Consider the following 144,179-nt stretch of genomic DNA (forward strand, 5'->3'; position numbering starts at 1 on the left):
AAGATGTTTTACAGGTGGCACTTACCCCGACGAGAATTGTGAGGATGTTCAAGAATAAATCGGATAAATGTTGGAAATGTCGTCAGATACCTGGTTCATATTACCACATGTGGTGGACATGCTTGTATGCAAAAAGATATTGGACTATAATCCACACATGGTTGGAAAAAATGACAAAACAACACATAGACTTTAAACGTGAGATATTTTTATTGGGAATTATACCAGAAATATATTGTAAAGAATTGAAATATTTGATTGTAAATGTTTTAACAGCAGCTAGAATTGTATTTGGTAAGAATTGGAAAAATGAAAAAATACCTATGCAGGAGGAAATTATTAAGAAAATCACAGACTGTGCTGAAATGAGTAAATTGACATTTGAAATTAGAGAACAAGAGGATAAACAATTTTATATGATATGGGATTTGTTTTATCAATGGTTAAATAAAAAGATATGGTAAAGAAATAGATTAGTAAGCCTTACAATAAAAGTTAATAGATTGATATAGAATACAATATAAAATATATAACCATTGGATGAATGTATAAGATTAAATCATAATGAAAATTAGAATATCTCATATAAAATGATGGAAAAGTCAAATGAATGTTTAATAATTGATATTATATAAGCACAAGCTAGACCGATAAGTTGAGAATTTATATAACTTGTGAGTAATGGTAAAAAAAAGGGTAGCACAAAAGATTGTAACCAACTGACACACTGTATGTATATAATTGAAATAGGTTTTTATGTTTTTATGTTTTTGTTCCTATGTTTGTTGTAAAAATAAAAACTTTGTTTAAAAAAATGATAATATCTGTAATGCGTGTGCAGAAAATTTCACCTCTGATCTAGAGGCAACTCTAGCCACTCTGAGACTCAACCTACAAAATAAGAAACTCTAACCTAAACAAGAAGAATATATCCAAACTGACCATAATAAGAAACAATCAATTACGAGAAGAAATGATCTGTATATGAATATTTAGAAAAAGACTGATGGAAACATGTCACTCATAGAAGAAGAAGAAAATAATCAAGAACTCGCTGTCTAGTTCAACCCAATCCAGTGCAGTCCCACTGAAGCTGAGCAATCAATTTCTGGAAGAAAGCATGCAGACAGCTGGAAAAGGGACATCATCAATTGTTATAGGAAGAAAAGACTTCCACAGGGAAAAAAAAAAAAGACAAGTGTTGGTGATAGGAGACTCAGTTCTAAATGGAACTGATTCAGCTATCTATAGACCATACAATCAATCTAGGGAGGTATGTTGTCTCCCTGGAGCAAAAATCAGATGTGTGGTTTAGAACCTTACTAAAATAATCAAGCTCACAAATTACTCTCCCTTTCTTTTCCTTAACGTGGGAATGACCAACGTGACAATGAACCTAAAAACAATATCAAGAGACTAGAGGCAGCTTGGCAAGAATGTTAAGGAGTTAAGGAATTTGAGTTGGTAATAAATATTTAATTCCTCTAGAGCAGATTGGCTGCATATTATTGTATTTGCAAAAAAGAAAAAAATATATAAAAAAAGAAAAAAATAACCTGGAAGACAGAAAACTTACAAGAACATCTTGCACAATTTCATTATATAATGCTGAGTTAATTTATCTATGGAACTAGCCAGATTAAGGTGTTCAGCAACGTTAAACAACTAAATTAGATTCAATTTGTCATGTCCCAGTATATTTTATCAAAACAAGACAGTGGACATTTTGGAGGGAGGAGGGGTGGCATGATGTTAACCTTTATTTATTTGTTCCCACAAATTCAATCATCAGGTGCATTTTTCTTCTGTAGTTTGAAAGTAGTCCTTTCCTTTCATGTCATTTCAAGTGCTCTTGTCTGTTTACCCTAGAGCATTTTACTTTCTTACAAGTTAACTCCAACAATTGACTGGCTTTTTCAAGGAGGGGGAAAGTCCTTCTGAAACAATACTTGCCTGATCTAGAGCTTCTAAGCTCTTTATCTTTACTGTTTATATATTGTAATAGTTAAATGTTTAAGTAGCATTTCTGGTGGTTCACATTCAGTGGCATCATCTTTTATCATTTTTCCTTTCTTCATTTTAACCAGCTGAGAACTAAGCACTAAAAAAAATAAAGGATTAAAGCATTTCATTGTCTGGTCACCTAAGAAAAAAGGTCACCTCAACTGATTGAAGAAATAATGAAACATTACAATATTACACTTATATTTTTTTATTTTTAAAAAGCCCTCAGTTACATGAGGAAAGTTACCTAGGTAGTTGAAAAAGAAATGTTTTTTTTTAAATATGCATGCTGGGTTTTGAACTGGCAATCTTTTACCTAGCAGGTAAAATTCTTAGCCATTGTTCTACTTCAATATTAACAAATCAACACCTAGATTTCATTACAGTGCAAAGCAGCTGGAAACAAAATAAATTTTATTTTAAAGGTGGTATTCTGCGTGTGTGTGTGTGTGTGTGTGTGTGTGTGTGTGTGTGTATATACTTTATAAGATTGTATATTTAATTTTATTTTATGTACTTATATTATCACACTTCTTTGTAGGTGTGCACCTGCATGTGTATAAACACACACACACGCACAAACACACACTTTAATTCATACATATAAAGATATATAGTATATGTCCTGGAAAACCCACTCACAGAAAGGAATACATTTATTGTGCAATAAGCACCATTTTATAGAAACAAAAATGTTTGCATTGTGCAAAGAGGTACTTCCCATATAAAGCACCTCTTTTTCATCAAAACAGCAACTACAATGTGTTTGCAAGTCTTGTATGACTGCTTTGGAAGTTGTTCCTCACTGCTTTTTCATTATTTGTGCATTCATATTCACATTCCAACAGAGCCAGCTGGAAGGAGCTTCTGAAGAAGTTACACAAGCTTTCCAAACAAAATAGCTTCTTTAAATATTATAAAAGAGAGGCTTTGTCAATGCTTCCATCATTGTGAAGCACCTCTTTCAAAAAGTTTGAACAGTCTTAAATGATATTACACTTTTAAAATAAAACAATATAATGAGCCTTTCTAAGTACGAATATATTTTAAAATGTTATATTTCATTAAAGAAAATTAAATGAAGTTATGACTCAATGTACATCAGTTTGTCCCAATTACATCTTGCTCTCTGTGGATACGGATTTATCCATTCAACCCACCTATGGAGCACATGGATTCATCTCCAGCTATCACATTTTTTAACCTGTTGGATGTTATAAACCAAGCAAAAAAATTCTGAGGCATAAAGATGGATTGCTTGACTCTTCCAACCCCCAGTGGTCCCCAACCTTTGTGTTTGGCGGCCCAGCTGGGGAGGAAGAACTGGACTGCAGAACTGTAGGGTGGAGGCACATGTGCAAGCAGCTCAACTTGTGTGAGTGATACTGTGGCATTCACATGCAGCTTGACTTTCACAAGTTGAGCTGTGTGCTCATGTGCACAAGTGCTGGCCCATTGCTCACACAAATTGAGCGGTGATCACACGTATAGACAGCGATCCACTCTTTGGATAGCCCAGTTCTATGTAGGCTGCAGCTCAGAGGTGGGCCACTGCAGAGGTGGTATTCAGCAGGTTCTGACCAGTTCTGGAGAACTGGTAGTGGAAATTTTGAGTAGTTCAGAGAACCAGAAAATGCCACCTCTGACTGGCCCTGCCCTCATCTATTCTCTGCCTCCCATTGAGTCCCAGCTGATTGGCTGGGTCTTCTTTGGTTGCCCTGCATAGGAGAACGGAGCTGGAAAGCAGGTTAGTGGGGTGAGGAGGGAATGGAGATTTTACAATATCCTTCCCCTGCCATGCACACCAAGCCATACCATGCCATGCCCACCAAGCCATACCCACAAAACCAGTAGTAAAAAAAAATTGAATCCCACCTCTGGGCGGTGGCCCAGGGTTTGGGGATCCCTGGTTTAATCATATTCCCTAGCACAGTGGTCACTAACAAGTGGTCCGCGGCCCACAGGTGGTCCACGAGAAAGTTTTGGTGGCTCACAGAGAAATGTCACCCCCAAAACAGTCCCCAAAAGCAATTAATCCAGGCTGTGAGGGAAAAACAAGGCGCCAACCACCTTGCCCGTGGGAAGCCTCCCCACCCACTCACTCCTTACCTGGCAAGCTTGCCTACTAATTTGGTATTTTTCCTTTGTTTTTCCCGACCATCAGCTGTTCTGCTATGCCAGGAGATTTAGATTAGAAATTAGAAAACCTTTGGATTTCTTGCTTTCTAGCTAATCTAAAAGCAGATCCAAACCTTCCTTAGGACTGAAGCTTCTATTATTTAGTGCAGACTCAGGTAGCCGATGGCAGAAAGATAGATGTCTGAATGAATCTGTGATTCTGTGAGCAACTCAATCTGCCTGCCTGCTTTGCCTGATTTTGGGTAAAAGTTGCTCTTTTTTTATAAAAAATTCAATATTTACATACATGGTGTGTTGTGAGTTAATTTTGTGAGTTTGCTTGCTAGCAAATTTTATGAATTTGCTTTCAAGGAAATTTTATGTGACAGATTCAGGTAGCCGATAGTAGAAAGATAGATCTCTGAGTGAATCTGTGATTCTGTGAGCAACTCAATCTGCCTGCCTGCTTTGCCTGATTTTGAGCTCTTTTTTAATAAAAAATTCAATATTTACATAAATACTTATAATATTTACATACAAGCCATGACCAGCCAGTCACATGACCACCAAACCACACCCACAAATTAGGCCATGGCCACAGATCTGGCTGTTAAGAAATTTGAATACTACCCCTGCCTCTACAAACTGTGTTTGTATGTGTACTGTGTGTGTGTATGTGGGGGGGGGGTAGAGAGGTTAGATAAGATTTCTCTCTCTCTCTCTCTCTCTCCCACCAACATCAGCAAGCCACCATCAGTCAAAATTCATATTAGTGGTCCCCGGAATTTAAAATTATGAATTTGGTGGTCCCTGAGGTCCAAAAGGTTGTCAACCCCTGCCCTAGCAAACTTCAGAAACTGAAAATCATGCAATATATAAGAAACTAATAAAAGGGGGAACAGCCAGATTAGTATCTTTTCTTTGGTATATTAATGTTCTGTCTCACCTGTATCCACAGGTGAGAATCCAAAGTTCCACAGTTATAATACTCAAACAAATGAACATAGACAATGCAGAGTTAAAGGTTTCTGTTTACTCAGTCCTCGGCAGTCTTCCCAGAATCTGTCCGAGCTGACTATAATTCACGACGCTGCATCCAAGAAGTCCGAACGTACTCTTCCAATCCCATAATGCACTTTGCTCCAAGCAAAGATTGAGAGCCAGCACGCCTCCTTAAATCCCCTGAAGGGGCGTGTCAGTCTCTCTAATTAATCCCTGGCTTGACGTCTCCTTTCAGATTGTGATTGACGTTTCAATCTTCTTCTAGTCCTAGCATCAAGCCAACATCCGTCAGTCTCGTCCTCACTCGAAGTCTCTGACTCATTCTGTGGATCAGCTGCTGACATCCGACGCATGAATGAAGTAGAAGGTTCTGGAGACGACCGTCTCTCCGACACTCTCTCATCCTCCTGGCTCACATCTGTGTCCTCTGATACCTCAGACTCCACATTCACAGCAGGCTCAAACCTCCTGTCTTCAGATTCATCAGATTCAAAAGTCCTAGCAGGGTCAATCCTTCCAGTCACAACATATTAATATGAAATATGAAGAGGAACTATATTTTATATAAAAGGGCTTTTAAAACTATGGTTACCATATCAAGATATTTTTAAAATTTTGACTACCTATGTAAAATGAACAAAGCCTTTTACAATGTAGAAACATCCAGAACTGTTGATTTGAAAAACTTTCTTTTTATATTACAGTTATGAATAATTTAACTTCTACTGTAAATGTTAAGGAAATAGATTAAATATTTATTCATTCTAGACCTATATTCAGTAGTATAGCTGATTTGACTCACAAGAATTTTGCAAGGCCTTGGGAACAGAATTAAGTGCTATGTCTTATTCCCAATCAACAGATCCAGACAAAGCAGTACAGCAATTAAACATTTTCCATGACTTATATATTCTATGCCTAACAACATATATGCAGCCTTATACTTGGACAAATATCTGCAGCTCCGGTGACATAGTTTTTTTTCAAAGTACTAAAATATACTTGTGAATGCATAAAATAAGAACAAATTAAATTTGTATTTCTAAATATTCATCCATTGCTAAATGTTCCAAGAAGGCATACAAGGAATTCAAACTCGGTTTCTTTTTTGGTAGATTTTCAGACTCATTCCTAAACTGGACAACCAGCTAAATATGAGCCAGTGGTATGCAGCAGCAGCCAAAAAAGCTAATGCAACCCTAAGTTGCATTAACAGAGGGATACAATCAAGTTCAAATGATACAATTATACCACTCTATAAAGCCTTAGTAATACCACACCTAGAGTACTGCATCCAATTTTGGTCTGTAACTCCTTGCTCACTGCATATGCCAAATGCTTTTTATTTTGCTTTATTATGGATTAGTTCACTTTATTACTATGGTAAATAAATTATTTCATATTAAGGACAACAGAACACCAAATTTCATTTTATAAACTTGTTAAGATTCTTTTAAATAAGTTAAGCAGCCACTTGTTAGAAAGCAGATAGATTTTTCTCTTGTTTCAGAGTGTTATGGCTGCTAACTTAATAGAACATATCTGCAAATCTGCAAAAAAATTAACTGAGGTTAGAAGGTAAAATTCAGTAAATTAATTGTTAATAAAACTACCTGCCTGATGTTAGCAAGCCTTCTGTATGATTGGAAATATAAACTCATACTACTTTTACCGATTAAAGTTATAAGATAATCAAAACTTTTATTATTTTTCATATCGAAGTAGGAAAGGTAGGAAAAATGTATACCATAGCAGCAAAATGTCTATGCTACATTGCATCATAATTTACACAGCTTTTGGTCATGACTTAGTACTCAAGTTTACATTTTTTCTAAAGGATAAAGTGAACTTAAAACAGAGGCTTTGTATTAGAAAAAAATTGAATGTGAACTAAATCAAAGATTTACTGTAAGAAAATCAACACAGAACATTTTTTCATGAGCATTTTATAGTATATAAAAGCCTGGAGATATACAGTAGATTATTATCATAATCATACATGGCTTAAAATAATAATTTAAGGTCAATGCATATCAAACTGAAATTTCTCTTCCCTCTGGCCATATAAAACTAAATACCGATATAAAATCGAACGCAAGTAGAGAACAAAAAAAATGGAAGTAGAACACGTCAATTCATCTTCCCCTGAATTGGTTCATATAACTGGTTTGTTATAAATGAATATTAACATTCTACCTTCCCTTACACCTTCTTGTTTCACCTCACCTATTACAATAAGCATATTCAAAATTATTTGGGGTCTTACCTTGGAATTAATTGAGCAAAAAGCAGATTTTTTTTAGAAATCGTTCTTTGAGGAAAATTATTTTGTACATAACACTGGTTTAGCAAAAATAACAGAAGCACTTCAGTATTTTGTAGTACCCTTACTGTTCAAATCTAGCTAATATAAAACTGCAAAGATCATTTTTTTCAGCATAAGAATAATATAAATACTTTTCTACATCACTATATTGAGCATTTAAGTGCATTATCATTGAGCTCCTATTGTGGACTAGATTTGTTATTACCAAGGTTTTCCAAAATGGATATTAGTTCCTCACTGGCCAGGATAAACATTAAGAACCTCAAAATCTAGATTCTCTGTTTGCTGAGTATAGAAGTCTACTATCTTTGTGATGTATGAATAATTGACTGACTAAACAAAGAGACATAAAAACAAATAGATCAATAGTCCACTTGTTAACTTGGTTAAAGAATTGAATATTTCCCTTATTTCATTAAGGAATCAATTGAAACTTTGGAACCCGAAGATCTAATTCCAAGATATAATCACTAATATATTTCACTATATATTTTACTATATATATTATCACTCATATATTTGATTAAGATTTTAAATTGCTTTCCATGCTATTAAATTGAAAAATTATATATTTTAAAAATGGAACCTATTGAAGTGCATTATATATATTCATAAATAAATATGCAGATTTAATACAAAAAAATGAGAAAATTGCTATCTGAAATGATAGAGATAAAAAATCTACACCATAATCTCAAGTATTATTAGTTAGTGTTTTTAGCAGTATCACAATAATGTCATTTGCATTTGTGCCAAATTAAAAAAATAAAATAAAAAGTAAGAATATTTTCAAACAATCTAACTAAAACTTGGCCATACTTTCCTTTTAGTTAGTTATAAATATTATTTAACTTTTAACTGAACACAATTGCAGATATTCCTGTCCAAGATGAGCAATCAGCTTGCTAGTTAAGTAGATTTTTGAAAGAACACTCATACACTTATTCTTACTTCAGCCAATATCTTGCCAAGGCAAAAAGCTAAGTGTTGGCCAAGCATAAATCCCCTCTACCAACTGTCAGGATATAGTATGGTATCTAAATGAAAGTGATCTTTTTCCATCTTCTATTTCATTTAATTCCAAAAGTATGTGAAGTCCTGCAAGAGTTTAATTGATTGTCTTTTGTCAACCCTTTCAGAACCCTGTGTATTAATATGCAGTAGGTTTTATCAGTAAATTAAGTTGAAAAATAAGTAGAAATGCTACCTCTTTTCCAAGTGATTAGTAATTTTTAGTTACTAAAAATTTAAAGATATATACATTTGTTGAGCAAAATCAAGATTATTACCACAGCCTTGAAAAAATGTGGTGGGGGCAAGGATAGGATGCAAAGACTGCAAAAGTTAATATCACAAAAAAAACAAAACCCTTTTAACTACAGATAAGAATACTCACAAAGTGTTGTGGTGATTCAGTTGCTCTTTGCTCCTTTGCTTCAATAGCAATTTCAAAATGCAATGTGTGATGACCCAGGGTGGGATACAAAATAAATACAGAAACAAAAAACAGGTGAAGCCCCTTATATTCCTTTACTTTGCTTCCAAGCTCCAAATACCCTTGACTGGAGACAAAAAAACTCCCACACAAGCAGTTAAAGAAGGAGGAAATGCCATTTAAGTTATAAAGAGTAAAAAAATAACACAAACCAGGCAAGATAAGGGCTTGAAAACATTCACAGATGTCAGAACACATACTGGGAAGGACACCAAACTCAGAGAGAAACAATAAACTAGAAACATTTCCACGCTTTGTTTCCAGCACTGGCCGGTACACCTCTGCCCTTCCCCAGCCTCCTCCACAACCTCCGGAGCCACACGTCCACTCCCTGTTGGCTGTTCCTGCTTTCCCTCAGAGTCAGTCTCTACCAGGGGCATGACACAATGTTAAGGGAATAAGCCAAGCAATAGAAGCTATATATCATAACCAAACGGCAAAGGTAATGATAGAGGGAGAACTGACAGACTCTATTGATATAAGAAAAGGAACAAGACAAGGGTGCCCACTATCACCTTTGCTGTTTGTGTTAACCTTGGAAGTGTTAAACAGAAATATTAGAGAAAAAAAGGATATAAAAGGGATGAAAATTAAAAAGGAAGAATTCAAGTTGCAAGCATTTGCAGATGATCTGGTTTTCATTTTAGAAGACCCATTAGAAACAGCATCAAAAATGATAGAAAGAGGTATATGGAAAAGTGGCTGGTTTGAAAATAAATAAAGATAAAACAAAGATCTTGACAAAGAATATGCTATCAAGACAAAAGAAAGTACTGGTGGATGTATTGAAAATTCAGGTCATGAATAAGATCAAGTACTTGGGGATACATTTGACAGTAAGATGTAGTACACTATATAAAATAGAATAATTATATCAAACGTAAGCAGCAGATGGCACTAGATTTGGAAAAATGGGAAAATTTACAACTGTCATTAATAGGGAGAATATGAACAATCAAGATAAATATACTACCCAGAATTTTATATTTGTTCCAAACAATTCCAGTTAGGCTTGGAAAAGATTATTTTGAAGATTTAAATAAAATTGTGTTGAAATATATATGGCAAGGTAAGAAAGCGAGAATAAAGTTAAAACTTTTGTAAGATGCCAGAATAAGAGGAGGATTTGGTTTACCTAATTGGGAGTTGTATTACCAAGCTACAAATTTGATGTGGGTTAAGGAATGGATAACATTAAGAAATACTAGATTGTTGACATTAGAAGGACATGATCTGTTGTTGGGGTGGCATGCTTTTCTATGGTATAAAGGAACTAAAACACAGGGGTATTTTAGAAGACATTATATACGGGAGTCTCTGTGGTTAAACAGGGAGAAGACTAAAAGGCAATATTATTTGAAAATTCCAGTCTGGCTATCAACTATTGAAGCATTTTCTTATCCTATAGTATAAAAAAAGGAACAAACAGTTAGATATGGGGAAATATTGAATGAAAAGGGTGAACTTAAATTGATGCAAAAATTAGAGGAACAAGGTATAAAGATGAATTGGTTTTCATATGTGCAAATACATTTAAGGTATGATAAAGATATAAAATGGAAGGTTTCTATGATAAACTGACTGATTTAGATAAGATTTTGACAGGTACTGATGAAAAGGTGAATAAAAAATTATATGGATATTTATTAGAAATTAAACTAGAAGAAGAGCAAATTAAAGAAACAATGATTGCTTGGGGGAAGAATTTTGGATATGGGATTGATCTAGAGAAGTGGCAAAAACTATGGTCTCAAAATTATAAAATGACAATGTTAACAGCATATAAAGAAAATTTGTATAAGATGTTTTACAGGTGGCATTTTCCCCCGACAAGAATAACAAGAATGTTCAAGAACAAATCTGAAAAATGTTGGAAATGTCATCAGACACCTGGCTCATATTACCATATGTGGTGGACATGTGCGGATGCCAAAAAATATTGAACTAAAATCCACACGTGGTTGGAAAAAATGACAAAAAAGGCATATAGACTTGAAACCAGAGATATTTTTATTGGGAATTTTACCTGAAATATATAGTAAAGAATTGAAATACCTGATTGTAAATGTATTAACAGCGGCTAGGATTGTATTTGCCAAAAACTGGAAAAATGAGAAAATATCATTACAGGAGGAAATCATTAAGAAAATATTGGAATGTGCTGAAATGAGTAGATTGACATTTGAAATCAGAGAACAAGATGATAAACAATTTTATGAAATTTGGGATCTATTCTATCAATGGTTAGACAATAAAACATGGTAATGAAATATGTAGATTCTTAGAAAATAATAAACATATAAAGATGTATTCTTTTCTTATTATATCTACAAAATGATTGTAGGATAGATTTGAGATGATAATATGAACTCTCATAAAACAAATTAAGTAAAATATGGATTATTTTGTTAAACATGAATGAATAAAAGTATAGTCAAATGATTGATTAACAGTGATATTAATGTATTTAATATTTGATTGAAAATATGAGAATATATACAATGTAATTGTAATTGAAGACTACGAAATGGAAGCACAAAACAATTTGTAAACCAACCGACACACTGTATGTATATATATGGAAGATGGCTTGATGTTTTTATGTTTTGTTTCTCTGTGTTCGTCTTAAAAACCAATAAAAATTTTTTAAAAAGTGTAGGTATCTAAAGTCAGAAAAGCATAAAGAGAATATTGAATAAAATACATTAAGGATAAGCAACACTACCACTCCCTCCCTACTGGGAATAGGAAAAAAGTATGAAGAAGGCTTAAAATATGTTTCACAGTATTAGAACATTTTTAATATCCTTAAATATGCTAATAATTTTTGGAGTAATTACAAAATTCATTTGGCAAGCATAAATAAAGAACTGGTACAGGTTTTGATTTCCGGTTTGAGCTTCTTCAGTAACAGACCGAAACCTCATCTCTTCGAGGCTTTGATCCGTGCTTGCCGCTGGAGTGCCCCGAGCCGGCTGGTTTCAGGGCTAAGCCACTCCGTAGAGGTGGTGAAGAGCGGGGAGACTGCCTGCAGGGTTGAGGATAGCCGCATCTCTCCTCCCAGCTGGCCATTACTCCCTTTCCTGAAGGCTGTTGTAGCGGTGGTCAGAAATGGCCACCACAAAGAAGAACTTGACTAGAAAAGAATGTGCAGGAGGAAGAAAAGAAGAGAAAGTTTTGGTTGACTGGGTCAAACAGCAAAAGCAACAAATAAGGTACCCTGGAATTTAAACTTAACAACATTGTTCCCAAAGAAGATTTTGAAGCTGCGAAGGAGACAGAAAAGGGAAAGGATTGGGTTTTTTTTTCTTCCCTTCCTTATACTGACAGCTAAGAGACTTAAGCAAGAAACTGAAAAAAAAAATCCACTTTGACATTAATAGGCATCTAAGCTGAAAATAAAAGTCAAAGGGATAAATAAAGTTTTCTGGACATTTAAAAGTTTTTAAAAGCTGGAAAGGAGAAAAAAAAGAATAGAAGGGCAGGATCTGGAAAAATGGAGGAGTCTGCCTGGAATTAAGGAATGGAACTGTAATTAAAAGAAACTTACAGTGAAATTTTAACAAGATTCCTCAAAGATACATTTTAATGGAAATTTGGTAACAAAATAACAGAACCCCAGGAAGAGAAAGTGGAAAAAAGAAGCAAGTAGAAACAGCCTTGGATTATTTGGATTACTTGGTGATTTTTGGTTTTTTGCATCTAGATGACTAAAATTAACTGGTTGTTTAAAAGTTTTTAAAATGGTATCACTCTTAGAAGAACTGAAAACGGAATTTAAAAATGGAAAGAAGACGCACAAGAAGGGAGAAGTTCTTTTGACTTCGTGTTTCAATTCTTAGAAATGGAGATCTGGAATTATGAGAAGCAACAAGAAACGCTTGCAGAACAAGAAGATTGGGACAAAGAAGAAGCCATCTTTAATGATCAAATAATTTTAAGTGGGGGGAAAAAAGAAAAGGAGGGAAAGAGAGTGAAAGGTTTAAGATTAGAAAAAACAACCAAAAAGAAGAAGAACAATTTGAAAGATAAGTAGAATATTAGAAAGCAACAGAAGAGGGGATTACAGATGAGAGAGTTAGAAGTAGAGAGATGAGGGGGTAAAGGGGAGGGGAGAAGAAGAGGGAGAAGAAGGCAAGGAAAAGAAGTTGTAAAAGACAGAAACAAGAAATGGAGAAACAGGGAAAAGATATAAGGATTGTAACCATAAGTTTGTTTAGAGATAATGGGTGAAAATTTAATTGTAAAAGGGATTCTGCAAAGGTACATAAGATAGCTTTGTTATATTACAAATAGAAATAACTTTAGAAAATATGATGATGGATAAAATATTTATTGTAATGCAGTGGGATGTTTGTTAATAAATAAATGAATTAAAATGATTGAGAGAATTAAAAGGGAACATTTTTAATTATTAGTAATGATTTATAAAAATATAAGTGAGAAATATGGGGGAAAAAGAATTAACTATGGAAAGCTTATAAGTGTTTCCCAAGGAAGTATGATATTCAATTGAAAAGAAATGTTAAAGATGTTAAGATGGATATTAGTGACAGAATTGAATTGGAATGGAATGTGTTTTATTTACACACACATATATATATATATATATATATATATATATATATATATATATATATATATATATATATATATATATATATATATTTTTTTAAGTATAGAGTGTCTATTTTAAGAATGTACCAAGCAGAATTTGATTGGAAGTTATGTATTATATTGAATGCTATAATCTTAAAGCTATACATTGAAGCTTAAATAAGAGCTTGAATGGATAAAATTAAAGGATATAAAGGTGTCATACTCTAATTGGTAACTACAGGGAAAAATTTGTTTAATAAGAAAAGATAATGTGAAATTGTAACAGGACAGACAAAAGTATAAATATAATGATTTGAATTGAGATAATCAAAACAAAGTTGAGAAAATTAGAAGAGGGGGAAAACTATGTAGAAAATATAAAATGGCAATAAGATATGGAATAGAATATAAAAATGAGCATGAAATTGAGTTTTGTGTCTGTATGAAGAAGTGATAACCCGGGACCATCCTATTTTCAAAAAAAATGTGTTATTGTATTTTGTTTTTGTGAAAACCCAAATAAAATTTTCAAAAAACAAAAAAGAACTGGTACAGGTTTTAACCAAAGCATGCCAGTAAATCAGAATGACAGAATAGCCAATATCAATAGCACTTAGACATATACACCACTTCAAAGTGATATACAATCCTCTGTAAGCCCTTTACAGAATCAGCATATTGGTCCCAACAATCTGAGTTCTCATTTTACCCACCTTAGAAGGATGGAACCCTGAGTCAACCTTGAGCCTGGTGAGTCAACCGTGAGCCTCTCTAACAAACAATTAGGTTTCAGGAAAAAAAAATCCTGTAATCTGCAACTCCTACACTGCAAAAACATACGAACTACACAACTCAATCAGGGCAAAGCAATAGATGCTATTTACACAGACTTCTGTAAAGGCTTTGATTCAGTGATATATGACAAAGTACTTTTAAAACTAAAATCTTATGGTATCTCTGGACACCTGCATAACTTGGATAGCTGCATTTCTTTCAAATAGGCAACAAATGGTCAAAATAGAAAGCACCCTATCAAATCCCCTACCTATCAACAGTGATATCCCCAAGGCAATGCTAAAGTGATGTCCCCAAGGCAGCGTTATAAACAGTGATGTCCCCAAGGCAGCCTTATAAACTCTCTTTATACTTTACATAAATGACCTTTATGATCATATTTAAAGTAACTGCATTCTTTTTGCTGATGATGTAAAATTATTCAACACCACTGACAATATTGCTACCTTCAAAAAGATTTCGATTATATGTCAGAATGGTTAAACAAGTGGCAACTTCAAATCTCAACAAACAAATGCTCTGTCTTACATATTGGCAAAAAAACCAGAAAATAAAATACAAGCTGAATGATCACGACCTTGTAGATAACCCTCACTATGTCAAGGACCTTGGAATACTCATCTCTAATGATCTAAGTGCTAGAGCCAACTGGGACTACATAGCCAAAAAGGCATTAAGAATTGTTAACCTAATCCTGCATAGCTTTTTCTCCAGTAATATTGTACTACTAACTAGAGCATATAAAACATTTGCTAACCAATTCTCAAATACAGCTCATCTATCTGGAACCCATATTCCTTATCAGATATTAATACAGTCAAGAAAGTCTAGAGATATTTCACGAGAAGAATCCTCCACTTCTCTACTCGCAACAGAATACCTTATGCCACTAGACTTGAAATTTTAGTCTTACCTAAAACTATACCACCTTCGGTCCAACCTAAGCGTAGTACATAAAATTATCTATTGCAATGTCCTACCCATCAATGACTACTTCAGCCTCAGTCACAATACTACAAGAGCACACAATTGATGCAAACTCAAACTAAACTGCACCAAACTCAATTGCAGGAAATACGACTTCAGCAACAGAGTGATCAATGTCTGGAACACACTACCTAACTCTGTGGTTTCATCCTCAAACCCCCAAAAATTTAATCTTAGACTGTCTGCTGTTGACCTCACCCCATTTCTAAGAGGTTTGTAAGGGGTGTGCATAAGCGTACCAATGTGCCCACCGTCCCTGTCCTAAATATCCATTTCATATAATCATGTTTATACTTATACATGATATCTAATACATGCTTGACAAATAAATAAATAAAAATAAGGATTCAAATTTCCAAATTGCAGATAGCTGACAGTCAACAGAAGTAGACTTACTGCATTCTAACCATTGCGCCATCACGGCTCTTCCAATAGATTGGAAGAGATCAATCTATCATAGCAAGGACATAACATAGCATATGTACCATCATGCAAGAATGATATATGCCCGTGATGCTGAACTTATGGCATGTATGTCAGATGTGGCATGCAGAGCCATGTCTCTGGGCTTTCAAGCTGTCACCCATTGCTCTTCCAGGTTCCAGCTGTCACTCGCTGCTCTTCTGGGTTCCAGCTGGTCTCCACGTGCACAGGAGCACTGGAAACCAGAAGAGCAGCTGCCAGGTGTGCATACGTGCACTGGGAAGATGTCTTTCAGTTTCTGGCACACGCATGCACATCGGGTGGCTGCTCTTTTGGTTTTTGGCACATGCGCTTGTGCGTTTCCATTTTGGCACTCAATGACAAAAAGGTTCACCAACACTGGTATAGACTAATACAATAACCCAATAGGGTGGTAAAGAAGGATTTTAAAAAGATACTCAGATGTCTATACCCATGATGGAGAACCTATAGCACACGTGTCACAGGTGGCACACAGAGCCCTTGCTGCTAGCATGTGAGCTGTCACCCCAGCTCAGCTCTACCTCACATGTGCACACACTTCCTTGCAGCCTCCTGGGAGCAAAAATGGGCCATGGGGGAGCACACCCACCCCTCGCAGGCTGTTTTTGCTCTCTGGAGGCTGCAGGGAGGCCTACTAGGCCCAAAACAGGTTGTGGGGGGTCATGTGCATGTGCAGGGGGGGAGGAATTGCAGGGGGTCACACACATATGCCTAGGGTGAGCAGGGGGTTGCAGGTACATGTGCAGGGGGCAGGGCGAGTGGGAGGGGATCACATGTATTGCATTATGGGTGCAGGCATTCACACTTTCACATGCATTATGGGTGCAGGCATTCACACTTTCAGCACACAACGACAAAAAGGTTAGCCATCACTGGTCTCTACTTACAGAATCATATAAGTTTTCCCTATGGTACTCTATAGAAGCAAACACCAGATTTTCAGAAAGCAGGAATTTTGCTTTTAAACTTTGGTGATGGAGAAGACTGTTGAGAATACTAGGATATCTAGAAAAGCTAACATACAGATCCTACAACAATAACAACAATACCATCTAGTGTTTTCAGCCAAGGGAAACATAGATGGATTCAAATTACAATATTTTGGACATATTGTATAAAGACCCAGCTCAAGATGCAAAGCTATCTTGAGAAATCTATAATGTTGGGAAATGTGGAAGAAAAAGGATGAATAGCAGCAAGGTGAATGGACTCAATTATACAAAAAATTCCACCTAATGCCTGAATTCAGATAGGAATATACATGATTTAAGTATCAAACATTTTAGTTTGACTCATATTTTGTGAACCCAGTCATTATAGATTATAAATCATAGTTTATTGCTTAGAGTATTTTTTTTTACCTCAGCTCATTATGAATAGTCAATAAACTGCACATAAACTGTTTTATCTTTCTATGTTAACTTAATCAATTATAGTTAATAACAATGAGGTAAAATTACTTTGATCCTTTATGACCCTCCTGGGAGAAAATAAAAGAGGGAACCAATCAGTCCAAGAAGAAATAAGACAGGAATCTTGAAAGGAAAATAAAATGTTTTCTTCTTGTCAAAAGAAAATGAATTGTGCTTAAAAAGTAAAGCAAAGTATATGCAGTATATGCATGGCCCACATGGAGAGATAAATGACACAAAATGTGTCACAACATAAATCTGGCAACTTACTTGCATTCCAAAGTTAAATGCTGAACTTTGCATCTCAGTATCATGCTGTCACATGCATTTTTACTAACAGAAATGTGTATCAAATACATATACTGTACAAATAGCATAGACAAGTATATAAAACTCATTTGTTTTCCCATTAAGTATGTTCCACACTTGAAATGTTTTGCAAATGTTTAGTGGAATATTTTTATAAAAATGCAAAATAAAATTCACTATTAGATATTATTATCAACTTTTAATATTTTACCAGAGCCATTTTTTCCAACCTTGGACAATATTTCCCTGTATTGGTTAGATAATTATATAATAAGCAGCTAAAACTCATTGTAATATGTGGATATAATGTGAGATATGAGCAATAAGATGTAAGATATAAGAAATAGAACAAACTGGTCAATATCTTGTAGTTCAATTAATCAAAATTTATCAGGAATATACATGCATGTATGTATGCATGTATGTGTTGTGTATGAACAATAACATAGATTCCAATATTTTATTTTAGAACCAGAAATTATTCCAGAAAAAGAATAAGATAATATAGCAGGGACTCCAGAAGTAAATAGAGATATTCACCATGGACAGCGCTTTTGAACATGTAAATAGTTTGAAATGAACTGGGCTTGAAATTAAGCTTATTATATGGGCATTGTATTGGATATACACATGAACAAATAATTTTCAGTTGAGAAAGAAAAAGAAAATTAGAGCAGAAAAACAGATATCAAGGTATTTGTACCATCTGCACAATATGGCTCTGCTGTACCCTTAGTAGAAAGCAAAAGCATTTTGAGAATCATTAGTAGAAAATAACATTATTATCATTGCAAAGGTCATGTTCTTCAGGCATAGAGAACTGCAGCAGCCATCATGAACTAATTATACTTAAGGAATTTCCATTTTAATGAATATTAGAGTACTGTGCAGATGAAGTTGCACAGAAGTATGCTTATAATCCTAGCAACCCATTTTTCTACTTATAAAAGCTAAATATAAAAGATAACGTAAAATAAATATGTGCTACAGTTTTCTAAAATTAATATGGTTAATTTAATTAAATTTCAAAGCTGCAAAGTTATAGACCAGTGATGACTAACCTTTTCGACACCAAATGCCCAAAGCATACATGCACATCCCACAAATGCACCCTTTTGCCACGCATGCATGCATTCCCCCATGCCTCCTGTGCATGTGTACATGATCAACATGCATGTGCCCAGCCCTTGCATGCCTGTGCAACCCCTGGGTGTGCGCCCCATCCTTGTGTGCATATGCGCTTGGCTCCCACATGTGTGCTCTAGCCCCATACCTGTGTGCTTGACCCTTATGTGTGCACCCATCCCATGCGCACACAACTCCCACGCATGTCCTACCACCTGCACATGCGCGACAGAGATCCAAAGACTAGCAGGCCAGCAGGAAGCGTGTGTGTGCTCATGCATGGCAGAGCTGAGCTGAGGCTATGGCTTGTGTGGCCAGAGAGATGGCTCTGCATGATTATAGGCAATAGATAAGAAAATCCCTCCTCCCCGTGTATGTGTGTTGTGTGTGCTGTGTGGTTGATTGTTTTGTTCAATACCCACTATCCAAACAAGCTATGTAATATTTTGCTTTCTCATTTGCTAAATTATAATGTATGCAAAAAGCAGATAATTTTTATTCTTGGTTTTAAATGCATTGCATATGTCTCCAAAAGATACATACCTGCCATTGTAAAATTTCTAATTATCAAATAATTAGAACAACCAGACTTAATATCTGAGCAAGAACTATCCCAAATATTCAGCTGTTTCAACTTTAAACTAAAGATCAGGCTCGCTTATGCAATGACCTTGAATATGACAGTGCTCATATTTAAAAAAAAGAAAGTTGCATTCAGCATTTATTGTTTTTCATAATGCTACTTTGTAAGCACAGTTAATATTGCAAGTTTGCAGGGTAAGTGTATTTATCATTTTTCAAACAGAATAATATTACACATTTTAAAAATTCAGTGAATATTTTTCAGGGTGACTTAAAAACTGCTGGCCCTGTTTTTGCTTCAGTTCCAGGAAAAAACTCAGAAGGAATATTTCATTAAATTTGTTTCCCTGAGGTCATTTGGGAAATGGATAGGTGCTTTTATGTTAGAAACCAGGCATAAACTAAACTGTAGATTTCCAAAAATTGGGAAAAGTATACCATAAGCAAATGTTTTAAAAATTGAAATTTAAGAATAGTAGCACTTTTGGGTGATGTAAAAAATAAATCTGTAAGGCAGATATGGCTCTTAAGGAAAAATTTTAAGAGTGCATATTTTAATGTCAAACTTCTAGATAACATTTGGAAGTGGCTTAGACGTGCACCTTCCTAAAACATTGAACTATAGCAAAGAAGAAGACAAGCACAATCATATTTATAAGATTATCTTGGACCCTTTAAACATGGCATGAGAGAAAGTTGAACACCTTTCATACACGCTGTCTCCAATGTACTCTTGGCATCACCTGGCATGACAAAGTTCCAAATAGTGCAGTCTTGGAATGTGCTGGAATTTCTAGCATATATATACTATTGAAACAGTGATGTCTATGCTGGTTTGGGCATGTCATGAGGATGGCTGATGGTTGGATTCTGAAAGATCTCCTGTATGGAAAATTAGTGCAGGGAAAACACCAGGGGTGGGATTCTACCAGTTCGCACCTATTCGCTAGAACCGGTTGTTAACATTCTAAGCAGTTTGGAGAATCAGTTGTTAGAAGAAATTATTAGCCTAATCCTGTAAAGAAGGCAGGAAGAAAACATTCTGGTTTTGTTTACAGAAATTGCCTCTCTGTTAACCCTTATTACATTCCTGGCAGGACTAGACTTCCTGTCTCAGGAACTTTTCTGGAGTTTTTTTTCCCCTCCTTTGCTGGCACTTTGCTTGTGTGGAGTGACCATTCAAAGTTACAATGGCATTAAAAAAAGTGACTTATGAGCATTTTTCACACTTACAACTGTTGCAGCATCCCCACAGTCTTGAGAGGCCAGGCAAGGAGATGCATGCCTCGATGTGAGTGATATTGAATTGACCACACCCAGCCAATAACATGACCACCAAGCCACGCCCACCAACTAAGCCACGCCCACAGAACCGGTTGTTAAAAAATTTGAATCCCACCCCTGGAAAGCGCCCTAGAGGGAGACCGCCATTGTGATATAAGGATATCTGCAAGAGGGATCTAAAGGCCTTGGGAAGGGACATCAACAGGTGAGAAATCTTGATCTCTGATTGTTCAGCTAGGAGGCTAAAGATGCAGCATGGCCTTCTTCAATTCGAAGAGACACTTGTTCGGCAGACTGAGGCAAAGAGGCAATCCCAGAACCAGCAAAATCCAGGGGCCTAAAACAGCATCCAGTGTAGCTAAAAAGGACAATTCCCTTCCACAATGAGGACAGATACTGTATTATTAAAGGTATCAGCTTGAGCAGAGCTGGAAATGGACATTTCAATATATTGTATACACACACACACACACACACACACACACACACACACACACATCCTGTAATTTCACCTTCCACTCTGAAAATATCACTGTTGATGTATGATGAGAAAAAGGGTTTGCATGCTTCTACCTGGGTTTTATGACTTAAAATCTTGCTACCCAAGTCTTTGGGTCTGCATTGAATACTGTATACTGTTTATATCTTAGAATAATAAAATATTTGATTTCTTTTACTAGTAGAAGCTATGAAGTTTTACATTAACTTCTAGACAAGTTTGAAATAGTATCTCACTTCAACTATATGGTTGCAGTGTAGTTCATATTTAAAAACGTAAGTTGTCAAATCCCTTTCCAAACTTTGTAGCTCCAAGTTAATTCAGTGAAAAAAAATACTACATAAGCTCCTTCTATTGTAATAAAAAATGTTAATTTCTATTGTCTAAAAAATGTAATATTAATCATTTACCTATAATAGAACTAATTTTTCTAATTTGGTAGATTACATTGTATTACATTGATAAGTTATCAAAAATATCAATCAAGACATCAGGCTACTTCTCTCCTCAAAAGTAGACTATAGGAAAGTTATACCTTATAGATGTAAACACAATAGAATATACTTAAAAGCTCACCGAAACTGTTTTTTAGGTTTCCATTGTTCAGCTGTTTTAATCTTTTCTGGTGTGATTTCCCATGATAATGAATTTGTGCCTGCGCAGCAGAATTCAGTTGAATGTTGCATACATTGCATAAAGTAAAACTGGTGTGTTTCTTCTCTCTTTCTTCCTCTTCCTCACTGTCTTTGGTTGTTAATTCTGCACCACTTTCATGAAAATACATGAAATCTGAAGTATAGGATATATTGTCTTGGAATGAAATCGGACTCCCAGGCTTCTTCATTGTTTCTAAAATAAATATAAGAAAGAACTATGAGTGATATGCATCCTGAATGTCAACTTGTAAAAAGCAGAAGGGCTGCATTTAAATCCACTCCATACCATCTCATGCAGTAACGAGAATTATCATATAATTGGGTTCATTGAATATTTGGAGTATGCAAGTGTGTAAAAAAGAACAGATTGTAAGGAAAAAACTAAATGGAATGCCTTTAGCTACAGAGTAATCTGAAATGTCTTCTATACATTTTCCATCTGGAAAATGTCTGACTTGCTTTCTTTGCTCATCTCTAAGTTTTGGTTTCCCCCAAAGTCACATAGTGAGTTCTCATGCCCATGGCAGGATTAAAATTTATACTCTCCTAGTTTCTAGCCTGCTCAAACATATTATCTTGATTTTGCTTGCAAGTCCCCTTTTTAAAATTAATGTTCAAAACTGAAACTGATAACATTTGAAACTTTTCACAAAATAATGTACTAAGAGTTAGCTTCTTCGTTACAGTTGATTCTGATATTTGGAATTTTCATGAGTGCCATCATTTTTAATCATAAACATGCCTCAAATTTAAAGTAATAGTCTCAATTAAATGCCTCATATTTAAAATAATTACATTTTAAAATTCTGAATCCAAGAAACAAATATAAAACATACTTAATGCCTTGTAACAAATAGAAATTCTTAAAGCAACATGTCAGCCTCTTAAAACATAATCATATGCTGCTGTAATTTCACATCTTCCAATATTGTCAAGAAATAAAAATGTCAGAATGTGGTAATTTTAAAAAATTAAACTCAAATTTAAAAAATGGACTGTCTCAGTCTTGAACTGCTAATGAATTCCTGTAAATTTAGAAGCTATTTCATATCAGCATAAAATATTGAACTGAACTTCTATTAGTTCTGAACATTTAAAATACTATGAGAAGCAATACTATTTAAAATACTATGAGAAGCAATAAAAGATTTGTCTAGGATAGTTTTAACCTGCTAAGAACATAATGACATGACATTACTTACAAAAATATAAACATCTGAAATAACTGAGGCACTCCCTGAAGCTTCAAGAAACTGTACTCTTATTATTATCACTAAAAGAATTATTACTACAGTTTTCATCCTCTCCTAGTGTTGAAAATAGTATGAAATACTGACACATCCAATTATATTTCAAGAAGATACCTATTTTTCTGGGAGAATATATGAAAGGTAAGTTGACAAGACATATATTGCTAAGTTGATAGAACACTACCTGAGTGAAGCCCCTTAAACAATCTATATGTAAAATAGTAATTTTAGCAGAGTATTCCTAAAATTATATATAAATGATGTGATTTGGGTTAGTCAACATGATGTTATCTAGAGCTTTACAGTCAGTAAAAAGAAGTTCTTTTTCCAAGAATTTACAATATAAAAAGGTTAGGGAACAATGAAACACTGTTGCATGGGAAAGATAAGGGATCCTCCCACTAATAGCTAATAAAATATAAAAAAAGTAATGCTTACAAAATTAAAGGAAAGGAACATGGGAGAACAAGCATTAAATAAATAAAATGAAATAATACCAGTAGCATCACAACATGCTATCATTTATATTTTCCAGGTTAAATACATCTGTAGTGAAAGTATTCCCCACTAGAGAGCAGCATGAATTTAAAATTATAAAGTACTTCTATGTATTTATAATAATTTTTTATTTATACTGATGTACACCTGTACCAACATTTTTTATCTTTTCAGTCAGTTCAAAAATCAAATCTACACAGTATAAATTACACATATATTGTGATTAACATGAGTTAAATAAAATTGTGCATAAACAGTGGTGGTTATATAGATTCACATGATTGCATTAATAAATTGCATATTGATGAGATAATATACATAATTCTAACATGATTTCAAATTCTTAATATGGATTTACCCTACACAGCAAAAAATCTATGCATTTTTACTGCAATGAAGATTTTCTCCATTTATTTTACTTCAATGAATGTTTTTTTTATTTTTTTACTCAAAATGTTAAAATACAAACTCCAAAAAAGGAAAAAAAGGAAATACAAAAACAAAACTAAACAAGATGAAAATTTGACATTAAAAAGCATACATTTAAATTGTCCCCCCAGTTGAACACTGATAAATATATTTCAAGAATATGTGTGTGTGTGTGTGTGTGTGTGTGTGTGTGTGTATTCTTAAGTTTTCATGGGTATTTATATATATGGTATCCAGCTTTGTTCGGGTATTTTCCTATGTCATTATAGTTGTGCTTTTAGAGTTGTAGCAATGTTTCGGCAGAATCTCATCTGCAATCATCAGGCTTCTGTATAGTGTTCGGCTGTGAATCAGACTTTCACAGCCGTTTCTGTTTTAAATTTGGTGCTACCCTACGCTGTGCCATCCTGATTGGTTGGGAGTCTTGGTCTGTGTTTATTGGTCTTGGAGTTTGCTGTGTTCTGCTTGATTGGTGTTTCTAATATCTTCTGTCTGTTTTGTAGCTTTTTTTGTCTTGATTGGTTGGCAACATTGTGTTTTTTGTATTGGAGGCTTTTAGTGCGGCTTGGCTTCGAGTAAACAGATGTCTATCATTTATTAGGAAGTTAGGTTTCATCTGGGTGCCTAGTTGGGGTGTGTTTGAGCTGGAGGTATCGGGGGGGGGGTCTGTTTGTGCCCAGGTGTTTGCCTGGCTTGTGGTGTGGAGGTTTTTTTGTTTGTGAGTGCAGGCTTCTAGATAATTGACAGTCTGGTGGAGTCATCTCTTCTATTCATGCTTTCAAGTCTTTTTTCAATCTCTATGGCTTCTCTGATAATTCTGTAGCTGGGGTTTTCTATAGTGGCTAGGGTTTTGGTGCCATTGAAGTCGATGCTATGACCTGTGGCTTTCATGTGTTGGACTAGTGAGGAAGTGTGTTTCAGCTTTTTTACTGCATTTTTGTGTTCATCTAGGTGGGTACTTATTCTTCTATTGGTCTGTCCAATGTATGTGGCAGGGCATGATGCACAGGAGACTTCATATGTGCCTTGGTTTTCCAGGTCAACTTTATCTTTGGGGTTTCTTAGAATGGCTGCTATTTTTCTGTCTGTTTTGAAGGCAGTCTTGATGTGATGCCTATGTAGTATCTTACTACTTTTGTCTGTAGTACCTCTTGTGTAGGGCAGGACAGCTGTTCCATAGGTCTGTTCATCTTCTAGATCTCCATTATGTCTCAGTGTGTTTTTGTGGATCAAGCCAGTGATTTTGCTTTCGTGGAAGCCGTTGGCTGTCAGTACTTTAGTCAGGGTGCATAGTTCAGTCTTTATGTGTGTCTTGTCTGCCAGGCGTTTGGTTCTGGCAATTACTGGTTCTTTGCAATTAGCAAAACATTGCTACAACTTTAAAAGCACAACTATAATGATGTGGGAAAATACCTGAACAAAGCTGAATACCATACATATACATGCGTGCGTGTGTTTGTGTGTGTGTGTGTGTCTAAAGTAGATAGATACCAGGTCAAATGGCTGGTTAGGATAAGCAGAATTTTAATAATTTGTTCATAAGTAGTTCACAGGAGGGGAACTATTATTCAAGAACGTTTCCGGCTATTTTGGAAATTTGTTTGCATGTTTGTATTAACAATATGCCATCAAGTTCAAATAGACATTTCATGACAACACTGATGAACCTTCTCTAGAATAGATAGATCTAGTCTCAAATGGTCCTTTATATCTTAAAGTAGTGCACTCCCTCATCTTTGTAATTGAATCCATTCACTTTGCTGCTGCTTCTCTTTTCTTCCACCTTTCCCAACATTGTAGACTTCTCAAGGTAGTCGGTCTTCATATAATGTGTTCAAAATATTATCATTTGAGTCTGGTCATTTCTGCATTTATTCATTGTAGATCCATTTGTTTACTATCCTGCAGAGCAATATTATTCTCAAATTTTATTTTTTCCAATCTCAGTTATTCTTCCAACGTCCAACTTTTGCTGCTGAAGATATCTCTGAGAAAACCACTATCTGCATATTTCTTATTTTTGTACATTTAGTTGTGGCACATCATCTTTTTCACATCTTCCATGCTAGCCTACTAAGTGATGATCTGTTACTTGACTGTTGTTTCTTTTACTGTTAACAGGCAGTCCTAAATGGCAGTTGTTATTTACCACTTCAGGAACTTTATTGTCTGTTATCTGTTGTTATTTGTTTGATCTTATTTATATTTCACCTTAGACCCATTTTTTTCTTTAACTTTCTTTGAATGTTTTGATATTCATTACTGGGGCTTGTAGATCATTTGTACTTTTAGCTACAAGAATAGGGCCATCAGCATTGTGAATGTTTGGATGTTTCTTCCTCCAGTTTTAAGGACGTGCTGATTTTTCCAACTGATTTCTCTCAATATATATATTCTGCAGATAGCTTGAATAAGTAAGGGGAGATTATACAGCCTCACATCGCTCCTTTGCTAACAGGACATTAAGATGTACTGAGATTTCCAGTTTCAATTGAGTTGAATGTGTTTCTATAAACAATAAAGCACGTGACTCATATCTTGTTCCCTTTTCTGATTTGACATGTGGGACTCTTATCTTTGCTGATTGATTTGAAGGCTTATTTTGCTATCATATGAAATTAGGGATATTATTTCCTTATCCTGTTAAGTATTTGATTCTTTCTTTGGTTTTAATACACAAGACTGACTTTCAGTATTTTGATCACTATGACATTCTTCAGATATCCTGAAAGTTTAGTTGTTGCTTTTTGTTGAATTTAAGTATAATCTTTCCATCATTGTTGGATTTTCTTTAAATAGGTTGCCATCCACCCATGGTCTAATTTAGAGGAGAAGACAACAACACAATTGATTTTTGAGGTTGTATGAGAGGATATCAAAGTATCCACCTGGGGAGGACAAAGGGAAATATTGGGTGATTATATAGCCATCTCAAGGTTACAAGGGAAAGTTATGACCCTTATTAACTGGAATTTGCATAAAAATATCCTTCAGGATGTAGTATAATTTATAAAACAGCTGTCTATCCAAAGATTATGTTCAGTTCTCTGTCTGCACAAAAAGAATATGATTCTGTAAATGCTATTGTGATAAATAGTTTTTACATTTTTCAATGTATAATTGGAGTACAAGGTCTGCTTATAAAAAAAATTTTTTACAAGCATATCAGAACTATGATAAGAGTTAGGTTGAGAAACCACTAGGCAAGAATAATCAGCCTCAGCATCTTTCAAAAAAAAGAAATGTTTTTCCCCAGAGCCTCTCTCTTCATTATTTTATCAAGTAACATTCCATTCCACTTATTGTACACTCATTCTATCCTCAGAAATCCATTGAGGGAGATATCAGTTTATCTTCACTATTTTCTCCAGCACCTGAAAAGATGCAGGGATTCCAATGATCAGCCTTGTCATAACAAATTTTATTGAACAAGGGTTAAACACCAAAACAGACAAATTACTGTTTTTCTGGTTTCAAAAATACTTTCCTGCATGACATTCTAGGCTTATATTTAGAAGTAAGTCTATTATACTGGCAAACATCTCAAACTTTTCCTGAAAGAAGCCATGCCTGAATTTTGGCAGTCATAAGAAAACTTTTTGAATTGTCAAGCTCCTAACAGTTATTCTAACAGTTTGACTTGCATACCATTAATAAAGATGATAAGTAAGTTGTTGATCAGTATCTTTTGAGAGTGTTACTATTTCTGCCTTCCCTAGCACTTTGGACCCTACATGATATTAAAAGATATGAGCATGCAATATGACTAAGATGAAAGATATATATATACATTAAGGGGAAATATGATTATTATGAATAAATATTTGGAACAACAATTATACTATTAGCAAATGGAAGCTTTTACTTCCCACTATTTCTACATTTTTGGCAAGTACTACAAAGCTGTAATAAGATAAACAGTTCTCAGTCTTACTAATCATAACTCTCTTAGAATAGATAATAATCAACTAGAGATGTTGGGTTTTCATTTCCTGGATCAAACTCCAGAGTGATTTGAAGAAACTCAGCAAAACTAGTTTTCCCTATCATCACATGTCTACTCTGACAAAGAACATACTCTCTAAAATTCCCCTATTTTGAAAAACTAAGAATAAAATGTATGCTTGATGAAAAATAATATACTCTAAAGTATTGTCAACAAAATTCCAAACTGCAATGGTAATTACCCTAACCCTAACCCTTATGTTGACAGACCTTCTCTTTTCCAATGAATGAATTAGATAATGATGCCTGTCACATTTTATATTTCCCTAACACAAATTAGCTCAAATTTGAAGACTGAAAAAGTGGAATCTGTAGAGCATATAGAAAATCTGTTGGATATCCATTAAGCCTAGCCAAATGACCAATGGTTTGCAATGTCTAACCATCTGGAGGCCACTAATTTTGCATTTTGCACTCTTGAATTATGGGGGGAAACCATGGATAGAGATAGAACAAAAGCCCAATTTCATTCAATAAATTTTTACATTTACATTAATGGGATTTAACATTTATATTCTCCATATTTAATACATTCCCTGGTGTCAGATTAAAAATTTTGTTGACATCTTTTGTGAGGTATATGATGGAAGCAAAAGGCTTTGTGTAACTAATGGTGCTCCAGAGCCAATGGTTTTGCAAATACTTGTTTAGATATTTTATCTGTGTTGATAAATTGAGTAAGCTGAAAACATAAACCAACGAGATCGAAAGAATTTAAAATATTGTTGTTTCTGTTTTAATTAACAATAATTTTATGCATTTTTACAAAGTAAAAATTAAGCTTTATGAAGTTATTCTTATTTTAGATTAAATAGAACCGTACAGTATTTTCTATATTAGATCATTGGTAACTATTAAAACTATGTTTATTTATGATGTTTAATACTGGATTCCTGCATAAATAACTTTCCAAGCACTGTTGCCTTTTCTGAAGTTCATATGTAATAGGAAAACATCTCTACTGAGCTTCCTATCTCAACTAAAAATTTTTTAAAGTATTCTAATTACAAAAATAAATTAAAATCTGTACTGCTGCAATGCAAAATGTCAACCATAAGAAACATCTGTTTTCAAAACTGTCTCTTATCTCTACATAAATTTTGTGGCATTTGTAGGAAATAAAACAGGTAGGCCAATGTAGGTTTGAAGTGCTGTTCTGTCTTCTGTAATATGGTATGTCAGACATATATTCATTAGGGCTTAAACACAATCCTGCAGAATTACTCAAAAATAATTGCCACTGAAAAACTACACTTGCTTTCAGACATACATTTAAGAGTATAACCTGACTGAGCCATATTTTGTAAAACCATAGCTGATTAAGGCAATCTTTATATTGTTAGAAATCAGTAGTCCTATCATCCCCCTATATTTTATTATCTTTCCATGGTTCAGTAATGAATTAATACAGCTTTTCCCTTATTCACAATTGTAAAAATTCGTAATGTTTTCTTCATCATATTATGCCTGATTAATACTGAGAATGAATAACTGTATTACATTAAATGCTTTCCTCACAATTAATATTTCACAGTATTATATTAAGCTCTTTCATTAAATTCTCTCTACAGCTAATTGTTTATGCTAAAAATAAAAATAATGTATGGGATTTATCAAAACCCTTCTGTCTTATAAAAGCATTGTATTACATTTTCTGGGCAAAACGGAGATGTTTATAATAGTTGTTGCATTAATGGAATGTTTCATTATTGAACAGGTTTTATATTAGAAGAGAAATAAATGGAAAAATGTTTCTTTTTTGGCTCAGAAATATTTTCTTATTTAATTTTTTTTTATTTTTCAACTTTTTTTTTTTGCTTTTTAATTTTGTTTATGTATAGTAGAATTGGAAAATAATCTTCAAAGTCAATTAATTATTGTGGATACTTAGTGAAATAAACTTAGCAGCCACAGTCATTAATGAGGTGAATTAAGTTAGTTCTAGGCCAGTATATCAACAATGACAATGAACCTTCCCATTTAGGTATGTGCATCTTGTATTGAAAAGAAACAAAACTGACCATTGTAGAGAAGCAACAAAGCTATCATTTCAAAGGTATGATAATTAAGTAGAATAGAAAAATCTAGTATCAAGATGAAATTGAAGAATGGGGGAAAGAGAATTAAAAATAATTTAAATTAAATATAATTTAATTCTCCAGAAAGAATTGTATCCTGTCTGTACTGTCATGGAGGCTCCTTCTTGTCAAGATAAAATATGGATAAAAATATTTAAGTTGTATTAAGAAATAAACGCGTATTAAGGTATTGTTCTCTTATTCTATGATTTCTACCAATTAAGGTAGTGTAAAGCGCTACATTTTGCAGAAAGAATTACCTGGTTATCTATCAGGCATAGCTGAATCCAGTAGGATTTTAGAATAATATTTATTTGTTATTAAAACATAACTATATAACTATGCTATCTCATGATTTATATCTATTATAAAGTGGAATGCTCATAATCCTATGAATGAATGAATCTATAGTCCCACAATATTGCTTTTTTGTCTGTAGGAAAGTTAGACATAAATTACTTTGCAAACTTGTCTATCAAATTTGTAATTGGGTGGATCAAATTTTTCAGGACTAAGACAAATTCTCCAATGATTTCTTAAAGCTGGGATACTCTTTCATCTATGATTAATTGAGGAATAGATTTTTTAAAAAGTTGATAGGCTTTTTTAGAATCTTAACAAGAAATGTGCTTTAAAAATGAAAGTGGTGATGATCCATATAATTTTCAGTGACATGGTAAGTATACATAAATCAGCTAGTGGAATGATAAACAAGCCCTAAGGCAATGTCTTTTGCTATTTTACTATACATTATTCCAAAACTTTGGTGAGCCTAGGATGAAATTTAGAAATTAGAACTGAAATCCCAATGCATTGTGATATTTTTAAACTAAAGTCTGATGAATTTAATAAAATACTTCAAATTTGTTTATCATTTAATATGATTGTTTAGATTGCAATAACTATTGCTACATACTGACATATAATACATGCACTGATGCAAACAATAGGACAAAGTTTTTATCTTTAAAAAAACTTTTACTGTATATCTTGTAACAAGCCACTAAAATCTTCAACAATGGATTTTTAATTCATTTTTAACAATGTTCTACATTTTACTAATTACTAAGTATTTTAAACCTATAGTGAACAATTCAGTCTATGGTTCAACAATTTATTCATAAAAAAAATGAAGCCTTGTTGTAGTAAAGGTATAAAAACATGAATGAGTTATATAGCAAGAACTAAGTACAAGTCAACACTACATATTAATACATATCTATTTGTCAATGTGGTATAATAATAATAAATCTTGAAAGACTGGATTGGAATAGTCCTAAGGATATCTTTTTAAAAAATTAAATGATATGTAACTCATTTAATAATTGCAATATTCCAGCATGACTTTATTTTTTGAATAAGAAAATCCATCAATTATTTATATTTTTGTCTCAATATGTAGTGAAAATGGAAAACAGTCTATTGGATTACATTCTTTTTTTGTTACATGACCTTTATTGTATCTCAGAAACAAGAGATAATTTGATGAACAAAAAAAATAGACACAATGGCTCTAAATGTTATAAATATAGCCATTACAAATTCAATGTGAAACAGATTTTGGTTTGCGTGAAGCATGCGATACTGCTTTGTTTAGCATCAGCATCATAAAGTGCTTCATACATAATAGACAACATCCACGACTAATTTTTAATTTTATTTTTTTCAGTAAAGTTTAAGATCATTTTCTCTTCTTCCTAAAAATATATTATTAAGTCCTAATTCCTTCAACATCCAGTGATTATCGTCCTGCTTACAAGCATTATAAATGAAAATATCATGATAACTTTAATTGTGTATGCTTTAAATTAACAGTGTTTAAAATTACGGGAAAAATAAGGAAGTGAAAAATGTTTTTCCTTTTATGTATATAAAAATAGAAATAATTATTTGCTACACATCTGAAGATTTTACAGTCTTCTCTTTCTTTGTAAACAGAGACTAAACATGAACAAATGTCTTAGAGCTATTGTTATAATGAAGTATTATTCCTTGCTTACACTCTGTGGAGAGCTAATGCCAGCCCTGCTGAGTGTGCAAACTCCTTCAAGCTCCTTTCACTCATCTAACCAAATCAGTAAACTCTTCCAATATGCCTCACTAAGCTTGCACTCTGTGGAAAAGTAAAGAGCTGCCGAATGAGTAAGAAATTGAGAAACAATTCTCTGAATCTGATAGAATTAAACTTTACGGTTCAAACTCAGTAAGAATAACACTTGGATGAATTCATTGCAAATAGCTTTAAAATGTTTCCCTGAAATATTGATTGAGGCAAATTTTGCTCTTAGAGTGAGAAAATAATTAGAGAACTGTAGCTCACAGAAGCAAATCAGCTATTTATTTACTGGGAACCAGTATTATGTAATTGTTAAGGTGTTAGAAGACATGGAAGTTTCATTAAGTGGCTTGGGGACAGCTACTTTTGCTCATATAGGGCAGAGCATAATACATAAGCTCTTGTGCCAAAGGCAGGTTAGAAATCAAATAAATAAATTTATTTTCTTTTAATACAACTTTTTGGCTCATAAAGCAAATAAAACATAAAAAACAAATTTTAAGTTAAAAGGCCCAGATTACAAAGCATATTTTTAATAAAAGGAATAAAGAAATCTTCACCTTAATCCAAAGGATCTTGGAGATTTACAACTTTTGCACTGTAAAAACATACATGCCTTGATCAAGGTAAAGTTGTTGATGGAATTTACATAGATTTTTGTAAGGCTTTTGATACAGTAGTACAGGATAAACTGCTGTTGAAATTAAACTCTTAAGGCATTTCTGGATCTTTGCACAAGTGTATTGCTGCTTTCCTGTCTAATAGACTGCAGAAAGTCAAAATAGGGAATTCACTATCTAACTCTGCATCAGTTCACAGTGGTGTTTCTCAAGGCAGCATTTTAAGTCCCACACTTTTTTGCTCTATATCAATGGTTTATGCAATCAACTTAAAAGTAATTGTATTCTTTTTGCCAATGACATAAAATTATTCCGTTCTACAGATAATTCTGTTGTTGTGCAAAGTGATCTCTGCTATGTGTCTGAATGATCATCTATTTGGCAAATAGATTTTATTAAATTTATTAATTTTGATTAATAAATGCCCCATCTTACATATTGGTAAAGTAATCAGAATGTCAAGTTTAAGCTTGGTGGCATTGATCTAGCAGATGGCCCTCACTTTGTTAAGGACCTAGGTGTACTTATCTCTGACTATCTATGCTCCAAAGTTCACTATAACAGTGTTGCTAATAAACATTAAGAGTTGTAAACTAAATTTTGTTAAGTTTTTTTTCTGGAAACATTTTATTGCTAATTAGAGCTTATAAAACCTATGCTAGACCAATCTTAGATTATAGTTGAACTGTTTGGAACTCCCACCATATATCTGGCATCAGTACTGTCATGCCCCTATCAGAGTCTGAATCTGCGGGGGAAGATGAGCTGGAACAAGAAATGCCAGACATTGAGAGGGTGGTTCCATTGGCCTTGGAGGAAACTGGGAAAAGATAGAGTCAGTCCTGGCAAGGACTCTATACCTCCCGGCAGGCAAGGAGATACAGAGGCAGGAGGAAAATGAGGGACAGAGCTCAGGAAAGGAGCCAGCACCACCCACTCCTGATCCAAGGGCTCAGTGAGTGGAGAGGAGGCGTGATCAATGCAGATGGAGCAGTCTATGTAGAGTGCCTCGCCCATCTTCACAAGGCACACCGGGAGAAGGAGATTTAAGGAGATGCTGTGGGGAGGGGCATTTGTCGGGAACAAATGCTGAGTTTCTGAAGTGTGCATGCCGACATTTGAACTGACCAATGTCAGTTGTATTTCGGTGGGCATTCTAGACTAATTACCTGGATCTTTTGTTCCTTGAACTCATTGATTTGCCCTTGATTTGCCAAATATCTCTGGATTTATTGCTGAGCAGCCTTGGTGCAGACAGCGCTGGGCTGGACTAAATGCAGGCAGAAGCTGCTTGAGGTTTGTGTGGCATTTTGTTATCATTCTGCTTGAGTCTTGCCAGAAACATAGGAGCATTTGGGGAACTTTGGAGCAATAAAGGTATGATTTGAACTGCCAGCTGTTTGTGTGATCTTGTACTGTGCCCTGGGTCATCAGAAGTACAATTGAGCAAGTTCAGAAGTACTTCACGAGAAAAGTCTTGCATTCTTTTGTACACAATAGAATTCCTTATGCTACTAGGCTCGAAATTCTCAGTTTTAGAACTTAGAACGTAGAACTGCAATACTTGTGTCAGACCTAGCTATTGCATACAAAATTATACATAGTAATGCTTTCCCTGAAAATGACTTTTTCTGTTTTAATCACAATAATAAGCACGCAAACAACCACTTTAAACTCCGTGTAAACTTGACTGTAAAAAATATGATTTCTGTAATAGAATTGTCGAAGTCTGGAGTGTCTTACCTGATTCAGTTGACTCAGCTACAAATTTTCAGTTTCAGTAACAAATTGACTTCTGTGGACCTTGCTTCATACTTAAATGGTCAGTAGAGGAGCATGCATAAGTGCACTAATGTGCCTATTGTCCCTGTCTATTGTATTTTTATTTTCTTATTCTTGTTTTTGTTCGACAAATTCCAATAAATAAATAAATAAGATGACGTCAATTTTATCTTTTTGACAAATTGTTCTGTAATTAAGCTGCCACTATATAAAAATGCTCAGTTATGTTTGAATATCCAACACTTTTTGTCCATCAAGGATATTTGGAGCACTTTCACATGCTACCTTTCCTCACAAAACAGTGAGGACCTGTAATTATTTTCATTTCTTCTGAATTAGAAATGTTTAAAAATACGCACAGATCACCAATTTGTATTCCATCTTACTATCTAATAGACTGAAAAATGGCACATTTTGCACATTCCCTGAGTTGCCATATTCTGGAATTACTAGAATAACCTCATTCCTTGATGGTCCAGAAAATCTGAGAAAGTGAAAAATGGCACATTTTGCACATTCCCTGAGTTGCCATATTCTGGAATTACTAGAATAACCTCATTCCTTGATGGTCCAGAAAATCTGAGAAAGTGGACTTCATTCTGCCAGGAAATTTTCATGAAGAAAAGATAGTTTCTTTTAATTTTTGCAATCAGGTATTAATAGCTGTAACCATGGGAAGAACAGGGAGAAGATACCAAACAATGTCTACAGTAATAGAAATATGAAGTTTTCAGGGTAAGGAAAGTGATAGTGACAGTGAGAGGCAAAGTACAATTGCCTTGAAACCAGGAAGCAGTGTAAAGGGAAACTGCTTAAAAAGAAAGGGACACCATCAAAAAGGAACACAGATGACCAGGCTGTACAGAATTGCATCATTTCAAAACAGGAACATTTCCTTTCCCCGGTTTTAATATAGTTGCAAATAAACAGAAGCAGTTTTAGAAGGAACAAAATTTCCATTCTTAAAGCCCATGGGCATCATGTGAGCTGGTTTTAAGACAGTAGAAAATATATTGTGCGGAAGTGAATTCTCACCTTTTATGAACCAGTTTATTTTCTTAAAACCAAGGTAGCTGAACTAGAGAAAGAAAAGTACTGATATAAACTTCTGCAACATACCAATCTCAGACTAATGGACCTTCATTTCAATATGTATGAATGGCCATTCTCCAAAAGTGACTCTGAACATTATACAAAGATTAAAATAGCAACAATGAAACATCAACTATAAGATATTACTTTTGAATATTCAGTGTTATCTCCATAAACCTATTGCAATGAACAAGGGTGTATAGAGGTTAAAGCTGGAACTGGAGAAACCAAATTCAGCACAGAAGCTGACATGTGACTTCTGTTTTGTTTTGTCCCAGTCCAATCTATCTCACACCATATTTCTTGTTGGGAAAATTTGGGCATACCAAATGTTATGCATGCCTTGACTTCCTGAATGAAAGGCAGGGTGCAAATCCAGCAAGTATATAGGAAAGAGTCTTTTTTTCCATTTTTTTGCTTCTAAGCAACCCAGTTAATTATAGCCTGAATTTACTGAATTCCCTAGCTTCATAGAACATAATAAACCATAACTGAATGAATGAATGAATTAATTAATTCTTGATTGGCCAAGTGTGATTAGACACACAAGGAATTTGTCTTGGTGCATATCCTCTCAGTGTACATAAAAAGAAAAAAATACATATGCCAAGAATCATAAGGTACAACACATTATAACATAATTGTAACATACTTGCTAGATATGCACAACATAGCATTGAAAATTGAGGTTTTTCCAAAGTGGCAGGTTCATGTATTTCAGAAATTCAAAAATGAAACTATAATTAATAATAAATCAAATAAATTCAATAACTAATACTAGACACTAATGATAAGGGGAATAAACACATCAAGATGATTTGATTGGCTTTGTACAAAAAAAAATGAAAAAACATTCCTTTTGATTGTTTTAGAAAAGATATTCCAATGAAATACTCATGAGTTATTGAAAGACATATTGCACACTTCATTAATTAACTGAAGAAATAGCAAAGGCTCCATGGCTGTGCAACATAGTCTTTTGTTACATTTGCCTTTTTTTCCTTTTTCCTAATGCAAATTTATAGAGATTATCTTGAAGAAATTATGCAGAAATGATTATTAAAAACTAAGGCATTCTTTTAGCCTGATAAACAGAGAAAACATTAGAATTACTGTAGGTTCTACCATAATTCAAGGTAGAGAATGGAAAAGGGGGAAAAGAGAAAAACCTATATAGTACTTTCGGGATTCTATTACATTAATAAAATAATTCAAATAGTAATTTGGCCACAATACCAGCCAAACTTCTGGCTTCTGTTTCCTGTTCTGGCCTACATCCAAAGGCTGGCAAAATGGAAAGAGTTTAATGGAATGTCTGCACACTTAGGAACGATCGCCCTTTGGTCCCTTATAATATCAGGTTGATTCTCTGTTGCTGTAGTAGTCTCAGAAGAGACAATGGAATGCACTATAATCTTCATCTTGCCCTCCTTTTCCAGATAGATATGCATGCCAAAGAATATTAGTTCAACAGAAAAAAGGTACATATTCTCCAAATCAGCATTTTTAAATCTTCTGTTTGGCTGTAATATTAAGTTTGCAGAAACTTTGTGCTCGCTGTAGGTATAGTTTGGAAGGAGAACAGACCGAATAAATCATACAATAATTAAGCCACAAACTAGCCAACCATACTTTTGTTTACATACCCAGCCTTAGTTGAGAAAGTATCTAGCAGGATATGAAAGTGATTGCGATTGATTTTCTGTATATCTCTGGTTTCATAATTTATTCTTAAGCATTTTGCTTAAAGTGTAAAAACATCCAATATGCTTAATACAATTTAAGGAATGAAGCATTGGTCCTACTTGAATGCATCTTCTCAAGGTGCTGCAAGAGAGTCCAGGCAACTCCATCTCCAAGCTTGAAGGATTGAGTCTGTCAAAGCTGTTAAGACCTGCCTCCGTTGCTAGGAAACCCAGCTTCGGCAAAGTCAATGAGACTGACTCCACATGTCCATATACCTTGGAAAACAAGAAAACAACCAAGGACAAGGCAAGACAAAAACAAACCCAAACAATTTTTCCCCTTTGCAAGACTGGATGGTCCAGATGATGGGACTGGATTCTCTCTCAGCACTCCAAGAAGACGTGTTCAGGTAGGACCAATGCCTCTTCTCCAAAGTACTGCTGCGAGAATCCAGGCTAGGGATATACCAAAGTGTAAAGTCCAATGGGAGGGAAGCCATCCGGTCCTGCGATCCCTGCTCTGATAGTACTTGCTGTAACACATGTCTGCCGAAAGCAGCATCGGTTGAAGCAAAAGAGTCCAATCTATAATGCTTTATAAAAGGAGAGGGAGAGGACTAAGTTGCTGCTCTGCAGACCTCTCCAAGTGAGGCCTGCATGGCCCAGGCTGCCATTGTGGCAGCATTCCTGGTAGAGTGTGCCATTATATTGCGTGGTCGAGGAAGACCCTTATATTCATAGGCTCTGGCTATATAGGACCTAATCCATCTACCCACAGCAGCCAGAGAGATCTTGTTCCCCAGACTCACCAGTTGGAATGAGACAAAGAGTGACTCCAACTTCCTGAAGAAAGCAGTCCACTTAATATATATTCAGAATGCTCTTCTCACATCCATGTCCTTTCCAACCTATGTTTCAGATTAGGACAAAAGTCTGGCAACACAACATCCCATGCCCTGTGGAACCAGGATTTTATTTTAGGTAGAAATGCAGGATCCAGTCAGGTGAAAAATACAGAGGTCCTTTCGGACTGACAGAACAGACAGTTCCAAAATACGCCTCGCTAAGGTGACATATGGTCAACTGTAGACACTGGGGATCTGGGTGGACCAGAACCCCCTGGGAGAGAGAGATCCTGCCTGGAGGAATCTTCCAGAGCTGGGCCACCAACAACCCCATGAGATCTGCAAACCAGGACCTCCTCGGACAATGCGGAGCTACAAACAACACCTGAGCCCATTCCTCCCACAATTTCCCTAACACCTTGGGGATGAGTGGCAGGGGTGGGAAGGCATACAACAGGCCCCAAGGCCACCAGCACCTTAGGGCATTGATTCCTTCTGCCCTTAGGGCTGGAAACTGGGAGTAGAACCTTGGCAGTTGAGCATTTACCAGACTGGTAAATAAGTCTGCGACTGAAATAAAGATGGATGGAGCCGCCACTCCATGTGGTCCATCTTTGTCCTGCTCAACCAGTTGGCTTGAACCCTGTCCATTCCCAAGATGTGATCTGCCTTTATGGCCAGCAGATGCCATTCTTCCCAGAAGCCTAACCTCTTGGCCTCTCTCATGCGAGACCTTGAGTGAATCCCCCCTGTCAATTTATGTGGGCTTTGGCTGCAACACTGTCCATGAGGATAAGGACATGAGCCTCTTCCACACTGTTCTGGAATTGTCTGAGTGCTAGGAACACCACCCTCAGTTCTAGCCAGTTGATGTTCCAACCTCTGTCTGTGTGAGTCCACTGACCTTAAGCCATTTCCGAAAGGAGGTGAGCATCCCAATTGAATAAGCTGGCATCTGTTGTTACGGTGAGGCAATGGGGCTCCCAGAACAAACACTCACTGCTCATTGCCGGGGATAACCACCAAATCAGAGACCTGATCACCTGGGGTAGGGACAGTGACTCTAAGGAGTGGCTCCTGCTTGCTTTCTGATATGACAGGAGGAACCATTGCAGAGCCCTGGAATGGAGCCAAACCCAGGGAAATATGTTGAGGCATGATACCATCTTCCCCAGGAGCCTTGACAAGAGGACCAAGGTCATTATTCTCTTCTTCCTTATCTGTTTTGCCATCACCTGTAAGCTCATCAGGCAGTCCTGGGAAAGAAAAACACTGCAAGAAAGGGTATCTATTACTGCCCTCAGATGCAACAGCCAGACCTTTTTTTTAATGTTTATGGAGAACCTGTGGGCCTGCAGGACTTAAATGGTGAATTGCAGATCTTCCCTGGCTTGGGGTTCTGAAGATAACTGGACTAATAAGTCATCCAAATAACATTGCACTCTCACCGGGAGAGATCGAAGGAAGGCTGCCATGACTGCCAAAATCTTGGTGAAGACTCTTGGAGCTGATGAAAGACTGAAAGGAAAGGCTCTATATTGATAATGCTGACCCTTGTAATAAAACTGAAGGAACCGACGGTGAGGAGCCCAAATGGAAATTTGAAGGTAGGCTTCCATCAAATCGATAGAGGTGAGAAGTCACCATCCCAAGTGCTCTGAAGGGTGGAACTCAGTGACTGCATCTTGAACTTCCTGTATGCCACAAAGGTGTTGAGACGTTTAAGATCCAGGATGGCTCTCCAGTCCCCCGAGGCCTTGGGTATGATAAAGAGTTGGGAGTAAAAAAACCATCCCCCATTGACTCTCTGGAACCACCTTGATTGCACAGAGGTCCACGAGGGGGCATATGGTGGCTTCCATTAGGGCCTGTTGAGCTTTGTCCTGAGAGACCAGACAAGGCACAAAAAACCTCAGGGGCATAAATAGGAGCTCTAGTGAAAATCCGGCTCTTACAGTCCGTAGTGATCCCCTCCCATCAATTGGCAAATTGGGTCAGCCAGCCCCCAATGGGAAGGGAAGTTGAGCAGTCACTTAGAGTGTCAGTAGGGATGACCCACTCCATCTCAAAAGAGCCGTTTATTTGAAAAAGGTTGTCTGCTCTGGCCTGCTCAGACTGCTGGTCCTGTCTAGCCCCGTAGGGTTTCTGAGAATGGTGAAATTAGTGGCCACAGTCTTCTCCTGCAATTGATGTAGCCATCTTAAAGATGCCCTAATGTCAGTCTGTGCTCCATTCAAAATCCAAGAAAGAAATACTCAGACTCCATAGATTAGAGCAAAGTTTTTTCTTTTACTGAAATTCAAAGTGGAAGCTACAGGTAGAATTCTGAATCTAAGAAATTAGGCGCGCAGATCACATATACAAAGGGGTGAAATTGATCCCACTCCCCAAAGTCCAAAATCTTCCTCCAATAAAAAGTTCTGAATGTGATCATGTGGGCATCTGCAGGTGGTGATGAGGCTTCTGTCCATTGACCTTGACATATTTTGATAAAATTTAGCAGTTGCGCAGTAGAAAGACAGTTGAGCAAGGAAACAGAAACTTAAGAACAAGAATTTCATACTCCCCCTCCTCCTTCTCATTTACAGCACAGGAATGTAACACCTCCAGCTTTCTTCCCTTCAAATCCCCCCCTCCCCCCGTTACTAATGACAGCTGAAAGATGCAGAGCAGTGAGAAAGATGCAGTGAGAAAGATGCATAGCAGCAGAAGAAATCTTGAAGGCTGACACCTGGTAAAGAATGAGGCCGCTATGGATGCTGTCACTGCCCAAGTAGCCGCCTGATGCAAATGCTGAAGAATCGGTCTTTTTGTCTTCGGCGCCTTCTCCTACTAAGATCATTTGGTGGAAGAGGAGACCAGAGCAACCACAGGTGCATCTACATAGGCAGTTGAAGAGCTGAATCCATATCAGTGCTTACACTGTAAAATTTTTGGTCATTGTTACCAAGGAAGGGATCCGGGGTGGGATTCAAATTTTTTAACAGCTGGTTCTGTGGGCGTGCCTAGTTGGTGGGCATGGCTTGGTGGTCATGTGACTGTCTGGGGGTGGTCAACTCAACATCACTGCCTCAACATTGAGGCAGGCATCACCTCGCCTGGCCTCTCATGACTGTAGGGATGCTGCAACAATCGTAAGTGTGAAAAATGGTCATAAGTCACTTTTTTCAGTGCCACTGTAACTTTGAATGGTCACTCCACACAAGCAAAGTACCAGAAAAGGAAGAAAAAAAGCTCCAGAGAAGTTCCAGAGACAGGAAGTCTAGTCCTGCCAAGAATGTAATAAGGGTTAATGGAGAGGCAGTTTCTGTAATCAACACAAGAATGTTTCCTTCCTGCCTTCCTTATAGGATTAGGCCAGAATTTCTTCTGACAACCAGTTCTCAGAACTACTTAGAATGTTAACAACCGGTTCTAGAGAATAGGTGCGAACCTGTAGAATCCCACTCCTGGAGTGATCTGATGTTGGAGTGGTGCACTGTTTGTACCACTCCATGAGTGGTATGACGTCCAGGAACAACTTTGGTGATGGGATAACATCCATCTGCATAGTTGGCACTTCAAAAGGAGTGTCACAAGGAGCAGAAATCTTCTGAACTGCCTCTGTGCTGGAAGAAGACCCCATTTGGACAGCACTCTTAGTCTTAAATAACTGGGATTTGAATAATGTTGGGCGGAAAAGGCCTGTGAAGGCAGATAATTCTGGTTTAAGGCCCTCATCCTCAGAAATATCCTGATCTTACATTTCACCTTCTTCTGAAACTGAGAATCCACTGTGCTTTGATTGCCCCCTTACAGGATGTTCCTTTAGGCCTTTAGGTCAAAACTGACTTCTGATAATCTGCCATCTTCACGGTAATGAGAGTAGATGGAAGGGTTTCTGCTCAGGCATTGAAAACCTTCTGCAAATTCCTGCCTGATGTTTTGGGAGATAAGTTGTCTGATGGCAGGGGCAATGTCTTCCTACTCTGTGTGAAGGCCTGCAGCAGTAGGAGTATATAAGGCCTCAGCAACAAGTCTTTCTAGGGATAGATTATTACCAAGTACCACCAGCCGCCATTGCTGTTGCTATGGGCCGAAAGGGAGATTTGCTCCCTTCCAAAGTAGGTAGAATGGCCTGTTCCCTTGCGCCATCTGGAGACAGATTCTGGCAACTAGGCCTCTCTCCTTGAGAAGTTGGAGATCGAGGGGAGAAATTGTGGAGGGAAATTTCCTGAACTTCTAAAATGGAAGAAACTGGTTTCTGTTTCTTCTTCTCCTTCTGGCTTCTGGAGATGAGCTACTCCAGGGCCCTGTGCTTTCTTTTTCTGCTCTGGATGGCTTCTAAAGGCAACAGCTTTGCCTTTAATTTTTGCTGCTCCTCTGGCTGCTGCCTGGAAGGTTGAGACCACCCTAGAATGGTTCCTTCTTTCAGGGTCTTACTGCCACTGGGCCTATCTATATTCAGTTAATTCACTGAGGAGCCTGCCCTGGTTCACCCAGTAGGCCTGTTTGCTGGGCACAAGTCCAGGAAAAAAGGAGCCTTTCAACTGGGCCTTCTCCACTTTGAAATGGAGGCCCACCACCCATCCTCACTCACCATTACTCAATGGCTCCTGATTCTTCTATGCAAGTGATTGCGCTGCCAGATGCTGCCACCAGAAGTCTGCGGCCTTGGCTGCCTAGGCTCACGGCTACTCCAGCTGGTCCTGCAACAAGGCATGGTATCAACCGTGGCATCTGTAGGCTGCAGCTAAGCCTACCACAGCCTGATTCCTGTGGAGTGGTGTTCCTACACCTTGTTGCCAGGCGCTAGCCTTGTGGCTATGTGCTTAAGCCAGAAAGGTCCTGCGTGGCAATGAGGGCAGAATGGAGCAGAAGCCCGTCATGTCCGTTTCAGTGGTGGCTCTACTTGAGGTTTATGGAGCCTGCTTGTTGAATTTGAGGAAAAAATGAAGTCCTATTAAAACGTTATGTTTGAAAAGCTGGGAGAGCTGAAGCCAGACACGTATAGTAAGGGGCTGAGTAGAATCTGGGTTTCCTAGCAACAGAGGCAGGTCTTAACAGCTTTGACAGACTCAGTCCTTCAAGCTTGGAGAAGGAGTTAACCCTTGCCTGGACTCTTGCAGCAGCACTATGGAGAATAAAATGGTTTTAATAATGATCACATGAGTTAACTGTGACAAAATATAGCAAGTTTAAATATCTTTGATGAGTAAATGGCTCAGTGAGTTGCAGCCAATATACAGAATGGAAGCAACTCTTCTCTATCCACCTTCCTTGGTGTTTCCATTTCACTCATTATGCACTCAAAGCACAAGTAAGATGCTGCCCTTAGAGCATCTTTTGTTATCACTGTGATTTTCTATCTCTATCTGACATCAACTTCGGATAAAAAATTCCATTCAAGTTTAGATCAGTTGTGGCATTCAAGTTTTACTACCAGTTCTGTGGGTGTGGCTTGGTGGGTGTGGCAGGGGAAGGATACTGTAAAATCTTTCGTCAGAGGTGGTATTTGCTGGTTCTCCAAACTATTCAAAATTTCCACTACTGGTTCCCCAGAACTGGTCAGAACCTGCTGAATACCATCTCTGATTTAGATGCAATGGTAAGCCACTAGTAATTTCCATTAATAGACAACAGATTCTGACCTGTATCTTGATAAATGTCCTTCTCCCTATTATTTCCCTGAAAACTGGTGTGAGCGTTAGATAACAGAGAAAGTGCAAGTTGTTAGCAAAACATGAATGAAGCTAATGACCGAATTGAGAAGAGAAAAAGGTAAAGCAGATACTGACTTCTTGTTGAATCCACTAATCTGGGACTCCTCCTTCCTCTTACTAATGACATAGCATGCCAGTGTCTCAGCTAACTACTTTGGTTGTATTTTACTTCTTATTGATACTTAGAAGAGTCCAACTGCTGCTCCGATCAGAAGGATATTAGAAACAAAGTTGAAAGACAACTTATCCAGATCAAGGGAGAGAAACAGAAATTTTAAAAACTAGACCAAGGATTGTATTTAGAATTCACATACTGCACACAGCCATTATAAAAGAAGTAACATGTGCCTCATCTTAACCTTCACTACATGTAGTATGCTTTTACAATTTTTTTTACATGCATCCCTTTGCCTGGTAGTTGCTAGAACTTCTCATTATAGGTGTACACTCTTTGCGACTGAAAGATACTTCCTCTAATCTGAATAACTATGGGAAGCTGAAAGAAGCAGGAAACAGGTGTTCTTTTGAAAACTGCCCTAGTATTTATTACTGATTCTGTAAGATGTGTAATATAGAACCCACAGATTCCTTCAGTTATGGAAACCTGCTTTCACTTTCAGTTTTGGACTTTAGGTAATTTTTTTTTTTAGTTCTTAGTTGTACTCTCTTTTATTTTTAGAGATTCCAAAGTAAATCTAAACTTCGATAGAAGTGTCATCTCTACCTCAGACTAATTTTTCTACACAATTTATTTTGTGGCAAGGTTGTGTTTCTCCCTTCCAGTAAGATATTCTTCGCTGTATCTGCTTATGATCTCTTTACTTCCAAGGTCTCTTCCAACTCTGTTATTGTTGTTTCTTTTTTTATGAGAAGATGTAAAACCAAATCCCCTTCTCTTCCAATGATTCTTCTCAAAATCACTATTTTCCCAGTGTAACAATTAAGTTTCAATTACTGCTTGGTGACTCACTGCAGATCATTCTTTCTGTGCCAAATTTATATTGGTTTATCCTATTCAGGTCCTTCTTTTTTTTCAAACAAGGATTTCTTACAAGCAATGTGTTGCCCAAGATAGATAAGACTCCTGGCATTCCCCATCTTCCCAGCGCACTTTAAAAAATAATCAGTGAACACTTGTAGTAACACAGTTAAGATCACATTTAATTCAGTCTTCATATTATAAGGGAAGATTAATGAATTCCCGGAATCTCTTTATTGAATGTGGGATGTACTCAAATTTACCAAGTACCAAGTTAAAACCCAAGTTAAACTGAGAGTTCTAATCTGGCAGCATTTTTTATGCATTTTTTTGCTCTAAATAAGCATCAAAGCAAATACAGGTGGTCATCAGGTTATGTACTTAGTAGCTTGAAGATGACAGATGACCCTTTCAAAATTAAAGCTGCTGCAGAATTCCCAATCATTCACTCTTATAACTGACTACAAAGATGCTGCAGTCTGGTTCTCTTTCCCCACCCACACCCCAAATCCCACTCAATCTTGGTTTATATAATATGATGAGTTTTAAATCATGGTTTACAATTTACAGTAGCTACTTCACCCCACAAAACTATATTTGTATAGAGTGTGAACCAAGCCAATGTTGATGCATACATAAAACTGTTTATTTTTAAAAGGAGTATTTTAGTTCATTTTATGAATGATGGCATCTTCTATTGTATTCTCAGTACATATTCCTAACATAGTTGTCTCTACTGATTCAGCATCAAAGTTATCAGGGTAACTATTTTCACATACTTAATCTGTTTGTGAAAATAAAAAACAATCTATATTGAGTCACAAAAGAAGGATAAAATTATATCTCTTATGACTTTACATATGAATTAAACTGAAAAAAAAGTGTTGGGACAATTATTAAAACACAAAATTGAATACTTTAAAAGTTGAATAGCAACAATTACATCTTTCTTCCCTTTTTAAAAATATTTTTCTCATTCCCCCTCCTTCCCACTAAATTATTTTAAGAAACCCTCCTCCACTTCCTGTCTCCTAATAGCACATATTTTTGACACAGCTGGATATGTAAATCATAAGGGAACATTTGGTAATGATAAAGATACTATAATGCACAATATTTCAGTATGACAATTGCAGCTGGGTTTCAACCAAAAACCAGAATATGAAAAAAAATCTGATGAGATACTTGGTTGATGCAGAATTAATTTCTCTTGCTATGAAAATAACATTTTTTTTCATGAAAAAGGAAATTAAAGAGATGGGTAAGTTTCTTCCAATCATGTTAAAGTGATTGAGATAAAGGCTAAGCTATACCAAAAAAACAAAACAAGAAAGATTTCTCAAGACAAATCAAATTTTTTCTCTATTCACTCAATTTAGCATTCTAAAACCTTTACAATTTAGTGAACATTTGAAATTTTTAAACACTGAAGGCAAAAATTATGAGGAAGCAATATAGTGTTCAAAGAAAGAACTGGTGGAGGAGAAAAGGTAGTCATAGTAGAACAACTATTACCTGGGTGGGATCCAACCGGTGTAACTACCGGTTTGGTAATTTTACATTTTGCTGAGCGAGCGTATATATCATCGTCATCTGGCTGCCTGGACAACTGAGCAGTGCTGCGCACAGGTGTGCAGCAGTTGAAAAAGCACAAAGCAGCTGCAGTTGAAAAAGCAGGAAATAAAGGTCAGGTAAGAGCCCAGGTGGGCAGGTGGGCCAAAACAGCAGCAGACATAGAACCGGTTCTATGTATGCTCTCTGTTTGCTGCTTTTCATAGCAACCGGTTTTACAGAAGTGGACAGAACCAGTAGAATCCCACCCCTGACTATTACCTCTAATTTGTCTAATTGATTTGGCATGTTGAAAGTTGGCTGGGAAGGTTGCAAATGATGATCTCAGTACCCCAGGACATTGCAACCATTGTAAATACTTGTCAATTGTCAAGCAAATTTTGATCTTGTGAGCATCAGATACTGTGAGAACTGACTGTAAAACACATTTTTCTCAGTACCACTGAGTACCAACTTTGAATAGTCATTAAATGAACAGTTTAATAGAGGACTACCTGTACTCTAGATTTCAGCATAAACACTTTTGCATATTTAAATATTCAGGTATGTGTTTCTTTAAATTCTGGCTTTCTACGCATTGTATAAATAATGGCTGTATTAATTCTTGGGAATCTAAATGCTTGTTTATTTAAAGCTTATAATTAAAAAATCATGAGAATAATATGATAGAAGAAGTGACATGAGACAGTAACTTAAATTCATAGAACAGTACAAAAATGGAAAGAACATCCATTAATAATGATTGAGATTGTGACGATTTTTTCCTCATTGATTCTTCTGAGCCTTTCAAGATTCTGCATGTTTTTGATCAACTATGTGTATAATCAGTGAGCTAAATATACCTTTTGCTACCTTCCTTTTTCAATTTCTATCTTTTAATAAATATTGTTTTCTTTAATAAAAAATACCTTAATTAAAATTTCAGAAAAAGAAAATAGACAAAAAGATAGAAAAAGACAACACTTCTTTCAATCCCAACAAGTATAATCAACATTAACAACTTATCTTAAAATATAATAAATCACCTCTTCATCCCATATTTCATCCCATTTTTATAAGCCCATCTCTACAAACTCATATCTCCATATTAATCAGCAAAAGTTCAGTAAGAATCATCAAAAATAACAGCATAATTTATTTACTAAACACATTTTAATGCTTCTTTTTACATTTATATCTCCATTTTTAGTTAAACAAATTCTTCATATTTCATTTTTTAAAATCTCAAGTCTAATCCCAGTCAGAAAAACAATTAAACCACTAAACAGCCATTATTTTAATCATGGTCAAATAATCAGATTTTATATACTTTCTTCTTTCTCTCAACAGTCTTTAAATTCCTTTAAGAAAGTTCTAACATCTGCCTTCTCATAGTCTCTTTATCTCTTCTATCAAAATTCTTGTCACCTTTATCAGACCTCTTTTGGAACTCCATTACAGCAACTGTAGCAAATTCCTCAACGAAAGAAAATCATCCACATTGCTCTTTATAATTTGCACATCATTTTTTAAAATGTTTTAAATCCACTTGTGTAGAAGAATCAGAGAAAGGAATTAAATTAATAAGGCATCAGTTTAGAGTCCTTGCATAGCCATAAAACAATTAAGCCACCCCCAATGCCACTGACTTTCCTAAGCCTACCCAGGTTAGTTGAGAAGATTCCTGTGCATAACATCATTTATCAAATTATCAGTTGGAGTTTGTTCCTCTTCAATAATACCTTCTAATACCAATATAAATAAATAAATGAATAAATAAATAAATCTCAAAGACTTCCTACATCCATTTAGTAAATATTTCTTTTAAGATAAGTAAGCACCAGCTGCCTTCTTAAGTCCCACCTTCAAAGTCATTTTTTATAAACAAGAGAATTTTCTGAAGAGAAAGGATCATTTCCATTAAGTTCAGAGTCTTAAATCAAATTCATATGAGCTCTTAATCTGTTTAAAACTTTTTAAAGCCAATAATAATAATCTGAAACAACACTTTGCTGTATATTCCCAAAAGAAAATTGCTACAAAATTTTAAACTTGTATTTTCCTTTCTTAATAGATTAAAGAATTCATCCAGAAAAGGCAACCAGAGTTGCAGTTTTGAAGTATTTCAGTCTTTTAACAAGAAGGTTTTTTTTCAAAGTAAACACTGAAGTGATTTTTAAAATTTGGTCATTTTGAGACTAGGTAATGGCTTAATTAACATTATCTGAACTCAGAACAATCCTGTGGCTCCTGGCTTTTTGCAAGACACTACAAATAAATCATTCACAAAAATGCCACAGCTGTCCAGAGTACATTATGAATAATTTAATATTTTTTGTTTCATTGCAGAGAAAATTTTCCACAGTCCAGATCCAGCATTGTGTCTTTCAGCACTAATGTCTCTTATTGTCCAGTTCACCATTCCTCGGCAGATATAGCTCCTTCCTTCTTTCCTTTCTTCCTTCCAAGCTGTTCCACTGTTCCTTCCACTGTTCCACACAGGCAGATACATAAATGTCAAGCCCTAAATTGACATATGTGTAGCCATTTTAGTTAGGCTTAGTATATATTCTTTTTCTTACTTTTTCTGTGGCAATCATTGGGGAAGGGTTTCAGGCTTGCCACATTCCTAAGTGGGGAGGAGTGGAGATAGAGTTGTTTAGGCTAAGTGATTTGTCTTCCCATGGGAAAATGAGCTGTCCGTGCTTAGGCCCCTTGAGGTGGAGATTTATGAGATCAAGCAACATTGAATTACTTCTATTGCATAATGTGACTTTTGGGGGTTGTATCAGATCAGGAATTACCATGGACTTTGCCAGTTTGATTTTTCCTAAATAAAAAAAATTGCCTTGGAAGATGGAGTTTGTTCTTTTCTTTTTAAATGGATTTCATCACTTAAAAACCTGACAATAAAATTGCTTTCTATATAGATGTCTACTGTAAGAAAATAAGATTACCAGATAACTGATTTCCCATTCATGTCAACACTTTTTCCTTGACAGCAGGAGCAAAATGAATTATAATTGGCTTCTTCTGTTTCTTAATTTCAAATTTAATCTAAATATGAATTCCTGGAATTCCTGAGTGGTTTTCCTCTAAAATATTAATCAAGACCATTGATTATTTATTTGTATGTTTATATTAACTGCCTGCTGCCTATCTATATAAAACTATGCAGCTACCTATGACCTAGCTTTTTACCTCACAATATTCCCAGGATTCAATTTTACCTGGGGCTTGTTAAATAACAGTGCCTGAATTTAGAAGTAATGCTAAGCCAGAAAACTATTATTTTTAAACAACAGTGACTAGATTCTCATATTTCAGCAAGCTATGTTGAAATAACCATTTTAACTTTCCATGAGTTATGAATCCAACCAATTGGTGTAGGGTTTTGTACATGAAAATAGAGTCGGGGGTGGGGTGGGGGAATGAACTCATTGATTTCTTATAGGGAGATCAACAGTTATCATAGTTTAACAATTCAAACGTAATTCTCAAAAGACCTTATCAGGAAAGAAGAAAAACACCACATAAGTCGCTCCTTACTCAAAAACTGTATAGAGGCCAGTCTAAAATAAGAGGTGTAAGAATAAGATTTCAGAGAACACATCAGAGTGACTGACATATCAGCTTTCCTTTGCCCAATTTGCTTATGATACAAATCAATTTGGAAAACATTCTTACAATGGCTTACATTATAAATCATTGCAACTAATGCTAATATTCTGACACAAATGAAAAATGGTGTTGAAGAAATGATTGACAAAAAAACTACCTATCTTCAATGGTTTCAGCATGTCCCACACATTCCAGCATAGTGGGCATACTCCAGAACCCTTCCTTAAAACAATGTCATCTGATGAATCAGAGAAGGGTGCCTTCTCTGATTCTCTTCTCTCTGGCATCTCTTTTGCAGAATTATCCCAACCTATTCCTCCCCCATCCAGGATTTTTAAATTTTAGGAAACCTATTAAATTTTAACTTTTCCATTAGGCACTATTGCCGGAATATTCATCCCATGACATGTATCCAACTGTGTGTTTTGTATTTTGTCCACCCTGGCTGAGAAAAAATGGTTAGAATAGTATTTTTGTAGTATGAAAGTAATAATATAGGAATTTCAGAATAGGAAGTAAAAAAAACAGATTAATTGTCCTTCTGGATTGTTTAAACAATAAATCAGGGACAGATGTACAAAATTTAAAACTAGTCTTCATATAAATCAATAACAAGGAATTTATTTCACTAGGCATTTTTCTTCTAGCAAGGACTCTGCAGGATGTCAAGGATTGCTACTCTTATGTATTTTGTATCTATATCTTATGTATTTTGAATATTATACAAATGTAAACATTGTATTTGAAGAGAAAGAACAATATTTCATTTAAAAAATGCTTCTACAAGAGAAGTATTTTATCACTGGTCATTTTGGGGTCTTCCTTATGTTTTTTTTTTCTAAAGTGTTGAAGCGCTTATTAAACATTACTAAGAACTTTGTGTTCTATTTTTAATAAAAGTTGATATCACAATTTATCAGGACATTCCAAAAGACTTGTTCCAGTTTCCAAGGTTTACAAAAATTTTCTAAGGAACAGACTGCAGATTAAGCAACAAGAATTTTAAGCTTCCATATTAGGACAAATAAAAGTTCAACCAACACTTCACCATTCAATATCCATAACCCTTTGAATCTGAACAAAGAAACTTTGTTTCTTGGTTATCTATTTTACTTAAATAAGGACTTTTTTGTTATAGAAAATATAAACAAGCTAATTTCTTAAATTTCTTCCTAAATTTGTATGTCAATCAACCCAATTCTATTCAGAAAGGAACATAATTCTTTTTTTTCCAGTCCTGTCATTTTACATACAAATTCCTCAGATATCTGCTTAAAATTTGCCACATGTTCATCATCAGAAGATACATTTTTATATATTATTATATTCTGTCTCAAAAAGTAATGGGTACTTTAAAGGTTTCTATATCCTGTTTATCTAAAAGGAATACTCTATAATACAGTAAATGAAAAGAAAGATTATATGGAAAAAGTTATATATTCAAGAATTGGTATAATATCAACTATGAATACCAATTTACACTGAAGTTCTAGAGCATATATGTCTAAATTTTTGGCTTGCCTGGGCCAGTTGAGTGAAGATACAAAATTAGTCAGTGTGTGTGGGGGGTTGTGCGTGTGTGCATGTGCGGTGAAGACATCCTCCATCAACAACAGATGTTACTTCTGAGAATGTGACCAGAAATATAGTTTGGGCATGTTTGCAAATTTAGGCATGCTCTTTATCTCTGGCCACTAAATAGTCTCCCACAAAATCATTTTTTATTCAGAATTTGCCCTTTAAATTAGGGCTCTGTTACAAAGTTGCTTTCATATTCATCAGCTCCTCATTTCCTACATCTGAAACCATTTTTTTCAGGCTTTTCAAGAAAGTAAAGAAGAAGGGATCATGCTTCAACAATTTTGTTTGGTGAAGAATAGTGAGTATTCTGCATGGTTTGATATTAGCACTTTTGTTGTAATGAGGAGGCAGTTGAGTTGTTTGATCATGAACAACTGAATCATGATCTTTATTGGAGTATAGTCTTGTATTTATATACATTTTTAGTTATCCTCCATCACTGGTTAACTTTGGTTACTGCTTAACTTTCGTTACTTTTTAGTACAGTAATCCATACAATTAATTATCTCTAGTTAAAGTCTAACATATGTTTTCTCCCCTCTCTAATCCTCCTTTATCCATAGATTAGTGACTTTGTTTGACTGAGTTGTATTTGCTTGGAAACATTCTTTATCTGAGGTTTGCCATCTGAGATTGGAACATTCCTGCAATTACAACTTTACACACTTTGAAATAGGATTGCTGCAGATCTTTACCATTAGAAACAGCAGGATTGCTTTACTTCACTAAAGTGCTTTGAAAATAAGGAGGGATGTTGAACTGGGCTGTTGATGCTTATCGGTGTAGGTAATAGGGAATGTCCTTAAAAGATAGGCAGAAGAGCTGCTATCAAAATATCAGTCAGTCAAAGAGCTGTGTCAGTAGCAGAATTGTAGAGAAAACATTGCAGACAAGAGGCTCCTTGTTGTTGTTTTTTTAAGAAAAGGTAATTTTAAAAACTTTTAAAATATTTTTATTGAAAGTTTTAGTTACAGCAGTAAAACATAATCCAAATCAAAAAAGAAAAAAGAATGCAAAAAAAGAAAAGAAAGAAATCCCATTTCCTTAAGAAAGCAACTTCCCACCCTCATTATGACAGATATAAACAATTACATATCTTCACCTCCTTTTAATTAACAAATATAAAACTTTTCATTTCATAACTCATTTAAGCCAATAAATACTATTTTTTCTAATTTGCTTGGCAAAAACCCCAAATAGAACTCTAAAATAATAATAATAATTAACATATATAAAATTCAACATTCCACATTTCAACTCTTAACCATAAGCAAAATCCCATTTAACAGACATAAAATGGTTCTCATATTATAGTTAAAGTAGTTAAAGTAAAGTTTAACACAATGAAGAAGTGCCATTTTTTCTTTAAAAAAGGAAAATATCACTCACACAAGAGCAATGGTAGGCTTAAATATCATGTTAACAAATGCACTACATATTTTTCCATTCCAAATGCCAACAATTCCAAAGAAAACCACCCCAAATAGCAACATATCCCTTTCAGTTAAATATTCCATATCTCAACTCTTAACTGTAAACAAATCCACATTCAGCAAATATTTTAAAAATCCCTATAACTTAATATAAACAGAAAACTGAAATGTAGCATAACAAAGAGGAATAATTTAATGTAACATAACAAACAGGGATAATTTAAAAAGAACAAATTCACAAATGTTTAAATAAAAAGAATGATAAATACCAAGCCCATTTAAAAGTTTAGGATTATATTTGGATACATTAGGGAAAACTGTAAGGGGGAAAGCTTAAACACTATATTAAATGTAAGCAAATCAAATGCACGTTTGTTTCAAATCCATATATTGGCAAATCAAAAAAAAAGTGCCCCAAATATTAACATGTCCTATTTTAATGCTGGCTAAATTACAGTAACTGATTATATGTTTCCTCTTTTTAAATAAAACAATTTTGTTCCAATTACTATCTGGTATCTCTTATAGGGAGAGATAAAGATATCACTTTTCAGAGCCTAGTGTTTTTGTTTCTCTCTTTAGTCTGGATCAATCCAACTGAACATGGTTTAAAATTTTTGTTGTTAAGAAAACAATGCATTTTTCTCATTTTATTTTTGCAGGTGAAGGGTGAAAAAGTAGTGAAGCCAGCCTTTTTGGTCCCTTTTAAAGTGATGGCAGCAGCTTCTCATGTCCTCCTTCATTTTAGCCATTTGCTTTCATTTTTGGCAGTAGCATCTATTTCTGCTCCTTTTGATAATTGACTGTTCTCTATTATTATTTTGACATTTCTCTATTATCATATTCTCAACAAATTTAAGATAATGCCCAACATGAATATGCAATCAATGATTGATGCTATCAATCAAGTACCTGAATGTATAAGGTAGATTTTTAGACTATTGGTGGTAGAACAGTAAGTTTCACAATATCAGCAAACTCACTAAGATGTAATGGAATATTTTAAGTTTTTGAGAAAATCACCAGACTGATTTGTCATGTACTACTCAAACAACTAGTATTGCTAGGGTGCTCTCAAAAATTTTTAAAAAATTTTTTTGGCAACACCTGATTTAAAGCTTAATTTTTAATCACTATTTTTACATTTCATCTAGCTATTTTTAAAATCTCTGATCCCACATGGAAAGCACACTTTTCCATTTTTTTATATTTGGGACAATTTAGGGATGTTTTGGCATTGATCATTTATACAGTGCCTAAACTTTAGACTTAGTCTTTATTATATCTATTTCATTATATCAGGACTGAATTACACAAATTCAAGGATAACATAAATAACCTCATATTTTAAACAACAGAATAAATGAGAGCACTTTTACTTTAAATTCAAAAATATTTCTGCTGGAACTGATATTAATAATAGTAATAATAATCTGAATGTGAAAATAGTCTGGATATGACATTGATAGATTAACAGAAAAATGACAGCATTTTTGATAATGTATTAGAAACACACGTTGGTTATATTACTTGATTTTAAAAAGAATACTGTCCTGCATCAAAGTAACGTCTTCTCTAAACTTCTTTAAAATTGATCTGACTGATGACAGGAGGTTGTGAAATGAGAGTTGGAAATATAAAGAAATAAAATGTTGGTGTCCCAGAGAAAGAATTTAGCATTATATCAAAAGTCAGAGCGTGTGCTTTTTCATGCCTTTTTTCCTTTACTTCCCACTATTTGGATGGAGCATTTCCTCTTGTCATTTCAACTATAGAAAAATCCATCTGCAACAGAAGCAAAGGTGGAGTGATATCAGAATTATACCAAAGAAAAATACAGTGTGGTTTTATTAGAAATGGAACTGTAATCAATATCAGTTCTCTGTTTGTAATCAATATCAGTTCTCAATATGCAAAGGTATTTTATTTCTACATTGGTTTATTAAAAAATACTGGCCATAAATTCACATTTATTTTAATTTTTTCTTAATATAAGTGACATAATGCTTGACTTTTCCAGGTTCATGAAAAAAAATTAAGGCTATAAAAGAAAATGAGCCTAACTGTAGATTAAATACAAATTGGAACCATTTGTTCTTTTTGTAGTATTTCTGTGTTAGCATAAACATTGATTGTTTTAGTTGTATATACCCTGTAAAAATAAAAGATTATATATTTCTTAATTTAATTGGCCAGCTCTTTAGAAAACATTTATAGACAGACTATGCAGTTATACTAACAAGCTTGCTAGAAAAAAATGCCTTAAGCAAAAGGGGCCGGATTCCATTATTAATATGAAACCAATGTGTTAATTGACAATTAAAATGGAGAGAGATAGTTTTCTGTCTTTGAAAAAGAAAATTAATACAAAGCAGGCCTTGAGCTGCACAATATTATAAATATTAAAAAATATCAGAATTGTCACAAGAGAGGGTGTGATTTCTTGTTAATTTTAGGTATATACCAGTCTGTGCCCAGATATACTCATAAAAAGCTATCATTATGTATGACTATAAGAACCCTATAGCTGTCAGGGGAAGAATAATTTTTAATTTCTTGATTCAGGGATGTAACAGCAATTTCCCACAGTGCATAAACTGTTTCTCTCCTGTGCTGTTTCCAGCTGTTCTTCAAACCAACGGTAAACAATAACTGCTCAGATTGCAGTGGGTTTAATCAAGAAGGCCCAGATGATGCTCAGTCTGGATTTTAGCCAGAGAAAGACTTAGTTAGCCTAGTTCCCATATTTATGTATGGCATGTCTAGGAAACCTAGTCAGTATATGACATGAATGTGAGTCACAGTGGCTCAGTGCAGTACTACAGGCTATTTCTGTTGACTGCTGGCTGACTACAATTTGGCAATTCAAATCTCAGCCTGATCAAAGTTGACTCAGTCTTCCCTCCTTCTGAGGTGGATAAAACGAAGACCCAAATTGTTGGGGACAATAACTCTGTAAACCACTTAGAGAGGGCTGTAAAGCACTGTGAAGCGGTATATAAGTCTTAGTGCTATTGCTTCTGCTATATATATAGTGCTCAAGTACATATACAAATAAATGTTAAAATAAACCCACAAAACAACTCTTTTAATAAACATGCCCAATAAATTAAAGGAAAAAAACACTACTGTAAAATTACCATTTCTTATCTTTTAGAAAAAGTTTCATCTTTCTTGCAGCTTACTAATCTATTCAACTTGTACAGAATTTTCTGTTTCTTCAGAACTAAAATATATATTTGAATAATGTGATACTTCAACCCCAAAAAGATTCAGGGGAGCTTTTATTTATGCAATGCCTATTACAAATACATAATTCACTTACTGGATTTACTATAATATAATTTTTACTATAAAATAGCTGCATTTGCACAAATTCAAAACAATGTAGAAAAGTCTAGAGATACAGTTTCCTAAAGTATTCAGAAAATTAAAAGTTATTTCATAAAATCCATAAAAATGCAATTTGGAGTCAGCTAGAAGATTGATTGGTTGAATGTAATCTTCAGAAGGTCTCAACAAAGTTTCAAACATGATTGAATGAATTAAAATTACTAAATTCAATTGAACTCAAAATATAAAATTACTGAAAGATTTACAAAGAAGTGCAGGGCACCCTTACTTACTTTGGCCACTTTATATCGGTGACAAAAAAAATTCTTCAATATTTTTCTCCTGCCTTGTAATTGCAAAAACAAAATAAATTCTTTTGTCTCTGTAGATAGAGGTGGCTCTTGTGGAATGTTCTTGCCACTAATTAATCCTGCAATTGTATTCCTTTGTTTCCAAGCGGGAAATTGCCAGAATGATATGAGAATGCCGCACGTAATATATGTGGACATTATCAATAAAAGAAAATTATGTATTATGATATGAAAGAGTAACATATTTGGATTGATGCATAGAATAAAGGTATGTAAAATATGGGAGTGGGAAATATTTGTTTATCCTATTGCAATAGTATATCCTTTCCTGTATGGTTGAATAGTGTAAAACATAAAAAGCAAATAAGATTTAAAGGCATGGGAAGGGGACGAATGAGAATTGTTGTTGTTGTTGTTGGGAGGAATCATAACTCATGTATACAGCATATTGTATAGGTTCTATCTCCAGCCCATCCAAATTTAATATACAATCTAGTATGGAAACTCATAATTCTAAAAATTTCAATTCTCAAAAATTCCAAATAAAAAGTTAATTCTGAATTAAAGAAATAAAGTTCAGTACATTTGGAGTCATGAAGTTCATGAAGTGTGGGCTGGATGAAACATTTTTTAATATTATAAGACAACTATATACATTAATACAAAAAATCATGTATTCACAAATAATTCCAACTAAGATATAATTTCTCACTGATCCTGTAATTGATAAAGCAGTCTTGGATTTACTGGCTGCATCTAGTTTCAAGACTGGAGGGAGGAAAGCTTTCTGATAAAAGAAAAATCACATTCTTTTTTATCCTTCATTTGTTATATCTGTGATCAAATGATGTTTGTTTAAGCATTCACAAATGTTTTTCAGGTTAGAATGTACTCTTGGATTCAAACCAATCTGACACTAAAATCCAGGAGTCTGCAACATGTTTGAAAACTGGAAAACATCTACAACAGTGTCTAAATTAAACTGGAGAAATTTGCAACTTCAGTGTTTTCCTATCTTATTTCTTACTTTTTCCTCCATATGAAAAGCATTCAGATGCCACAGCATTAGCAGCATGCTTATTTCCTCACAAGTGGTAGAAAAGCTGGGGTTACCAACCATTTTACAGGCAAAGGAGAACACAGACAATTGGAATGGAGGACACTACAACTGTTTAATTTTCATGGCATCTACAACAAAAATTACAGTGAAAAGTGCCAAAAATGTATTTAGGCCATTTTTATATGAAATGTATATAAAATTGCTTTTTCCAGCATCAGAAAGACTGATATGTCAAATTATTTTTTGCAGCATTAGAAGGACTGATTTTTTCAATCACAGGAAAGTGGTTATGAGGCAAATGGTTTCGCATTTAACCATGTAAGATCTTGTCCATTTCAGGCAACAGAAGGTACTAATTAATTAATTGAGATCACAGAAAAAAATTAGTGAAAGTTATTTTGGATCACAGACTCAAACCTGATACTGCCTTTAAGTTAGTTCAGTGAGGGTACTTCTCACATAGTCACTAATATTAAAATTTCTTTTCATCTTGAAAATCAGAAATCTCTACTCATTTACTTGACAAATAAGGAAACAGTTTTCTTTGGTGTCAAACCTTTTTAAGTATGCAATAGTAATCATAAACCTCTCAATATCACAACTGGGACAAAGTGCTGTAAAATTCTTAATCTTACTGGTGCCTACAGCAAAGATAATTAGGAGACTTGAGTTCATTATTATAAATAAATGTTCTGGTTTCTCAATCAGAGAACAATACACGTTCTTCTGTGTTCAGGTTCTTGAAAAACCTGAAAACTCTTCAGTTAACTCTTAACTGAAAACCTAATACCATTCAATAGAGATCACATGGGAGACTTTTATTCATCACTTTGTGATTGGTTACATTGTTACTATTTGCAATAACAGGCTGTTACTGGTATTGACCTGATCACTGTGATAGAATGGAACACAGTTGAGGTTAACAAATGTATATAGGACAATATCAAGATTAAGGTGTGGTTGTTCCTGAATAAAATGTAAGTCTCCAACTGTCATAAGATTCCTTAAAATTCGTGCATGCAGTTGCACACAAACATCTGATGTGTTTTGTGCTTGCTTCCAATATAATCGGCACTTTAACATTCTTTGCCTACAGTCTTTACCATGTCTTCAGCGTATCTCAAGAGAGATTTTACAAACATCCTATTGAATGACTCTTGTAGTAATTGTCAAATACAGGATATTATTCATTATAGGCATCCTGTTTTTAGTCCTTGTAAATGTGTTTCCAATTGCTAGCAGTCGGGTTGATCTGCTGTCATTTAAACTCAGAAAGAAAATTTAAATTCTTAGGTGAACCTCTGGCTTTATTAACATCTAACAATTTTTATTATAGTTCTTCATTTAATAATCTTACTACTAATCTATTCTACTGTTGTTTTATTATTTTATAGTATGCTGTATATTGTTATGACCTGTGGTTGAAACTATGAATTTATTTCTTACTTATTTCCAATAGTTTGAGATCCTGTTACATAAAAATAAACTATATTCCAGTTCACTGGTGGAAAGATAACATACACTATATGAGTTGAGGCATATATGAGTGCTTAATCACAACTTGTACTAACCAAGTACTGTATCCCACTTTGTTCCCATGTATACAAATATGGTTTTTTTTTCCACTATAACATTCTGACAGGCATAAAATATAGCTATGACATTGGAAGACAATCATGCCTCAATCATAATTCTACAGCTTGCAGAGATTTCTATTAAATACTGAAAATGAAAAAAAAGCCACTTCATTCATCTCATTATCTTCTTGAATTTGCCAGTCACACAAACTGATGGCACAAAGTCAGAATTTTTTGCAATTTGTATATTACTTTAGTACACTCATCTGAAGATGTATGAAAGCATAAAGTGTCAACATAAAATAACAAGTGCTCTCAGGGAAAATTGCTAGATCTGTTTTCATATAAGACATTCTGAGGAGGCTAGACAGCATGTAAGTTCTTTAGGAACTTGAGGAGGAAAATATTGCCTAGAATATAAAAGAAATTTTTGAAGAGTTTCTTGTTAGGAATGGATTCCGCATATATATTTTTAAATAAACATTCTGGCCAGCTGCCAAAACAAACCTGACAACACTACATTATATAGATAAATGATACATGACAAGGAGCTTGTATTATGACTGCATTTGCCACAAAACAAATTTACAAGAAATGGCAATAAAACAAACAGTTATGACAGACAGCAGGAAAAGATCAGTATGCTCTATCAATGCAACCTAATTAAAAGAAGTTTTTAATTTTTCTCCAAGAACCTTAAGAGAGTTCATCATTATTTCCTTTCTCATGTTATCTTTACAATAGCTTTATGGAATAAGCAAAATATAGTCAATATGAAATATAGTCATTGGTTTACATTTTAACCTCTTATTTCCACTACAACTACCTGGAAACTAAAATAATCTAGCTCAAAAAAAATTGAAATGGTGGGTTTGTTTTGTTTTGCATTTTTTTTATTACATAGAAGCTTTGAATTCTAGTCATGACAACTATATGTCATCTTACCATAATACTATTATTGTCTTAAAAGAAATAATCAACTAGAAGCTTTGGTAGAGTCTCTTAAAGGCATATTATATTTTATTTATATATTTATTTGTCAAGCAATTATAAGATAACAGGTATAAGTATAAACATAGTTATGAATACATGAAATGGATACATGTAAGAAATGTATATTTAATAACAAAAAATATTCCCAAATTATATTTGCTGATATTGCTCCAGAAGACAAAATAAATAATAAAGATAAAATAATAACAATGATCTCATTGAAGAAAGTATAATCTGACCACTGCAGGTTTAGGACTAAAAAGACTCCCACAGTACAGGGAGTCCTAATTTAACCACAACAATTGAGAATTGCAATTCCATTACTAAGTGACATAGTAATTTAGCAAGACATCTCATGATTGGAATGAACATATGACCTCATTCCCTTCATGGTCATTCACAGTCATTAAGCAAGATACCATGTGACTACAATTTGTGATTTTACTACTGACTTCTCTATTGATTCCAATTGTTGGAAGCTGGCTGCAAATTTCCAGAATTTTGATTATATGACAGTGGGGATGCTGCAATGCTTCTAATAAAGTTGCTTTTTAAGCATTGTTATAATCTTTTAACAGTTATGAAATAAGGAAGTTATTAAACAAGGACTTTTTGCATACCACTGGAGTTTTGTTTGTTTTTAAAAAGTGTAGCTGTTGCTATGAATTTAGTTAAGAAAACTAAAAATTTTGGTACATCAGTGAATTTATTTTTTTTTGCTGTTAGAAATATTCAGATTGAAAATGACTTTAATACTAAATTATTTTTTCCTTATTTAACAGAATTGCAACCTGGAATATAGGATGCATGCAGACATATTTTACTGCTCCTTCCAAGATCATAGCACCAACTTTTGGAAATAACATGACAGATTTTACTTTTCTGCTATCCTTAGGTATAGAAATAGGTATAGAAACTGACAAGTTAAATCTCTGTAACACAAAACCCAATTTTACTCATAAGCACCTCCACCACCATAAACTCCCCATAACCGTAACCCTAACCCTAACCTTCCTAAAATATAAAATACACAACTAATTTTTTTAACCCAAGCTCCACACATAGTTGCAAATTATGCAAATTGCAAAATGTATCCACAACAAATATATACACTAATTATAAAAATGTTGTATGATGTATTGAAACAATCAGCAATGTCAGGGAAAGATTAGAATTTCATGATATTGGCCTAAGGAGGTTGACAGAATTTTAATATTAATTGTGTAAATTAAAATCAAAGAAATCAAGACTAATAGTAGAAAGATAAATGTAATTTTATTAACCCGTTGACATGATTTTTATTGACATGTTGACATGATTTTTATTGACAAGTTGACATGACTTTTAATATTAATAGTGTTAATTAAGATCAAAGATGTCAAGAATAATAGTCGAAAGATATGTGCAATTTTAAACTTACAATATCAATTTATTGCTTTGGTTTGAACCATTTAAATAATAATTTCACTTAGACTGGTTAGATTAAATATTTCAGTTTTTGCAGGGAACCTCCCAAATCATTATTGTACATTAGATTTACTTAATTGAGTACGGTGTGGGAATTATAGAAGAAATAGTCCAACATAGCCAGAGGAGGATGCTGGAAAAAGTTGTTATAGATATTTGGAATCAGGATTATTCGTAAATTATGACTACCTTATTGGAATTCCAAAAATCCAGACAATTAAGAGATGACAATATTTTTTTTTTTTTGCTATTTTTTGTTATCCAATAGCTATTCAAACTTTTGTAACTCAGATATGGCAGCAATAAATTTAAATGGTTCTTGGAAATAAGTCTACTTATATTCATGTACTATAATTTTTAGTGAACACATATCATATTTTATTATAAGTTATTATTAAGGCATTTAGAAAGTAAACTGAAATGTAACAAATCTCAGTAACAGAATGTTCAATCATTTTAATAACAATGCTTGCTTTCCCTATTTTATAAACATTGTTTCATTTTCTGTGTCATTTACAAACTCAATTTTATGTATCTGGATTTTTACAGCAAAAATGTGGTAGTCTTATTCATGTTCTAATATCAAATATTGATTTTTCCCACATAAGTTCATTTCATACAGAATTCCTAAACATAGTCATTTTTGTCCGTCTTGCAAAAGGAACCTAAAATTCAAGAAGATTATCAGGTGAATTATTTTCATGGGCTACTAATTATTTTCTGTCCCTATTATCAAATTTGAAGATTCTCTGATTATGGATAACATATAATAAAGATAAAGGTTTCCCTGTCCAGTCATGTCCAACTCTAGCACTCTGTGTTCTTCTCTATTTCTTGGCCGAGAGACTCCAACCTTGTCCAAAGACATTTTCTATGGACATGTGGCCAGTATGGCTAGAAAACAAAGGCACACACAATGCTGTTACCTTCCACCCAAGTTGTGCTAATCTACTTGCATTTGCATGTTATTGAAGTGCTAGGTAGGCAGAGCTGGGGCAGGGATGTGAGCTTACTCCTTGCTCAGTGCTCTGGTCTGGAACCCAAAATTGTACCTATAAATCTGGCAGCTTTTCAACAACTTTAACCACTAGGTTAAACCACGAGATGTGAGCCATCACACCTCCTTATCATATAACATATATCTGAATTTATCAATTTTCAACTAGTTGTATCGCCCTCGTGAAATATAAATCTAGCATAAAAAATGACATAATTAGAAAAAGAACTAAATAAATCCTTTATTCTTACTTCAGATAGTTTGATTGTGGCAAAACCAATTAAAGAAACGTTCCAGATTATATTAAGAAGTAAACTTAGATGAACGGGGCTTTTTTTATCCTTAATAATTGCAAAACAACTAATATATTACTGTATTTTAACCCTAATGGTAACCATAACTTACCACTTGAGGTAACCCTGTTTAAATCTCAAGGTCATGTTTTCTTAATATTGATCACTCTTAAAATATCTTCCTATGTTTATTTTCATGCAATAAAAAGCTTCAAAACAACATTGCTAGATTTTATATATGTGTGTGTGTGTGTGTGTGTGTGTGTGTGTGTGTGTGTGTGTCTATATATATATATATATATATATATATATATATATATATATATATATATATTTGTTTTCTTAAGTTTTTGGGACAGTCGAACACAATACAGAAGCCTGATGATGATGGCAGATGAGATTCTGCCAAAATGTTGCCACAACTTTAAAAGCACAATTATAATGATGTGGGAAAATACCTGAACAAAGCTGAATAACATATATATATGTGTGTGTGTGTTATTCAGCTTTGTTCGGCATTTTCCCAGTCATTATATATATGTCTTCTTAAGTTTTCTTAATATATATATATATATATATATATATATATATATATATATATATATATAATGTTTTATATATATATATTACTATGTGACCTCCAATTCCTGTGCAGCTGCAGAGACAACAATACAACACCAACCTGCTTCAAATTAACATTTCATCACAGCACAGCAGACACTAAACGTATCCTGAAAAGAACTGAAATGGCTCTACTCAGGAACAAGCTCCATAGTAAGAGATTCCAATTGGATTAGTTAAACAAAGATTTGCTAGCATTATACCTGGAATTGAGCAGCAAAATCCACCCTCTACTTTGAGACAAGATAAAACAACTTACAACTTGGAGAGCTGAATCTGAAACCACTTACAAAAATGATAAACTCTTAAAGAAACTAAAGAAATTAGAACATGACAAGAAAGCCCCCAACAACTCACAACAACACCTGAAACAATACAACGTTTCCAACAGAGAACTCACCAAAACAGAAACAGATGTCCTAACCAAAGGATTCAATTATGCTATAGCACCCAAAAAATCCCCACAGAATCCATCATATGTGCAGTAGAATCCAGCCTAACCAAATTAAATACAGATGAAGCTGATAAAATAAGACACCAAGTTACCAACATCCTATGCACAAGCAAACCACCCAAAGCAACTTGCAGAAAGAAAAAAATAAAGCACTACAAACCCCAAAAAGAGATAGCAGCATACTCATACTTCCAGCAGACAAAGGGAATGCCACAGTAGTAATGGACAGAAAACACTATGAAACAAAATTGACAGACCTACTCCAAGACTCCACATACAAACCCATAAACACAGACCCAACCATATATCTGGAAAAATTAACCAAGAAGAAAATTATAACCAGCCACATGAGCAAAGAGATCCAACAGATGATCATCCCAAGAGAATAATCTTCCAGATGCCCCAAACTATACGGCCTCCCAAAAATACACAAAGAAGGCATACCTCTCAGACCCATAGTCAGCTCCAGAGGAGCACCACTACAAAACCTAGCTAAACACTTAGCAAAACAGCTACAGCCCCATGCTGAAACAGCAGCTTCACATGTACAAAACTCATACCACTTCTTGGAAATGACCAAAGATCTACATGTGGAGCAAGAAGATCTGCTTGTAAGTTTCGACGTGGTTTCACTATTCACTCAAGTCCCAATAAAAAAGACCCTTGAAATCATCAAAAATAAATACCAACCAGCTAAACACCTCATGGAACTAACAGAACACTGCTTAACCAACACATATTTCATATACAAAGGACAAAGATACAAACAAATTGAAGGAGCCCCTATGGGATCACCACTGTCACCTGTCATTGCAAACCTGTTCATGGAAGAATTCAAATCCAGAGCCCTGGCTAATGCCATCCACAAACCCAAACTATGGTTAAGATACATCGATGACACATTTGTGATTTGACCCCATGGAAAAGAAAACCTAAACAATTTCCTAACACAGCTAAACAGCACACACCCCAAAATCAAGTTCACCATGGAAATGGAAACAAACAAACAACTACCATTCCTAGATGTACTAATCTACAAAAAAACAGATGGAACACTAGGACACACCATATACCAGAAGAAAACACACACCAACCGCTACCTCAACGCCCAATCCCACCACCACCCAGCACAGATAAACTCAGTGGCTAAAATTGGCTAATTGCCAGAACCAAATGCCTGGCAGACAAGACACACATAAAGACTGAACTATGCACCCTGACTAAAGTACTGACAGCCAACAGCTTCCACAAAAGCAAAATCACCGGCTTGATCCACAAAAACACACTGAGACATAATGGAGACCCAGAAGATGAACAGACCTATGGAACAGCTGTCCTGACCTACATAAGAGGTACTACAGACAAAAGCAGTAAGATACTACACAGACATCACATCAAAACTGCCTTCAAAACAGACAGAAAATAGCAGCTATCCTTAGAAATCCCAAAGATAAAATTGACCTGGAAAACCAAGGCATATACAAAGTCCCCTGTGCATCGTGCCCGGCCACATACATTGGACAGACTAATAGAAGAATAAGTACCCACCTAGATGAACACAAAAATGCAGTAAAAAAGCTGAAACACACTTCCTCACTAGTCCAACACATGAAAGCCACAGGTCATAGCATCAACCTTAATGGCACCAAAACCCTAGCCACTATAGAAAACCCCAGCTACAGAATTATCAGAGAAGCCATAGAGATTGAAAAAAGATCAGAAAGCATGAATAGAAGAGATGATTCCACCAGACTGTCAATCATTTGGAAGCCTGCACTCACAAACAAAAAAATTTCCACACCACTAGCCAGACAAGCACCTGGGCACAAACAGATCCCCCCTGATACCTCCAGCTCAAACACACCCCAACCAGGCACACAGATGAAACCTAGCTTCCTAACTAATGATAGCCGTCCATTTACCCAGAGCCAAGCTGCACTAAAGGCCTCCAATAAAGTAACACAATGTTGCCAGCCAATCAAGATACAAAAAGAGCCACAAAACAGACAGAAGATATTAGAAACACCAATCAAGCAGAACACAGCAAACTCCAAGACCAATAAACACAGACCAAGACTCCCAACCAATCAGGATGAAGAAAAAACCATTCTGGCACAGCAATAGGCTGCACCAAATTTAAATCTGAAACCACTGTAAAAGCCTGACTCACAGATGAACACTATACAGAAGCCTGATGATGGCAGATGAGATTCTGCCTCATTGCTACAACTTTAAAAGCACAACTACAATGACGTGGGAAAATACCCGAAAAAAGCTGAATGCCATATATTTTATTTTATTTCATTTTATTTATTTATTTTCAACTTCCAATTATATTCTCTGTAAGTACACCCTACAAGACACAAATTATTGTGTAAATGTATTTGCAGTTCAGGGTTGTGTTAAATAATTCCTAACAGAAATGTATTTAGCTGCAGGCTATTTTTTATAATTCTTTTAGAATTAAACGGTAACTGTTGCTATATCAATAACAGTAAAACCCTACCAAACTAATATCAACATCACTTGGCTTGCCATTATCATTATTTCAAAGTAAATTTATCTCTCCATCTGATTCTTTGGTAGAATGGAAATGAGTCATTTTTATTGTGATGGAATTTCCAGTGTTAAAAATAAATGAGGCAGTTTTACCATGGTTTAATGTTGTATTGTATTGTATATGATATTCATTATATTAGCAAATTAATCAGTAGCATCATTAATTTAGAATGTCTGATAGGGTGGAAATACCTTGATTGTGAAAATACTTTTAAAACATATTTGAATGTTAAAAAACTAGATTGTAAAGAAACTTATTTAAAATAGAATTTCTCCTTGTCTACCACTCAAACATATTTTTGTAAGACAATTATCAGCATATAAATAAGCATCGAAATAAATACATTGTGCTTCCTTGATTTAATTTAATATATATGCACATGTAACATTGAAGGCTATAATCATTCCTTATTTCAAGTGATTTGAACAAGATGCTATAAGAAACCAAGTTTCAGATAAATAAAGTTAATATACATGCATAAATGCAAAGTACAGTGTACAATTTATATTCCAAGGTTAGGAAGATTTATCAACTTTTTCTACTGAAATGGCAGCCTTATGTATCCTGAGTGAATACCGACACAATAGTGCAACCATTTTGCTCAATATTCTTGAATCACTTTTTATTGACATCTATGTATACATACACACATTCCTCACACATATGGACATTTAAATGCATACACCAAGTGTGATATTTGAAGTTTAAAAACAAAAGAAGGAAATTTAAAATACAAGAAGGACAGCAGTGTCCGGCAATATACAGTAGCTGCCAAAAAAGCGAATACAATCCTGGGTTGTATAAACAGAGGCACAGAATCAAGATCACATGAAGTACTAGTACCACTTCATAAAAACCTTAGTAAGCCCGTACCTGGAATACGACAATCAATTTTGGTCACCATACTACAAAAAAGATGTTGAGACCTTTGAAAAAAGTTCAGAGAAGAGCAACGAAGATGGTCAAAGGAATGAAGACTAAAACATATGAAGAACAGCTGCAGGATTTGGGTTTGGCTAGTCTTAAAAAAAAGAAGAATTAGGGATGACATGATATCAGTATTCCAGTATTTGAGGGGCTGCCATAAAGAAGAGAGAGTCAAATTATTCGACAAAGCATCAGAGGGAAGGACAAGAAACAATGATTAGAAACTAACTAAAGAGAGAAGCAACCTGGAATTAAGGAGAAACTTCCTAACAGTGAGAACAATTAACCAGTGAAATAGCTTGCCTTCAGAAATAGTAGGTACTCCATCTTTAGAGGTTTTTAAGAACTAGATAGCCACTTATCTGAAATAGTATAGGTTCTCCTCCTTAAACAAGGAGCTGGACTAGAAGACATCTAAGCAGGGGTGGGATTCAAATTTTTTAACAACCAGTTCTGTGGGCATGGCTTAATTGGTGGGCATAGCTTGGTGGTCATGTGACTGGCTGGGCGTGGCCAACTCAATATTACTCACATCAAGGCACGCATCTCCTTGCCTGGCCTCTCATGACTATGGGGATGCTGCAACAGTCATAAGTGTGAAAAATGGTCATAAGTCACTTTTTTCAGTGCCATTGTAACTTTGAATGGTCACTCCACACAAGCAAAGTACCAGCAAAGGAGGGGAAAAAAACTCTAGAGATGTTCCTGAGACAGAAAGTCTAGTCCTGCCAAGAATGTAATAAGAGTTAATGGAGAGGCAGTTTCTGTAATCAACACCAGAATGTTTCATTCCTGCCTTTCTTACAGGAGTAGGCCAGTAATTTCTTCTAACAACCAGCTCTCCAAACTGCTTAGAATGTTAACAACCGGTTCTACCAAATAGGGGCAAATCTGTAGAATCCCACCCCTGCATCTAAGGTCCCTTCCGGCTCTATTCTATTCTAAATCGAAACTTATGGCTTGATGCCATTGCCAATGAAAATAACCATTTTAAGCCAATGACTTTTTTTCTCCCAAGATAGGCGGCCAATGAGCTTCTATTGCAGCTAACCAATTTGCTAGTCTACAAGCTGAAAGCTCTGATGATGGGATGTGAATGAAGAGAAAATACCTGAGATATGGCTGCTGGGAGAAAAGCAGAATAAGAATCAGAGGGAAAAGACAAAAGGAACATATTCAAGTGAATATAGTATAAATAGAGTGTGTCATTCAATTCGGTGATAACTATGTCACTAATCAAAAAGAAAAACTGCATAATGAATTGCATATTAATTATAAAATAAAGACCTAGTGAGTGGCTTCTATGAAATTAAAAAACACTAAATGTTAATAAAACTTTATTAATCAAACAGAATAAAGCACCTGCAATTTGTAAGTGAAGAAATTAATTATTGAAGCTTATGAGTTGCAAAGAATGCTTTGATTACTTTGGGACTTTTCCCCTCTTCAGACTCCTGTAATCAAGCTAATTATTACATGCAAAAGCTCCTATAAGGAGAACTCTATACTTAACAAAATAAGCCTCATGCACCAGTGCTTATTAATTATAACAGTTCCTGAAAACTCTATCACAATCTAATACTTCATTACTTGAGGAAATATTTATTATTTTGATTTTTAAAACTAATTTGGCTTTGAAGTTCTTGTCCTTATATGAGCCAATTGTCATCTACATAATGACATAACAATCTACATATTTTAGCTTTAGCTTTAATTTACAAATATTTTCTTCTATCAAAAAAGCTGATCAAGTCTATGCTGGTTTTGATAGACAAGAGAGGAATTGCTATTTTAAGCTGTCAGCCCAAAACTAATGAACTCTTCTGCCATCAAAAAGGCATCATTAGTAAAAACTATTCCATAATATTTGAATATGCAGTTGGCTGGAACTACAACTATAAAAACAAAAATATACACTGCTCAAAAAAATAAAGGGAACACTTAAACAACACAATGTAACTCCAAGTCAATCACACTTCTGTGAAATCAAACTGTCCACTTAGGTAGCAACACTGATTGACAATCAATTTCACATGTTTTTGTGCAAATGGAATAGACAACAGGTGGAAAGCATAGGCAGTTAGCAAGACATCCCCAATAAAGGAGTGGTTCTGCAGGTGGTGACCACAGACCACTTTCTGGCTGATGGTTTGGTCACTTTTGAATGCTGGCAGTGCTTTCACTTTAGTAGTAGCATGAGACGGAGTCTACAACCCACACAAGTGGCTCAGGTAGTGCAGCTCATCCAGGATGGCACATCAATGCGAGCTGTGGCAAGAAGGTTTGCTGTGTCTGTCAATGTAGTGTCCAGAGCACCACAGACTGTCCAGGAGTTGGGGGGTGCTTTAGTCCAGGTGTGGGAGGAGATCCCTCAGGAGACCATCCACCACCTCATTAGGAGCATGCCCAGGCATTGTAGGGAGGTCATACAGGCACATGGAGGCCACACACACTACTGAGCCTCATTTTGACTTGTTTTAAGGACATTTCATCAAAGTTGGATTAGCCTGTAGTGTTTATTTCCACTTTAATTTTGAGTGTAACTCCAAATCCAGACCTCCATGGGTTGCTAAATTTGATTTCCATTGATATTTTTGTGTATTTTTGTTGTCAGCACATTCAACTATGTAATGAACAAAGTATTTCATAAGAATATTTCATTCATTCAGATCTAGAATGTCTTATTTTGTGTTCCCTTAATTTTTTTTGAGCAGTGTATTTTAGTCAATGTGACTTCTACATTAGCTGTTTAACTGCATAAGAAAGTAGTCTTTGATTTTACCTGCCTTATTGAAATTATTGTCCATTATTGCGGTAACTAATTTTTATAAGGATCATACTTCTCTATGCAATATAGATTTCTTGAGAGTATGTTCAGTCCTGTATGATTTCTGATATGGCACATTTCATTACTTCATTTGTACTCCACTCTACTTAGAGCTGCTTCTTTGGATATACTCATGGTTCTTTCAGTGCATGATTAAGCTCTGTAATGTGAACAGAACTGTGTGAAAGCACTCCACAAAAATCAGATTGGGCAGGAACAGTTAGAATAGACAATGCTTGCCTTCAATCCTAATTCTGAATAAGGAACCAACATCTATGACACAGTCGGTATATAAGTCCAGTATTTGTTCCTTGTCACGTCATATATTATTTTCTATTTATATTTATTTATATTCCTTTAACAGTTCAAGACAATCCCAGAACACAACAAAAAGGCAAAAAGACATAGTAAAAGGATAAAACCATGTCAAAATATAATGGAAGACTCTGTTTCTAAGTCCCTCATACTTAAAGATAATGAGATACTGAAATTAAAGATATAATGGAATTAAATTGAAATTAAAAATGAAATTAAAAAAATATTTATAAACTGCTGCGTTCATATTACATTTATATTACATTTTATGTTTCACAAGTTTTAAAATATTAAATTAGCAAAAACATTGTCAAATAAAGAAATAGAAAAACTTTTCAAAAAATTGTTTGAAAGTCATATGTTATCAAATTTTAAGTAAACATGGCAACATTATTTTTAATCATATTTTATTACATTATTAGTACTTCTCTTAAGTAAGGGATTAATGCAAAGTATTTGGTTTCAGGAAGCATACACATATTTTATAACACCCTCCCCAGGCAAGTATTGTTTTTCTGCAATAAAAAAATTGGCATTCATGAAGTGGACAAGGAGGCAAATGATAACACATGCATGATGGTGAAATCATATAAAAATTGTGACTTACCATGTTTCCCTGAAAATAAGACCCTGTCTTATTTTTTTTTTTTTTTTCAAAAAGGCACCAGGTGCTTATTTTGGTGGGATGTCATCCATTCACTAACCTCACTTGTGCATATCGCCCCGGCATCTTTTTCTCTGTCAGAGGCCTTCAGGAACTTCTGCTGCTAGCATGGCTTTCCTGAGGTCTCTGCATCTGATAACAGAGCTCCAGATCAATCCAAATCTTTATTATCAGCTACAGAGGCCTTCAGGAAAGCCTTGCCAGCCTTGCTGGCTGCAGAATAAATGGGCCAGCAAGGCAGGTGTCAGGGTGTGCGAAGCCTGGCTACAACTGTCTGAAGGTAAGTAGTAGGGCAGCTCCACTCCCCCAATCCCCACCCTAGCATAATTTTTATCCATGCACTCTGGAGTGGGTGGGGTCTTAATTTCGGCTTATTTTGAGGGTAGGACTTATTTTGGGGCGCATGTGTAAAATCAAGCTAGGACTTACTTTCGAGGTAGGTCATATTTTCAGGAAAACAGGGTATATATGGTATCAGAAATTCTGATGCAAAAGTATAATTGCAGTATTTGTATGATTATATCATCATACAGATATTCTGAATGACCATTGAGAGTTGCTGTATATGCTGTTATATATTTGCATTATTTTATGGAAGCATATACATTATTAATATTGTAAAAGTCATTGGGAGTTGGGCAGCATACATTTTTAATAAATTATTATTATTTTATGCCACCAAGTTTTAGCACCTTCTGATTTATAAAGCTTAAAAAATAAAGCTCAGACAATTAGAAATCAGGGCTACAGAAAGACTTTAGATCACTTTGTGTCATTAATACTAATAAAACATTGTTTAGCTTATCATGCTTAATGAATTTATCATTCAATAGTCTAACATAGAAAAGATTTAAACAGCTGAAATTGATTTAAAAAGAAATCTACAGGCAAATTAGATTTTTATAATGGGATCTGATAATTTAACTAAAAAACAGGATGAATAGATGTTTTAGATAAAAATATAGATAATATAGATACAGATATAGATATAGATATAGATATCCATATGTGGTTGCCTGTTTCTTTGTTCATAGAGATAAAATATAATTAAATTGCAACACTAATACTTGGGATGATGAATATCCAAGTCAACTTAAGACATGTAGTTTGAGGTTGTTTATTGCAGAACAAAGCCAATTATTATCTAAGGGGCAATGATATATCACCTATATGTATTGAAGGTGTTTGTCAAGCCTGGGATGGAAGCAAAAGGAATTAGCTCACAGGTCTTTTCTGTGAAAGGTAAGATCAATAATTTATGTGAACTAGTTAATGAAGATTCCAAAACACTCACAGGATGAGCACTGGAGAAACAAAGAGGCAAAACAACAGTGCCAAGGAAATGGTTAATATACATCCCTTATCTTCTTTAATGTATCTGTAGGTCAGGTTTCTTTATATCCATCTGTCTGTCTATCTTTTTAACTCTCTAGCAATCATGTTATTTCATTATTAAATCTTTATCTTCACAATGAGTAAACAACAAAGTAATATACTGAGTGGAAAGACAATTCATATAGATTGTGATATTTTATTATTTATATGAGAAGTATAATTATTTTAAAGCTTTTATTTCCCAGTGGTTTAGTCCACCTGATTGATTTCATTATCCTCGAATTACTTAATAGTATTAAAATAACTATGGAGAAACACTGGCAAATGCTTAGACATGAGACTAAATTTAAAACATCTGCTGAACTTTATAAAGAATTGGTGAAATATGACTCAGAAGTGAAATGTTAAAGATTATGAGTGCAGTTTTAAACATAGTAATAGATACATATTAATTGTATTTTCAGTTAAACAACATTAATTTTACACCATATTGTATTATTCATAGAGAATATAAGAATATTCTATTGTAATAATCTTTCACTATTATATTAATCCTAATTGCTAATATGGATTGTTCTTTTTTTTAATTGCTAAAAATGTAACGATCAGAACTATTCTTAGTGAATACTTTAAATAAAATATCTAAACAAATGCAAAATAAAACATGAAAAAAGAATAAAATAATATAATACAGATTAATAAAACAAGGATTTAAAAATAACATGGAGATTGTAGCTGTCTGCCTTATCTTTATTAGTTCTAAATAGAGTAAAATATTGTACACCATCACATTAAAAAAGACCTATTTAAACTGGAGCTGAAAGTGAATGTGGCCAGCACAATATCAACCATGAAATTTATCATAAAATTACACTTATTTATTCTGGATAGTGTACATTAAAAATTAATATTGTAAAAAAGCTCTATATCTATTTATTTATTTGTTATTTATTTTTATTTATCAAACCATCAAATTTATTTCCCATCCATCTTGCAGTTCAAAGAGGCTATTATTATGAATAAAGTCTGATTTAGGTATTTCATACAACTGAATTAAAAATTCTATGCAGAATTTGGCTATGGTAACAATCCAAGTATTAGATAAAGATTTAAGAATTAATTTCCAGTTTGAATTTAAATCTGTGTGAAATTTAAAGTAATAATGCAATTATTCTAGACACCAAGGCATATTAGTAAGCTTTCTGTGGAAGGGAACCAACAACGATAAGAAGCACTTATATATATTGTTTATCCATTGTAATTCTGGTTATATATACTTCCAGTTTAGTAAAGCTGAATCAAAATATCATAGCTTGAAGAAGAAATTAATCTTTTCAGATTTGCTTCATTTCAGTATGAAATATTTTTCAGAATTGTTGAATTTACAGCATGGCCATCAAACACAGGGGAAAAATTGAACTAATTATTAGATTACATATGGAAAGAATTCAGATTTTTAAAATGTGTTTCTGGACCTTGCATTGCTTTAATTATTTAATTATTTCAAGGTTTTGACACTAGACAATGCTGCAATTTTATAATTAAGGTTCTTATTGATAATAATTACTAAAAAAGGAATAGGGAAATGGCCACCCTATAAGGTGAATATGTTAATCATGTTAAAACTGTTTAATTCATTTCCCTACTTCTGCACTATTACCAGAATAAAACTGCTGTGTTCACAGACTGACAGCAGTCCTCTCTCTAGTCCACTGCCTGCGCGGGAACGTCGACTGCTCCATTGGCTGATGCCATTTGACAGCCGGCTATAAAAGGAGCTGTCAAATGGCATCAGCTGTCGCCGCCAGCTGACTGCCAGTTAGCCTCGGCAGCCGCAGCAACCCTTTATTCACCTGAATAAAGTCTTTAACATTCAGCCTGTGTCTGTCTCTATCTCTACCGCCACTCCACAACACTGGCGACGAGGGAGGGATCCAATAAGAGACGAAGAGACAACCAGGCAAAGACAGCTGAGCGTAGTCACTGTCAAAAAGAGCTGAATAACGTCACTGCCGCTGATGCTCTCCACGAGTGCGAAGTTCAAACTCCCAGCTGAGGAGTCTGATGCCGCCTGACAGGCGCAGCCGCGAGCACTTTTCTAAAAGCGCGAATTTAAAGCTCCCTCAGCTGAGGAGACCAACACCGCCATTTTCAAGATGGGTACAAACCTGACATTCCCTCCCTTCTAACCGACGGGCGAGATGTGGGAGTCGTATATGAACCAGTTCGAGTGCTTCCTAAATGCTATTGACTTGACCGAAGCCACTGACCTGAGGAAAAGATCCTAATTTCTGAGTTTCTGTGGGGCTGCAGTTTTTGATACAGCCTCAGCATTAGTATCCCCACGCTCTGTGAAAGCTATACCCTGGGAGGAGTTGGAGGGAATCCTGTCTAACCACTACTCCCCCAAGCCCTCTCAAATAGCTAGGAGACTGGCCTTTAGAAGGAGAGTTCAGGCTGAAGGGGAGACCATTAGTCAGTATATGGCAGCCTTAAGATCAGCTGCCATACACTGTGGGTTTAGGGATTACCTGGAAGACATGCTGCTTGACCAAATTGTAGGAGGGGTTAGAGACCTAAAGCTACAGAGGCGTTTATTAGCAAAGATTTAACCCTAACCTTAGCCATTGAAGAAGCTCAGGCTGCTGAGCTATCAGAGCTGTCAGCAGCTGAGATTCAGGGAAACCCCATAAAGCAAGGGAACTCTGCCATTCACTTTGATGAGGTTTCCCTAGAAGAGGATCCGCTTGATGTAAATCGTCCCAGACAACCAAGACCCTCCCCCCCAGAGATGCCAAGGAAAAACACCAACCCAACAGCCAGACAGCAACCCAATTGTCTGAGCTGTGGGGGACCACATCCCAGGTCAACCTGCAGATTCAGAAATGCCATCTGCCTAAACTGCCAGACAAAAAGGCCACATAGCTAGGGTTTGCCAAGCCAAAAAAACCTTCCCACAAAGACCTCAAGCTGCTTCCTCATTCCAAAGGAAAGTTGAAGATTGCTATATCTGTTACCACTCAGACAATACCACCCCTGGGTCTAACAAAATAAGCACTTCTGTCTTTTTAGAAGGTAAACCCTGTCGGATGGAGGTGGACACCAGGTCAGCCCTCTCTATCATCTCGTGGGCCACCCTGAAGAAGCTGCTCCCTACACTGTCCAAGAAGAAGCTGCTCAACTGCCACCTGACTCTTTGAGACTATCAGGGAAAGACCATTCCAGTCCTGGGTAAAGGCAAGTTTCTAATTCAGTTCCAGAACTTTAGAGGCCACTTGCCTCTGGTGGTTGTAGATGGTGCCCTTCCCAGCTTGCTTGGGCTAGATTGGTTCCCTGCTCTGGGCCTTAGTGTAACTGGTATTCACTCTGTGGTGAATACTGAGGTAGACACCCTCTTCAGGGACTAAAAAAAACAAAACCCAGAAACCCCAAAGACAAAATCGAATTAGAAAACCAAGGAGTATACGAAATCCCCTGCCCTGCCTGCCCCACCACATACATTGGACAAACTAACAGAAGAATAAGTGCACGCATTGAAGAACATAAGAACTCAATCAAAAAAGAAGAACCGACCTCTTCCCTGGTCCAACACCTCAAAGCCACAGGACATGAAATTGACTTTAAAAATACCAGAACTATCGCCAAAACCGAACACTTCAACAGCAGAATAATCAGAGAAGCCATAGAAATAGAAAAACGCCCACACAGCATGAACAAACGAGATGACACCTCCCGCCTTCCAGCCATTTGGAAACCCGCCCTCATGAACAGACGAGTACCTAACATGAAGAATGACACCAGACCCACACCCATAAGAGCCACACAAGATGCCACCACCACACTTCCATGTAGAAAACAGACTCACACCCACTCAGAAGATGAGACACGACCATGGACCAGAAGCTACACTGCAGCTGCATCACTGCCCACTTCAAACCCCTCCGAGCCATACATGAAGCAGGCCAACACCCACTATGGAGATGCAGCGCGACCACGAACTCGAAACCGGGCAGCAGGAAATCCAGCCAATCAGAACACGGCCAATCCCCCAACCAATCAAAACACAGCCAGGCCCCCTACCAATGAGAAGACACCCCCACCCAATCAGAACACAGCCAAGCCCCCCCCCAATCAAGTCCCACCCCCACTAGCAGTTAAAAGGAAGAAGCAGCTGCAATCTCACATCACTCTGAAAAGCAAGAGCCGAAGACAGAGGCCTGATGATGATGAATGAGACTTCATCGAAACGTTGCCTAGATACTTTGAATCTTACGCGGGAGAAAACCCGAACAACCAAAGATCCACATACAAATACCTGCGAGAACCTCAGAAAACATATATATATACTTAAGAAAACATATATATATATATATTTGCGGGTACTTACATGTATGGCATTCAGCTTTGTTCAGGTATTTTCCCACGTCATTGTAGTTGTGCTTTTAAAGTTGTAGCAACGTTTCGGCAGAATCTCATCTGCCATCATCAGGCTGAAGTTGCTACAACTTTAAAAGCACAACTACAATGACATGGGAAAATACCCGAACAAAGCAAGCTGAATGCTATATATACATATACATATACATATACATATACATATACATATACATATACATATACATATACATATACATATATATATATATATATATATATATATATATATATATATCCGCCCATATACATATACATGTGCCTATATCTATATGTAAAACTGTGCATCTGGTAAACAGTATCTAAGGGTCCCCAACAAGGGAAACCCCCAAGTGCTCCAAGCGAGAACTTTCTGGATCCCTGGTCCCCAACAAGGGAAACCAGCTATACAAGATCTGAGGTGGATTCTTTCCTGTCAAAACAAAATGTCCTGCTGTTTAAAATGGCACTTGCGGCTTCACTCCAAAGAAATGATCCAAAGGCAATTGCAAGGAAATTCCTGTTTAATGACTAGCCTGCTTATCCAATGTCAGCCAGACAAGCTAAACCCAGGGAGAACGAAGTGGGAAGGTACTGCCCTGGTCCCCAAAAAGGGAAACCAGCGGGGAATGGTGCCTGTGATATTTAGGCGTGAACTTGAGTCAGCTGTTGAAAAAGGCAGGAAGCCAGAATCTCCGCTGCTAATGTCTGAGAAGTCGAACGAGCCGCTGCTGCTGAGGCTTTAACTTGCGAGTTAAATGCTCCTGTCAGACGAAACGGCAAGGTGAAGTGAGCCGCAGCTGCGAGCGCTCCGCTACAATCAGAGAGAAGACGATCAGAAAGTTAGATAAGATAATTGCCCGCGGAGTGGCAGGCTCCACTAGTTACAAAGAAACTGTTTTTAAACTGATCAAGGCAAGCTAATAGAGGCACAAGCCTGAAAAAAGCCAAATTAAATGGGGAAGATTTTTACAAGTCAAAATAACCCAAGAGCAAACCTGAATAAGAAAACCATTCCAGTCATTCCACTCCTCAGCGCCCCCCAGTTTTAGCTCAGCCTTCGTGGTAAGAGGTGCACAACCTCTTACCACGAAGGCTGAGCTAAAACTGGGGGGCGCTGAGGAGTTGTCCTGTGGAGGAGGAGGAGCATCCTGGAGTTTTAAGCCCAGCCTTTCCAGAAGAGACTGAAGCACCTCCCACTTCTGGACGCTCTGAACAGCTCATGGAAGAATGACAATGTCATACTAGAATCCACCATAATGCAGGCAAGAGTAATTGAAGAAATGAATATTCTTGGTATGAACCATCAGTCAGCTACATAACAGTAACAACATCTACTAGTTTAACTGACAAAAACATTATGAAACATATATGTTTTGATAGCTTTATTAAAATCAAGACATATTATCCACAATACTTTCTATTCTATGATAGCAACATTGACAATAAGGGAGTTGTCATTAAAATGGAATAACATTCTTGACAAATATAGTATATATTAAATATTTGTATAACTATTCCAAAGGCCTACATTTTAAATTTTGGCATGATTTGATTTGCAAATATGAATATTTACCAACTTTTATGCAAGGCATTTTTATTTATAACAATCACATATGTATTTTCCACCCTAGTAATTACTTAACCTAAATTTTAAAAGTTATAGTTGTATGGCAGCTATTATTATCTTTTTGGGCTTCACTTTTAACCTTTGTTATCTCCATGATAGTAGGATTTGAATAATTCAATTTTTTCAAACCGAAATACTATTCCTTTCTTCTCCTTTTGCTTTTAAGTTAGCTGTGAATTAAAGCATCATTGTCCCCTTATGTGGTATTTTATGTGGTATTTATTCACTATCATATTCAGCATACCTGTTAGGTGACTTACACTCCTAATGTTCTGTACCTTACAGATACAACATAACTCATTTGTAGAACGAAGAGGGCAAACATTACAAGCCATGGCTCACACTGTTATCTGATTCAGATTTGCCTGAAACACTGTGGGGTGAAGCCATAATGTGTAGCACCCATGTATTAAACAATGTAGTAACACAACAACTGGAGAATTGCCATTCACTCGTTGGCATGGCAGAAAACCAAATTTAAGTTACCTACACATTTGGAGCTCCAGCATGGGTGCATATTCCCTCACAAGTAAGACTGAAAGGGCAACATAGAGCTAAGAAGTTATTTTTTGTAGGTTACAGGGCCAACCATAGAGTGTTTAGATTTTGGGATCAAGGCACAGCTCATGTTTATTGTAGCGCTACTGCAAAATTTCTTGAGCACATTGGGTGGGATAAACTGGAACAGGAATCCAGCAATGATATTATTATTGACACCCAAATAGTCCCTAAAGATGAATAAGTAAACCTCGAATAGCCATTAAAGAGGAAGAACAGGAAGAAGTAGTAAAACAGGCACAGGAGGAGGTAGAAGAACAGGAGCAGGTGGAACAGGTGAATCCACCATTAAGCCCTGTATTACCAAGATGTTCAACCTGAGTAACACGACCACCTGATAGGTATCAGGCTAGTGTTGTATGCCAAGTAAATACAGTTCCAAGTAACTATAGTGAATTAAAACTGTATCCTGCTAAGGATCAGGCTGCTTGGCAGGAAGCAATGCATAAGGAACTGGAATCCTTAAAAAAGTTGGAGGTATACGAAAATGTTAGGTTACCACCAGGTAAACATGCCATAGGGTGATAATGGATTTATAAGCTAAAAACAGCTATAGATGGGACTGTTACCCATAAAGCCAGGTTAGTAGCACAATGATTCAATCAGACAGCAAATGACTATGATGAGGTGTTTGCACCTAGTCTGAAGGCTACTACATTAAGGGCAGCATTAGTGTGGGCAGCTAAGGAGAAATACATTATAAATCATTTGTATGTAGAGACGGCATATCTGCATGCACCATTGCAACACACTATTAATTTAAAGAAACCTTTAGGTATCAAAAATGATAATACAACTGATTGCTGGAGATTGAAAAAAAGTCTTTATGGCTTACAATCAGGATATGAGTGGAACCAGTTTGTAGTTAAAAAATTAACTAGGATAGGTTTTGTAGCTGGCATGGCTGATCCATATTTGTTCAAAAGGGAAAGTAATGGTGTAATATCATTGTTGCTATTGTTTACTGATGACATAGCATTAATCACCAAAACTGAACAAGAAGCTACTAAAATAATCTCACCGTTAGAACAGAAATTTAAGATAAAACAGTTAGGAGAAATCAAACAATATCTTGGTTTAAAGATAGATAGAACTAGGGGAGGATACAAGATCTCACAGGCAGATAAAATTAACCAATTACTAAAAAGTTTTAAAATGGTACTTTGTAAACCGGCTAAGACACCAATGAGCCAGGAGTTTAGCTATAGTAATGTTCCAAGTCCTATTTTTGATAAGAACATTTATCAGTCCTTGATTGGTAGTTTATCTTATCTCAGTAATTGGTCAAGGCCAGATATAGCATACCGTGTTAATCAATTAGTGAGGTTTAACGCTGAGCCGACTGAAAGGCACTTGGCAAGCTACTAAGCATGTGTTAAGATATCTGAAACAAACAATGCATTATGCATCGTATTTGGAACCTGAAGATAAACTGAGTTTAACTGCATATGCTGATGCAAGTTTTGCTAGACATAAATACACGAAAATCTACATTGGGTACTGTTGTATTATTGGGAAAGGTGTTGATTGGATGGAGGTGTATTAGACAGAAACATCTAAGTTTACCAACAATGGAGGCTGAATTCTCATGTTTGTCTTTATTATGTACAGATTTAGTTTGTTATAAGCAACTATTGATTGACTTGGGAATTGATATAACAGATTGTATTGTTGTTTATGAAGATAATCAATCAGCAATAGACAGCTTCAAATATTGCTGTTAAGACAGGAACAAAACACACAGATTTAAGATATTTAAATGTGAGACAATGTGTGCAACGTAAAATGATTAAGCTGGAATACTGTATGTCAGAAAACAATATAGCAGATCATTTTACAAAGGCTCTATAAAGCATAAGGCTTGCTGTGAGGATTATGAACTTAGAATGTAAGGTTGTATATATTTTCCTACCCAAAAGGGGAGAATGTTAGGAATGTAAGTCACCTAACAGTTATTTGGGTTGGAAAATATATAAACCAGGATAGACATTTTAATACTATGTCTTTAAGAGAATGCTAAAATTGTAATTGGGTGTGGTTCTGCAGATGGCCATAAGATGGAGCCAGAAACCTGGGTTGTTTAGTCTCAGTGAGTCTCTGTTTCTTCTGTTGGAGAGAGTTGCCATTCCTCCTAATGACTGTTACTGATCGTTGATGTAAGTCTGTTACTGTACTTTTTTTGATACTGGACTTTGATATTTGGATTATCCATGAACTGAACACTGACTGCTTTACCTGTGAATGACTTGGACTGCTTATCTTGGACTGTGCTTAAACATTTATTGGAATAAAAACCTACATTTACTGTACAGTGTATCTGTGTACTGTGTGTTTGTTATTCAACATTACTCTCACTACGTCTCCCTGTATGTGCTCATTCTCCTAATGGGGAATTACCTCAACAATACCCAGCAAGCAATAATGAAGAAAAATGGATATCATATTCCATGCCAGAGGTTCATTTAAGGATCTATATTCCCCAGAAAATATAGAGAAGTTAAGATGTATGCTTATATAAGATTTTTGTAACCATTATTTTCTAACAATATTCATTTTCCTTGGATCTATCCAAGGTACTGAATGTCTTTGATCATTTTCATTTTCAATCTTTGAATAGACACAATTTTCTCAATTTTAAAACACTTTGCTCCAGTTATTTTATTCAAGCCTCTTACTTTCTTTTTTCCAGATGCAAGAAAGCCTGCCAGGAAAGAGAAATTATTCCAGATTTAAGTGAGGAACTATGCTTGCCAAAAATGTTTAAAAGAAAGTTTATCCAAATGTAAAGTCTTTTCCTTCAGTGGCTCAAAACAACTCAAAGAAAAGTCTAACTCAAATATACCTGAGAAATTAAAATGATTAAAATGACCAAGATTCCAATTAATTATGGTAGCTACATGGTGAAATAAATATAGTGTTTGTGCAGACATTCTAAATTCAGTTAATTGATAACTTGATTCAGTTTTATAACACAGCACGTCTGAATGAAAGATAAAGGCCTGAAATTATGAAAGAGATTCGAATCCTGGAGCATTCAGGATGGATTGAAAATGTTACTAGATAAAACACACTCAAAATATAAAAACATATTCCAGCAAAATATTGAAAATAAACTAATTATTTATTACAAAAATTTAGATTTCATTATATTCCCCACTGAAGATATATTTTCATAATTTCAAACCACTGATTTTCCACTGATATTATTGTGTAGTTGTTATGGTAATCATGGATTTCTAAATTAACATTGACATTATTCCTCCTAAAAAAATTTTTTTAAAGATCCAGGGATTAACAGAACTACTCCCTTCAACACATGGTTTCTTACTTGGTTTTGGGGAAGATTACTGTCATTAATAAATTGCCAATCTTCACAATTGTTTGATTTCTGATTGTGGGAGCAATACTGTATTCAAAGACAAAAAATTAATTTTATTATAAGGTATGCAGATTGAAAAAGATTCCCATTGGTGCAGGGCTTAAAGTTCATATCCACTTTGAACTACATAATCTCACAATAGGAGCCATCATTCTTTCTCAGTTCAAATTACCTCAGAGAGTTAGTGTGAGAAGAGAGGAATGGCAGAATGAATACTATATATGCCACCCTGAACTCATGAATAAAAGATGGGATATAAATCTAATAATAAGTAAGTGTGAAGAGCCAGTTTGGTATAGACTCTCAAGTTAAAAGCCAGGAGATCACAAATTTTACTCCCACCTTGACAAAAAATCATTGAATAACATTGGACTAATGACTTTCTCTCAATACTTGGAAGGAGGCAATGGCAAATCATTTCTGAAAAACCTTATATATACTTGAAGAGTCATTGGTGTTCTCTGAACTTGGTTGTTTGGTTCAGATATTTCATTACCCAAACTAGGCAACATCATCAGTGCTAGTAGGTAGTAGGATTTGCTCTCAATTTATATTTCAGTGGTTTGCCCTCTAACGTTGGCGGGAATGGTCTCGATTGTTTTTTGGTTGGACTGTTTACTGTTAGCTTGTTTGACAATTCCTTGATTGGGGTATTGTTTACTTCTTGATTGATGCTTTAATGTTAATTTGGTGTTAATATCTTGTTGATGGTTTTGTGCGTGTTGTCTAATTCATTCTTTTTTATTATGATGAAGATGTCATCTATATACCTGGATATACAATTTGGGTTGTATTTATGGGAGTTTTATCTATTTCAGATATTGCATTACAACCTCTGCCATAAGTCTTCAAAGCAGTGGTCCCATAGGTGTATCTTTGATTTGTTCATAGGTTTTTCCATCCATTGAAATTATATAGTTAGAAAAAGTTGATCACATCCATGATCCTGGGGGTTTCAATCTTTGTATATTAGTTTAAGTTGAATGTGCTGTGAAGCAAAGATCTCATATTTTTTTTAGCCAATTCCCAATCTATGGATATGAAAAGTGCTGGGACATCCAATGACACTATGATTTCATCCTCATCTATTGTCACTTCTTTGTTTCTTTGGAGGCAATGTAGCAAGGAGTTGTGGAGTATTTGCTTTACCTTGTGAGGTGTCTAAACTTTTTTGTTACTCCTTTTGTGATGTTGTAGGTAGCAGTTCCCAATAATGATACAAATGGATAGAGACATATGTCAGGCTTGTGCATTTTGGGCATCCATAGAAGTGGAGAGGAAGGGTACATTGCTTCTCATCCACCACAGTTCCTGTCAGCTGGTGCTCCATTCAAAATCCAAGAAATAAATACAGACTCCATTAATCAGAGAAAAGATATCTTTTACTGGAAATCAAGCGGTAGCAACAAAAGAATTCTGAATCTGAGAAAGTGGGCACATAAATCACATATACAAAGCAACGTTTCCCCCCCATTAGTCCAATTGGCTCATCCAATTAAAAGTTGTGTATATCATCATGTGGGCATCTCCAGGTGGTGGTGAGGCCTCTATCCATTGACCTTGATATATTTTGATAAAGAGTTGCAGCTGCGCATAGCATAGGATAGAAGCCTAAGCAAGAATCTACCCCCCCCAGCTTATACAGTTCTGTTTTGTAACACCTCCAGCTCACTTCCCATAACCAAATCCCCCTTCCTCCCCCCGTTCCTTATGACAGCTGAAAGATGTAAAGCAAAGGGAAAAATCTTAAAGGCTGACATTCGGCCCTCCTGCAAAAGAGACATTAATCCTAGAAAAGATAAAAATAGAAGATAACAGAAAATATACATGTAACACCATAATACTTTTTTTTACGGTTTATCAGATATTTAGTACGAAATGCCTTGATAAGCTTAGGAGCTCTAACATCCTTCTCATTCACCCATTCAGACTAGGAAGGAGGAAAAGGTTTCCAAACAATCAAATATTGGAGTCGACCCCTTTGTTTTCGAGAATCCAAAATTTCTTTAACTTCAAAATGTTGTTCACCTTCAATTAGCAATGGCACAGGGGGATCAACCTGAGTTGGTCTCAAGTTGGAAGTAAGTTCAGGTTTTAATAAACTAACATGGAAAACAGGGTGCATTCGTCGGAGGGTTTTAGGTAATTTCAGTTGGACTGCCACAGGTTTTACAATTTGTTCAATTGAGAAAGGTCTGACATACTTAGGTTCAAGCTTTTTTGACTTTTGTGTGGTCTGCAAATATCTGGTGGATAAAAAGACCTTGTCACCAACTTGATATGTTTTTTGTGGATTTCTCTTTTTATCTGCAAATTTTTTATGAGCCTGATTAGCATCATCTAATGCTTTACGGGTAACCGGCCAGGTAAGCTGGAGCTGTGTTGTCCATCATCTAATGACTGAATGTTAGGTTTCTCCTGTGGAAGCTCGATACAAAGTCTTGTCTCGAGGCCACTTTAAATGGAGTAAACCCAGTATTACTATATACTGAATTGTTATATGCCACCTCAGCAAATGGCAATAGGTCAGCCCAATCATCTTGCTGATAACTTATATAACATCGAAGATATTGTTCCAATACCAAGTTAGTCCTCTCACAATCCCCATTGGTTTGTGTGTGGTGGGTGGAGCTTAAGCCCTGGGTGGAGCCCAATAATTTCAGGAACTCCTTCCAAAAGTTTGAGGTAAACTGGACACCCCTGTCTGAGATTATCTGTTCAAGAACCCCATGTAATCTGTAGATATGTAAACTAAACAGTTTAGCCAACGTTTTCACAGATGGGATTTTCGGACAAGGTATGAAATGTACCTGTTTGGAAAACAAATTGGTTACTACCCAAATAACTGTATTCCCCCCACTTTCAATATAATTCCACTATAAAATCCATAGAAATTTCCTTCCAGGGAGCAGTCGGTCTAGCCACATTTTGTGGTAAGCTTGCTGGTTTACCAGGAGGCCGTTTGGCTGAGCACAAATAGGACATCCAGCCACATAAGTCTCAATGTCCTTTTACAAGGTAGGCCACCAAAATTGCCTTTTAACCAAGTGTAAGGTTTTCATGAATCCAAAATGTCCAGCAGCTTTAGAGTCATGAGCTTGCTGTAATATTTGGTTTCTCAGCTTTGCTGGCACATATAATTTGGCCACCACCCATGCCAATCCATCTCTAACCGTACAGTTATTTGAGTGAGCAAGGAACCAATCATCAGGTTTTAAAGAATCTCTTAATTGTGCAGTCAAATCATTTGAAAAATCAACCTCCTTCTTTTTCTGGGCTCTGGTAATCACTGGAGCTGCCAACTGTTTGGTTGGGACAAGAGGCCGTACCACTTCTTGGCGAGCACTATTATATTGAGGTAATCTAGATAAAGCATCCGCCATGAAGTTCTTCCCCCCTGGAATGTACTTCAATGAAAAATTAAAGTGCTTAAAGTACTGCGCCCAGTGAACTTGCTTGGGAGACAGCTTCCGAGGCCTTTTCAAAGCCTCCAAATTTTTATGATCCATCCACACCTCAAATGGGTGTTTTGCCCCTGCTAAGAAATGCCTCCAGGTTAACAGAGCCCAGCGAACTGCAAAAGCTTCTTTTTCCCAGGTGGTCCATCTTCTTTTGGTTTCAGTTAGTTTAGGGGAAGTATATGCACATGGAGTCCCCATCTCATTTGCTTGTAGTAACACTGCCCCGATTGCTACGTCACTTGCATTGGCTTGGATTACAAAAGGAGTGTCCATGTCCGGGTGCTGGAACACTGGTTCAGCAGCAAACAATCGTTTCAGCTTCTCAAAACCAGCTTGACATTCCAGTGGTTTACTAGGCTTTGGTTTCACCTCCCATTTGGTTTTTAGAAGATTTGTGATAGGCATTGCAATCTTTGCAAAAGCAGGGATAAATTGACGGTAAAAATTAGCAAATCCCAAGAAACTTTGAAGTTTCTTCCTGGTGCAGAGAGGGGCCCATTCCAAAACGGCACCAACTTTCCCCAGATCCATTTCTATGCCATCATGTGAGATGAGATGTGAGCCTAAATAGTCAATTTTTTCTTGGTGGAATTCACACTTGGACAACTTTACATACAGCTCAGCAGCTCGAAGTTTTTCCAGAACTGACCGCACTAGTTTCACATATTCATCACGAGTCTCCATGTAGATAAGAATATCATCGAGATAAACCAACACCCCTTTGTATATATGTTTATGCAACACCTGATTGATCATTTGCATGAATACTGCAGGGGCCCCCTGTAGGCCAAATGAAAGAAAGTTGAATTGGAAACAGCCGTTAAAAGCAGTTTTCATCCCCTTCCTTAATTCAAACTTGTTAGTATGCTTCTCTCAGGTCGAGTTTTGTAAAAAATTTCCCTTTGCCAAGTGGGCCAACATATCCTTCATCAATGGGAGGGGGTACACGTTCTCCACCGACATAGCGTTGAGGTTTCTATAGTCAACACATAAACGAAGGGAGCCATGTTTCGTTTCACAGATATATAATATACTAGGACTGCTACCCAGGATCTAGCAGGTTGGATGAAACCACATTCCAAATTTTTATTGATAAATGACCACAGCTCTTCTAGCTCCCGCAATGTCATCGAGTACAGTTTCAGTTTTGGGAGTTTCACCCATGGTAAAATTTCAATGCTGCAATCTGTTGAGTGATGGGGGGGAAGCTCGTCCGAGACCTTTTCACTGAATACCTCCTTTAAGTCCCAATATTCCTCCAGAATTTTCTCCTCCCCCTTCAGACTCTCGGTACCAGTGGAGGCCAGCTCAGTGGGATTCTTGAGTTTTGATTGAGATTGCTCCTCCCCTTCTGGGCATTGGTCAGTACGTATGCGCAATGATCCCCTTCTCCAATCAATGTGGCGGTTCCATTTCCGGAGCCCGGGCAACCCCAGTATTATGGGGTTCCATCCCAGGAGCCACAATAAAACACAAAATCGCTCTATGCTTCCCCATAGTCATTTCTATTGGTTCTGTTATGAAATGTGCAGGGCCGCCCCCAACTACCGGTCCATCCAGTTGGCAAAAGGATATGGGCATTTTTAAAGTCTTCAGCCTTAAGCCCATTTTCTCTACTACCTCTGAGCTGATTATGCACCTTGTGCACCCAGAGTCTAACAAGGCCAGCATTTCTCCTTTGCCTCCCGATGTGGGTACCCTTAATCTCACTGGAATGGTCATAGGGCCGTTGTTTGGACTTACCAGTGAGCCGTCTTCCGATTCAGATTCACTCTCTTCAGAAAAGGTTGGAGTTCCCAGCTCCTCTCCTTTCGGAGGGGCGATCTCTACAACCTCCTCCGCTTTAAGCGCCATTTCGGGAGGCTTTGCTGGGGTTTTTTCAGGTTTTCTTCCTCCTCCTGGTGCCCCCTTTGGCTCTAGCTTGGCATGGCAGTCTGCAGCCTGGGGCCCTTCTTCCCACATCAGAAGCATGCAGTGGTCTTGGGTTTTGCTGCCATTCCTCCCTTTTGAGGTTTTAAGGCTTCTCGAGGGCTGGTGGGGGCGGACTTGCTCTAACTAAGACCCCCACCCCCCCAGTGTCTGTTTTGGGTCAGATCAATTTCCAACTCTGCTGCCAGCATGTACCACAGCTGCAGCTCACTGGGGTCTCTTGTGGCAATACAGCTTTGATATACATCTTCATTCAACCCATCTTTAAAAGATTCTATCAGGGCTCCCTGGGACCAGCCTCGAATATGACACGCCAGCTCTCTAAATTCCTGGGTGTAGTTGGCCACTGATCTCCACCCCTGATTTATGGTCTTCATCCTAATTCTGGCCTTACGTTCAGCAAGTGGGGCTTCAAACCTGGCCCGCAGCGCAATCATGAACAGGTCATAATTCATCAGCTATCATTATGCAAAGTCACCATCCACTTTGCAGCTGTTCCCTCCAGTGCCCTTGTAACACATTTAACTTTGGCTACTTCTGAGGAAAAATCCACTCCATATTCCTCCATATGGTTCCAGACTTGTGCCAGGAAGAATTCTAACCCCTTGGGATCCCCCCCCCATTTTACTTCCAAAGGAGGCACCTTTAGAGTTCTATGTCTTCTGGCAATTACTCCCCCCTCTGGGGGGCCCTGGGCTGCTGCTGCCTGTTGCGCTAGCCCAGGTTGATTTATGGGGGTGGCTGCTCTTATTCTTCTGGCTGGGGCTACCTTCCCCTCCTCTCCCTCATACCTTTGATCAGTTTGAGGTTCTCTGATAGCTTCATTTAGAAGATGCATAGCTTGAGTTAGTAAAAATTATTTCTTTCCTTCTCTTGCCATGGCTCCTCTCTTCCACGCTGATGGGTAGTGGTCACTCCTGGAGGAGGCTTTTCCTCAGGATCCTTCCAGATGACTCCCAGGGACCATTTGGGTTTTACAGCTGGTTTTTCACCAAGACTTAATTCTGCTAACAAGTTGGCTTCCCCTGCTGCCTCTAACAGCAGGGAATCTTGTCCTCCAGTCGCTCCCAGGTCTTCTTGGTTGCTGGCTGGATTTGACATTGTGTTCAGACCCACTTGGAATAAAATTTATGAATTCTCTGGGTGGGCTGGTAATGTGGTGATTCAGAATAATGTCAGCTGGTGCTCCATTCAAAATCCAAGAAAGAAATACTTAGACTCCATTAATCAGAGAAAAGATGTCTTTTACTGGAAATCAAGTGGTAGCAACAAAAGAATTCTGAATCTGAGCAAATGGGCGCATAAATCACATATACAAAGTAATGGCAACGTTCCCACCCCCAATAGTTCAATTGGCTCTTCCAATTAAAAGTTGTGTATACCATCATGTGGGCATCTCCAGGTGGTGATGAGGCCTCTGTCCGTTGACCTTGACATATTTTGATAAAGAGTTGCAGCTGCACATAGCATAGGATAGAAGCCTAAGCAAGAATCTACACCCCCCCCCAGCTTATACAGTTCTGTCTTGTAACACCTCCAGCTCACTTCCCATAACCAAATCCCCCCTCCTCCCCCTGTTACTTATGATAGCTGAAAGATGCAAAGCAAAGGGAGAAAATCTTGAAGGTTGACAGTTCCTCTTTAGTAATTTGGTCTTTCTTGGTGTTCCTGATCTGCTTGTCCAGTTTTTGTGTTTGGTGTTCACTGGGATTTAAGTTTGTCTTTTGATGATTCTCCTCAAACTTCATATAATTATTTTGTTGTGAGATGGAAGAAAATAAATTTAATAATGAATAAATAAAAATAAAAAATAAAAGTATTTCACTGTTGTGATCCATCCATAATAACAATGATTCAGCCTTTGTCTGATGATAGGTTGATGGTAGCCTGGTTTTTCCTTTCTTTTCTTTTTTTAGATTTCTGAAGGGTGCTCTAACCTTAGCTGTCAGTTCTTGTATTTTAATGGCGTGTGATATGATAATTTGTCTGATGTATTCTTGGATGTCTCTGGAAAATCCTATGGTTTTAAATGCTACTTATAAAGCTGCAAAGAATTCCAGCTGATTGGCATCATTTGTGTTATAGTTGAGGTCTGTCTGTAGACTATTGTGTTCTGCAGTGGATAATGAGCAGATGGACATGTTGACCATCCGTTCAGGCTTCTTTGACAAGTTTTGTTTGAAGTTTGGTTTTCCTTTTTCCTGCATGTCTCTGGGAAGTACTCATGATGATGGTGGCCAGTTTCTAGTTATAGGGTATACTTTCAAGCGATATGTACATTCATTGTAAATGTAAGTAAGACATCTACAGTATATCCACAAAATATAGTTGATATAGGTAAATCAGCCTAATGCTTGTTTATATAAAACAAGTACACAAATGAAGTTGAATATACATGTCCCAGGATAATGTGGCAGGATCCAATCTGGGTCGGTCACCAGAACCAGAGCTTTTGTCTTCCAAGCTTTCAGATTCGTGCTGGAGCCCATTTTCAGGGAAGTTTTCTCTAGCAGGCCATGTGCTATTCTGTATGTGATATTTATAGTGCCTGTTGTAAGCACTCTGCTAGAGAGAAGTTCCCTAAAAATGGACTCCAACTTGAGTCTGAAAGCTTGACCCAGTATAACAAGTACAAGTGCAGATTCCATGTACATACATAAGAAGTCTATTTACTTCTAAAAATACGGATCAATCCAAAAGTATTTTACAAAATAAATATTTGTTGGCCATATATTACATTGATTAGTAGTCATTCAAATTTAAGGTGAAAATTATGAGTTTATGTATAAATTGTATTGATATGAGAATATGTGCATATAAAATTACATACATATATATATATTCATATGGTCATTTTTTTCTAAACACTAACATATATATGAAATAGCAGCAAATAGCAGCAATATTTGGTTTTCTTCTGAAATGGATGATTTTTCCTGAGATTCTATTCTATACAGGAAAGTTCAACTTCCCAAAAGCCAAAAGGAATTGTTATATCTATTTTAAAATACTGATAGCAAATGACATATATTAACAAACTGCATAATGCAGACTTTGAACAGCAAAGAAAACTAATGGACGAATAGCATAAAATATGAGGCATATTAATATTGAGATTGTACTGATCTACAGGTACACCAGAAACATGCATAATGATACATTTTTATTATAAAGAAAAACAGATTCTTATGAGGTTCAATATACAAAGCAGATTAATTAATCGTAGTAAAGTAGCAAAGTCTTCACAAAGGACTATTGCTTCAGAATCAAAAGAACAATATTGCACATTTAAAGCAGTTAGTCCCCTCTAACAATTTGAACAAAGCAGTTAAAAGATTTAACAGCACTAGATGCAAGCATTTGTATTGACTCGTCAGTACCAAACTACAATAACATGGTTAAAAAATCAACATAAAGCATAAAGTCCAGCAAGAGCATTAATTAGACATATAACATGTGTGAACAGGTGTCATTGTTGATGTTCACACATGTTTTTGTCTAATTAACACTCTTGCTGGATTTTATGTTCTATGTTGATTTTCAACCGTGTTATTGTAGTTTGGTACTGATTAGTCAATATGAAATGCTATGTTCAGATTTATTTATTTATTATTTATTAGGATATATTGCCACCTATTCACACATGGCAACTCAAATTGGCTTACAAGAATATAAAGCATCATATAAAAACAATAAAATATTACACATGCTGTTTGGTTGTTAAAATGTAGAAATATGCAATTTCCTAGTCTCATTTTTTTCTTACTATTTTGCTGGCTTTAACCATTTCTACATACATCATTTCATATTTCTCTTTATCATTCAATAAACAATAATCCTTTTAATAAACGAATCTGTTTATAGCTTTATTTTTAATGCTACCAGGACAATAATTATTGACTTATAGGACAAATAGGCGTCATTTTTCTTTTGTCTTCCCTGTAGGCTAACAAATATGTTTAAAATAAAGAATGCAAATAAAGCATTCTTAACCAAAGCCCACTTTTATTTTGATCTATATTAGAAATTGAAGTGTTTACGTTAAGTTGAATATTAAAAATAGTAAGCTAAAAATCATAACAGTGCACATTATTTTTAATACATTGCTCGATGCAAAAGCACTGATTTGAAGATCAAAGGATTTAGGCATTTAGTGTCTACTGCAGTAGTTCATAATATTCTTTTATTAGCATGTGGATTAGCATGGCTTTTATTTCAATGAGACAATTCAATGAGACAAGTGAGGTTGGAAGCACTGACTCTATTTGTCTATCATGCTAGATCATTTTATTCATAGTCTTTGAACAAGCCATAGCTTCATTTCATATGCTGTTACCATGATTGTTCAAAAATGATGGCTGGATTGAAACAACATGCAGGGCAAAATCAGACAAGTGAGTTTATGATTTAGCATGTCCAAATTCAGCTTTAGTACAGGCATTCATGTACTGTTAGATCTTAGAGTTCCGAGTAGTGGCTACTCAAATGACTAGTATAGCACCCAATTGGTTCAATAACAGCATCTGTAACTGATCCTGTTTCCTGCGACTTCAATTTTAATTAGAAATCTAAACCATTATAATTAGGAAACAGATAGGCATTTAATTGCTTTTAAAAACCCGTATTTTATTCTTTTTTCCAATTAAGAACTTACAGTGATGCTTAGTTCTAAACAAAAATACTTAGCAGAGAAAGCAAAATCTACAATCATGACAGATCTATGAAAAAAAATATTATGCAAAATAGCATTTCAGAGCCTTTCTATGCTAGCAGGATTGGCAGGTTTTTGCACTAAATGTTATATATCATAAATTTAGAAGATATAAAGCACACAGTATAAAGCACTGATGGAAGAAGAAATATTTTAAACTGGTTCTGTATATATTCACATTTTTGTAGGGAAGAGAATCCCATTTTTTTTATTAGTAGATTTTTATGATGCCCAGCTTGCCATTGTTGAGAATCCAAAATTGTCTGAGTATAATAAAGTTAAAACATCTTATTAAGGAATTTAACATTGGATTCTATATATCTAAATTTAAATATTTAAATTAAAATATGAAAAATAGTATTTTCATGGTTGAAAATATTAAAATATGTTTTTGAAGGACTATTTTATTAGTCAATAAAATATACTATCACTTATTACACTTCAATATTTTTAGTTAGTTTTAGGACTCTAGAGAATTGATAAGGATTATTGCTACAATTTTCAATTCTTCTTTATAATGAAACTTGTTTTGATTAAATGAGGACACTAGATGGACATTAGATAGCCAAGGTACAGTTTTCTGTGTGCATTTGTTATTACTGGCATTAAGTACAATTTGATAATTCTAGAATAAGCATTTCAAAATTTGCATTTCATGGATTAATCCTTGGAATTCTTACTTGGAAATAACATTCCACCCTTATTTGGAAGTAACATTTGTTAGTTTTATTTCCAAAAATATACTAATTGACAGAACCAAGTGTCACATTGGATAAGAAATTGATGTTGCATTCGGAGAGGACAATCTTCATGTAGCAAAGGACAGAAATTCCTTGCATCAAGCGCTCATAGGAACTTATGTACATAGGAGAGGGAAGTTTGGTGAGAGAAGAAATAGCTGTGGGTTTTTTACATAAAATATTTGCCTTGGAAATAAATATCAAGGCTTCCTAAAAGTCTACATGATAAGAAAGCTTCCAAGCTTCTTAGTTTCATAAAGACAAATGTTACTAATGTTACCCCAAATATTTAAAACAGGCTAGATATTATAAGTACTTCTATCTTCTTTCCATAATTGTCCTTGTAAATGATTGAAGCATCTAAGCCTCTTCTGCCAATCTCCACCTGATAAAATAAATTTGACCATGATTTCAATCCTGCAAGTGTCAGTGTCAGAAACAGTGATAGGTACAAAAGCAGCAGATCAGAGAAATTGAACACACACACACACACACACACACACACAGAGAGAGAGAGAGAGAGAGAGAGAGAGAGAGAGAGAGAGAGGAACTCCTTGCAACCTATAGCTGTCATGTTATAGTATTAGCCAGGATGTCAAATTGATAAAGGAGGACAAAAAGAAAATAATTGCTCCCCTTCCTTTTATTATCTTGTCACAAACATCTGCAAGATAAGGGAACGAATTGGAAGAAAATCTAGAAGAGAAACTTAAATAGAACAACAAACTTTGATGATCCAAACTCTGTCAAGGATTTTGGAGTACTCATCTCCAATGACCTAAGTGCTAGAGCCCACTGTAACTACATAGCCAAAAAGGCGTTAAGAGTTGTTAACTTAATCTTACGTAGCTTTTTCTCTGGTAATATCACACTACTAACTAGAGCATACATAACATTTGCTGGACCAATACTCAAATTCAGCTCATCAGTCTGGAACCCACATTACATATCTGATATTAACACAGTTGAGAAAGTCCAGAAATATTTCACAAGAGGAGTTCTCCGCTCCTCTACTCGTTGTAGAATACCTTATGCCACCAGACTCAAAATGCTAAACCCAGAAAACCTAGAACTATGCCGCCTTCAGTCTGATCTATGTAAAGTACATAAAATCATACATTGCAATGTCCTACCTGTCAATGAATACTTCAGCTTCAACCATAACAACACGAGAGCAAACAATAGATACAAACTCAAGGTTAATCGCACCAAACTTGATTACAGGAAATACGATTTCAGAAACAGAGTGGTCAATGTCTGGAATATTCTATCTGACTCTGTGGTTTCTTCCCCAAACCCCCAAAGCTTTAACCTTAGACTGTCTACTATTGACCTCACCCCTTTCCTAAGAGGTCTGTAGGGGGCATGCATAAGCACACCAAAGTGCCTACCATCCCTGTCTTATTGTTTCTTTTATATATATTTTTATTTTTCTTATATGTATCCATGTATTCATGACTATCTTTTTACTTATACCTATTATCTTGTAAGCAATTGACAAATACAAATAAATAAAAATGAAATGAAACAAAAAGGGTGGCACCCAAGGAGGTCATATTCTGAATATTCATGTTGATACAAACAAATCTTAAGAAGTTTTTTTAAAGGTCAGATCTTGCCAGGTTAATTAAAATAAATAATAATGTATTATTTATTTCAAACAAAATATGTTTGAAACGAATAATGTATCCCACTTACCTGTATTTTTATATTTATTTTAACAAATAAAAAATATAAACTGACAGGGAGTAAGTTATATTGGGCCCAGTGAAAAATACTTTAAAGTAAGCCTGCATATGATTTTATTGATAGGCATGCATCTTAATTTTAATATCTCAGAAGTTCCTTGCTGAAGCAAATTTAAATCAATTTTATATGACCTCATATTTTTGGGATTATTGTTGATTTTGCAATTTCGAGGTAAAATTTCATATTGTGTAATCATTCCTTCTTAGATGGAAAAATTTAACTGCCATGAGCACATTAATAGTAGCAATAGTAATAAATAAATTTTGCATTTTCTATGTACTTAAAACTATGTCCTTCTATGTACTTAAAACTATGTACTTAAAACAGAGAGCTGATATAATGAGATCCAGAAGTATCCAACTAAAATTATATCTTAGCCGATGGCATAATTCCTTGGGTTGCATAAGTATGCTTGAAATAATTTAGTATTAAATGTTTCTGATGTTACCAGGCATTGAGCTTGATTCAAAAATTTGCCTTTAAAATGTATCTGTTAATAGGAAGTTGGATGAAAGATATTGTTGTCTGATTAAATGACTGATCAACAGATCTAATGTAATAAAATATAACACGTTAATAGTGATTGGGTAATCATAACATTGCAAAATATAATTCCCCTGTAGTTTTGTTCACAACATTATTTTCTTGACTACTTTTCATATTGGTGGGTTGTTGTTTTTGGAAAGGAATTTGGTTAAAGAGTATGCTTGCGTGGTGAAGTAAAAATGTTATTCTTTACAAAGCAGAGTTTGCCGATTCTTGAAGAGTCCTCAACTTTAGGATCAAGTATCATCAATATAAGCAGTATAACATGGCAAAAGAAGCTAATGGGAAATGAGCTCAACATTAATGGGAGATACTTAAAAAGATCTACAACTAAAAGCCCACCTGCAATTAATTCTAAGGGAAAAAAATAGAAGATAGCAAAAGAAACCCATGTAGGATTATGGAAAGCAGGACAGATCACCATGGAACAGTGATCTAAATCAACAAAGTTTGAGAAAGTTGCTAAGGGCTTCTTAAAAAGACTTCTTTTAGACACCTGAAATAAAAAAGAGGAAATAATTTGTAGGTTGGCTGCTCAGTGAAGACAAGAAAAAGCAGTGATATGCAACATTTTGTTTCAGAGTTCTCCAGCACAATAAGAGGTATATTCCATCATACAAAATTAAAGAGTAGGATTCAGATATAGAAACATGGTCAGAAAAGATATGTTTCCTTTGAATAAGTCTGAGTGTTCAAGGTCAGATAAATCAAATATTAGGATAGTGAAGGAACTTGCTGATTGTCTCACCAAAATTTTATTTCTCTGAAAATCCTGAAAAACAGATAATGCATACAATGAAAGAAAAAGACAAATATTATTCCTTATTTCAAAAATGGAGGAAAGACTCATAGCAATATCAGAATATTCTGGACCAGATCTTAAAATGCTTGATCTGTATGTTGAAAGCAATGTCATATTGCTTTAGCATGCAAATTAGCATGGCTTTATCTTATTTCTTTTTGTTATTTATTTTTTAAAAAATTGTCCACTCAAGACATTAAATATGATTCCATTGGCTTAAATAGATAGAACTCAATACAAGAAGCAATAAATTGTCAAATCCTGGCAACAGCTATCAAGTCAATCACTTGATAACCATTCACTATCAGTATGGGTCCCTAGGCCCATTGGCAGAATCATGTTTTCAGGGCTTTGTGATAGAGTGTCAAAGAGGTGGTCAATTTTATCTCTGCAAGTATGATGTTCTAATAGGGAGGAAACCAGCATGGAGAATGTCCTTCTTCTTGGTCTCCCTTAAGAGAGGGGACCATAGCATTCCCTCCATCCCTGCTGTGATAGGTGGGAGATATGCCTGGGAAGAGACAGTACTTCAAATAAATTAGAACAGGACAAGAGTATATATATTGAGCTAATGATAATTCCTGATGAAGCCCAATAAACTAAATGAATTTCAGTGAGAAGGACCTCCTCCTGAATACAGAAATTAGATAGATTGTCTGTTCTGAAAAAGGTAGTATATCCTTAGAAAGAATTGACTTTGAGTTTTAAAATGTTCATAGTCTAGTATTACCATTGTAATCGTAAGTGTATTGTGGGATGAAAAGCCAAATGCCACTCATATTTTTTACCCTACTCCATGCCTACCTACTCCACTTCAAAAAACCAGGCTTCCCCTGTTCCATCAAAAATCTCCAGATGATCAGACAAAAGACCACTTAAACTTTTCAGGCTACATTAGAACACAGGTTGAAATTGACAAAGTTGGTCTCCAATTAAGAACTTGGCAAACTCCCATTTAATTTAATTCCCTCCAGATAGGAAAATCCTTTTGACAACACAAAAATAACATTGCCCTCACCACAGAGCCAGACACCCTCTCCAAATATTTAAATCTAAAAAGATTAAGAATTAGTATGTCTTGCAGGCATTCCCCCACTCCCAGCATTTTCTCCCAATCAGTAATATATTTGCAGGCATATCTGCAAAACTTGTCAATTTTTGTATAAGCATTATTGTTCCCCATTCAATTATTGGTCACCTTCGAGAGCTTTACTATCCAGTACTGTCCAGTACTATCTAGTATGCTGTCTAATAATCTATTCTCCACCTCAAACAAATTGCCCAGGTTTATTTTTATAACCAAGTTTGGAATTTTCTTCTAAAAATATGTTAATAACCTACCTACAATTTCCCACACCCTATTAAGAAACTAAACATTTTCGTTTCTATAACTTATTTTGTGTGTATAACCAACTATTGAGTGGAGCAGCAATATGTACAGCTGAAATAACTGGGCTGACAACCAATTAATTATGAAAGCAATTATTCACCATGTCCTGGTTTTGGTTTTTATTTAAAAAGCTAAACAACTTCACACAAGGATGCCTGAGAAAATGGTTTAGGTATCATACTGAGATCAGCAACATTTATATTACAGAATATGTCAGGATCCACAGATGCTTTTCTCTTTAACACCTGCAGTCTGGAATACGTCCCCACTGAAGTTCATAAGAGCCTACAAAAATATGAATCATCCACATTATTGTAAGCCCTACACATATTGAAGACCTACACATATTGTTTGAATGATTGTTCCAAGAGTTTATGATTTCTTTTACTTTTGCAAGGAGATACTACTGTCAGTAGAGAAGGAGTTATTTGTCGCAAAGTTGAATGGAAAGCCTTATTCCATTCTTGCCCAGAGGCCCTGCTGAAGATTAGGGAGGGAGGGGACATATGTAAAAACATGAATGAACGTGCATATTTGCAAATTAGATAGCCAGCAGTATGGTCCCTGGGACCAAAAAGTTTGCACACTGTCCTATGATGGTCTACATTTTTAATTAAGACTAGGAAGAGATACTGCTTAGATAAGCTGCTTTATTCCTTTACATAAGCTGCAGGGTAACAAGTTTGCTGCTCTGATCTCGGATTGATAATTATTTCCTGTTTTTGCCTTAAGTAAGCACCCAGTCTCTGCAATCACTTATTTTCTCTAATATATAATCTTACCTTACTGATGCCTAATCTAAGCAATAGGAGGGGGGATGGGTAGAGAAAACCATCTCTCCAACATAGTAAATAACTAGACTTAATTAATCAATCCTGATTTATTTTAATTGTTCTTATACATTCATGTTTTGTGGTAGTGTAGTAGTGGATCCACACATTATAACCAGTAATATCCTCCTGGTTAGAATTTTGCATGGTCACTTAAATGTAAATCCTATTAAACAGTAACATGTGTATTAATATGCACTACTTCATGCCAAAAGGACATGGTTTCTGGGTTTATTACAAAAAGGAGAAAAACAAATGCAAAACCACTATTTCTATTAATATGAGTGATCTATCATTTTCAGTCTTGAGCCATACAACTGTGATTTAGTTATATACAAAACCATTATCCATTCTAAAAATTTAGTGCAGTTTGATTGCATAAATATGTTTATTGCATAACATATTAAATATGAAAAAATATTAAAATGCAGTTATCTGTATTAAAAGATTCTTTCTATTTTGGTAAGTAACAATAATGAAAGATGATATGTGTCTTTATTTTAATATGCCTGTGCTGGATAACATTTGTGCAGAGTTATTTCCTCAGATTAATTACTTAATGCTGGATCCCATACCATATTTTGCGAAAATAAGACCTATCCTAAAAATGGTGTAGCTGTGGGATCAGCAATGTGTGTAAAGCACCAAGCTTGGTCTAGATGCAACTCAGCCCCTTAATCATCAGATCGGCTGAGCCAGCAAAGTCCAGAAGCTGCATCTCGTTCTTTCTTTCCAAGGGTCTGGAGGTGTTTTTGGTGCACTTTTGCTAGCCCTGCCCCTGCCCATGGCATCAGGCAACCTCACCACTGAGAGCCCCTCTCTTCCACAGTTTGCCTTGTGGCTCTGGAGCAGGGGGCAACCACAGTTTGTACTCCACCAGGCCTGGAACTTGGGTTTTGGTCAAGCAGTTGCTACGATGAAGCAGAAGTCAGGATCATCTGTTTCCCCTGTGTCTCTGCCTGCTTCTGGTGCCACTGCGCATCAGAATTGCCTGCTTTCATTAAACCAGGTGTCAATCTGGCCTACCATATCTTAGCTTGACTGCAGCCACAATGGGTCCGGAGGCTATGTGGTGTGTCAGGATCACCTTCCCCACTTGCCTCTGCCCAGCTGCTGGATCTGCTGCACCTGCTGCTGCTGACTTCGTGGGGGTTCTTTGCCCCCTGGACATGCTGCTGTCGGCCATCCTGCTAGACTGCTCCTGCCTGGCACAGGGCAAGTTGCATCTATCACCTTCAGAACACTTCCTCCCACTGCCAGCCTGCCAGGGTCCCTTCAAAACCTGAGCTCCAGTGTCCCAGCAGCAACAGGGCAAGTAGGCAGGGCAGACAGAGGCCAGGAAGCACTGAAGGCTTGGCCTGTTGTGGCCATAGGCAAGCGGATGGTGGGACAGAGAGGATCAGGCCAGCAGGAGCAGTGCTCCCACTCCCATGAGTCCCTACACTCGCTGCCTCCTGTACATGAAAAAGGCACTCCCTCAAAATAAGCCCTAGTGATTATTTTCAAGCCTCAAAAATATAAAACTAGGTCTTATTTTTGGGGAAACACAGCATATTTTATACAAACTATAGCATTATGGGAGAATCACAATAACAACACATAGGAGGCAGATGGAGGAGTAGCTCAAGAAGAATGGGGGGAGGAGGAAGGGAGGAGGAAGAGGAAAGTAATCTGAAAATTACAGAGTTAGAATTTAGGAGATATTTACATTTAACTTTAGTGTTAGCCATGACTGGTTGACTATGGATCAGTCATTCTTTTTAAGCTTAGCCTCCAAGGCTGTTTTGGGGAAAACCTGAGGAAGGAATGATATCTATAATTGATTGAGTGGCTCCATGATTTAGAGAGAACAAAACATCAAGAATGTCATTAAACTCTGGAGCCCAAAACTTCCCAATAATATGCCTGTACTGATATGTGCATTATTTTACATTCTGGAAGAAAAAGAAGGATTTAAGTTACATACAGATACAAAGTTAAATTTCTTTTGTGTTTTTTTCTAATTCTACTTTAATAAGTATGGTGTTTTTGTTTTTGTTTTTTGCTTTTTTGTATGCCTTTAAATCAACTGCCTTAGACAAGTCATTGTAGTTTTCTTGGCAAGATTTCAGAAATGGTTTACTTAGAGCTGAGAGAAAATGACTGGTTCAAGGTCACTCATCCAGCTTTCTACCTAAGGGAGAACTAGAATTCAGTCTTCTGGTTTCTTGTCCATACCTTTACCATTACATCAAACTGGCTCTCTAATGTTAGTCTGGTACCTGAAGTCTTATTGTAAAACAAAGAATATAAGATAGTAAAACATCATAACATAATCCTATTGTGAGAGTTTGTTGTTATATCCTTTATTTTAGAATTCCTCAGTCTATCAGTGAAATGTTGGAAGAATTGTAGAAAAGGGACTCTATCCATTGATGTCAGCAGAGTAAGTGACTCAGAATAGAACAGAATAGGATCACATTTGGTATAATGGAAGACTCTGCAAAAGAAAGACTTAATTTGGAAACAGACCAAATCTTCTAGGGATTGTGGAGGAAAAATAATACACACACACACATACAAATCCCTACTGTATCCCTTTGGGAGAAGCAGCTGGGAAGCATGTGGAAAGTTACTAACTCCTCCATTTTAAGTTACTAACTCCTCCAACTCCTCCATTTGTTTCCTCTCACCCCGCTTCTCAGTCATTGAGTCTTTTTACCAAATTGATAAGAATTCAAGGAACCTTAACCTGCATATTTTCCTTGCTTCTTTTTTCAACAGTAATATTTGTTTGTTTTCTATTTGTTAATAATAAGAAGCCCATTTCCAAACAAGAATGCTGGTTACCTGTTTTAACCACACATTTTGGATACAGAATATTTGTAAATTTATATACAAATTGACTACTAATCAGCTGATTTTTTCCCCTCCCCAGATAATGGCTGTTAAAGTCTAACAGATTTTATACACCGAGACTCTGCCCTGAGAGTGTCAAAACAAATGGGAACGCGTCACTTAACTCTGGTACAGCAAAGGATGCTGACCTCAATCCCTGATACTCTTTCTTGTTATTAATCTAGCTCAACAATTCACAAGTAGATTAAAATTAATTCTTCCATTCATAATGCTATATTTTCCTTCTCAGGTTCTGGAGGTTTTTCTGCATTTATCACTTGCCAATGAAATTTACTTTCAATCCATAACAAAATATGGTGGAATATTTCTTACTTCTTATAATATGGGAAAGAGGAAATGTTTTCCAACTATTTAAGAACAGCCAATTAAATATGAGTGCTGCTGATAGATAACCTGGAGTTTCTAAGTGCTTTTACCATAAAGAATTGGCTGAACTTATTTCAATAGTTCACAGCCCTGCTTCATATGTAAGAAATCATACAAGGTCTTTTTAAAAAGATAAATCTTTGCAGTATGCATCGAATGTGTTTGCTAGAATTGCAAAAGAAAAGGATCCAATTAAAAAAACAAGGTTTCTAGATAGATTGAAGGTCCATATTACTTTTCATATTAGATACGAAGTGTTCATTAAAAGTTTTGAAACGTAAATAATTAAAGAGAAGGGGATTAAAAGAAAAGAAAAAAGTGAACTCAATGAAACAATATTAAATTATAAGCAGGACGACTCTGGGAAGCCTTTGATCTCAAGGAGGTCTCCCTAAACATCTGGAAAGAAGTAACCTTATTACTCGAGCCAGAGAGCCGCTCAATTGGTGGCTGTCATTTGAGGGTGGAAGATACATTATTTTGCCTCTTGCCTTGCCAACGGACGCGACAACTCCAAAAGGGGATCCTGATTTCTGAAACTTTGACCTGATCGGCCAATCTAGTATCCTTCGCCATTCCCCTCTGTGCCTTCCCCAAAGGCGGCTACACATTGCAAAATCCTGCCTGAACAAGGCTGCCTATTTACCCATTAATGGCTGTCCTTCTCCCGCTTTGAGAGGTGTGGAGTCCTGGCAGGAGAAGGAGGCATTTTCCTCACTTCAAACCCGGAAGAAATGAATCAATGGGGCACCAGGGCTCCCTTGCTTACCACTTCTAGCCTGAGATTTGGCTCCGAATAGTTTCCCTTTCCTGCTACCAAGCGAGCTCTTCATCCTATGGAAGGCTCTCACTGCGCGCCCAATCAGCCGTTCTTAGCCAGCCATCGGCGGCCAGGAGAGAGTTGCCAGACTGGGTCTGAGGAGAGGAACAAGAAAGTCAACGAGAAGAAACGGCGGACTGGTGAGAAGAGCCGCTAGGTGCTCGGCAGCTTCCCTTCAGTAAGACTTTTTTTCCCCCTTTTTCTTCTAGCGCCAATTTTTTTGGCGGCCAGTAATTCTTCTACCCTTCAGGGAAGAGACTCTGATGCCGCGTGCGAGGAAATAGCAATAACCAGGCAACACCGCCTAAAATTAGAGAGACTCTATGTCGTGCCGAGGGAAAGCGGGCGCGTGGCGGGGGCTAGAGAGGAAGTTAATGAATGTCGCTACGCGACGAGAGAGAAAGAGAGAGCGCAACACGCGAGGGCTGACTAATGTTGAGGAAATGTGGCGACAGGGTCAATAAATAAGGAAACGCTTCTGGGACTCAGAATTTGGCTCAAGAGACTCTTCCCAAATCTAGCTTCCTTCAAAGATGTTGGACTTCAATTCTTTTTGTTCTCCCCAGCCAGTCGTTTGTCTTGCTCTGAGATGTGATGCATAGAGATAATATTACTTTGTTATGCAAATTACAAAACAAAGCTTCTGAGAAGAATTTATAAAGAGGGCAAGTTTATCAGCAGATTAAAAAGGAGTGGGGGGGCGGTCCATTCATGGCTGCCATCTTGACTCTTTTGCCTTTCTCTACACACACATTGAGAGCAGTTCAAGGGAATGCATGAACCTAAGTCATTGTCATGCATAGACCCACTTATCTTACAAGGTAACATACATAAACAATCTTTATACTTTCCAGCTCATTGTCTTGAAAACTGGCTTTCTCAAGAAATGTAAGCATCACAAACCAAGATATCTTAGCAAATCCTTTGCCAGAGACAAATTATGCACATTTCAATCCCAAAGTTTCTGAAATGCATGAGCCTAAGTATGCATAGACCCACTTTGATTCAGTTTTTTTTTTTGGCAAGAGTTGATTGCCATTCATTCAACACTATATTGGTGGGCTATTATTTGTAGCATATGGGGGACATTGATCAAGTTACTCATATCTCAGGCCAGGCTTAAGACTGAATGAACTGTTAAATGTCACATTTATATATATATTGGATATTATGGTTCACATCTAAAGTTAAGTTTCTTAGTGAAAAGTTGAACTACTATAATTTCAAACAAATCAAATCTATATATTTTTAAAGTAAAAAGTCATGCCTAAGAAAACATGAAATCATATATGCATATAGAGAAGGTGTAGTTTCTTGTAAGCAAATTATCATAAGATATGTCCCTAGATTTAATCACACACAAAATGAGCAAAAGGTTGCAGAGCCTTCAGATGCTATACTTTCTTACTAGTTAAGCCTGCCTGTGTAAGTTCTTTGTAATTTACCAATATATCAGTACTTCTAAAACGTTCCATTAGCATTTTCTAGTTTTTTTCCAGGTATTATAGAAACTCTCTGTAGTAAGATTTTAAAAAGATGGCATAATTGAAGAAGGGATTATAAAAAGCAGCTTCTACCATTGATATACAGACTTAAATTATTTAATTGCATGTTTTCTTAAAAGAAGTTGCTGACTATAGAATAATTGCGTTATTTGGAAATTTTTAAAGGAATTCAATTTAGCTTTGTTTTCACTTGATACTTAAATATAAATGCTTGTTAAACTGCTGTTAAACTGCTGTTAGCTGATGAACTCATGTACTTTGGGAATACCAACAAGATCAGCTGACTACACTTCCAACCTCACAGCAAGTAAAATTACTCCTAAACATATCCAGTCAAGTATTTCATTGAAGTTATTCTACCATATAAATTCACCTAAATTTTTATACATAGTCTTCTAAGAAGAGGACTTGGAGAGAAAACATGGCTTGGAAAGGAAGTCTCCATGACATAATTTAATTGCCAAGGCTTGACAGTACAGAAGATACCACTGAAACATTTATTGTTGCATGAATGGCCAATGGAAAAAAGGCTAACAATATCACAAAGGTTTGCCTGAACTCACCCGGACGTGAGGGTTCATGAAATATTAAGAATTTCCTAGAGCAAAAAGAGAAGAAATGTGTGTTTCCAAAGTAGTGACTTTTTATCTAAGCAGTATGACTATGTGCTGCCAGAAAGAAGACTGAGTAGATTAAGCATGTTGCATGAAAAGAGCCAGGAGTCCAGTGGCATTTGAAACATAGTTGACTTAATTATTGTATATGTTTTTGCGGATCATGTCTGTCTTTATTATGGGATAAAATATATAATTGTGAAGGCAAAAGGTAGAAAGGGGGTAAAAGGGGATAGTTAGAAATGGTGACCACCCATAACTGCGTAGAATAGGGGTGTCAAACTCAAACCTGGCCCGCGGAGTGTCTAAATCTGGCCCACAGGGCTAGCCTGGAAATAGGAAAGGACTGCCCCCCTGGGCATGGGGGTGCACATGACCCCCATGTGGTCCATTTTCAGCCTGGAAGGTCTCTTGCAATACTTCACCAGCCAAAACGATGCACGTGCATCCCATCTCTCTCTGTCCCCAGCCAACCCATGGAGGAGAATTACAATGCTGATCCAGCCCTCAAAGAAATTCAGTTTGACACTCCAGGCATAGAAACTTTGTGAAGCTTCATTTTGGGAGAAAGAATCTGCTTTCCTCTCAGTATCTCACACCATCTACTGGGAAGGCCAACCTTTCTATAACATTATACACCTGGATAAACTGCTAGAGGACAGAAGGATTATGGATGTCCACTTAACCTAAATACACAGTTAAATCTGAATCCAAAAAACTATGTTTAAGCAGTCTAGTTTTTAAAAAATGCTCAATACATTTAAAATATTCAACTTGCATGGCATTTTTTAAATTATAACTGCACAGTGATATTTAAGTGGATGATAATTTGCTTTTATTTCATTCATTTGGAATGAACTAGCAGTTTTGAATGCATCATAGTCCAAAGGCTTCAAATGCTTCTAGTATTTCTGATTGCATGCATCGTTAGATTAATGGTTAAATCCAGTGGCTAATGGATTTTTATCTCACAATATGATGTTCTTTTTTCGGAAGTGCAATCAATGCAGTTTAATTTATTTGATTAAAATATTTTTAAACAGGTTTCCAAAGTAAGCTTACATAAATATTTCAAAACCAATACATATATAAACCTTAAATCTAAAACAAAGATAGAACAGGTCCAGGTGTATCCGTCTCAGGAGAGTATTGCAAGGTTGAGATCATTTTTTAGAAGCCCAGCTTCTGAAGAATGATATACTATAACTGAGTATCAGACAGCAAATAGAGCAGAGCTTCAGAGGATAACAATGCTTACATAGGAATATGCAGTATATGAAGTACAGTATATACTGCTGCTGTGATCCAAAGATATGGATATTTTTGTAACTAATGTTGGGTGTAGAAACAAACCAAGAAGCAATGAAAGAGAGAGACTAGAGCTGCAACTAGTAATGAACAGGATGAACTGGAAGTGGAGAAGACATTATCATCATCATCATATAATATCGTACATCTTAAGATACTTGGTTGATACCAAGGATGCTGGCAGCAACCCGTATCAACCATTAGCACCAGTCAATAGTATTTGTGATGCATTTTTAAATGTTCAGTTGACTGAGTTTCATGTTTAATAAATAAATAATAATAATCTGCTGCAAGAAGATTGCACAAACTGATTACATGACAAAGTAGCAACAATGGTGCATTAGAAAATCTGCAAGAAATATCATTTGCCTGTAAGCAAGAACTGGTGGGACCATAAAATAGAAACAGTAGTCGATAAGAAAGAAAAAAAAGTCTGGATAGTGGATGTGGCAGTGCCTGGAGACAGCAGAACAGAAGAGAAAGAACTGGAGAAGATAACAAAATATAAAGACCTACAAATAGAAATAGAATGACTATGGCAAAGGCAAGCAAGGGTAATATCAATAGTAATAGGCGCCTTGGATGCAGTCCCAAAACAATTGGAGCACCACTTGAACACCATAGGCATTGACAAATTTACCATCTGTCAATTGCACAAGGCAGTTTTATTTGGAACAGCTTCCATCCTGCGGCAATATCTGTAACACCATCAAACATCCAGGTTTGCCTATACCAGGTCCTTGGTAAGGACTTGATAGGTAGACAAAAATGCCAAACCCAGTCTAAACATCTGGCTGACTGTGCGATTAATATTATTATTATTTTTTGACACAAAAAGCAACAGTGTACACAGAAACGAGATAACTATGCTGGGTTTTGTATCACAAATCACTAGTCAACCACTTCCCAAGTGTTTAGAACTGTGTGATGTATTGGCAGATTATGTGAGCATAATCCTCCTGCAGCTGACCAATGGTGATTTTTTTTCAGTACCAATTGTTTTCAAGTGTTTGCTGAGGTCTTTAGGCACAGCACCCAGTGTGCTGAGTACCATTAGAACCACCTGCACTGGTTTATGCCAGGGTCTCTGCAGTTTGATTTTCAAATCTTGATATGTGGTGATTTTTTTGAAGTTGTTTCTTGTCAATTCTGCTGTCATCAGGTATGGCAATGTTGACGATCCTCACTTTTTTCTTCTCCACAATCATGATATCCAGGGTATTGTGTTCCAAAACTTTGTCAGTCTTTATTCGGAAGTCCCACAGTAGTTTTGCATGCTCATTTTCGACCACTTTTTCAGGCTTATGATCCCTCAGGTTCTTTGCTACAGGCAGATGGTAGTTGCAATACAAGTTCTAATGGACTATCAGAGTGAAAATATTGTGATGTTGTTTGTAGTCAGTCTGAGCAATTGCCTTGCAACAGCTCAATATGCGATCAATGGTTTTGTCCATTTCTTTGCAGAGTCTGCCTTTGGGGTCATCAGCAGATTTTTCTATTCTGGTTTTGATTGCATTCATTCTAATGGCTTGTTCTTGGGCTGCAAGAATCAGGCCTTCTGTCTCTTTCTTCAGTGTTCCATTGGTCAGCCATAACCAGGTCTTTTCCCTGTCTACTTTTCCTTGGATCTTTTCAAGGAACTGCCCATGCAGTACTTTGTTACACCAGCTGTCAGCCCGAGTTTGCATTGCTGTTTTCCTGTACTGATTCTTGGATTGCTGCACTTTGAGAAGCTTCCTGTAGTTGACCTCCATCAAAACTGGTTCAACACTGTCTTTCACATAATCTGCAAGAGCATGCTTTTGTTCTTCGACTGTCTGCTTCACTTGCTAAAGTCTTCTGCCACCTGCTTTTCTGGGCAAATACAGCCTGTCAACATCACTACACGGGGGAAGTGAATAGTGTATGGTCATCAGTTTACTCGTTTCCACAGGCTGTCCAGCTCTGCCTGTGTCCAGTTTACAATCCCAGCAGTTTATCTGATGCTGGGTATGGCCCAGGTATTTATAGCCTTGATGGTGTTATCACCATTCAGTTTGTTTTTTAGAAATTTTCTGACCCTTTGTGTGTATTCTTTGCTGAAATAATAATAATACTAATAATAATACTAATAATACTAATACTAATACTAATAATAATAATAATAATAATAATAATAATAATAATAATAATAAAACATGTAACAGTGATACCCATTATTATCGGGCATTTGGTACTATGTTGCAGCTTCCTGTAGTAACACCAGTAGAACTGCAAAAAACTGCACTACTGGGAACATTGTACATCTTAGGATGCTGGCAGCAACCTGTATCAACCATTAGCACCAGTCAATGGTATTTGTGTTCAGTTGACTGAGTTTCATGTTTAATGAATAAAGATATGGAGGAGGAGGAGGAGGAGGAGGTTTACTCCAGGCTTAGTTGCTATATAATAACTAATGTTTGTGGACCATCTTCAAATGCAGCCACATTTTAGAATGGAAAAAAAAAATGACACAATATGAAAACATTAAAAAAATTGTTTATTTCTTTTATGGCATGGATGAAATAAAATTTTTCTTTTTTTTTTTAAATATAGTTTATTAATTTTACAATTAAAACCAGTCACAATACATACACAAATAAGCAAAAGAAAGAAAAAAAGAAAAGAAAAGAAAAGAGAAGAGGAAGAGAGAGGAAAGAATTTTAAGAAAAGAAAGAAAGAAAGAGGTTACAGGATTAAAAATATTCTTATTTTAACAGTTTGCAAGATCTTCTTTTGTTTTCATCACCTTAACTTGTGTCATATAACCACACCTGTTTTTAACTTATATCGCTACCTCGTTGTTATGTATTGATACTTTTCTTTCATGCCTTATAATATATTATTTATCTTTGGTCAATCCAATTATACCAACAATTCCAGCTGTCATAGTATAGTGAAGTGTCTTTGTTTTTTAGCACCAAAGTCAATTTATCCATTTCTGCGCATTTTGAGATTTTTTCAATAATCATTTCTTCTGATGGAATTTGGTGTTGTTTCCAATGTTGAGCGAAGGCTAATCTGGCCGCTGTTAAAATGTGTATTGTTATGTATTTGGTTTTTTTGGAAATTTGCTTATCAAAAATCCCTAGTAGGAAGGACTCTGGTTTGTATTCGATCTGCTCTTTGGTGATTTCTTCCAACCAAGTTTTGATTTTCTTCCAATACTTTTGGGTTTCTGCACAAGACCACCACATATGGAAAAAGGTTCCTTCTTTTTCCTACACTTCCAACAATGCGGACTCATGTTGGGGTGCATCTTCGCTAACCTCGAAGGGGAGATGCCATCTATAAAACATTTTATAAAGATTTTCCTTGTATGCTGCCGATTTGGTAATCTTATTGTTTCTGCCCCAAACTTTCTCCCATTCCGCTAATGTGATGCTCGCTCACGTTCTTACTCCAAGCAATCATATTTCCTTTTACGATTTCTTCTTCTAGTTCTGTTTCTAATAAGTAGTTATAAAATTTTGTTATGTTTTTTTATTTGATCCTAATAAAATTTTATCTAACTGTTTGCAGTTTGTTATTAATTCAATTCTGTTTTGTCTTGTTTATATCTGCTTTGAATCTGAAGATAAACCCATTGATCAATTTTATGTCCTTGCTCTTGAAGATCCAGCCCGGTTTCAAATTTCCTTGTGGGTCTAATAAGTCTTTGTATTTAATCATTTTGGTAAGCTCCAAATTGTTTGGGTGAATCATTGCCTCCATTGTTGGAATCCATACTGGTACTTTTGTATAATGTTTTTCCTTATTTTCCTCAAATTGTTAATAGTGCGTCTCTAATTAAATGTCTATGGAAATATTTTTGACTGGTTTTCCCTACGTCCCATAGAAAGGCGTGCCACCCCCTTTGTAAATCATGGCCTTCTAGAAATAGTATTCTTTTATTGGTTAAACTCACCCAATCCTTCAACCAAACTAATGAGGTGGCCATATGGTATAACTCCCAGTTTGGAAATGCTAACGCTCCCTGCTCTTCATATCCTGCATTGCTTTTTACATTTATTCTGGGTTTTTCCTTGCCAAATAAATTTCAGGGTTGTTCTATTGAGTTCTTCAAAAACTTTTTATGTAATTTAATTGGGATCGTTTGGAATAAATACAAAAATTTAGGGAGGAATGTTCATTTTAATAGTAGCAATTAGCCTAGTGAAATTTGAAGTTTCCCCACGATTCTAAATCTTTCTTTACCTGATGTATCAGTTTATCATAATTGTTTTCTTTAAGTGTCTTACAGTGTGGGTTAGCCAAATTCCTAAATATTTCACTTTCTTTGTCACTTGTATCTGCATTATTTCTTCTAGTTCTATTTTCTGTTTTTCTGTTAGGTTTTTGGTCATTAATTTGGTTTTTTTTTTTTGTTTATTTTAAGTCCCGCTACTGCTCCAAATTTCTCTAATTCACTCATCAATTTTGGTCCCCTGTCTTTTGGTTCTTCAAGGAAGAAAATCATGTCGTCCATAGGCAACGCTTGCAATTTATATTCCTCTTTCTTAACTGTTAATCCCTTTATATCTGAATTCCGCCTAATTCGTGTTAATAATGTCTCTAATGCTAATATGAAGAGCAGGGGAGAGAGTGGGCAACCCTGTCTCACTCCTTTTTCTATCTTTATTAGGTAGGTGCATTCCCATTCACTATTATATTAGCTTGTTGTGTGTCATATATAGTTGTTATAATATTTTCAAATTTGGTACCCAGATTCAAATTATAAATTTTTGAATTAAAAATTGCCAATTCAAATTATCGAAAGCTTTTTCTGCATCTAGAAACATGAGTGCTACTTGTCTCTCTGGGTGGGCTTCATAAAATTCTAGTACATCTAATACTATTCTTAGATTATTCTTTATTTGCCTAGTTGGAAGGAATCCATTTTGATCTTCATGTATATACAAGTTTAGCAATCTTTTTAATCTGTTTGCTATAATAGAAGTGAATATTTTATAATCAGTATTTAAGAGTGAAATCGGCCCGTAATTGTTTATATATCTGGGATCTGTATCCTCCTTCGGGATCAGCGAGATCAGTGCCCCCTCCATGAGTCCGGCATCCTAGCTGCTAGTAAAACGTCATTAAAAACTTCCACCATAAGTGGTCCGATTTGATCTGCTATTGCCTTGTACAGCTCCCTGGGATCCCGTCTGGGCCGGGGTTTTATTATTTTTCTGGCTCTCTATTGCTGATTTCAATTCCGATTCAGTAATGTCTTTATTTAATAGTTCAGCCATTTCTTCCCCAATTGCCTTATCCTTTACTTCATCTAGATAATTCCTTATTCTATCTTCACTGACATCCTCTCTTTTGTATAAATCTTCAAAGTATTTATGAATGATTTCTTTTTCTGTTCTATTTCCTGGTATGTATCTCTCCTTTGCTATCTATTAACTGGTATATCAGTCTCTTCTCTTTCTTTTTTTTTTCAATTTATAAGATAGCCATCTTCCTGGCTTGTTGGCATGTTCAAAATAGATTTGTCTAGTTAAGTTCAAATTCATAGTCATTTTCTCTTGATCAATTAAATTCAGTTTGTGTTTAACTATACTTATCTGATTTTGCAGTTTGGATTCTTTTGGGTTATTTTGTAGAAGGGTTTCTAGCTCCTTAATTCTCTGTTGTAATTTGTTTTGTTGGGAATATTTTTTCCTTGTTTCTCTTAGCATTATAAGAGATTGTTGTGCCTCTTATAACCGCCTTCATCGTATCCCAGACATTTTGTTTCGTGGTTTCTCCGTTATCATTTTCTTTAATAAAAAAATCAATTCCTCCTTTAATTTATTAATATATTCTTTCTCTCTTATTAATTGAGTGTTTAAGGTCCATCTTTTCTTTGGTTTTGCCCTGCCCTTCCATATTACCTGTATTGGATTATGGTCTGCCCATTCATTAGGCAAAATTTCCACTTCTTTGTCTCATTTGCTATCTCTCCACTCATCCATGCCATATCAATCCGTGTCCATGTTTGGTGGGATTTGAATAAAATGTAAATTGTCTTTTTTCAGGATGTAATCTTCTCCATATATCTGTCAGATTTAGCTCTTTCATCATTTCCCTACAAATTTTGGGAGCTCTCTCTTCCCCTTTTTATTCTTCCCGGCATTACTGTGATCCTTTTGGAAATCAGCAATGGAGTTGAAGTCCCCTACCATACAAATATTTCTTTTTTTGCAATTCAACCAATTTTCCATATAGGTGTTTAAAAACTCTTTTTGGTCTCCATTTGGGGCATATATTACTACTAAAAGAATTGGAATATCATTAATCCAGATCTGCAAACCCAGAGTCCTTCCTTCTAAGTCCGACCATATTAGCTCAGATTTCAAATCCTCTTTCACATATACTGCGATTCCCTTCTTTTTCTCCTCATCTGCTGGTGTGGTAAATAATTTTCCTAATTTCGGGCATTCTAAATATTTTTCATCCTTCTTCTTTATATGGGTTTCTTGCAGGCACGTTATATCTGCATTATGTTTAATTAATTTAGATAATATCCTTTTTCTCTTAATTGTTGAATTTAAACCATTTATGTTTATTGATAGTAATTTTTTCTTCTCCCATCTATTTAGTTTTGTTTTGCTCTTTGTCGTGTAACAATTCCTCTCTCTTCTTGCGCTTGTATTGATGTAGTTCCTTCTGTCTTTTTGTTGTGGATAGGTATTTTCTTGGTTTCCTACCGTTCCAGTTCTATTTTTATGTCCACTGTATTCTTCTTGAAACTTTGTGTCCAATTTCTCCCTACTACTTTGCTCCTGTGGGCCCACCATCCGTTCGTAAAAATCCTGGGCTTTTTCCATAGTATCTATTTTGATTTTCCTCTCTTTCCACGACACTAACATTCCTTCTGGAATAAGCCATTTAAATATGATTCTTTTTTTATTTAAATATGCTGCCAGAAATTTATAGTCACGCCTTTGTTCCCTTATTCTCCTCGGTATCTGTTTAAGAATCACAATTTCTTTCTCTTTGTAGGTTATAGTTTTATCTCTTGAGGTTCTATATATCATGTCTCGAACACATCTTCTAGTGAATCGTATATGTACTTCCTGGAACAATTGTGGCGTCTTGCATAATTTGTATTGACCGGTAGACTTCATCAAACTCTTTTGAATTTCATCTTTATCCATCTTCAATAAACCGCCAGTATTTCTGCCATCAAGTATTCCAAGTCTTCTTCTTTTGATTCTGTCACATTTTGGAATCTTAGGTAAGTTGCTGCCTTGTCCATTTCTAGGGAGGACAAGGAGTCCTCCATTTCTTTGCTCATGCTTTTGAGATCTTCATCCACCCTTTCTAATTCCCTTTCTGTTCGTTCGGTTCTTTTCTCTACTTCTTTTATTATAACTTCGTTTTTCTCCAAGGCCTGCTGCAACACCCCACTTTATCCTCTACTTTGGAAATGTCGCTTTCATTTCTGTCTTTAGTTTCCCCATTTCTTCCTTCAATTCATTGATATCTGCCCTTGTTTCACTGTGGTTTTTAATCATTGTTTCTTGCAATCTTGTCAATGAGTCCTGTAAAGTTAGGAACATTGCTTGAATATTCGCATTCGAGATGCTAGTTGACTTCTCTGTTGGTAGTGTTTCCTCTATTGTTTTTTTGTGCCATGGGTGAAGTTGTTGTCAAAGTAGTCATTATTGTGGGATTAACCTTCCTACCAGATTTCAAAGCAGTGGTAGTTGTAGTAGTCATTTCCTTTAAAATTTGTTTTTGTTGTTGTACAATATTGAATATATTATTCCAAATTGGCATTCAGTATTCTTAGTTCTGTAACTAAAATTGACCAAGATCTATCAACCTATTAAGTAGCTATATTCTTGACTAATTAGTAAAGTGTATATATTTTTCTCTAGTTTAACTTCAATATAAAGTAACCTTAACTATAAAATATATTACATTCACAGATAAACCCACACAAAGAAATATAATATTGGTCTAGAGAGCTCTAAGCTTATTAAGTAACTAATGCTTAATATTCTTACTGTCTCCCCTATATTCCCATTCAAATTATAACAATCTCTATTAATAATAACTTAACTAAATTAATCCAATATTTTAACACTCTAATATTTCATTACTAAATGTACATATTTATCAAGAGGAAATCAGAGGGGAAAAAAAAAAAGCAAGCATATTTCAACATAGCATACTATCAACAAGTAAGAAAGAAGAGAGGCTATTTTAGTAAGTATGTACACACAGAAAAGGGTTGAGGAAAGAAAAAAGAAAATTCCAAAGACAAGAGTTTTTGTTTCCGCTTTTCACTTTGGAAGCTTCCACTTCTAGCATACCGGAAATGGCAAATGAAGATTTGCTGAGTAACAGCTGCCAGTAAGCAATATTCCCACTCGTTTCAGCGTTCTGGATACTGCCTATGGCGTTGCTCTGTCTTTCCCCCGATCGGCTTCGTTCTGCTTCTGGATCCAATTTAATAGCTTCAATCCAAATGTTAGTGATAATAGAGTCTTCAGACTTCCAAAATTCTCTTTACTTCTTTTTTATTTCCGACTCTCTTCTGCCTGCCAAGCTCTTTCACATTCACTAAACCAATTCTTTTGTAGCCGCTTAGTCTTGGAGCTCACAGCTGGCATTCACACAGTATTTAACAGCCTGAAATCAGTCTATTGTCAGTCAAATATCTTCTCTGCCACGACTCTCTTTCCCCCGAGCTTGCAAACTTTCACTCACTTTTTCTTCCCATCGGTGGCAGTCCGGACTTGGAGCCTCCATTGTTAGGAGGCTGTTCTTGATCGTTGGGCTCTGGAGGGCTTCCTCTTCGTTACAGGGGGTTGCTTTCCCCACACTGCAGCCCGAGGTTCCCCCACACCGGCACGGGTCTCTCCAAGACTCGAGCACCCCGAAAGATTGCACCAAACTCAAGAAAAGGGAGGCTAGAATCACGAGCGGATTTCTGCCCCTCTGACCGTCCTTGCCTTGCCACCGGAAGTCCGAAATAAAATTTTTCAATAAACCTGATGTGATTTTCTTATATCATCTGTTGTTTAATATCAAGCTGTGTTATTGTTAGGGAAAGTATTAGGTACAAGTTGGCAGAACCATCACCATATTGAAGTATATATTCTTGGTACTATGGAAATGCTTCTACTGGAAGACAAGTTATAAATACTCTTAAGGAAAAAATAGCAAGTCAGTCTTTTTATGGTTAATGCTGGAAGTTTTGAATGACAGAATATTTCAGTCTTTTAGCTGTTGCCTGATTTGAAAGCGGCAGCTGTTCAGTTTAATAAAGTAGGATGAAAAATAATCTTTTATGCAAACTGAAGAAATAAGGAATCCAGGGTTAGAAATTGAGAATTCATCCCAAACAAAAAATTAATTAAAAATAATAATTTTGTACTGCTTTTAAAATAATAAAGGAAAAAGTAGAAAAACACAAAAATAATAATTTAAAATATATGTGCTTAAAAATGAGTGAAAAACATAACAGAAAAAATATAAAGTATAATACAGCAAACTGTTTTAATATATCTGTATATTTTGTATATAGATATACACAAATACATATACACATGCATATATACATACAGTGTGAGTAAATGGGTGTGGGTCAGAGGTGGTATTCAACAGGATCTGACCAGTTCTGGAAAACCAGTAGCAGAAATTTTAAGTAGTTTGGAGAACTAGCAAATACCACCTCTGACTGGCCCCACCCCATCTTTTCTCTGCCTCCCGAATCCCGGCTGATCGGCTGAGTCTTTTGTTGCCCTACACAGGAGAACGGGGCTGGAAAGCAGGTTAGTGGGGTGGGGAGGAAATGGGGATTTTGCAGTACCCTTCCCCTACCATGCCCACCAAGCCATGCCCACAGAACTGGTAGTAAAAAAAAATTTAATCTCACCACTGGTGTGGGTGTGTGTATAAAGAAAAAAAAATTATATAGAGATAGACAAAGATAAAGACAAGGATAATTAGATCATACATATAAAAATAGTAGGTTGGTCTAGTGCAGTGGTGCGAACCTATGGCACATGTGCCAGAGGTGGCACTCAGAACCCTCTCTTTGGGCAAGTGTGCCCAGCCCCACCACACAGAGCCCAGTTCCATCACATTATTGCGTGTCTCACCATCATTTGCAGCGAAACAAAAGTTCATGGGACTAAAAAAAATATATGTGTGAAACAGTATTCCGCCTTCATCATGGTACATTTGCTGTTGCTGTTGCTCTGAGAAGGGGTAGCCCTTCCACTTGATTAAATATTGGAGTTGTCTCCTGTGCCACCTCAAATCAAGGATTTGCTGCACCTCATAATGAGTTTGGCCTCCTATGACAACAGAATCTGGGACTCACGAGGTAGGGTCCTCAGCATTGATCCAATCACAGGTTTTAATAGGCTACTGTGGAATACCAGGTGTATTTTCCCTCACAATCAGGGCAACCTCAATTGCACCGTGAATGGGTTGATGAAGTTTGGCCCCAATTTCTTGCTAGGGATTCTTAACCTCAGATGTTTGGTGGGGAGATAGACCTTCACCCCCACCTGGAATAGTCGTTGCAGGGCTCGGTGTTTGTCTGCCTGTCTCTTATAGATCTGTGCTGCTTTTACCAGTGCTTTTTTGACATTCTCCCAAATTGCTTTCAGTGTTGACACCCAATCAATCAGGCTGACTGTGGGGGGGTACTTTGGATATTCAAGCATTGTGATGAAATTCATGCCATTCACTACCTTGAAGGGGGTTAGTCCCATACTACTGTGAACAGCATTATTGTACGTGACCTCCGCAAAAGGCAGGGGTCCACCCAATTGGACTGTTGATAATTCATGTAGCACCTCTGATACTGCTCTACCATGGCGTTCAATCTCTCTGCCACCCCCATCGGTGCTTGGATGAAAGGCTGAGCTAAAACCCTGGGATGACCCAATAGACCGCAGGAACTCCTTCCAAAATTTGGCTGTGAATTGGACCCCTCTGTCTGAGATAATTCTCCATGGTACTCCATGCAGGTGGTAGATGTGCTTCAGGAACAGCTTGGCTAACTGATGGTTGAGGGCAGGCTCTTAAGAACTAGGGTGCATAGGGATTCTGGGACATAGTGTTTTGTCCCCTTCCACACCAGATTATCTCTTTTAGTTAGGTCGTCTGTGGGTTGGCCTTTGATCTGGCTGCCCTTTCTCTTTCATTGGATGATACACCCAGAGGGGTCGGGGGGGAAGCAGGATTAAGGGTGACAGTGAATTATGTATCTTAGAGTCAGGATTCCAGCAGTTACTCCAATTAAATCATGAGCCTTGAGCCACACTCCCAAAACTAAAAAGGATTTATTTGAAGTTAACATTCTACGTCCAGTATTAACCTGGGCTGAGCCAACTCTGAGATATATAATTCACTGTCACCTTTAATCCTGCTTCCCCCCCCCCCGGGTATATCATCCAATGAAAAACTTCCATAGCCAAGAGTCATCAATCATGCTCTCCAATTAGATTTTTGTGCAGCAGAAACTTCAGTCTGATTAGTCTTTGAAGAAAATATGAATGGAATGTACTTTTGATTCCACACTGCTGCCTGCTCTTTGAAACTCCCCCTCCCTTCTTTCTGTTGTCAATTATAAAACGTGTATACAAAATGTTTTATGAGTTGACACATTTGAGCAAAATATTGCAGCAAATATTAAATTTTCAAAAAATGGTAAATTTTATTAAAAAGCAAATATAATTTATCAAAATAGCCATGGGAGGTTTTAATAGCTCAATGTGTTTTTTATTTGTTTACCTCTTCCTTTTCAATGCTGGTGTTTGTAATAGATATTCACAAATGAGAAATGTTTTTATTGAGGCTTGATTTTTGTTAACATCCAGTAATGAGAAAATGTAAATAGCCTTGGAGTTTTCTGACTTCTTGTTTAAATATTCCTGCTATTAGTTTTAGTTTACTTTATTGTCATTGTACCTCATACAATGAAATTAAATACCATCTTCAGTGTACATTATTACTATGAAAGTAAACACAAACACGCCTCAATAAAAACATTTCTCATTTGTGAATATCTATTACAAACACCAGCACTGAAAAGGAAGAGATAAACAAATAAAAAACACATTGAGCTATTAAACCTTCCCATGGTTATTTTGATAAATTATATTTGCTTTTTAATAAAATTTACCATTTTTTGAAAATTTAATATTTGCTGCAATATTTTCACCTTCACATTCTATACATTGAATTGAAAACCCCTGATATTGTATTAATATTGTTCTATACAGTAGAATTCAGTAGAGTTACTCCCCTGGAATAGAAGCTGTTTTAGCCTATTTGTCCTTGTTTTTTTTATCCTGTACCATCTGCCAGATGGTAATAGTTCAAAAAAAGGGTGCCCAGGATGACATGGATCTTTGAGAATGTTTTGGACATTCTTAAGACAGCAACAGCTATGAAGCACTTCCAAAGAGAGAAATGGGCAACCAATAATCTTCTGGGAAATGACATTAATCCTCTGGAATGCTTTCCTATCTGCCACTGTGCAACTGGAAACCATGCACAAGATACGTTCTATGGTGCAGTGTAGAAGGTCACCAGCAGTTTTCTATTCAGTTGTTGTTTTCTGAGAAGTCTTAGGTAGTATAATCTCTGCTGGGCCCTTTTGACCAGTGATGCAATGTGAGCACCCCAGGTCCTCTTTTATGTTAACACCCAGAAACTTAAAACTGGCCATTTGCTCCACTCAGTCTCCATTGATAAGCAAGGACTGGAGGTCCAATCTATTCCTTCTATAGTCCATTATAAGCTCCTTGGTCTTATTGGTGTTGAAGACCAAGTTATTGCTTCAAAAGTCAAAGCTTAAAAAAAAAAGTTAAAGCTTCAAAAAAGGCAACTATGATCTTATAGACAATGATATCTCATCCCTTGATTGGCAATTTCTATTCACTGGATGCAATACTGTTGAAGAACAATACAACATATTTTTACTTGAAGTCAAAAGAGTCATCAATCTATATGTACTAATAACAACTCCCAAAACCAGAAAAAAACAGATTACCCATAACAATAAGGAAACTTCAATCCAAAAAGAGATCACTTTGGTAGAAAAACAAATCTGGTCATGTTGCTAGCTTCAAAAGCCAATACAAAAATTTATGCCAACAGATAAAGACTGAATGCACCAACTGTCACATTAAACAAGAGGAAAACCTTCTATGCACCAATTCCACCCACACTTTCTACAATTTTGTAAACAACAAACTAAAAAACTCAAGGTCCATTCCACCCCTGAAAGGATCTAATGGTGAAGACTGCAACAATGATACCATTAAAGCCAACCTCTTTAACACATTTTTTGGCTCAATATTTGTAAACAGCAATGGATCATGCCCAGTATTTCCTAGTCGAACCATGATGATCTAATACATATCGATTTTACAGAAGACAATGTTGAAAAAGCACTATGTAATCTAAAACCATCTCTATCTATTGGTCCAGACAGAATATGTGCCTACTTCTTAAAAAAGCTATCCACTGCCATAGCCGAACCTTTAAGCCTAATCTTTGAAAAATCTTTCAGGACCAGCTCCTTGCCTAACCTATGGTCACAAGCCATTGTCATCCCCATCTTCAAAAAGGGAGACCCCATCCTAGTTGAAAATTACAGACCAATCTCTTTATGCTGCATTACCTGTAAAGTCATGAAATCAATTATTAACCAATCCATTATCTTCCACTTAGAGACAAACAACCTACTCTCTAATAAACAATTTGGTTTCAGAAAAAAAACTATCCTGTAATCTGCAACTCTTACACTGCAAAAACATATGGACTACTCAACTCGATCAGGGCAAAGCAATAGATGCAATCTACATAGACTTTTGTAAAGCCTTTGATACTCGACAAACTACTACTAAAACTAAAATCCTATGGTATCTCTGGACACCTGCATAACTGGATAGAAGCATTCCTGTCAAACAGACAACAAATAGTCAAAATTGAGAGTGTCCTATCAAATTCTGTACCTGTCAACAGTGGTGTCTCCCAAGGCAGTGTTCTAGGACCAACTCTCTTCATACCCTATATAAATAACCTCTGTGATCACATTAAGAGCAACTGCATTCTCTTTGCTGATGATGTAAAGCAATTCAACACCGCAGACAATACTTCTACCCTTCAAGAAGACCTCGACTATGTATCAGAATGGTCAAACAAATGGCAACTTCAAATCTCAACAAATAAATGCTCTGTCTTACATATTGGCAAAAAAAATCAGAAAATAAAATACAACCTGAATAGTGAAGACCTTGTTGATGATCCAAACTCTGTCAAGGACCTTGGAATTCTTATCTCTAATTATCTAAGTGCTAGAACCCACTGTAACTACATAGCCAAAAAGGCATTAAGAGTTGTTAACCTAATCCTACATAGCTTTTTCTCTGGTAATATCACTATTAACTAACAAGAGCATACAAAACATTTGCTAGACCAATACTCGAATACAGCTCATCAATCTGGAACCATATTACCTGTCTGATATTAACATAGTTGAGAAAGTCCAGAAATATTTCACAAGAAGAATTCTACACTTCTCTACTTGTTGCAGAATACCTTATGCCACCAGACTTGAAATTCTAGATCTAGAAAACCTAGAACTATGCCGTCTTCGGTCCGATCTAAGTATAGTATATAAAATCATACATTGCAATGTCCTATCTGTCAAGAATATATTGTTGTTGTTTCTTCAGCTCTGGAAGGAAATCTGCATTAATTTCATCCATACAAAAAAATACAAAATGTTTTCTACAGTCAGATATAAAGAGCAGACTTTCATCTTTGAATCAACTTTCTTCTTTGAACCTGGCCTTTGCTGTACTCAGAATAAAAAAAAATAGAAGAAAAAAACACACTAAAATCTTATGTCAGCATTCCCCAATCTAATGGCATATAGGCTGGGGATTATGTCAATAATAACTCTTCTCATCTGAGAAAGATTATGGAAAAGATTACTTTTTTGTGAGGGGGTTCCTTGAAGTCAATGTTGACTCACGGTAACTGCTAATCAAGTCCTTGCAGTTTTTGGCAAGATTTCAGAAGAGAGTTGCCTTCTTCAGATAGCAATCGGCCAAAGTCTTTCACCTGACTGTGCCTCAATCAATATTAGAACTAATGATCTTCTGGTTGTTTAGCCTAATGCCTTAACCACTACATCAAACTAACTCTCTTAAAACTTCATGTATGTTGTTATTGTCATGAAAAATCATTCTGACTAAAATAATCATCAATGTGGATTATTGTGTGAGACAAAATAAGATCAAATGGCACATAGAATTAGAACCCTTTCAAGTATAGAAGGAATATGCCAGTAAAATGGAAATGAAATTTCTTGCAATATTATGAAATGTTATGTCTAGGAAAACAGTAGTCTATATTACAAATAAAGTACTCAATATGTAATTATAACTCTGACAGCAGCCTTCCTCAGTCTCTCTGCTGGTGTCCTTCAAGAGCATTGAAGTACAGCTGTCATTATAGCCTAATGCATCTTGCTTCTAGCATAAATAGGTGAAGTTATATTATGGATAAAACTGCCCTAAATAAAGGACCTGTTTGAAAAATAAATCATATCAATAACGTTAAGAGATTTATAGTAGATAGAATACATATTTTACTATCTCCATCATTATAGAAACAAAATATAAATCTTACGAATTCATTTTCTTATGATTGCATACTTTGAAGGAAACTATGTTTATATTTTCATGTTTTCATTTTACATTGCAAATTAGTGATCTTTAACACATGGTTATTTTATTTGAACTCTACCACTATATTCATCTTTGAATATTATACAACATTTATAGTAAAGCAGCTTTGATTCATTTTGATTCAGCTTTGATTCATTTTGATTCAAACTTTAAATATTCCAGTCACAACTTTTTCAAAAAGTTGTTCTCTCTCTTCATCAGTTTCTATTTCAAAGGTCATCCTATGTTTGTGATTTTTTTCTCATTTCATAGATAGCCTGCCACATACTTTCTGTCTCTAAGGCTATTTTTTAGAAAAAGCCTTGAAATGCATATTTGCCTACATGAAATTTCACTGAGACAAATTGACTATTCAAAAATTTTCAGTGCATTTATAAATAATCTCAAAATTCAATATTTCTCTGAAAACTTCTATATGAAACTTCTATATGAAAGGAGGAATGTTTTGCAAATTTTGAATGAAATGCAACATGGCAGTATATCCTTAGTCTTATAAAGTGCATGCAAAGAACAATGCCTGAGGCTTTGGACAAAGTTTCAATTGTATTTAAAAGTGTGAAATATATACACCGTTTCCTTCCATTCAAGAATAAAGAAGCACTTTATAATTACATAGACTGCATTAAAATAAAGGCAGTTTTTTTTAATGTGAGCCATTGCTGAAATTCGTCTAATCTATAATGTGATCTGAAGAAAGTTTTGTAAAAGCTGTGTAGCAATAGCATAAATGTTTTTTGGAAATGCTCTTTAAAAAGTTATTTTGTATTCATGATACCTCTTTGCAAAAACATGAAATTAGAAAAAGTTGCAAAAATTATTTTTAAAAAGTTCAAATTTCTCCTGCTGAGTTTACTAATATTTTTATCACTACTGAGAGAAAATAGTGGTAATACAAAGCTATATTACCTTAGTGAGGTAATCAGATTCAATTCCAGTGATTTCATATTTCCTCATTTTACTTTTGCTTAGAAAGCAATACATAACTTTACTGAGGTGAGCTTGATGGCAAGGTAATTATATATAGTAGAATGTAAAACACTGATGAGGAATCTAATGCTAGTTTTTTTTCTTAATTTTTTAAACCATAAAAGTGATTTTCTGTGATAATACCAACTTTACACACACACACACACACACACACACACACACACACACACACACTTTCTTTGTTAAATGTTTGAAGGGAAAGTGTTTCTCAAACTTGGTAACTTTAAGATGTGGATTTCAATTCCCAGAATTTGACTGGGTGTGTAGTACATCCTAAATCATAGCTTTCAGATTACAGTGCCTGAATTCACACAACATAATATATGATGCCAGTCAATAAAGTTTCTACTACTTGTTTGAGTAAAAAGGCAAAAAAATAAATTAAATGCATAAATAAATAGATTCTACAAACCCCTCACATCCTGGACATAAACTATTTCAACTCCTCCTCTCAGGACACTGCTATAGGGCACTGCATGCCAAAACAACCAGAGACAGATATAGTTTTTTCCCTTGTGGCATCACTTATGTCTAAGGATAAATAAATACCCATGTAGTACAGCTGCATTGATATTATCTTTCATATTTCCTATTACCTTCTTCTAAACAATCACAATATGATTGTATTATTTTATTGTTTGTCTGTACTACACACTGAGAGCTTATGCACTAGAGACAAATTACTTGTGTGTCCAATCACATTTGGCCAATAAAGAAAATTTATATTCTATTCCATTCCTTATAGATTTGTTACTAAAAAAAAATCATGCTTAATAGATGCAAAAGGACAGAAGATTGATATAAATTTCAAAAGAAAACTCTGCAATATTTTGCAGCCTCTCCAAACTAGTTAGACACCTGTTCCAAAAGCTGTTAGCTAGCTGTTAGCTAGATTCGCCTAGTTCATTTCTATTTCACTAGTTCAAAATTAATTATCTGCTGACACACAATATTCTCTATAAATTAACAAGGTAATTAAATAGCATATATGAAAGATCTAATATCTACTATTTTAGAGCATATTCCTGCATCTTTCAAATGCTACAATATTTTACAAATAAGTACTTTCAGACTTGCAAGTTTCTGCTAATATAATCTTACAATAAAGTCTATTTATTGGTATTTCCTTTGGGATTTACCTGGGAAGGCCAATATCCTTTAGGAGCTTCTGTGGCGCAATGGTTAGAGTGCACTACTGCTACTTCTGCAGCCAGCTGCCTACAATTTGGCAGTTCAAATCCCACCAGACTCAAGGTTGACTCAGCCTTCCATCCTTCCAAGGTGGATAAAATGAGGACCCAAATTGTTGGGAGAAATATGCTGACTCTGTAAACTGCTTAGAGAGGGCTGTAAAGCACTATAAAGCGGTATATAAGTCAAGGTGTTATTGCTATCCTATGCCAGTTCTCCACAGCCCTGAGTCAGATGTGGCTTATACCAGCTCCTCAGTGGCTTCTCCAACCCACATGCAGCGTATGCTGTCTCTCTGCTGACTTCCCCTGACCTCCCCCCCGACCTCCCCCACATCCAGAGCAACCTTACACTCCTTACTTGGACTTTTGCTGCTTTTTGCTTAACAATCCATATATCCACAACCAGGACTTCCAGAATCGGTGTTGCTCTAGTAATGTGATCATGTGATATGTTTTGTGATCTTTGGGGAAGGCAGTTCTGGTCTCAATTGCCATTGCAAGCCAAGAATTTAACATTTTATAATTAATAATTCATGCTTCTGGCATATTAAAAATTAGAAAATAAACAACAAAGCTTTGTTAGTATTATTAAATTGCTAACTACATGGTGCCTGAATTAATTGGCAAATATATTTTTCTTAATATACTGTATCATGCTAACAATTTGAATTACTAATGAAATAAGTCATAATACTCTTTATAATTAGCCTGCAAATATTTGAGAGAAGGGTAAAAACTATGTATGGACAATTTTAAAGTGGATTTCATAATAAAATATTTTAATTAGCTTTTGAATCAAAATACAACAGAATTTAAGCTGTGCTTATATTGTTCTAGAATGAACACAACTGAAACTTTATTAAAATTCAATTGTATATATAAGTATACACAAACTACTTTTTGCAAAATATTTATAATCTTCATGTCTGCAATCTTCTAAACTGTCAGAAAGCATGATGGCCACATGTTTTCAGTAAAAATAATTTAAAAAGACAAGGAAAACTTATCAGCTTTTCATTAATGCATCCATCTATCCTTGCATCTAAACTTACTTCCACCTCATGTAAATGCGGTCAGATTGCCAGACATTCTTGGTGATAAATCACTGTTAGTTCAGAAATTCAACCCTACATTGAGTTTTCCAGTTAGAAACCCAGTTGGCCTAGGGACCAAATGTGGTGGGTGGGAGTCCACACTGAGCTGCTTGCTGGATTGATGGCAGATTCTACTCCTGTCACTTGCTGTCTGCTCTCCATCTATTCATCTTTTTGGTCATATCAATGTATTCTCATTGTGTTGCTTTTTCATTATTTATTTTACAGTTCTATTATTTTATTTCTGTTCTGTTTACATTCCTTTCCTTTTCTTCCTCTTTATTATTATAAGCCACCCAGAGTAGCCCCACAAAGAAATAGGCAGAAAAAAGACAAATAAATAAAAATAATAAATACATTTTATTATAAAGTTGCCCATGCTCACCCAGTCACATGACTACCCACCCACACCCAGCCAATTATTAGGGCAGAGAACTGTTTGTTAAATTATTTGAATCCCACCACTGATCATATTTACACATATGTACATGTATACTTTTTGCATTTGAACCTGGCAATAGATCTACACATTAGCTTTATATGGTCACTGTGTTGATATAGTTTTAAAAAATAAATGAAAATATGTTTCAAAAATCTTAATAATAAATTCCCATAGTGCTTTAAAATATAAAACATGCAGTTTCTTTATGTTTTGTTTTTTCCTTTGAAATAAAGGCCCTGAGCCAAGGAATAATATAAAAAGCTAGTCAAATATGCTGGAAAGGTTACATTTGCAATAAAAGACAAAGTTGTGCAAAAATGCTAGTATATTATTTTGGTTCCTTTTTTAAAATCAGTACACATTTGTTTTTCATTTACTGAAATAGATGAATTCATTTCCAAGAAAAAACTTTTAAAATTAACCTTGAAACATATCATAGGAAAAAAACACGTATTGTTAGGAATGTAAGTTACCTAACAGTTGGGTTGGAAAATATATAAACCAGGATAGGCATTTTAATACTGTCTCTTTAAGGGAATGCTAAAATTGTAATTGGGTATGGTTCCTCAAATGGCCATGAGATGGAGCCAGAAGCCTGGGTTGTTCTGTTCTGTTGTTGATGAGAGTGTTGCTGTTCCTGCATTGACTGTTGCTGATCATCGTTAGTCTTGGATTTGATGTAAGTCTGTTACTGAACTGTTTATGATACTGGACTTTGTTACTGGATTATTCCTGGACTGAAAACTGACTGCTTTAACTGTGAATGACTTGGACTGTTTGTTGAACTTTGCTTAACTGTTTTACTGGAAGTAAAAACCTACATTTTTACTAGACAGTGTATCTGTGTGCTGATTGTGTGTTATTCTTCACCACTCTCACTACGTCTCCCTGTGTGCGCTCATTCTCCTAATGGGGAATTACCTCAACACGTATTGTAAAAAAAAAAGTATGATTTGTATTAGAAAGTAGGATTCCAGCTTCCGGTTTGAGCTTCTTCAGTGACAGACTGAAATCTGCGATCGTGCGCAGTTTCAATCTGTGCTTGCTGCTGGAGCACCCCGAGCCAGATGGTTTTGGGGCTAAGCCACCCCGTAGAGGTGGTGAAGAGGGGGGAGACTGCCAGCATGGTCAAGGAGAGTCACATCTCTCCTCCCCAGCTGGCCATTACTCCTTTTCCTGAAGGCAGTTGCAGCAGTGGTCAGAACTGGCCACCTCAAAGAAGAACTCGACCGGAAAAGAATGTGCAGGAGGAAGGTAAGAAGAGAAAGTTTTGGCTGACCGGGTCGAACTGAAAAAGCAACAATATAAGGTACCCTGGAATTTGAATTATAAAGAACAACATTGTTCCCAAAGAAGACTTTGAAGCAGTGAATGAGAGAGGGAAGGGAAAAGATTTGGGTTTTGTTTCTTTTCTTCCCTATGTTGACAACTAAGACATTTAAGCAAGAAACCAGCAAAAATCCACTTTGACATTAACAGGTATTTAAACTGAAAATAACATGTCAAAGGGATAATAAAGATTTCTGGATTCTCAAAAACTTTTAAAAGAAGGAAAAAAACAAAAGGGTGGGATCTGGAAAAATGGAGGAGACCACCTGGAAGTGAAAGGAATTAACAGTGAACCTTTAACAAGATTCCTAAAAGATATATTTTAACTGAAACTTTGTAACAAGAGAACCCCAGGAAGAGAAAGTGGAAAAAAGAAGCAAGAAGAAACAGCTTTGGATTATTTGGATTACTTGGTGATTTTTGGATTTTTGGCTATTGGATCTAAAGGACTAAAATTAATCAGGTGGTTGTTTAAAAGTTTTTAAAATGGTATCATTCTTGGAAGAATTGAGAATGGAACTTAAAAAACAGAAAGATGATACACAAGAAGGAAGAGGTTCTTTTGGCTTCATATTTCAATTTTTAGAAATGAAGATCCTGAACTATGAGAAACAACAAGAAATGCCTGTAGAACAAGAAGGGCGGGCCAAAGAAGAAGCCATCTTCAATGACCAAGTATTTCTATGTGGGGAAAAGAAAGGAAAGGGGGGGGAAAGAGAGTGAAAAAAATAAGATTTGAAAAAACAACCCACCCACCCCCAAAAAAGAATAGTTTGAAAAGTAATTACAACATTAGGAAGAAACAGAAGAGAGGATTACAGAAGAGAGAATCAGAATTAGAGAGATAAGGGGTCAAAAAGGGAAGGGAGAAGAAGAGGGGAAGAGAGAAAGGAAAAGAAATTATAAAGGACAGAAACAGGACATAGAGAAATGGGGAAAACGTACAAGGATTAAGGGTTTAAGCTTATTTAGAAGACACAGAGATAATGGGTGAAAATTTAATTGAAAGGGGGATTCTGCAAGGGTACATAAGATAGTATTATATTAGAAATAGAAATGAACTTTGAAAATATGAAACAAGTGTGATTAAAATGATAGATAAAATACTCATTGTAATGGAATGGAATGTTTAATAAATAAATGAAATAAAGAGAATGAGAGCATGAAATTAGGAAATGATGGGAACATTTTAATTATTATCAATATGTTATAAAAATTTAAGTGAAGAGGAATATGAAAGAAACATGAAAAAATTATGGAAATATTATAAATGTTTCTTGAAGTATGATACCCTATTGAAAAGAAATGTTAAAGATGTCAAAGATTATAACTAACATTAATGATAGAGTTGAATTGGAATAGAATTAGTATTTTATTTATTATTGTTATATATATATATATATATATATATATATATATATATATATATATATATATATATATATATATATATATATATATATATATATATATATATATCTTTAAGAAGTTAGTGCATATTTTAAGAATGTACCAAGCAGAATTCAACTGGAAGTTATGTGTTATATTGAATGTTATAATTGTAAAGGCATAAACTGAAGTTTAAATAAGAATTGAACAGATAAAAATTAAAAGATACAAAGGTGTCATACTCCAATTAGTAACTACAGGGAAAAATTTTGTTTAATGAGAAAAGAAAATATGAAATTGAAACAGGACAGACAAAAGTATAAATATAATGACTAGAAAGCTATTGAAACTTAGAAAAAGATATATATAATTGAATTTAGGAAGGAATGAGATAATTAAAAGTAAGATAGAGAAAACTTAGAGAAGGGGAAAAATTATTGAGAAAATGTTAAAATAGTAATAAGATATGGAATAGAACACAAAGGTGAATATGAAATTGAATTTGTGTCTGTATGGAGAAGTGATAACCCAGGACCATGCTATTCTTAAAAAAAGAAATTTTACTTGTATTATGTTTTGTGAAAAACCCAAATAAATTTTTTATAAAAAAACAACAAAGTAGGATTCCTACATTAATCTCAGTCAATAAAGTATGATGAGAAATTATAAGATTACAGATTTGGGCTATATTAGTGAGCACTGATGATATTACGTAGTTTGGGTAATGAAACATCTATAAGAAAACAACCAAACTCAGGGAGCACCAAAGACTCTCTATCCATATTATAACATTCCAGGGATTAGAGAGCTGTCTGTCTAAAAACACAAATGAAGGAAGTTCATCACTTCTCTGAATATTATATATCACTAAAACCACTCAATTCATTAGTTATATAACTAGATACTTGTTAATCAGATTGAACAGCACGGCATGAAATCAGATGATCTATAGTCTTAATTATTTCAGTGTACTGAAGAGAGCTTGAATCTAATTCATACTAAGTAAAAATGTATGAATCATTGTTCTACCTCTTGATTTAAATTGTCAGTTCCATTTGGATTCTGGGTATAGATATTATCAACTTTCATGACATGTTGATTTACCATATAATGTTGCGTGAAGCAAAAGTTAAAGCTTCTAAAAATGACATCGTACAGTTAAAGGTTTGCTGCTGCATTGTATTTCAGATTAATTTTATTCTTTCATATTAACTAATCATACTAAACAATTTAGACCAGATAAAGGTTTAAAGGCATATACTATGCTGCCAGTGAGAATTGTTGTGTTATTTTTCCTGAATAACAATATCTACTTGCTGCATCCTAGTACATATAACTTCAATTTTCTGAAATCAATTTCAATCTTGTTTAAATAGCTACTTTTTCTAGTAGCTCAAGAAATTAATGGAAGAATTACAATGTTGTTTCAGTTATTTAGAGAATCTGTGATGCTTTCTTCTCATATATTAATTTTTTATTTATTTTCTTAAAAGAAATAAATAAACAGAACATGTTTTGAACTAAACAAGAGGGTTTTGTTGTTACTTAAAGTTAATACTAGAGCATGAATCAATATCTTTAAATATTTTTTACGGTAAATTAGAAGCCACTGAAAGAACAACTATATATCTCTTCACTGTTAATCTTTGTCAGAACTATGATGTATTGCAACTTTATTAACTCAATTTCCAGGCTATGCTGTCTTTTTAAATTGTAATTACGTTTTAGCTGTTCAGAATAACACATTATCTTATCTTATAATGTCACCAAGTACTGTATTGTTTAATAGTTTAATAGGAACAGTTTTACTCGATGAAAACTGTTCCAAGTTTAATAATAATAATAATAATAATAATAATAATAATAATAATAATAATAATAATAATAATAATAATTTCTGTTTACCTATTTTAACTACTTTTTGAGAACCTTTTCACTAAAATCTAGTATTAATAACTTCAGCATTCATAGTGGTTTACATGAACCAAAATTTTTTTGTCTATGCCAGTTGAGCTCAATTTATCTTTTTATTCCATTTTATTCCATTTATCATTTTTTATCTTTGAATTTTACTGTATTTTATTCTTCTGTCTTAGGTTATATAAATTGGCCAGTGACCAACATGAAGTACATGACTAGCACGAAAATTGTAAGCTTTGAGTGATTTAATAATTTGATTAATAAGCTAACACTTTGTTGACAAATTAAAGTTCTATTTTTGATAAAGTTGCAGATTCACAGGTAGAAGAGCTTTTTGTCAGTTGGCTAACAACCAGTATAAATCTTTGATGTAAAATAGGAGGAGAAAATTATTTACTCTAAAAATCTGAAACTTTAAAAACTCTTTATGCTGAAAAAGTAAATCCTATATAAAGACATTTCTGAAATCAATATTATTTGGTCTTCTTTTATTCAGTATTGTACATTAATATATTATAAGCCTCATAAAACTTCAATGCAGCTGAGAAGCTCAGACTTTAACAGAAAGGACTTTTTAAAAGAATTTAGAATTAGAATGTAGATACTATTTCCCCATTATTATAAGGAAAAGAGAACTGATAACCAATTAAATATAAGATAGCATTTGAGGATAAATAGGAACACTAGAAATCTATATAACACTAATGGTGAATGGAAACTAATAGAAATCTTTTTAAAAATAAAAAAGAGTGGGTGTAGAGAAATAATCCACAAATACCTTCCATCAACATATCAAAAGTTTTCATTTATGATATCTATCAAAAATAATTACTGAGAACACACTTTTGCTATATAATTTTAACAGAGATTTTAACATTGCTTAAAATAAAGAAAAAATATAGATAAAAACTTTAAAAATATGAAATATATTAAAAAGTAGATTAAAATGGTATATATATATGTTTTCATAGATTTTCACGGGTACAGCTATGTAGGTCTAGGTGTGTTCGGGGCTTTTCTCGTGTAAGATTCCCGTGTAAGACGGGAAAAGACCTGAACACATGTATGTATGTATATATATGTATGTATATGTGTGTGTGTGTATATATATATATATATATATATATATATATATATATATATATATATATATATATATATATATATGTTGTGGCTCAGAGGTTTGAGCCTGCTTTGTCAGAGGTCGAGGACTTGGACAATGAGGAAGAGGAGGATTTGGCTCTGAGGTTTGAGCCTGCTTTGTTAGAGGATTTGGAATTGCCTTCCTCCCCAGGACTTTCCTCCTCGGCAGGACCTTCCTCCCTGATTGTGCCTCAGGTGTCGGCAGATAATCAGGAGAGTGTATCAGAGCCTCTGACTGAGGATCAAGCTGAGGAATGCTGGCTTGATGCAAGGCAACGGCACAGGCAAAAGTGTAAGTTGCAATGTAGAATGAAAGGATGCATCAGAGACTGAGATGAGGGACTGACACGCCCCACAGAGAATAAAAGTGGGTGTGTTCGCTCTGAGAACTTGTACGGGACAACATGTTAATTTAGTGTGAGTTTTTCTGTGGAGCTTCAGTGCAGTCTGTTTCCTGAAAGCCTTCGTGATTTATGTTGCTCTTATCTTATCGGACTTGGCAGGCAGCGTGTGTGATACTGCCTGCTTCAAAGAATTAACTCTATAACTACTGAATCCTCTTGCCTGCTTGCATTTTGTCAGAGTTGTGGACTTTCCATCCTCATTGGAAAGGTGAGACATAACATTTTTGTCCCGAACCTTAACAAAAGCCATCTTTTGACCAAGATGGATCAACAGCAGCAGCAGCAGCTTAATCAGCTGCAGAACAATAACCAAGTTTTGCAGCAGCAAGTTACTCAGCTGATTAATCAACTCACTCTGCTGCAGGCTCGTGCTGCTCCTCCTGCCCCTCCCCGTAGGAAATGCCCGGTAGCTGTGCTGGATAAGTTCTCTGGGCAGCCTGAAATGTTCCCGGCTTTCATGGGACAGTGCCAATTGTTTATGGCTCTGAGGCTGGAGGATTTTCCTGATGACTGGGCTCAGGTGGGGTTTGTAATCAGCCTTCTGTCAGGCTTGGCTGCCAGGTGGGCCACTCCTTTGTTGGTGCAGGACAGTCCATTGCTAACGGACTATCAGGGGTTTTGGCGTCACCTGAGACTAATGTATGAGGACCTCATATAGGCTCAGACAGCAGCCAGATGCCTGAAGGAACTTCGCCAGGGGAAACACCCCTTGCAGGAGTTCATTTCAGAGTTTTGATTGCTCTGTTTGGACTCTGCGTGGAATGATGCGGCTTTAATGGTTGCTTTCCAAGATGGCCTGTCGAAGGACATACAGGATGAATTGGATCACGTGGAGCTGGCCCCGACCCTCGATGCTCTGGTGGTGCAATGCTTACACATTGATGCCCGACTTCAACGGCGCAAGACTTGATGCCCCATTCCAGAGCAGCCATCCACCTCAAGGCCACAGCGTTCTGTACAACCAGCACCCCGGGTCTCCCACAGTGCCGTGGCCATGGCAGAGGAGCCGATGGAGTTGGGTGCAAACCGACTCCATTTGACGGCCCAAGAACCCACACGGAGACTCCAGGGAGGCTTATGCCTGTATTGTGGGGGGCCTGGACATTTTGTGAATTCCTGTTCTGTTAAACAACGGGGGGCACGAAAGCCAGTGCCTGAATCTAAACTTGATCAGTCAGGAAATGGGGCAGGCCCAGCCTCGGGGAAACCCTAGGTCGGGCACGTATCAACCAACCACCCAAAGTAGCGGAGGTGGACTCTGGACCCCCTTGACATTTACTTCTAGACACTTGGGTTTCCTTGCCATCCCAGTCAAAGGGGATTCCTGCAATTGCATTGGTGGACTCGGAGGCTTCGACCAATTTTATGGACCAGGCCTTTGCAACTCATTTTGACATCCCCTTGGTTGTGGTGGAGCCTCCAATCAAGGTGGAAACGATTAATGGGCGGGAACTTCATGGGGGACCCATTTGTTTCACTACCCAGCCGTTGCGCCTGGTCATTGGGGACCATGAGGAGGCGATTAGTTTTTATATCACAGCGGATCTCCATCTCCCCTTGGTCCTCGGAATGGCCTGGCTATGGTTACACGATCCTCGGGTGGCATCAGCGCAGAATGCCATTTCGTTCCCAAGTCTCCAGGGCGTGGACCATTTACGACACACCTGTGCTGGCCAGGACATCGCCGCCCCCGCCGTCTCCGTGCCTCCTGAACTCTCCAATTTCTCCGATGTATTTAGTGAGAAGGAGATGGATCGGTTACCCCTGCATCGACCCTATGACTATCCCGTGGACCTTCTGCCCGATGCCCCAATACCCAAGAGATGCCTGTATTCTATGTTTGAGCCCGAACTGGCCGCCCTTCATGATTTCTTGGAAAAGAATTTGGCCCGGGGGTTTATCCGGCCGTCGTCATCCCCTCTTTCTGCTCCCATTCTTTTTGTTAAAAAGAAGACGGGGGACTTTTGCTTGTGCTGCGATTACTGCCGGTTGAACGCCATTACGGTGCGGAATAGTTATCCCTTGCCGCTCATTCCAGAGTTGATGGAGTGGCTACGGGAGGCTACTGTCTTCACCAAGCTCGATCTTCAAGGGGCCTACAACTTGGTGGGGATGTGAGAGGGGGACAAATGGAAGACGGCGTTTTGGCACCCGATACGGCCATTTTGAATACACCGTGATGCCGTTTGGGTTGACCAACGCCCCCACGGTCTTCCAGCACCTGATGAACAATGTGCTTCAGGACATGCTCGATCGGTTCGTGGTGGTGTACCTGAATGACATTTTGATTTATTCCAGGTCCAGGGACAATCATATTCAACAAGTTCATCAGGTATTGCAATGTCTTCGGGAGCATCAACTCTATGCAAAGCTGTAGAAAAGCCTCTTCTTCCAGACTTCCATAGAGTTCTTGGGCACATCATCTCTCCCGAAGGCATTGCCATGGACCCGCGTAAAGTGGAGGCTTTGTGCAGTTGGGAACCCCCATGTCGAGTGAAAGATGTTCAACGTCTCTTGGTGTTCACTAATTATTATTGGACCTTCATCCCGGGTTTAGCCAAGCTGATGGATTCCATCACCCAGCTCCTTAGAAAGAAGGTCCCGTTCCAGTGGGCCCCCCCCCGCAGAAACAGGCCTTTGAGGCTCTCAAGAAGGCCTTCGTCGCAGAACCTATCCTGAGGCATCCTGATCCACATCGTCTATTTGTGGTGGAGACGGATGCATCCAATGTGGCTATTGGGGCTGTGTTGTTGCAAGCCCCAGCAGATGGCACCCCTCTTTTTCCCTGTGCTTACTATTCTTGGAAACTCACTCCTTCCGAGCGCAACTATACTATCTGGGAAAAAGAGTTGCTGGCTATCAAGGCTGCGTTTGAGACCTGGCGACATCATCTTGAGGGGGCCCGGCACAAGGTGGAGGTTCGGATGGATCATCGTAATTTGGAGCACTTGTCTACTGCAAGGAAGTTGAACCAGCGACAGATTCGGTGGTCATTGTTCTTTGCACAGTTCAAGTTTTTTGTGACTTATATCCCCAGTGGTCAAAATCGGAGAGCAGGTGCCCTGTCCTGTAAACCTTAGTATCTTTGTCCCAAGGACCCTCTTCCTCCATGTACGGTGCTGCCACCGGAATCTTTGGCCATTATCCAGGAACCGGTGGATTTATGGACTCGGATACGAGAGGCGCAGCACTTAGATGCTTGGTCGCAGCAGAGAATGGGGGAAATTGGACCTGACTCCCCATGGACTTTGGAGGAGGGCTTACTACGACATCGGGGTCAGTTGTACGTGCCCACGATGACACTTAGAGCCCTTATTATGACTCAATGTCACAACAACCCTGCTGCGGCCATTTGGGTTTTTTTAAGACCCTTCATCTTGTCACACGGACTTTTTGGTGGCCTCGAGTCCGACATGATGTCTACACCTATGTCGCGTCCTGTGTACCGTGCCGGCAAGTGAAAGCCACGACGGGTGCGCCTCCTGGTCTCCTTCAACCACTGCCAACTCCGGACATGGGGGGCAATTTCCATGGACTTCTTAACACATTTGCCCTCTTCGTCAGGATATATATACTCGTGGTGGTTGATATGTTAACCAAGATGGCCCACTTTATCCCGTCAGAAGTTACAGTCGGCTCGTACTACTGCCCAGTTATTTTTGCACCATGTGTTCCATCTTCATGGTCTGCTGGATAGGGACAACATGGTGGTCAGCATTCGGGATTCTCGCTGGCTGAAAGGACAGTTTCAATACTTCGTCGAGAGGCTGGGGGATGGACCGGAGGCTCTTTCCTGGGTGGATGCTTCAACGGTCCACGCCCTGGACCTTATCCGGAGATTCCATGAACAGTTTCCATTGAAACCACATCTGGATCGTCAGACTCGGGGGAAGGGCCCTGCGGTGAGGGATAGTGTTGTGGCTTGGAGGTTTGAGCCTGCTTTGTCAGAGGTTGAGGACTTGGACAATGAGGAAGAGGAGGATTTGGCTCTGAGGTTTGAGCCTGCTTTGCTAGAGGAAGGGGAGGCTTTGGCTCTGAAGTTTGAGCCTGCTTTGTTAGAGGATTTGGAATTGCCTTCCTCCCCAGGACTTTCCTCTTCGGCAGGACCTTCCTCCCTGATTGTACCTCAGGTGTCGGCAGATAATCAGGCGAGTGTATCAGAGCCTCTGACTGAGGATCAAGCTGAGTAATGCTAGCTTGATGCAAGGCAACGGCACAGGCAAAAGTGTAAGTTGCAACGTAGAATGAAAGGACAAATCAGAGACTGAGATGAGGGACTGACACGCCCCACAGAGAATAAAAGTGGGTGTGTTTACTCTGAGAACTTGTTCGGGACAATGTGTTAGTTTAGTGTGAGTTTTTCTGTGAAGCTTCGGTGCAGTCTGTTTCCTGAAAGCCTTCATGATTTATGTTGCTCTTATCTTATCGGGCTTGGCAGGCAGCGTGTGTGATACTGCCTGCTTCAAAGAATTAACTCTATAACTACTGAATCCTCTTGCCTGCTTGCATTTTGTCAGAGTTGTGGACTTTCCATCCTCATTGGAAAGGTGAGAAAATAAATAAATAAATTGTGTATATATATATATATATATATATATATATATATATATATATATATATATATATATATACACACATAACACACACACACACACACACACACACACACACACACACACACAAAATACATAAGCCTGATGATGGCAGATGAGATTCTGCCAAAACGTTACTACAACTTTAAAAGCACAACTACAATGACGTGTGAAAATACCCGAACAAAGCTGAATGCCATACATGTAAGTACCCGTGAAAACTTAAGAAAACACACAGACACACACAGACACACACACACACACACACACACACACACACACATATATATATATATATATATATATATATATATATATATATATGTTATGACTCCCCTTCGAAATTCAAACGAACAAAACAGAAAGCAGCCGTTTCACAATTAAATCAAATGGAAAGAAGTCTTACAAGATAACAACTGGCAGAAACCACAGCATAAATCTTTACTCTGTCCGGCAAACCAGTCCTGGCAATAAATCTCCAGTCTCAGAGCTTCTTGCTGTAACGTCCTCACTCAAATAGTCATTTTGTTCCTGGCAAATGTACCAGCCCAGCTGTGTCCTTTTATACTCATTGAGGCAACGTGCTAATTTACTGACTCGCTCTCCTCATTCGCTTCAGCTGATTTTGCCTTCTCAACGGTCTTCTAATTTTTACATTTAACCACAAATTTTCCAAGTTCTCATCTCCACTAGAAGACTCTCTCAAAACTTCCCTGTCAGCCATTCCCGGCTGTTGATCAGATAAGGAACCAGAGGAGGTCAAAGGTCCTGACAATTCTAATACATCAGGTCTGTCATCCTTTGTCACGTCCATCTCCATCCTGGTTATCAGTCCAATCACTAAGCCAGGCCGGCTCATATCTTTCTGCCATGACCTCCTCACTTGAACTCATATCAATCACAGGAGCTGAATCCAAGCCCAGAGCCACAACACTATCCCTCACCGCAGGGCTCTTCCCCTGGGTCTGATGATCCGGATGCGGTTTCGAAGGGAAACGTTCATGAAAGTCCCGAATGATGTCTGGAGCATGAACTGCAGACACATCCGTCCATGAGCAAATTTCCGAATCATCCACTCTCCTCCCGACTAAATACTGGAAACGACCCTTGAGCCAACGCAAATCAGTAACGCTGACCACCGTGTCATCAACCTCCGCCTCCTCACGGGGCGTTGATGGGGAAGTCGTACCAGCTGGAGCATGCAGAGGACAGTCCGGGGAGTCAGGAACCAAAAGAGAGTGATGGAATACAGGGTGAATACGCATGGAGCGCAGTAAGGTGAGCCGGTATGCCACAGGGTTGATAACCGCCTCAATCGGGAATGGACCGATGAAACGATGGTCCAATTTCCTAATTGGGTGATCGATCCGAAGGTGTTTCGTGGACAACCACACCTTGTCACCCACAGCTAACGGAGGCGGTACTCGATGTGACCAGTCCGCAAACCGTTTATAGTCCTCTTTCGCTCGTTCAAGTTGTTGCCTTACTAAACAGTGGACCGCTTGTAGTTCCTCCAGAAAATCTTGTGTCTCAGGAACCGGTGAATCCATCCAAGTTAATGGGAAGAAGCGCAGATGATAACCTACATTTGCGAAAAATGGCGTTACCCGAGTGGAGGTGTGCTGCGAGTTATTAAAAGCGAATTCTGCCAATGGGAGGTATTTCGCCCAATCGCTTTGTCGCTGATTAACAAAACACCTCAAATATTGGGTAAGAATGCCAATCACCTTCTCAGTCCCGCCATCAGTTTCCGGATGGTGTGCTGACGCTAAGCACACCTGAACTTGTAGCGCTGCCATTAACTGTTTCCAAAACTGCGCAGTAAACTGAACCCCACGATCAGAAACCACTCTATCTGGCAGTCCATGCAGACAAAAGATATGCTGTAAAAATAGCTGAGCCGAAGTGCGGGATGAAGGTAATCTCCGACAGGGAATGAAATGAGCCATTTTAGTCAGCATATCAACTACCTGACGAGCACCGTCGTGAAGCCCGACGAGGATGGTAATGCATGAGAAAGTCCATGGAGATCCTCCCCATGGTCTGCCCGGAGTCGGCAATGGTTGGAGGAGTCCAGGGGGCGCACCCGACGCCGCTTTCGCTTGCCTACACTGGACGCAAGAAGCGATGTAAGAGAACACATCGTGACAAACCCGAGGCCACCAAAAAGTCCGGGTGACCAAATGCAAGGTTTTATAAAATCCAAAATGGCCAGCAGCGGGGTTATCATGACATTGTGTCATGATGAGAGCTCTCATTTGTTGGAGAAAACCCTGGAAATTGTTCAACAACGGGCTATCTTGAACTAACAAGGGAGTAGCCCAATTAGCAGCCTGCCTGGTTAATAAACTGATCATAAATCCTACTTTAGACCAGTTGGTTGGGAAGTCTTCAGGCCTCAGAGAGATAAACAATTGGCATTGACCCATAAATGCCGGGAACCTGTCCATTTGCCCAGAAAATTTCTCCGGCATGGATACTGGGCTTTTCCTCACAGGAGGGGTAGGGGGAACAGCAGCAGGGCTTGATAAGCTGGAAACATAATTCAGCAATTGTGTTACCTGATTCTGAAGCGTCACATTGCTTTGCAGTAGCTGATTAATTTGTTGTTGTTGCTGCTCTACCAAACGCTGCAGTTGATTTGAATCCATCTTGCTTTAAAGATGGTTTGTTTGGGCCAGGAACAATAATGTTATGACTCCCCTTCGAAATTCAAATGAACAAAACAGAAAGCAGCCGTTTCACAATTAAATCAAACGGAAAGAAGTCTTACAAGATAATGGCTGGCAGAAACCACAGCATAAATCTTTACTCTGTCCGGCAAACCAGTCCTGGCAATAAATCTCCAGTCTCAGAGCTTCTTGCTGTAACGTCCTCACTCAAATAGTAATTTTGTTCCTGGCAAAATGTACCAGCCCAGCTTTGTCCTTTTATACTCATTGAGGCAACGTGCTAATTTACTGACTCGCTCTCCTCATTCGCTTCAGCTGATTTTGCCTTCTCAACCGTCTTCTATTTTTTACATTTAACCACAAATTTTCCAAGTTCTCATCTCCACTAGAAGACTCTCTCAAAACTTCCCTGTCAGCCATTCCCAGCTGTTGATCAGATAAGGAACCAGAGGAGGTCAAAGGTCCTGACAATTCTAATACATCAGGTCTGTCGTCCTTTGTCACGTCCATCTCCTCATCCTGGTTATCAGTCCAATCACTAAGCCAGGCCGGCTCATATTCTTAAGTTTTTGTGGGTACTTACATGTATGGTATTCAGCTTTGTTCGGGTATTTTCCCATGTCATTATAGTTGTGCTTTTAAAATTGTAGCAATTTTTCGGCAGAATCTCATCTGCCATCATCAAGCTTCTCTATAGTGTTCATCGAACTGATACCTCCAGCTCAAACACACCCCAACCAGGCACCCAGATGAAACCTAGCTTCCTATTAAATGAAAGCCATCTATTTACTTGGAGCCAAGCTTCACTAAAAGCCTCCAATACAGGAAACACAATGTTGCCAGCCAATCACGACAAAAAAGTCACAAATCAGACAGAAGATATTAGAAACACCAATCAAGCAGAACACAACAAACTCCAAGACCAATAAACACAGACCAAGACTCCCAACCAATCAGGATGAAGAAAAACCATTCTGGCACAGCAGTAGGCTAGCCCCAAATTTAAAACAGAAATGGCTGTGAAAGTCTGACTCACAGACAAACACAATACAGAAGCCTGATGATGGCAGATGAGATTCTTCCAAAACGTTGCTACAACTTTAAAAGCACAACTATAATGACGTGGGAAAATACCCGAACAAAGCTGAATACCATACATACATACATACATACATACATAGACTTCCAATCTTACAACAATTGCACAAACTCCTCCTTCTTGGTTCCATTCTTTCCATATTTTAAACCTTTTTAATTAACAAGCCCATGCTAACAAACAGCCATTTTGTTTTTTTCCCAGTACAGTTAATAAGAGGTTTCTAGGTCTTTTATGAAATATTTCTGTTCAAATAGGTCAGTTTTGTGTGAAAGTACTTACTAGTTTATCAACTCAATTTTTATATTTGATAATATTCTTATTGAGCACAAAAATTGAATGAATATGTTTTGCAAACTGATATTGACAATCAAAAATCCATTTATTTTCCCTTATCAAATGTTTTATTTTATTAGAAATAAACAAAACATCTAAGTTTACAAAATTTTGTTAGGTATTTTACTTTTTAAAAAGCCACAAACATCTAAAATTCAATATCTTCCTGAGAAGCCATCCAAATACAAAATTAGCAGGAATTGGAAAAATGTGCAAATATTGTAAATTTTTACTACTTAAAACAAATTCAGATAAATAGCTGATTAAGCTCAAAGGAATATTGTGTTTTATTCTTATATTTATGTTTTATTTTTATGCACCAAATCATGTTTCCAGGTTAGTATAATATAAAAACCTAAAGAAATGTATTTATTAAAGTTTATATTCATTTCAAAAATTATTTAGGTGATTCAGGTCTTGTGCAAACCTAAACAGAGCACCTTTTTGTTATTCATTAAAGCAACTGGTTTCTTAAGAAACTGTAAAAAAAAATCCAGATTTTAAAATAACTTTTGTGGAGACCTATCTTTGAGGTCACCAAGAGCCAGCCCTAACTTGATAACTTATATTAATTATAATAATCTTTCAGAATTGTATTAACTTTAATGAGACAGCATATCAAAGCAGTCACAACTATTTCAGGCAGGATGGCACTGTTCTTGCATGCAGTTTTAAAAACTTCGAATAAGTTTCAATGCACATACAGCCTTATGAAAAAATTTGGGATTTGATTGTTCAATTGTTGTAGTTTTATCTTCCAAAATTACTTTAGAGTAGTTATATATTCATTTGCCACATCTTAAAATAATTATATATTTTGCTGTGATCACTCAGAACCTGCAGATTGCACACTAGGAAGGTAATTTCTAACATACTTTCATTCCCAACAGTCTTTTAAATGTATCCTTAACACCATAACAATGCAAATATTTTCATGTATGCTTCCTAAATAAATGTATTTGTTTAGACCACATTAAAAACAGCTGCCATTGCATATGAATACAACTATAGGTATGAGATTTTGACAATGTATTACTGAAAGGGAAAAGTGCCATTATTGAAAGAAGAACTATTAGTTGGTTGCATTTGTAGATCTAAACAATAATATATCTACCTGATCAGGAGAGGAAGATGTGTTAATAGTCCTAATATTAAAGAATTTCAACTGCCAGGATCCAGAAAGTAAGCTTTTCCTGAGGTCCCAACCTTATCATAGCCCAGAGGTGAGGCAGGGTCCCAATTTTTCTGGCTTTCCAAAAGAAAATCAAAACCTGGGTCTGCCAATTGGCAAGGATGATAATGCAATCCTAGAAGATGGCTGGTGGGCTGAACACAGTTCCTCTGCCTGTTTTAATTTTTTAACATCTTCATTTTGATCTTGTTCTTTATTCTGTTTTGTCTTTGTTTTTTAACTATGCCTTTTACACCACTGCCTGTTTTTTATTGTAAACCACACAGAGTCACTTAGGTGAGATGAGCAGCGCAGAAATTTGAATGAATGAACAAGAAAACAACTTATGTGAACAAACTTAACAATCATTATGGCTGAAAACTGTGACTGATGGGAGACAATTAGTCCCAAGTGCCTAACTAACATACATTAAGAAATGTACTTTTTAAAAGTTGTGCAGCTTCATCACTGGAGGCTTTCAAGAAGAGACTGGACTGCCATCTGTCCAGAAATGGTGTAGGGTTTCTGCTTTGATTGGGGGGGGAGTTTAGACTAGATGACCTAAAAGACCCCTTCCAACTCTGTTAATCTGTTAAATCTGTTAAAATACTATTCACTAAATTTTAGCAACAAAATGTAAAAACTTTAAAGCACGATTTTTAGCCTTTGTCTATTTATTTCAAAGGCAGAAAATAGATATATTAACTCTTCAGAAGGATCAACAAACATATTGCCATTGAATTTCATACTTCTACAGCCCCAAAATGGGATTGGGGTTGTGTTGAAAATTATATATATTCACACTCTGAGGAGATTTCATCATTTAACAACCATATCCCAACATCTCTGAATGACAATTCTGTTTTATAAAAAAAATATGTCCCATCCCCCCTGCCAATTGCCTGTTCTTGGTTTATGATTAAGCACAGTTCAGGACACTAGACAATGTATCGGATCCACACCTCAAATGGGTGCTTTTCCCCTTCTAAAAAATGCCTCCAGGTTAACAGAGCCCAGCGAACTACAAAAGCTTCTTTTTCCCAGATGGCCCATCTTTTTTCAGTTTCAGTTAGTTTATGGAAAGTATATGCGCATGGTTGCAGAGTCCCTATCTCGTTGGCTTGTAGTAACACTGCCCCGACTGCTATGTCACTCGTATCAGCTTGGATTACAAAAGGAGCATCCATGTCCGGGGGCTTGAGCACTGGTTTAGCAGCAAACAATCATTTCAGCTTCTCAAAAGCGGCTTGACATTCCATGGCCCATTCCAGTGGTTCACTAGGCTTCGGTTTCACCTCCCCTTTGGTTTTTAGATTTGATTTGCATTGCAATCTTTGCAAAAGCAGAGATAAATTGATGGTAAAAATTAGCAAATCCCAAGAAACTTTGAAGTTGCTTCCTGGTGCGGGGAGGGGCCCATTCCAAAACAGCATGAACTTTCCCCAGATCCATTTCTATGCCATCATGTGAGATGTGATGTGAGCCTAAATAGTCAATTTTTTCCTGGTGGAATTCACACTTGGACAACTTTACATACAGCTCAGCAGCTCGAAGTTTTTCCAGAACTGACCTCAGTAGTTTCATATGTTCATCACGAGTCTCCATGTAGATAAGAATATCATCGAGATAAACCAACACCCCTTTGTATAAATGTTTATGCAACACCTGATTGATCATTTGCATGATTACTGCAGGGGCCCCCTGTAGGCCAAATGAAAGAAAGTTGAATTGGAAACAGCTGTTAAAAGCAGTTTTTTATTCATCCCCTTCCTTAATTCAAACTTGTTAGTATGCTTCTCTCAGGTCGAGTTTCATAAAAAATTTCCCTTTGGCCAAGTGGGCCAACATATCCTTCATCAATGGGAGGGGGTACACGTTCTCCACCGAAATAGCGTTGAGGTTTCTATAGCCAACACATAAACTAAGGGAGCCATCTTTCTTCTCATGGAACAATACTGGGGCTGCTACCCGGGATCTAGCAGGTTGGATGAAACCATGTTCCAATTTTTTATCGATAAATTACCACAGCTCTTCTAGCTGCAGGGTCATTGAGTACAGTTTTGGTTTTGGGAGTTTCACCCCAGGTAAAATTTCAATGCTGCAATCTGTTGAGCGACGGGACGGAAGCTCATTAGAAGCCTTTTCACTATATTCCTCCAGAATTTTCTCCTCCCCCTTCAGACTCTCGGTACCAGTGGAGGCCAGCTCAGTGGGATTCTTAAGTTTCAGCTGAGATTGCCCCTCCCCTTCTGGGCATTGGTCAGTACGTATGTGCAATGATCCCCTTCTCCAATCAACGTGGGGGTTCCATTTCTGGAGCCAGGGCAAACCCAGTATTAGGGGTTGCTCCATCCCAGGAACCACAATAAAACACAAAGTCTCTGTATGCTTCCCCATTGTCATTTCTACTGGTTCTGTTATGAAATGTTATGAAATGT

At 36.3% G+C, this 144,179-nt stretch overlaps 1 long non-coding RNA gene and 1 pseudogene across 1 annotated transcript; both read right to left on the minus strand.

Moving 5' to 3' along the window:
* Window positions 1-21,606: 21,606 nt before the first annotated feature.
* On the minus strand, window positions 21,607-103,099 carry LOC148123987 (uncharacterized). The gene is made up of 3 exons (XR_015740231.1): window positions 102,771-103,099; window positions 46,195-46,338; window positions 21,607-21,851 (listed from the first exon to the last, which is right to left on the minus strand). It is a non-coding gene; the product is annotated as an uncharacterized LOC148123987 (long non-coding RNA).
* A 4,063-nt stretch (window positions 103,100-107,162) lies between these two features.
* On the minus strand, window positions 107,163-108,216 carry LOC148123988 (uncharacterized; annotated as a pseudogene).
* Between the last annotated feature and the right edge of the window lie 35,963 nt (window positions 108,217-144,179).

This window comes from Pseudonaja textilis, chromosome Z (assembly GCF_049901715.1).
Source record: "Pseudonaja textilis isolate UNSWEBS1 chromosome Z, rPseTex1.2, whole genome shotgun sequence".
NCBI classification, from domain to species: Eukaryota; Metazoa; Chordata; class Lepidosauria; order Squamata; family Elapidae; genus Pseudonaja; species Pseudonaja textilis.